The 102,247-nt window shown below is 42.6% G+C and overlaps 2 protein-coding genes across 4 annotated transcripts; one reads left to right on the forward strand and one right to left on the reverse strand.

The window, feature by feature from the left end:
• Window positions 1-792: 792 nt before the first annotated feature.
• On the reverse strand, window positions 793-27,733 carry UBXN8 (UBX domain protein 8; the record flags this gene model as incomplete). 3 transcript variants are annotated; one of them, XM_079726644.1, is made up of 8 exons in its annotated part: window positions 793-1,442; window positions 5,072-5,146; window positions 11,992-12,033; window positions 13,485-13,622; window positions 15,676-15,798; window positions 22,632-22,702; window positions 24,286-24,408; window positions 27,643-27,733. In XM_079726644.1, 8 exons carry the CDS (start codon window positions 27,728-27,730, stop codon window positions 1,275-1,277), a joined length of 828 nt encoding a protein of 275 aa, XP_079582770.1. In that variant the 3' UTR covers window positions 793-1,274. The 3 variants fall into 3 exon arrangements, with proteins under 3 accessions (XP_079582770.1, XP_079582772.1, XP_079582771.1); XM_079726645.1 differs by lacking the exon at window positions 793-1,442 and adding an exon at window positions 3,391-3,523; XM_079726646.1 differs by lacking the exon at window positions 24,286-24,408 and having other exon boundaries at window positions 27,643-27,730.
• Window positions 27,734-37,647: 9,914 nt separating this feature from the next.
• GSR (glutathione-disulfide reductase) lies at window positions 37,648-82,318 on the forward strand (the record flags this gene model as incomplete). The annotated part of the gene is made up of 13 exons (XM_079726742.1): window positions 37,648-37,944; window positions 47,385-47,411; window positions 49,979-50,067; window positions 51,949-52,018; window positions 54,915-55,062; window positions 58,151-58,205; window positions 63,349-63,448; window positions 70,687-70,773; window positions 72,473-72,631; window positions 75,246-75,357; window positions 77,247-77,378; window positions 78,471-78,604; window positions 81,381-82,318. 13 exons carry the CDS (start codon window positions 37,648-37,650, stop codon window positions 81,528-81,530), a joined length of 1,560 nt encoding a protein of 519 aa, XP_079582868.1. The 3' UTR covers window positions 81,531-82,318.
• Window positions 82,319-102,247: the final 19,929 nt, after the last annotated feature.

Consider the following 102,247-nt stretch of genomic DNA (forward strand, 5'->3'; position numbering starts at 1 on the left):
AACTTGGTTTCCCAACGCTTTTATAATTAATTTATAATCAGAATTTTTTTTCATTTTTTTCAATGTGGAATATTCCAGAGACAAAAAAAGGTAAAGGTGGAGACAACTTATTATTTTCAAACATTTTGTATGAAGCATTACTAGACACTAGGTATTTCTGAAGTGGAAAAAAGGATATAATCCTTGCTTTTAAGGAATTATGTATTTGGGAAGACAAAAACACAGCTATAATACACGTAATAAATTCTACAGAAGAGGAATAAAGGAGCATTAAATAAAGGGCAATAGGGCTTCCCCGGTGGCGCAGTGGTTGAGAGTCCGCCTGCCGATGCAGGGGACACGGGTTCATGCCCCAGTCCGGGAAGATCCCACATGCCGCAGAGCAGCTGGGCCCGTGAGCCATGGCCACTGAGCCTGCGCGTCCGGAGCCTGTGCTCCACAACAGGAGAGGCCACAGCAGTGAGAGGCCCGTGTACCACAAAAAAAAAAAAAAAAAAAAGGGCAATACACAGAGGAGCCAACTTAAACTGACTCCTTAAGACAGATGGGAAAGAGAAAGGGCATGGCTACAACAAAGGGCCTTTATACCAGCCTTGGAGTTTGGACTTGGCATTACAGTGCGTGGATGCACCATTACAGGAGTATAAGCAGGGAAAGGAAATGACCAGATATATTTTAAAAACTCCCCTACACTGGTTTCATTGTTTTATCTTTAAAAATACTGATCCACCTGGAATGTTGTAAATGTTACACTTCAGTGCAAGACAAAATGAAATAAATCTCAAACATTAGTTAACATTAGTACATACAATGTTTACTATCAAAAAGAACTTTAAAGCCTTAAAAGAGCTTTGACACATCTTCAAAGTTTAATTTCTAGAATTACAGCAGAAAAAACATTCCTGCTGCTAAGACTTTAAAGAGCTTGGCTGAACTGTGAAATGTTCAATGTGGCAAAACCAACTGAAGAGGCAGAAACTGATAAATGGCATCAGCTAGCAAAAATACAAATGAATGAGCACCTTACTGTGTACATGTCTATCTCGTTCTCATTTGGTACACTGTAAGATGGCACACTCCAAAAATCATTACATGCGGAGAGCAATCCTTTTCCAATCCTTTATGTCCATATACTTCCATGGAGATCAACATTAAAGTGTTTACTGCCTTGAGTGCAATCAAGGTATGGCATGATTTTAATGTGAATCCTTTATTGTCCCGTAAGGTCACGGCATAACTGATTTAATGTAGAACAGGTAGTTCGCGTTTCTTAACTAGCTGCTCTGTTCTTTCTCTTCCACATTGAGTACAGTATCCACAGTTATTCCTATGTCCTGCAGTGACCAGCCTCTCTCCACTCCCAGAGCCCTTCTGGGAAAGGAAGTGCAAAGGCTGTATAGGGATGTGTGGTACCCAATTTTCATCATCCAGTCAAACAAGACCTAAAAGAGAAAAAGCTTAGTTATCAAATACTGTACAAAATTGTGTCCCTCTAGATCACCATAATATTTTACGATTCTTTCATTGTTAAATCATGCCCCTAGGAGTCATGAAACAGAACTTTCATACCTTTCAAAGGAACTTTCAAGAGTTTAAAGGAAAAGAGCACACCATGAATTTTGAGATGTGAATGACCTTTAATACCTGTGGTTTCAGACAAGGCCTAGGGACTACTGGCGCCTACAGACAGAAGCATTTAACAAGTAGGAAAGCCCCAACCAAACGGAATGGAAAGATTATCCAATAAAAAGGTTAAGAACAAAAGGTTAGCATTTGGGAAAAAAGTCATTTAGATTATAATCTAAGCCAACAGTCCACATCGAAATCACCCAGGAACTGTCGCAACAGACATGTCCACGTCCCAGAGACTCTGCCTTTTGATAACCCAGTATTCAATGGGCCATCCCTATAAATGTATCACATTTCCTTTCATGAAGATTCCCTTAGTAATTGTCCAAATTTCCACTTATTATTGCCTAAAAACTAAAGGATGGTTTGTTGGTTTAGGAAGAAAGCTGAATGACAGAATGTTCTCAGGGGATGGTGGTGTATCAATTATAGGTAATCCCTGACTTCTACCACCATCCATGTACCTACTGATATTCCATGTAATGTGTATTATGTCATAGAGTGACATAATTTTCCAATATATGAATATGCCTTCTTTTAACCAATCCTTCCATAAACACTTATACCTTTGACCATTTGTCTTATTTCCAAAGAATAAGTTCTCATAAATGGAATTACTGGGCCAAAAGATGTATTTTAAAATATATACTGATAAATTATCCCACAGGAACAGTGGTCTGACTTACATTCACATGAACAAGTAATAAGAATCCCTGTTTTCTGCACACACTGCCCAAAACTGGGTACTATTCTTTTTAATCTTTGACAACTTGATAGGTAGAAAACGGTATCCATTTTAATCTGCATTTCTCTGATTCTAAGTGAGGCCTAATGTTCTACTGAGGTATTTCTATTTTTTTATTTTTTTGGCTGTGTTTGGTCTTTGTTGCCGCGTGCAGGCTTTCTCTAGTTGTGGTGAGCAGGGGCTACTCTTCGTTGCGATGCACAGGCTTCTCGTTGCAGTAGCTTCTCTTGCTGTGGAGCACGGGCTCTAGTGCACAAGCTTCAGTAGTTGTGGCACGTGGGCTCAGTAGTTGTGGCTCATGGGCTCTAGAGCGCAGGCTCAGTAGTTGTGGCACATGGGCTTAGCTGCTCCGTGGCATGTGGCATCTTCCCAGACCAGGGCTCGAACCCGTGTCCCCTGCATTGGCAGGCGGATTCTTAACCACTGCGCCACCAGGGAAGCCCACTAAGGTATTTCTTTTCCTTGATTTGTATAAGCTCCTTATAGAAAAAAATAATTTTTCCAAATTTTTAACTTGATGAACTTTATAGAATTTAAAAATTTTTATGGGGCTTCCGTGGTGGCGCAGTGGTTGAGCGTCCGCCTGCCGATGCAGGGGACACGGGTTCGTGCCCCGGTCTGGGAAGATCCCACATGCCGCGGAGCGGCTGGGCCCGTGAGGCATGGCCGCTGAGCCTGTGCATCCGGAGCCTGTGCTCGGCAACGGGAGAGGCCACAGCAGTGAGAGGCCTGCGTACCACAAAAAAAAAAAAAAAAAAAAAAAAAAAAAAAAAAAATTTTTATGTAGTCAAATCTGTCAGTATTTTCTATTATGCTTTATAGTATTCTTGACATAGAAGGTTAAATGCAACAGTAAGGATAGAAAATTAGATAATTACAGAAATTTTTTTTTTTAAATAAATTTATTTATTTATTTATTTTTGGCTGCGTTGGGTCTTCGTTTCTGTGCGAGGGCTTTCTCTAGTTGCAGCGAGGGGGGGCCACTCTTCATCGCAGTGCGCGGGGCTCTGTCGTGGCCTCTCACTGTTGTGGCCTCTCTTGTTGCGGAGCACAGGCTCCAGACGTGCAAGCTCAGTAGTTGTGGCTCACGGGCCCAGTTGCTCCGCGGCATGTGGGATCTTCCCAAACCAGGGCTCGAACCCGTGTCCCCTGCATTGGCAGGCAGATTCTCAACCACTGCGCCACCAGGGAAGCCCCAATTACAGAAATTTTTAACACACACATAATATGTTCAAATGCACTTAAACGTAGAAATACACCCAAATATTAGTAATTGGCTTTGGTGCCAGACTGCAGATTAAAATTTCTTTCTACTTTTCTACATTTTTCAAATTATTGCTAGTGAACACAGTATTGTTTTCAAAAGAAAAACATAAGTCTATTAGAACAAAAAGAAACAGGCTTTAAAGAATGATCTGAAAACTACATACAAGCAATGGGGTTTAGGTTAATAATCCATCAAGGATAATAAGAACAAAGTTAATACCACCTGCTTCCAAAAGCTTTGAAAGCATCTTACCCACCAAGCTGTGAAAATGTAATTAAAACAAAAAACAAATTAAAAAAAGAACTAAAAAAAATCTGAATGCAAAAATCACAGTTCAAGAAGGCTCAGCATACCTAATTCTCCAAATTTCTGCCACGTAGAGTACATATAAATCCCATTTACCAGGACTTCCCTGGTGGCGCACTTGTTAAGAATCTGTCTGCCAATGCAGGAGACACAGGTTCGAGCCCTGGTCCAGGAAGATCCCACATGCTGCAGAGCAACTAAGCCCGTGCGCCACAACTACCAAGCCTGCACTCTAGAGCCCACACGCCACAACTACTGAGCCCACGCACCACAACTACTGAAGCCTGTGTGCTCTAGGGCCCATGCTCCACAACAAGAGAAGCCACCACAATGAGAAGCCCGTGCACCGCAACAAAGAATAGCCCCCATGCGCCGCAACTAGAGAAAGCCCACACACAGCAACGAAGACCCAACACAGCCAAAAAAATAAATTTAAAAAGAAAAAAAACTCCATTTATCCTCACCTGATGGGAGTACAGACAACTGATAACACCTCCTCCCTGCATGGGAATAAACTATTGCCAAATTCAACACAAATATTTCTCCAGGGCTTCCTTGGTGGTGCAGTGGTTGAGAATCTGCCTGCTAATGCAGGGGACACGGGTTCGAGCCCTGGTCTGGGAGGATCCCACATGCTGTGGAGCAACTAGGCCCGTGAGCCACAACTACCAAGCCTGCGCGTCTGGAGCCTGTGCTCCGCAACAAGAGAGGCCGCAATAGTCAGAGGCCCACGCACCACGATGAAGAGTGGTCCCCACTTGCCGCAACTAGAGAAAGCCCTCGCACAGAAACGAAGACCCCACACAGCCATAAATAAATAAATAAATTACTAAACTCCTACCCCCAACATCTTCTTTAAAAAAAAAAAAAAAATTTTTTTCGGGCTTCCCTGGTGGCGCAGTGGTTGAGTCCGCCTGCCGATGCAGGGGACGCAGGTTCGTGCCCCGGTCTGGGAAGATCCCACATGCCGCGGAGCAGCTGGGCCCGTGAGCCATGGCCGCTGAGCCTGCACGTCCGGAGCCTGTGCTCCGCAATGGGAGAGGCCATAGCAGTGAGAGGCCCACGTACCGCAAAAAACAAACAAACAAACAAACAAAATTTTCTCGAAATATGATTCTCCTCACCTGTGAACTGCAAGACTTAAAAAACCTTCTCCTCAGGACACGCCCACTTGGACATCGAAGAGCAACAGTCACGACCTGAGGAATAAAAATGTTCAAATGAGAATTCCAACTACTGCTCTTTGCAATTCCAAAACCACTACTCCTACGAAACACCTGTATACAGTTCTAAGAGTTCATGTGGAGTTTTGTAGGAATTTAGCTCTGAGAGCTGTACACAAAAATCAAGGTCCAGATAAAATTCACCCTAAACACAGAAATAATTCTTCTAAACCTGAAAAACATCTTCCCACTGATTGAGGAGACCAGTGACCGAGCCTTCCAGAGAGGACACCGAGACGCAAGGCTTCTGTCTGCCAGACAATATCAAGACTGCAGCTGGGCTCTGAAAGTGACCTACCAAACCAAGAAGATCCAGGGCCACCTCAGAGTCTGCAGACAAGACGAACACTAGACTGGAAGGAAACAAAGAGCTACCCTTTTCACTCCAGCACTGTAGGCTGTGCTCCATGCCTACATCATGCGCGCAAATGAGAGACAAGCCTGGAGCTGGTCCTGGTTTGCTGGGGCTGCAGGAGACCCCCCTCCTGGGAGCAGCTTTGTCCATTTTACATGTTGAGTTTCCCCACCATCCTTCCTCTGATAAAAGAGTTAAACAGCTAAAAAGAGCTTGCAACGTGCTAGTATATTAAAGGACACTCTAAGAAGAAAAGAGTGGGAGGGACCGAGAGATTATCACACTAAGTGGAGTGAGAAAGACAAATACCATATGATATCACTTGTATGTGGAATCTAAATATGATACAAATGAACTTACGAAACAGAAACAGACTCACAGACATAGAAAACAAACTTTATGGTTACCAAAAGGGAAAGCAGGTACGGGGAGGGATAAATTGGAGTTTGGGATTAGCAGATACAAACTACTCTTTTATTATATAAAAGAGATAAACAACAAGGTCCTACTGTATAGCACAGGGAACTCTATTCAATATCCTGTGATAGGGCTTCCCTGGTGGCGCACTGGTTAAGAATCCGCCTGCCAATGCAGGGGACACGGGTTCAATCCCTGGTCCAGGAAGATCCCACATGCCGCAGAGCAGCTGGGCCCGTGTGCCACAGCTGCTAAGCCTGCGCTCTAGAGCCTGCAAGCCACAACTGCTGAAGCTCACACGCCTGGAGCCCATGCTACGCAACAAGAGAAGCCGCTGCAATGAGAAGCCCATGTACCGCAGCAAAGAGTAACCCCCGCTTGCTGCAACTAGAGAAAGCCCATGTCCAGCAACAAAGACTCAACTCAGCCAAAAATAAATAAATAAAGCTCCCCAAAAAAATCCTGTGATAAACCATACGGAAAATATGAAAAAGAATATGTGTATATATGTATAACCGAGTGACCTTCCTGTACACCAGAAACTAACACAACACTGTAAATCAACTATACTTCAACTAAAAACAAGAAAAGATGACGATTTAGTTATTAATTCTCATGTTCATTATTTACCGTTAGGAAACCCTTTACTATGGTCAACATTATCCCAACTGTCCTGGGAGTTCTGTGGCAGCACAGTTTGCAGAAATGGTGGTTTTATAGCAGCACCCACCACCCTTCAGGAAAGCCATGTTAGAAAATATTTCTATTCAAGTAGGTAAGGTGTTTGATTCATACCCAAATCAGTGCAATCTTTAGCTCTGTCAGTACTTCTACTAAAGAAAATTTTATAAAACAAAGAAATCACAAACTAACAATCACTGATTAAAGGCCAATTTTGCTTATTTTTAGAAACAATAAAACTTAACTTTTACAGTGAGGTTTTGTTCAAACTTTAATGATCTGATAGGATACTTAAAGCCAAATGCTTTAAGAAAAACTAAGGTTAAAATCAGTGAGTCAGGACCTCCCTGGTGATGCAGTGGTTAAGAATCCGCCTGCCAATGCAGGGGACACGGGTTCAAGCCCTGGTCCAGGAAGATCCCACATGCTGCGGAGCAACTAAGCCCATGAGCCACAACTACTAAGGCTGCGCTCTAGAGCCTGCGAGCCACAACTACTGAGTCTGCGCACCTAGAGCCCGTGCTCCACAACAAGAGAAGCCACCGCAATGAGAAGCCCGCGCACCGCAACGAAGAGTAGCCCCACTCACCGCAACTAGAGAAAGCCCGTGCGCAGCAACGAATACCCAGCGCAGCCAATAATTAATTAATTAATTAATTTTTAAAAAATACAGTGAGTTAACATTTTCTATTATGATTAAATACTTAAGAGAAATGAACTATCGTTGTTTGAAACCCAGCTACTGTTCTGTTATTACAATTACTGTGAAAGGTGGGTGTACAATTTCTCCTAAGATTACTGACAGTCTAGTGGACTGGGCTATGAATGGGTAAAAGGCCTGGGACACAGTGCAAATTGGAAAGTAAATCACTGTCCCAAACACAGATTATTAAATGAAATCTAAATGAAAAGTAGCAGCAATAATTAAAATGTAGTTCCCCTTAGAATAAAATAAGATAGCATACAATCATGAGAATAGTTGCTATGGTATTACGGTAACAATAATGATGATTTACAAAACTATTTTCAAATTATCTTAAATTCTACACTTATTGTCTTTTCAATTTAAAAGTAGAAGAGTAACATATGGTGACTATTCTATTGTGAATTCTAGACTACCATGAGTTAGTTCTTCCTCTCATTTAAAAAAATCTTACTGTATTATTTTAGAACTCTATGGATAGTTGTAATACGAAACACATAACAGGCACTTAAAAAAATCAGGGTATAATGCTTAAGATTTGCTTTATGTTTCAGATTCCCCACTCCCTTATCAGAAATCCATGTTAGCCATTAGTTCACTCATCTATTAGTCTGCTCCTAAGTCCAAGCAGGCTTCCACTATAACAGGAATTTTCTCATATGGCTCATTATTATAGAGCCACAGCTACTACATATACAGAAACACACACACACACACACACACACACACACAGTGAAAACTTCATTCTGTTCTGATAACCTTTAAAATGAATGTTAGTCCCTTCCCGAGCAACAAAGAATTATAAAGATGTCCCTCACAGCCACTATGGAGAACAGTATGGAGGTTGCTTAAAAAACTAAAAATAGTGCCCGCTTCGGCAGCACATATACTAAAATTGGAACAATACAGAGAAGATAAGCATGGCCCCTGAGCAAGGATGACACGCAAATTCATGAAGTGTTCCATATTTTTTAAAAAACTAAAAATAGAATTACCATATGACCCAGCAATCCCACTACTGGGCATATACCCAGAGAAAACGGTAATTCAAAAAGACACATGCACCCCAATGTTCATTGCAGCACTATTTACAATAGCCAGGTCATGGAAGCAACCTAAATGCCCATGGACAGACAAATGGATAAAGAAGATGTGGTACATATATACAATGGAGTATTACTTAGCCATAAAAAGGAAAGAAATTGGGTCACTTGTGGGAACATGGATGCACCTAGAGACTGTCATACGGAGTGAAGTAAGTCAGAAAGAGAAAAATAAATATCGTATAATATCACATATGTGAAATCTAGAAAAATGGTACAGATGAACTGGTTTGCAAGGCAGAAATAGAGACACAGATGTAGAGAACAAACGTATGGACACCAAGGGGGGAAAGTGGCGGGGGGTTGGGGATAGTGGTGTGATGAATTGGGAGATTGGGATTGACATGTATACAGTGATGTGTATATAATAGGTAACTAATAAGAACCTGCTGTATAAAAAAATAAAATTCATATATTAAAAAAAAAAAGATGTCCCTCAATGGCCTATATGGAAAAAGAATCTAAAAAAAGAGTAGATACATGTATAACTGATTCACTTTGCTGTACACCTGAAACTAAAACAACATTGTAAATCAACTATACTCCAATAGAAATTAAAAAAAAAAAATGTCCCTCTATTCTGTGGGGGACACCACACATTTAATGGGCCTAACTTTAATAAGGAAATAGAGAATTTCCTGAAAATTATAACCTCCAGTATTCCTAAAAGTGAAATTATTCTTTTACATATGGATTCATGAAATAGTTGTGTGGCTTGAGGATTAAAATATATTAGTTATGACAGGGCAAGCTTTATGTATGATGATATTTCATGATTATGATACCAGAGCAAAGCTTCAAAGTTGGCCAAATACAAAATGGTACTTTGCAGAAAGCCAGAAACAATATGACTACATGACTTATAAACATCCTAAAATCTTGGGTAACTGTGGCAAAGCACTCATTGCCTACTCCAAGTGTGCCTTTTTAACTTTGAAAACACTTCTTTAGGGTGATAGGGTGAAGGATGGGTTAGAAAGGCACACTCCCCAAACTAGAATGCTTTCTTTTTCTTGTTTTTAACTTTGATGATGGTAATGACACTCCACACTTAAGGTCTACTTTCACTATTAGGAAACAGTCAACCACAAGGGAGGGGAAAAGCCAGGCAGATGTCCAGAGGGACCAGGCTAACTGCCCAGAAACAGGTCATTAGATCAAGAGCAGGATAACAAGGTCAATGAGAACAGGAGCGTTATTGAAAGAGGGACTGGGACAGTGAGAATCATCCAAGGAGGTAAAACTAGTGGCTGGTGAATGGTTAGCGGGAATTAGGAATTTATGCTTTGAATTCTTAGAAATCTATGAGCAGTAGCAACTGCGCAGGTGGAAAATGCCTTGCCCAATGATGATTCTAATAGAATCAAAATCTTCCAATACTTATTTGCTTTTCTTTTTTGCGGTACGCGGGCCTCTCACTGCTGTGGCCTCTCCCATTGCGGAGCACAGGCTCCGGACGCGCAGGTCCAGCGGCCATGGCTCATGGGCCCAGCCGCTCAGCGGCACGTGGGATCCTCCCGGACCGGGACACAAACCCGCGTCCCCTGCATCGGCAGGCAGACTCCCAACCACAGCGCCACCAGAGAAGCCCCTTATTTGCTTTTCTTGATTAGTGTAGAATACTCTGTAAAAGTATCAACCAGTATCAACCATGTATTAGCAGCACTCTTCATAAAGCTTCATTACATAATATAAAGTTGCTTGTACCTCATTAATACTATATCTATACAGTGCATTTAACTATATATATACTATACATACATATATATATATATATATATATATATATACGGTGCATACATTTAACATGTAATTTTCCAGTAACAATTATTTACCTTAATTTTGTTGACTTTATTCACCAAAAAAAGAGCAAAGAGGACCAAAAATCAGAGCACAGCCGGAGGAAAAGCAAATAGGAGCAGGGAGAAGAAAATAGGGATAGTACTGCTTGTAGCGAAAATAAAGGAGAAGTTCTGGCGTAGCCAGAGGGCCAGGGCTCTCCCAGCAGGGACCTCGGAAACTCCTGCCTGTGGCCTCAGCTTCAAGTGAGGAGACGGGATGAGATCTCATTTAGGTTCATCCCAGCTCTAAAATTTCATTACTCTGACATACACTTTACTAAGTGTAGCACAAAACGTCATCTACCCAGTATGGGAAAAGGGTAGAAAAGAAACAAAGTGGAATAACTATGAATAACTCTTATAAAGAGGAGAGCAACATCCACTGCCTCTGGCTGGAGGTCTCTTGACCTTTTTAGGGGCACAGACCTGAGATTCTGAAGAAGAACACTGTCCTTCTACCTATAATCACAAAAAGGTACAATTTCAAAGGATTCACTGACAACCTGATGTCTATCATCACCTTTGGCGACAGACTGCTGTCCTGTAGGAGTAACATCACGTGCTTTAAAGCCCCATTAACTTCTTAAGAGGTGTTCCCTGTCAACCTGAGCTGTACTTAATCACTCCTGTATTGTAAGTGGTTATTATGGATACCAACCCAGAGCTTAAGGAGAGGTGAGGGTGCAGGAGGCTCAGGACAAACATGTCATGGGTATGGATTTGATGGGTGTAACAGGGAGGAATTAGACGTTTGGTTTTTCCTTAAATTGAGTTTCTCCTGGGGACTGTGATTCTCCTGGGGATTGACTGCACACTTCATTGTCTCTATTTCTGTATGACTTTCAGATTTTCCTCAGACATCCAAAATACTAAACTTAAATGTTGCAAATGTGTTGACAAAAAAGAGAACCTCCTACGGCTTTCATGGCTGCCTCAAAAATGGTTTTCAGGGAGTGTAACAGTTGCTGAGCCTCGGGAAATGGAAAACCATCCAGCTCTCCTTTGCCTAAGCCACTTCGTGGTTTTAACGACACGTGTTCCCGTACATTAGAGACTGTCTGAAACTGAGCTGGGCAACTGCAGGAAGGCAGCATAGATTATGACAAAGTTGGGCAGAGGGCAGCTCAATGCAGAGGGGGGGGCTCAGTCCAACCCCCCCGTTCAAACACCAAACCAGCCTTCAATTCTAACACCTACAAAGTAGCTGCATTCTTCATTTTCTCTTTAAGGGGAAAACTACAATTTGAAGTCATCTGCCTATTTTGATTCTATTTTAATAGGTAACTCATTTGCTGACCTAAAGTTTTGGAAAAGCCCAAGCATCCTATCTCTGCCTGAAGAAGTGGGAGGGCTTTAAAACACAAGCTCAGCAGACAGCAGGCTTCCAAAATAGGACTCGCAATGAGGAGTCTGATATTACCCCATATTCAAAACAAGGTCTAATCGTAGTGCAATCACATGAACACTATGCTGTCTCTCCTTTCTAAACCCAAATTTATCTATTTATTTATTTATTTTTTGGCCACACCTCACGGCCTGTGGGAACTTAGTTCCCCAATCAGGGATCAAACCCAGGCCCCAGCAGTGAAAGTGCCAAGTCCTAACCACTGGACCACCAGGGAATTCCCATCTAAACCCAAATTTAGATAAAATGTACTTACTTGATATTAAAGAAAATAGAAAATATATTTAATTTTCAAAGAGAAAAAAAATAAGCTTACTTCTTCAGCTATTTCAGGAGGTTCTTCAGGTAAATCAAGAACCTAAAGAAAAATAAGTATTTAGTAACAGGAATGTAAACAGTTTGAAGAAGAAAAAAATAATCTCAACATGAAGAGTTCCTTTGATATAGTGTTTGGACATATCTATCCTTAATGAAATATTTACTTTTAATATATATTTATAAAACATTTACAGTGAGAACGAGACTCACTTAATAAACATTTTTGGGTAAGCAACTTTGTGCTAACAGTAGATCATAAAAACAGGATTTGAGATGATAGCTACCAATCTATACACATTTAAAGAACTCCGTGTTTATGATGTTCCAAGACATTATACAAAAATGTACTACTTACAGAAACAGAGGGTAAATATTAATTAAGTTCAATAAGACCCCCAAATTATTTTGGTTCATACATATACACAGTAAGATAAGTGCATATTTATTTTTCTTCACCAGCATCTTCTAGGGGACTGGATAACCACCATTCATTTTGGTTGCTTTCATGATTTACTCATGTTTCCCTATTTCTGTTAATCTATTAAAAAAACAGATGTACAGACCATTTTCTCTCATTAAAACACTTGTTATGAACAATTTCACCTCACCTCCAGGGATGCTTTTTATTTTTTAATACCATAGATTCCATGTTTTGTAACATTTTGTCTAACAAACATTAACTCCATTTATTAAATAAACCATTTGTTTTTCTTTGGTATAAAAAGCATATGTGACAGTCAACCAAAGGTTACCATCAGCATGAGATAATTTGTGCTATTAACAAAAAGGAAAGACTCTTGAAATTTTAATTAGTCCTACGGACTAAATGTTAGACACAGTTCAGTGATCTGATTCTTACTCTCAAGCTCCATGAAGGGACCAGGAAAGCTCAGACTGAAAAGCAATATGTTAGAAACTACTTTTAGGGACTGGATAGCCTACTAGCTTTCCCTAAGACTCAATAAAAACAGACTTATTTCAACCTTAACCAGCTCCAAATCATAGTTAACTTAGGGATTAAAAATTTGAGAGAAAAAAAGGAATAAACCTGGGCATCATTCCAAAGTCAACAGTTGCTAACTCATTCCCTAGAAGGGCCGCGGAGAACAGCGATACACTCATGTTAATAATATTAGCCACTCACTAAATATGACTTCATCGTGTCTTACCTACCCATAGGAATATTTCCCTTAGTAAACATAATATTTTTCATTTCTATATAATTTAATTACTTCCTCAAAAGAACTATTTTCTAAATTTATCACCATTTATCTTCCTAGATTCCTTCTAAAGTTTGGCTCAGAACATTAATATTAATATTAAACTGGAAAAGTGACTCTTAATGAAGCTGAAGCTTAATGAATCCAGATGAAGACACCATCTGGATTAAAAGCCAGTCCTAATCTTCCCTCAGTGTAACACTTTCACCCACAGAACAATACTCTTACTGCACACGGATACAGCTCAGTGAGCAGGCATTAAGTAATGAACCTCCTTCTGCGTGGGCTGCTCAGCGGGTGGTGAAACTTTGGTTACAGGCTTAGGCAAATTCCGTCTCTTTGCTGCTTCTCTGTTTGATGTTTCAGAAGATGTTTGACTCTCCCTTCCAAGCACCAAATCTTCATCACCCTGGTCAAAAACAAGACAAATTCTAAAGAGATGCTCTCTATCGACTTTATTCTATTCACAATGGTTCTTTCTTTTACCCTGATGGCATTTCAGTAAAAAAAATATAATTAAGTCATTATTAGACCCAGAAATTTAAAGCATTATCTCCTTAGACCAAAAAAAACATGGAACTTAACTAACGTCTCATAGAAACCACCCTGATCCAGCTCTGGGGCTCCCTCTGAGAGTACAAGGCTGAGAGGGACCATTCCATTTTAATTGACCCCTAAGTTTTTCAGTAAGAACAAAGAAGAAAACCTGAATGATATCCTTTCCTCCCTGCAGTAAAGGAAGCAAAGCAGTGCAAGAGAGTGTTTCTTAAAAAGGCTGTGAAAATAGAACATGTGTGTAAAAACACAGGTCTCTGCGTGTGACCAGGCAATACTTCCATAGCTGCGTGTGGCCCTAGTACCTTGTTATATATAAATATTTTAGCTCTCAAATTCAAACTTTGATCTTCCATTTGAATTAATCACTTTAGGAGGGATAGGATTTTATTCCAGAAATCTTAAAGATTAATTTTTATTAATATTATCTATTAAAACCTTTTCCTTAGCAAGATAATTCACTTAAATGTCAAAGTCTCAAATATATACTTATTAGTTCAATAATGCCTTTCTTCTATATGTACTGACCTTTGAAAAGTTCTCTTTATCAAACTAAAAATGGGCACCATTTTGGTGGGCTGTTTTCGCCATTCTTTTATCCTAAGAGAATTTGTTGGAAGGAGCATGGGGCATGGGAGTCAAGAAATATTGATACTAGGGCTTCCCTGGTGGCACAGTGGTTGAGAGTCCACCTGCCGATACAGGGGACACGGGTTCGTGCCCCGGTCCGGGAAGATCCCACATGCCACAGAGCGGCTGGGCCCGTGAGCCATGGCCGCTGAGCCTGTGCTCCACAACGGGAGAGGCCACACGGTGAGAGGTCCACGTACCACAAAAAAAAAAAAAAAAAGAGATATTGATCCTGAACAATTAACTGGCCAAACTTAAGCCCCCACTGCAAACTAGGGGCTGGATCAGCAATGGGTACATTTTCCTTCCTAGAGTCTCAGGTCATAACACCAACAGTCTACTCGCTCCCTGACTTTCTTTTGTCTCCACTAATTAGGTTAAAATATATACTAGTAGTACCAAGGAGACATAGCCTAAAAGCAAGGGGCAGAATGACTAATTCACACCGTGACCATTTCAGAAAGAAACGTGGCAGGCTAAGGTCAGGCTGGCAATGACTAACATACAAAACCAACAGAAGACAAACGCAACTCAGAAGAGAAGTCACTACATAGAGTAGTTGCATTTTATGTTGCCGTCTTTCCCATTAATTTTATTACCCACCCTTGATTGTTTTATGACATATTTACCATTATGAAATGAATACAAACACTCTGCTTCATTGTCAGGATCCTGTTTACCTCTACTGGATCATTTTCTTTACAAAATGGTGAAAGGTGCAATATAAACAGAAAGCAAAACAAAACAAAACAAAACAAAAATGTCTTTGGGACAGAAAGGATCTTACACAAAAAGTCTGTGGCCAGTTCTAAAACTGAATTCCTTTATGAATATCCTTTTTTTCTCTGTAAGAAAACTTAACATTGTAAACATCCACTAGCAAATGACAAAATTCATACTTAATGCCAAAGGAAAAAAGAGTCAAAGGTCAATTGGGCTTTAAAAAAATAAAGCCAAACATGATGAATATTATGAGAGCTTATAATACCTTAGAGATCTGAATTCCCTCAAATAAAAGACGTGATTTGGTCAACAGTTTTCTCAAAGACTGCCTTATGTTAGAGCTTTTCGAGGATCTAAGTTATATACTCTTTAGACATCAAAAACCACTTAAACACATGACATACTAATATGCTAAATAAAAACCGATATACAATCATTATAAACAAAGACTCCTAAAAAATAGACTGGACTAATCATTTGCAATTTTTAAAAAATCAATACATGCTAAAGGAAACCTAAGCAATAGCAGAATTCAAAATATAATATTTTCTAACCCCAAGTTTATGACCATTGCTTAACTTCCAGGTTTCACCCGTCATATGATAAAAGCGTTCTTCCAGCTTTTTCAATTTCATTTCCTGTTGTGGTTTTAGAACATTCTCTATGTATCTGCTGGCCTGTTCCAAAAAACATAAATTAGGTGGTGTTACTATACATTAACATTCCTAAGATTTTATTTACATTGTCTATAATGTTGTAAATAAGAACCAAGTAAGAGGGCCTCCCTGGTGGCGCAGTGGTTGAGAGTCCGCCTGCCGATGCAGGGGATGCGGGTTCGTGCCCCGGTCCGGGAGGATCCCATGTGCCGCGGAGCGGCTGGGCCTGTGAGCCGTGGCTGCTGGGCCTGCGCATCTGGAGCCTGTGCTCCGCAGCGGGAGAGGCCACAGCAGTGAGAGGCCCGCGTACCGCAAAAAAAAAAAAAAAAAAAAAAAAAAAAAAAAAAAAAAAAAAAAAAAAAAAAGAACCAAGTAAGAAACGGTGTTTTCACACTCATTCAATTTTGCCAAAAAAGCAACATCCTCCACTTCTGCATCACTCTCTAAAAATTTGCATTCGTGCTTAATGCAAATAAAAACAAATGTTCTACACTTCTGCTTGTATGGCAGTCTACCTATATATCCTTTAATGTGTTTTCAATGCAACAAAAAATTTATGAGGGGCTGGAATACAAAGATGCAGAGGACAAGGCCTTAGACTTCCAAAGCTTAAACCCAAAGCTGTTTGTTCAAGGCATGATGCCTAAGGCATGAACTGGTTTAGAAGAGCATTAATTAAATGTTGCTCGATCATGGTAAAGTAGAAAATATTTTTAGACTCAAAACACACGGAGATTCTGGTTTTAAGATCACAAAGTGAAATTATTTCTGCCTCCCTTACCTCTTGAAAAATCACCCCCAAACAACCAAGGGAACAAGAAACAGAAACCCTAATTCCATCACCAATGAAAAACAGAGAAACACTATAACCCCCAAACCACTATACATAAGGACAGATAGAGGAATGATAACTCATCTGAGTGAGAAAACTGCAACCTAGGTGCTTGCAAAGGATGACAGCAACAGGAAGCCAGGCGTGCACGCCACAGACTGGAACAGCTCAGGAAGAGAGACACCAGGCTCCCTGGCGGGGACACAGGGTGAGGGGCAGCGCTAATATTGGGGGTGTCGGAGGAAACCATGCATCAGCCAAGGGTCACCAACCTGAGTTCTGGGACTCTAATCAACAGAAGTTGGTAAGAAGCCAGATGAGAAATTCAGGCAATGCTTTATTGGGATTCCTGCCGCAGCACCTGGGAGCGGGAACAAGTAGCAGGTTCCCTTGCTCACTCCCTGGGGTGGGGGGGTGGGGGTGGGTGAGCTGGTCCCTTAAATAGGGTGAGAGGAGGCCTGGAGGGGCGCTTCGTGGCCTGCCCACCCCCATGGTGGTGCTGTGTGCAGGGGTCGTGAGCAGTACCCTGCTTCTGCTCCTGGCACCTCAGGAGAGGCAGTTGGATTTTGGCCTTTTTGTATCTTATTGTTCATAATTTGTCCCAACTGCACAGGCATCAGTTATTTTTAGTCCCTTATACTTTCTTTGTATTCTGTTGCTTTGTCCAGGGGCAAGAACTGCAGTAAAGGGTCCCAGGTCCCAGCCTGTCTCACAATGAGTTTGTAATGAACCAAGGATTAGGACTATTCCAATTCCTTGCATCTGAGTTTCTTAGAGAAAAGGGGGGAAATTATAAAAAGAGTTATTGGACCCCCAGACCCACTACCCTACCACACATCCAGGCATGAAGGTTTATTCTCTGGGAATATGAACCAGAAAGGCTGCTGAGTCACAGATCCAGGCCTAGTGGAGGGCAGGAACGCAAACTAAAACAGAAAGAGCAGGTGAAAACGCACCCACTGGAAGGTGACACTCCCCAGCCCTTCCCAGCTTGACTCAGATTGCTGGCAGCCAGGCCTTAATCCCCACCCCCACCCCCCACCCCACCCCACCCCACCCCACCCCCGCACCTGGGAGAATGGAGATGCATTGTCTAGAGGAGGTGAACTGCAAAAGAGAAACACGGAGATACTGACAAAGCTAACTTACTCCTCAGTAACCCTACAGTTAAATCGGTGTCTACCCTACATCAGCAGACAACCCATCAAGCTTTGCTCCCATACACAGAAATTCCAATTAGCTTGATTTTCCTTTTTCTTTGAAGTAAAACAAAAAGCTTGATGAAATTCTACAAATACTTACACCATCCGTTAGCTTTTAGTGTATCATTCCTAAACCCAAAGGACGGAGCCAAGAATTACCAGATGGGGCTTCCCTGGTGGCGCAGTGGTTGAGAGTCCGCCTGCCGATGCAGGGGATACGGGTTCGTGCCCCGGTCCGGGAAGGTCCCACATGCCGCGGAGCGGCTGGGCCCGTGAGCCATGGCCGCTGAGCCTGCGCGTCCGGAGCCTGTGCTCCGCAACAGGGGAGGCCACAACAGTGAGAGGCCCGCGTACCAAAAAAAAAAAAAAAAAAGAATTACCAGATGATTAAGGAAAGCCTCCTACGAAAAATGGAGACTAGAACTAACAAACAGAAAAAGGGAACGTGAAAAACCACACTGGAATTTTGAGGATAATGGTGCAATACTTCAGAATTCTAATGATTTTCAACCTGTAATTCTATACCAAATCAAACTATCAATCGTGTCGGAGGAGAAAAATCACCTTTTTAGAATCCAAAGACTCAAAAATCTTATGCATCACCAGGCACATGTCTGCCCAGGCTGGGCACTTCACCATGCACATAGATACACTGTGAGATACTGATTTATTAGTTTCCCTTTGTCCAAAGAGAGGAGACAGAGGGTTAAAGTTTTTAGACTTTTGCCAAACAGAAGAATCCCAACCTTTTTTTTTTTTTCCGAACCCTCAGGAATTACAGATGCCAATTAGTATATAATTGGCATATAGATGGAATTATAGTTAACTAATCCATCTCGTATGCAAATCTTTTAAAATGAATAGTAACTTCCACAGGAAATAACATTAAATATTAGAAGCTCAAATATTTACAAGAGAACTTCTTACAAAAGATCTGGCAAGGGGCTTCCCTGGTGGCGCAGTGGTTGAGCATCCGCCTGCCGATGCAGGGGACACGGGTTTGTGCCCCGGTCCGGGAAGATCCCACATGCCACGGAGCAGGTAGGCCCATGAGCAATGGCCACTGAGCCTGCGAATCCGGAGCCTTTGCTCCACAATGGGAGAGGCCACAGTAGTGGGAGGCCCACGTACCGCAAAAAAAAAAAAAAAAAAAAAAAAAAGATCTGGCAGGGACACTTTCCTTGCTACTGAATTTAGATCAGGGTAGTTACAAATGTATTGAACAGTAACTACTCCCACCCCCTAACAAATATATAGGCTTTTACTCTTGGGATCTTTTTTCAGCCTTCACTTGTTTACTTAAAAAAGGAATAATTTGCTCACCAGGAAAACAAGTGGTAGATGTCAAAATTTTAATGCCTTTGTACCTAGGCCTTTGTAAAGGGTTTATGTTTTTAGTATTTAGGTAAAAGCCCACAATGAGTCTCCTCTTTTACAAAGGTCAATCATCAATCTGGCAACTGTGCAAATGCTACCTGACATCAAGGTCACGAAAATAACTGTTAGATAATCATCCATGGTAAATGCAATTCCTAGCTAGCAAAACCAAACTTGGATGGGATGTAGCAAAAGCAGTGCTCAGAGGTAAAGTTACAGCTGTAAATATCTAATTAAAGAAGAAGAAAAGATATCAAATCATTAACTTTACACCTTAAAAATCTTGAAAAAGAACAAATTAAACCCAAAGCTAGCACACAGCAGCAAATAATAAGGAAGAGATAAACAGAGAATAGAATAGAAAAACAACAGAACTAATGAAACCAAAAATTGTTTCTTTAAAACGATCAACAAATTTCAGAAAACTTTAACTTGACTAAGAGAAGACAACTAAAATCAGAAATGAATGTGGGGAATTTACTACCAACCTTACAGCAATAAAAAGGATTAGAAAGATGTACAATTGTATGCCATCAAATTAGATATCCAAGATGAAATGGACAAATTCTGAGAAACACACAATTACCTAAACTAACTGACTCAATATGAAATAGGAAATCTCAACAGACCTAACATAAGACTGTGTCAGTAGTTAAAAACCTCCCAACAAAGAAAAGTCCAGGACCAGATGGTTTCACCACTAAATTCTATAAAACCTTTAAAGAAGAATTAGCACCAATCCTTCTCAAACTCTTCCAAAAAACAGACAAGGTGAGAACAGTTCCTAACTCATTCCATGAGGTCAACATTATCCTGATACCAAAGCAAGGCAAAGACACTACAAGAAAATTAAAGACCAATACCCCTTATGAATACAGATGCAAAAATCCTAAACAAAATACTAGCAAACTGATCCAACAGCTTATTGAAAGGAGTATATACCAATGCCAAGTGTAATTTATCTCAAAAATGCAAGATAGTTCAACATAAGAAAATCAATTAATGTAATACATATTAATAAAACAAAGGGGGGAAAAAAACCACATGATCACCTGAATTGATGAAGAAAAAGCATTTGACAAAACTTAACACTCTTTCATGATAAAACTATTTAGAAACAAGGAATAGAAGGGAACTTGCTCAACTTAACAAGCATCTAGGAAAAAATCCATAGCTAACATCATACTCAATAGTGAAAGATTAAAAGTTTTCTAAGATCAGGAATAAGACAAGGATGCCTACTTTCAACACTACTGTTCAACACTGTTTAAAGTTTTAGCCAGAGTGATAAGGCAAGAAAAAGAAATAAATGACATCACTTTTGGAAATGAGGAAGTAAAACTATCCCTATTCTCAAATGATATGATCTTATACATTAAAAATCCCAAAGAATCCACACACAAAAACCACTAGCGCTAATAAAAAATAAGTAAAATTGCTGCACACAGATCAATATACAAAAATCATTTGTGTTTCTATACACTAGTAATGAAAAATCAAAAAAGAAAATTAAGGAAACAATTGAATTTATAATAGCAACCAAAAGAATAAAATACTTAGGAATAAATTTAGCCAAGAAGGTGAAAGCTATGTACACTGAAAACTACAAAACATTGTTGGAAGAAATTAAAGACAGAAATAAATGGAAAGACATTGCATGGTTATGGATTGCAAGAATTAATATTAAGATGCCAATACTCCTCGCAGCAAAGAAGACTTAATATCATTAAAATGTCAGTACTACCCAAAGAAATCTCCAGATTTAAGTGCAATCCTTCTCAAAATCCCAAAGCCCTTTTTTGTAGAAATGGAAAGGCCAATCCTCAAATTCATAAGGAATTGCAAGGAGCCTCAACAGCCAAAACAATACTGAAAAAGAAAAACAAAGTGGGATGACTCACACTTCCTGATTTCAAAACTTACTAAAAAACTACAGTAATTAAAATAGTATGGTACTGGCACAAGGATAGATATATATATATAAAGCAATGGAATAGAAGTGAGGGCCCAGAAATAAACCCATATATCTATGGCCAATTGATTTTCAACAAGGGTGCCAAGACCATTCAATGGGGAAAGAATAGTTTCTTTAACAAATGCTGTTGGGACAACTAGATATCCACATGAAAAAGAATGAAATTGGACTCCCATCTCACACCATACACAAAAGCTAACTCAAAGTAGGTTAATAACCTAAATATAAAAACTAAAACTATACACTCTTGGAAGAAAATATAGGGGTAAATTTTCATGACTTTGGATTTGGCAATGGATTCTTAAATATGACACCAAAAGCATGAGCAACAAAAAAAATAAAAGATAACTAGACTTCATCAAAACTGAAAACACTTTTGTGCATCAAAGGGCAATAACAAAAAAGTGAAAAGCAATCCACAGAATGGGAGATAATACTCACAAATCAGATATCTGATAAGAGTTTAGTATCCAGAATATATAAAGAACTCCTATAATTCAACAACAGAAAGACAAACAACCCAATTTAAAAACAGGCAAAGAACTTAAACAGACATTTCTCCAGAGAAGATATACAAATGTCCAACAAGCACTTGAAAAGGATTTCAACATCATTAGTCAACAGGGAAATGCAAATCAAAACCACAATGTGATACCACTTCGTATGCATTATGATGAGTACTGGGGCGGGGGTGAGGGGTGGAAATAATAAATGTTGGTGAGGATGCAGAGAAACTGGGACACTCAGAAACTGCTGGTGGGCATACAAAATGGTATAGCCAGTGTGGAAAATAGTTCAGCAATTCCTCAAAAAGTTAAAATACAGAATTACCGTATGACCTAGCAATCCCATTTCTATGTATATACCCCAAAGAATTGAAAACAGGTATTCAAATACTTGCACAAAAATATTCACAGCAGCACGATTCACAATAGCCAAAAGGTGAAAACAACCTAAATGCCTATCAGTGAATGGATAAACAAATTCCGATCCGTCCATACAATGGAATATGACTCAGCCATAAAAAGGAAAGAAGTACTGATATATGCTATATGGATGAGCCCCAGAACACACTATGCAAGTGAAAGAAGCCAGACACAAATGGTCACATGTTATATGATTCCACTTGTATGAAATATTCAGAATAGATAAATCCATACAAACAGAAAGCAGATAGTTGACAAAGGATGGAAAAAGTGGGGAATGGGGAAATAACTGTTTAGTGGGTATGGGGTTTTCTTCTGCAGCGAAGAAAATGTTTTGGAACTAGACAGGGGTAGTGGTTGCACAACATTGTGAATATTCTAATTGCCACTGAATTATACACTTTAAGATAGTCATGTCATGAGAATTTGACCTCAATAATAAAAAAATCTGAACACAAACACATAAAGCAACAGACCTAAATTTAAAATGCCCCAGACATTTTTGTATTTCCTTTATATACTCTCCGAAACGTATGCTTTACCTTTTCACCCTGTGCCTCTTGCTGTTTTTTCCTCACAAGTTTTTGCCTTTTCTCATTCTTCTCTTCTTCTTCTAAGACATCAAAACATATAAGTACTTTTTAATTCCCAAGTATCAGTACGTTGAATGTTATTTTCTCTGACAATCTTCTGTAGATCTTCACATTTTGGGAGAGAAAAGCCTTCAAAAAACAGACTGTATTTTTCAAATAATGAAAATAAGATACATGCAGACAGCTGAAACCAGGAAATCTGCAAGAAACTTCTTTCTGTAAGAAAAGGTCTATTCTGAAAACTAAAATTCTCTGACATGTATTGTATGTTACAGTTTTGGTGAGGAGACTTCAAGAATAATGATGGGGCTTCCCTGGTGGCACAGTGGTTAAGAATCCACCTGCCAAGCCAGGGAACACGGGTTCGAGCCCTGGTCCGGGAAGATCCCACATGCCACAGCGCAACTAAGCCCATGCACCAGAACTACTGAGCCTGCGCCTGCGCTCTAGAGCCCACGAGCCACAACTACTGAGCCCATGCCACAACTACCAAAGCCCAAGCGTCTAGAGCCTGGGCTCCACAACAAGAGAAGCCACTGCAATGAGAAGCCCGCACACCGCAACAAAGAGTAGCCCTGCTCACCCCAACTAGAGAAAGCTGCATGCAGCAATGAAGACCCAATGCAGCCATAAATAAATAAATAAATAAAATTTAAATAAATAAATAAACATTAAAACAGAACATAATGCACCGAATTCACTATTGGCAAGCTTCTTTCTAATAGGATATAAGAATGTAGACATTAGTTTCAGGATTTATCTGTTCTGAGGTGAACTACAATATTGTTTTTTGTTTTGTTTTGTTTTTTTAATAAATTTATTTACTTATTTATTTTTGGCTATGTTGGGTCTTCGTTGCTGTGTGCAGGCTTTCTCTAGTTGCAGTGAGAGGAGGCTACTCTTTGTTGCGGTGCACGGGCTCTAGGCACGCAGGCTCAGTAGTTGTGGCTTGCGGGCTCTAGAGCGCAGGCTCAGTAGTTGTGGCTTAGTTGCTCTGTGTCATGTGGGATCTTCCCGGACCAGGGTTCGAACCCGTGTCCCCTGCATTGGCAGGTGGATTCTTAACCACTGCACCACCAGGGAAGTCACTACAATATTGTTTTAAAAGGCTTCTAACACAAACTTTTACTTACCACAAAAACAAAACAAAAATAAGAACAAGCATGGTTTCCTAAAATTAAGAGCACTTAACTATACATACAATATAAGTGCGTATATAAAAACTGCCAGAATGGAATGAAAAATAAATTATCTTTAACTCTTAATCTTAATGATAGATATATTTACCATTTGTAGAACAGTTTACAAGCTGTACGTACCAAACAGCAGTTAAGCTGCACACACACAATTTAAAATTAGTGAACGTGCAGAAATGCTATAGTTTCAAATGTATATACAAGAAAAAAGTATAATTTCTCATAAAAATATTGGGATTTATAGCCTATCCAAAATTGTAACTAAAGTTGTAATGATTACTCTACCTTGAAATTACACAGCACAAATTAATGGTAAAATGATTCTTACTGTGCAAAGTTCTAGAATAAATAAAGGAAAGAAATTTCGGTAGAAAAGTATAAAAGGGCAGCATAAACAATAAACTTACCTTTCAGATAAACTTGGGAAGATTTAAACGAGTTAACCCATGAGGTAGTCACAGAAATAATTAATGTAAGCAGAGTAAGCAGTAAGAAAATCCGGCCACACAGCAAAATTAGATCTTTGATTCCTTATAAAGGTTAAAAAAAATACAATTAAAATTCAAAACATTTTTCTTGATACTAGGTATTAACACATTAGAAGATCATTTGTACTAGAAAAGTACAGTAAAAGTTAAGGTACACAATTGTCTTCAGATTTTTCATATAGTCTCCTTTGGGTGCCAAAATTCATAATGACTGCCATTACCAGAGCAAGTTTTCAGAAAATGATTCTAGAACATCTTATGTCTCAGGAATATAAGTAGAATTCGAGTGATTGGCTACATTATAAATATATGACTATCAATAATGCATAAATTCTGGTTTCCCTTCTTCCCAGAGAAGGGAAGAAAATTATCCACATAATTGGGAATTAAATCGTGATGGTATCATCTTATCAAATTCTAGTTCTATTTAAAAACAGTCACTCTCACTGAAACAGCAAATTCTTATTTCTGACAGTTAAATTATACAACTCTGTACTTCTCTATTTCTCAATATTTATTCTATCATATGTAAATAAAATTACTAGATACATGTTTGCCTAGAAAAAAAGTAAAAAACTTGGTTTTGTATTACCTTAAGAACAAGATGAAAATTAATGAGCAGAAATGTAACAAGTACCTACTTTGTGTAATACAACTTGCCAAATGGTGAGGGAGTGTAGATATAAAGTAGTATAAAAAATGGTTTCTACCCTCCAGGAATTTTTAGTTTTGTTTTATAATTCTCAAAAGTTACCAGGCAGACGTACAGAGGAACCATCTTACCAATGTGATGGGGGCTGGCAGTTAGTCAATTAACTGAAAATTAAAGAAGGAATTATATATACAGACTTAATTTTTAACTGAAAACAGATATATATATATATATATATCATCCTTTTTTTAAAAAAAAATCAGTTTAAAGTTGTTTAGCGAAGTTTTTTTTTTTTTTTTCTTTTGAATTACAGCCCTTCCAACCTTTGCCAGCATTACTACTGATTCAGGTATTGCTCAATATGCCACATGATTAAATCTCGGGTAACTATGGTCATTTCAAAAGTAATTTGACACCTAGAGTATTGGTATTTAGAGAAACCGTTGTGTTATAGGATTTATGTTCCATATATTGCTTTTTGTTCTAGCAAGCAAGCAATTTCAAATGTCATATGGGAATACAAAAGAACTAGATTAATGTGTGCACCTCTCAATTAGAAATTTTTAAAAGTAAGTTGAGGTGTTTTGTTTTGTTTTGTTTATACCTATTCTCAAGAGCCCATATGCAGGGCACTTCAAAGGATAACAAACGTGAGGAGCCAGCATTAAAGTATTTAGCTTAAGTACAAGTAAAAATGTATCAGCAATGAAGGCCTTTACAGAGTAGAAAAAGACAGGTGAACATTTTTCAATACATGTCCGAAAATATAGCCCAGGTGAATGAACACTCCTCCTCCCTTTGGTAATTCAATAGGAGGAAGAGGAGGGGAGGAGGGGGAGGAGGGGGAGGAGGGGTGGAGGGGGAGGAGGGGAGGAGGGGGAGGAGGGGGAGGAGGGGTGGAGGGGGAGGAGGGTGAGGAGGGTGAGGAGGGTGAGGAGGGGAGGAGGGGAGGGAGAGGAGGGGGAGGAGGGGGAGGAGGGGAGGAGGGGGAGGAGGGGGAGGAGGGGAGGAGGGGGAGGAGGGGAGGAGGGGGAGGAGAGGAGGAGGGGGAGGAGGGGAGGAGGGGGAGGAGAGGAGGAGGGGGAGGAGGGGGAGGAGAGGAGGAGGGGGAGGAGGGGTCTCTGCTCTCAGGAAGTATATTCCCCTGTGGTCAGAGCTGATCATGTGAACAGATCTCCTTCTACAACCCTGAGTAAACATCTTCTCATTGACTAGTGACTCAAATATTAGTGCAAAAGTAGAAGATTCTAGATGAGCAGAGTAAGGGTGAATTCCTTAAGGTAAGGGAGCAGGTAAATTCTGGAATAAGTGTGAGTTTAACATTTCTGTATATCATTTGGATAAAGGTCTTGTTAGATTCCAATACTGCTTGAGACTTCTGGAGAATCTCTGTAGATTTTTTAAAAAGCATTTTATTTTAATTTCTTATTTCAAGCAACATTCTGGGTACCTGACTTCTTGGGGGTGGGGACAAAGAGAGGAAATATACAAAGCTCGGTTTCATCACGGTCTCTAATTTTAGGACTGAGTTTAAGGAGGGAAACAGACATGTAAACTGATCAATAATATGTCCAAAAATGAACTGATTCTCCACTGGTCCACCAGTTTCCTTTCAGTTTTTCCTTTATCACTGGCACCACCAACGACTTGCGGTTGTTCAACTCCACATATAGGAGCCATCCCTGAATCTCTCCTTTCCCTCACCCGAATCATTAATCCATCAACAGTTGGCTAATATCCCAAATCTGTGCACATTTCACCTCCTCTGTTATCCTAGTCAGGCCAACCATCAAACAATCATCACGACTTCCCTACTTCAGAAGCCTATGCCTCACTGCTTCCACTGCAGCTTCCTTGCAAAACATTCTGCACACAGAACCCAGTGACCTGTTTTAAAACCTTAGGTAAGTCCCTTAACCTCCCTATATCTCAGTTTCCTCAACTGTAAAAAGGGGATTATAATAGTACCCACCCTCTATGACTGTAAAGCAGATTAGATGAGATAATGAATAAACACTTAGACTTTGGTTTACAGTAAGTGCTCAATGAATGTTTCTATCTTGAGCCAATCTCCCTCTTAGTCAGTCTCCTTGGTCCAGCCTCAATTTTCTTCATCCTTTTCCTCCAAACACTTCACAGTTCCTTTGTCTGGAATGTTTTCCCCCGGCTTTTCAAAGTGGTGGTTCCTACCATCATTTAAATCTCTGCTTAAATTCCTCAGTAGGCCTACATCACATCAACCTGTTTATTTCCTCTTGAGCATTCAACACAATTTGAAAGTCGTGTATATACTTGTTCCTGTGCTTTCTGCCTCAGTCCCCTTTCACGCAAAATCTCACCAGACCTGGAGAGACTTTTTGCGCCAAGGGGAGTCGGCCGCACCAGAGGGAGTAGGCCGCGCCAAAGGGAGTCGACCTCCCCAAGGTGAGTCGGCCTCACCAAGGCGGCGGAAATCTCGCTCCCCCCAAGGACCCGCGCCGGAAAAGGGAAGCAGGCGCGGTGCAACCTGGGAATCGTAGTCAAAGCTGCCTAGAGGGGACGCGGCTGGGAAACGGAAATTCTACGCAACGTTCACGGGACCGTCACCTGGGTATGAGCACCAAGAGGGAAAAGCCAACACTTACCCAGATCTGGGATCCCACGCTGGAGCTGCAAACACAAGAGCGGGAGAGCAGCAAGGAGGAAAACGCCAACAACCCCACGAGAAGCCATAGTGGCGGCCGCCCCGCTTCCGGGCGGAAGGCCCGCCCCTTCCGGTTGCTCCTCCCTTGGAAGATGGAGTGGAGGAGCCCTGCCTAAGGGAGGAATTTGGGGAGGCAGCTAGACCCTAAAGCCAGGTGGTTGGTTGGACTGAGATAAGACCAGGTTTTTGAACTCATAATCTGTAGCCTTAGAACAAATGCAGGTCACCTCCTCACGTCACGTGATGTCCAGGGGAGACGGCCTTGCTGGTGCCCGTCTAACCAAGTTCTATGAAAGCAAAACGTCGTGGGCTCCAGTGAGGCTGGCTGCACCTGCGCCTTTGGCCGCGGGACTCTGGAGACTGAAGAAGAGCTCAAGAGTAAAATGAGGGGCTTCCCTGGGGGCACAGTGGTTGAGAATCCGCCTGCCAAAGCAGGGGACAGGGGTTCGAGCCCTGGTCTGGGAGGATCCCACATGCCACGGAGGAACTAAGCCTGTGCACCACAACTACTGAGCCTGTGCGCTAGAGCCCACGAGCCGCAACTACTGAGCCCATGTGCCACAACTACTGAAGCCCGCGAGCCTAGAGCCCATGCTCTGCAACAAGAGAAGCCACCGCAATGAGAAGCCCATGCACCGCAACGAAGAGTGGCCCCCGCTTGCTGCAACTAGAGAAAGTCCATGTGCAGCAACAAAGACCCAACGCAGCCAAAAAAAGTAAAATGAACCTGAAGAGAAAGGGTACTGGGTGTTGACGCTGTTGGAGGCAGCCTGGCCCCTGGGCCTTGTGTCCATAGTGGGTGATTATGGGCTTTTGGGTCAGACAATTGAGCACCACTCTCTGCTGAAGCACCTTCTTTATCACCGTAACAATCGCTGGCCCCTTTCACAGTGTCTAGTACCTGAGGGAAGATGATTCAGAAGTGGGGCCTGGCACCTAATCCTGGAGACCCACTACCCCTTGCTCCACTCCTCGTTAGTTTTGCCAGCAGGTGTTACTGTTAATGACTTAACTCAGCCTCACAGTTCTATTACCTCATTGCCATCCCATGATACACCTCTGGTGCTTCTGCCAACCTGCAATGCAATTAAGCTACAGAGATGATCACGATTTGCAAGATTTCTTGCTTGAAAGTTCATTTTCTGACCTAGCCATGAATTTTCCCACCCTTCAGTTTACTTCAGCTAACATTTATTGAGCCCCACAATTTGGTACAGAAGGACTCCTGGAGACACAAATATGTGTAAGTTACTGAATTTGTCCTCAAGAAGCTCAGAAAGTCAGTTTTGTGGGAAAGAGCCCTGTAAACAGATATATACAGTGCCTGAGTGTTGTGATTCGCATGCGCACAGGGATCTGTGGAACCCTATCCCCAGCGAGGGCTTGAATGTTTTCCTGAAGGAAACCATGCCCAAATTGTGCTGTAAAGTTTAGGAATTGGGGAAGGGGGCAAAAGGAAGAATGGGATTGCAAATTTAGGAAACTGAATGCAGAGGAACAAGCAGCAGTTTAAAATATTGCAGCTCCACGTTTGAGTGGAGGTGCATTGAGGTAGTTTGGAGCTAGGACCAGAGAGGGCTTGGCTTTGTGCGTAGGCTAAGAACTTTATCCTGGAAGTGAAGTTGCAAGATAAGAGGGCAAAATCTCAAAATCAGTCGAGGTGAAGTAATACAAATTCTAACATGACATACCAATTAAATAATTAACTATATTGACTCATTCAGAGGTTCTCGTCTATGTGAAGACAGGAAAGAAAGGAAGTTCTTCACCTCTTAAACGTCTTCATTTTGGTATGATTTCCTCCTTCAGGTATTTTTCTGCCTCTTTCTATATTCCTAGTATAATCTGTTGACACCAGTGAATCTCTGTCAGGACAATAAAGTGGCGGCTCCCACGTACTCCAGATTTGCATGGGGTCTTACACATTTCCCAAACTTTGTTGATTGTGAAGTCTCTTCAGTGCATTTATCTACTCTTACCCCCCTCCCCAAGACCACCAAAATAACCTATTCATCTAAAACCAAGTTTCTCACTTACTGATTTAAGGGAGAACACTGTTGTGACATAATCTTTGTAGTGACTCAGAGGGGAAGTCAAGGGTGATTTTTATAGGGTTTTTGGAGTCTAGGTTGGAGTAGTTTAAGGTGGCCTTTTCGATGTGGGGATCTTACTGGGATTGGACATAGTACATGGTATAGTCGTTTAGGGCTGCTGGACACAGCAAGATGAGGGACTTGAAGTCAGATGTGGCCCCTTTTTGATAAGAAAGGGCATTTGCCCAGTTAAGTGATCAATTCAACTTCTCAGTGCCTGAGAGGGAAGCTTTTTATCCAGATTAGCAACCTGTTGTTCAGATGAATGGATTTTCAGGAAGCTTCTAAAGCTAACAATGAAATTATGTACTGATTTACAGCCTGTCCTTGTTGGCAAGAATTTCCTGGAACAAACAGTAAAGTTATGTTGATTTAAGGTCATAGTTCTCAGTGATCATAATTAAGCCATGGGTTATAGATGGCTCAGTTCTCACAATAAAATCTTATGAATACCTTGAATACTGTATAAGAGGAAGGGACTTTTAAATCTTGATAGTTGATATTAAATCATTTTCTATTAACATTCAGACACAAATTTCACATTTTTTTAAATTTAAGAAGTGTTGCTACTTGTTTTCTTTATGTATAAAGAAATAGGATTGTCAACACATTTTTAATTTACTTTTGGCTGCACTGGGTCTTCGTTGCTGCACACGGGCTTTCTCTAGTTACGGCAAATGGGGGCTACTCTTTGTTGCGGTGCAGGGGCGCCTCATTGCGGTGGCTTCTCTTGTGGCAGAGCACGGGCTCTACGTGCACGGGCTTCAGTAGTTGTGGCACGCGGGCTCAGTATTTGTGGCTCACGGGCTCTAGAGCACAGGCTCAGTAGTTGTGGCACACGGGCTTAGTTGCTCCGTGGCATGTGGGATCTTCCTGGACCAGGGATCAAACCCATATGCCCTGCATTGGCAGGCGGATTCTTAACCACTGTGCCATGAGGGAAGTCCCACATTTTAATTAATTAATTAATTTATTTATTTATTTATTTATTTGGTTGTGCAGGTCAGTTTCGGCAGGTGGGCTCCTTTAGTTGCGGCTCCAGGGATCCTTAGTTGCGGCACATGGGCTCCTTAGTTGTGGCATGCGAACACAATTGTGGCATGCATATGGAATCTAGTTCCCTGACCAGGAATCGAACCCGAGCCCCCTGCGTTGGGAGCACAGAGTCCTACCCACTGTGCAACCAGGGAAGTTCCGACACATTTTTTAATTACATATAATCATATTTGGTTGGGGGGGGGACAAATGTTAATTAAAATGTAGCCTGAATTGTATGTATTAAGTGTATCCAAACTGCTTTTGTGACCTAACATTTGGAATTTTTGCATTAAAAAAAATCAACTAGTAAAGTTTTCCGATATCTTATTATGAAAATTTTCAGACAAAAAAGTTGAAAAAAATTTACAGTGACTATCCATATACCCACCACATTTTATTATATATATTGTCACGTATCTATCAATCTATCCATTCATCGATCTGTCTTATTTTGATGCATTTCATAGTTGGAGACTTTAGTACACTTCCTCCAAAATACTTCAGCGTGCATCTCATTAACTATATTATGTGCATATGCATACTTCATATGATATGTATATTTCAGCATGTATGTCATTAACTACAGTGAAATGCACACATCTTCACCCTACCATTCCTTGAGTTCCAATATAAGCATTGTTAAAAGATAAACTGAAACATGTTAAAATTTTTAAGAGTTTATTTGAGCAAACATTGATTTGAATCAGGCAGCATCCAATATAGCAGATAGAAAGGAGCTCTGAGGAGCTGGAGCTGTATAATGAAAGACTTTTCTAGCCAGAAGGGAGCAGGGACAAGGAAGTTATTCCAGGCAAAAAAGTGGATTGGTTATTGCAAGTTTACTTTCCTTTAGGGGATTGCAGGGGTCCAACAAGCAGATTACCTAACTCGTGCTGACCAAGTGATTCCATTTCTGGGAGAGCCCAAACTAATTAAGTTAATTCTGCATTTGGTGGTGTGGGGTTTAGCATAAGCAACTCCATTTTAGGCCTCTTGTCTTGTTTCTTAACAGCATATACTAGAGCAAGATAAAAGATTTTGTCTAGAAAGGAACCACTGTTTTGATTTTTTTTTCCACCATAGATTAGTTTTGCCTCTTCTAGGACTTCTATAAATGGAATTATACAAAATGTGCTGTTTGGATTAGGCTTTGTACACACATCATAATTTTTTAAAACTTTTTATTTTGAGATAATAATTATAGGTTCACAGAGAGTTATAAGAAATAATAGAGATCACATGCATTCTTTACTCAGTTTCCCCCATTGGCAAATTCGTGCATAACTATAGTACAATATCATAAACAGGAGATTTATATTGACACAATCTAACAACCTTATTCAGGTTTTACCGGTTTTACATACAGTCATTTGTGGATGTGTATTTAGTTGGATGCAATATTATCACCTGTGTTGATTCATGTGACCACCACCAGTCAAGATACAGAACGGTTCCTTCAGAAGAGTCTCTTGCACTATCCTTTTATAGACACAGTCATTTCATTTTCTATCCTTCACTAAACCCTGGGCAACAACTAATCTGTTCTCCATCTCTTTAAGTTTGTCATTTCAAGAATATTATGGGGCTTCCCTGGTGGCGCAGTGGTTGAGAGTCCGCCTGCCGATGCAGGGGACACGGGTTCGTGCCCCGGTCCGGGAGGATCCCACATGCCGCAGAACGGCTGGGTCCGTGAGCCATGGCCGCTGAGCCTGCGCGTCTGGAGCCTGTGCTCTGCAACAGGAGAGGCCACAACAGTGAGAGGCCCGCGTACCTCAAAAAAAAAAAAAAAAAAAGAATATCATGTAAGTGGAATCATACAGCATTCATTAACTACAATGACATGCACATATCTTAACTGTACCATTCCTTGACTTCCAATATAAGCATTGTTAAAAGACAAACTGAGGCATATTAAAGCTTTTAATATTGGCCTTTGAGATAGCTTTTCCTTTTTTTTTTTTCTGCCACACCGTGTGGCTTGCAGGATCTTAGTTCCCCAACCAGGGATTGAACCCAGGCTCTGGCAGTGAAAGTGCCGAGTCCTAACCACTGGACCACTAGGAAGCTCCCGAGATAGGCTTTTTACTCAGTATAATCCCCTTGAGATCCATACAAGTTGTTATGTGTATTCGTTTTTATTGCTGGGTAGTATTCCTTGATATGAATGTACCATAGTTTGACAAACCACTCACCTTTGGAGGACATCTTGATTGTTTCCAGGTTTGGCTATTATGAATAAAGCTGCTATAACCATTTGTTTACAAGTTCTTATGTAAACTTAAGTTTTCATTTCTCTGGGATAAACGCCCCAGAGTGCAATTGCTTGGTTGTATGGCAATTATTATCATTATTCGTTGCCTCAATATTAAACAATGAAATTGCAATTTAGTAATCTTTATTTAATTCCTTTTCTCGTATTATATTTATCCTTCTTATAAATGACTGAAATTATTTTCATATATGCGTCATGAGAAATACATTTCATTGAGCTACCTAGATGTGCAAGCTTCTTTACGTACTATTTCCTGTATTATTTCCTGTACAGACTTCGCAGATTGTCTATAAACAATCTATAAAAGTACTTCTATAAAAGTACCATTTCCACCTTCCTTCTAACATAATAGGTCTTGACCTATAACCTTAAAAGAACACAGAGTTGTAATATCAATGAGTTACTTATGAGACATGAATACATTTAGGAATTACACTTTAGGAAATTACACTTTAGGAAAAAATGCAGAGGGAGGGACTTCCCTGGTGGCTCAGCGGTTAAGAATCCGCCTGCCAATGCAGGGGACACGGGTTCAAGCCCTGGTCTGGGAAGATCCCACATGGCGTGGAGCAACTAAGCCCGTGTGCCACAACTACTGAGCCTGTGCTCTAGAGCCCACGAGCTGCAACTACTGAAGCCCATGTGCGTAGACCCTGTGCTCCACAACAAGAGAAGCCACTGCAATAAGAAGCCCATGCACCGCAACGAGGAGTAGCCCCCGCTCGCTGCAAATAGAGAAAAGCCGGCGTGCAGCAACCAAGACCCAATGCAGCCAAAAAATTTTAAAATAAGCAAATAAAATATTAAAGGATCTAGAACAGTGTGTGGCATTTGCATCATGTAAATATTTAAAATAAATGCAGAGGGAGAGAGGCTACAATTTTTTAAATGAAATAAGTGATGTTCAACGTTTTCTCCTACAAAAAAATACCACTAAAAAAAATCTTGGATCTTGTATTTTCACCATAGGACAATATCTTTGATGGTTTCTTTCCAGTAATGGTTAAGAGAATAGGCTTCAGAGCCAGGCCTCCAGGATTTGAATCCCAGCTCTGCCATTCACAAGCTGTGTAATCTAATACAAGTTATTAAGTCATTTACTCTCTTTGAGCCTTAGTCTATTTACAAAATGGGGGTAATAATAGTATTTATTTCTTGGGTTGAGGAGGGGGTAACAGAAAGCTCTTAGCATCGTGCCTAATAAAGTTCTTAAGGACGGTGCTTAGTTCAATCTATACTAATCGTTGGCTTATTATTTTGCAAATATTTCAGTGTCTTTGTGGAAATCACCTAAATTTGTATAGTGTTCAAAAGAAAAATTTAATGATGGAATTATTAAAATGTGAAATAATCCCTTGGGGCTCTGCTGTCCCTCACAAGTTATGCTAGTTTATAATGATGTCATAAGACTGCACACTTGAATGATAACTTAGTCGATTTTCATTCTCAGCATTTAATATCCTCAAACTACCTCTTATTAACTACATTGACTAAATTTTTACTTTAGCTGATATTTCTTTGCTTGAAGAAGAGAAAGTTTAGATACAGTCTGAAGTCTTCAAGTGTTGGGGGTATGGCTACCCGTTCCCTTTCCCACCTAAGTCAGAAGTTCAAAGAGGAAAAACATTTACATGAATGTAAAATATTATAGTCCCAAATAATACCTTATGAAACTTTGGTTTCAACATATTGCATGGGATTATATATTTAATGAAAATGTTGATGAAAAGTTCTTTCCTCTGTTAAAACTAGCAGAGACGTAGACCCCCTTTCATCTTCTTTATGTTTGCTTTACGGCATCATTGTCCTTCCGTATCTCCTGGTTCAAGACTTGTCATCTTTGACTCTTACACCCTGTCAATTTCACTTCCTTATGTCTGTCCAATCTGTTTCTTCCTGCCTGTTCTCAATACCACCACCTATTACCTTTGCCTCCTACACTGCCAGTTTCACCATTTCCAATCCATTTCATCTACTTCCAGGGAAAGACACCCCTGAGAAATCTCCAGAGACTCCTTATTGCCTCTGGAGTAATGTCTAAACACCTTACCCTGGTTACTAGCAAGGCTTTCCAGCGCTCCACCCACCTCCCATTATCCCCTTTAAGTTGCCTACAGTTCAGCCGGTCGGCACTGCTCTGCTTACTTCCTCCAGTTAGTGCTAGCTCATTTCCTCCACTGTAAGCTATTCTTGTTTGACAAGCCTGTCTCCTTTTTGTCAGCCTTGCTACTTCACGCGAAGAAACTGACTCTCAGAGGGATTAAGTGACTATGACAGCACCTGTGGGGGGATATGAAACCAAGTTTCTCTGACTCAGACTCTTTACTCCTAGATACTTGTGCATATTTCTTAAGAACAAGGATATTCTCTTATTTAGCCACAGTACAATTCTCAAACCCAGGAAACTTAACATCGATGTAGTATCATATTATACAGGCCATATTCAAATTTCACCAATCATCCTTTATAGGAAAATTTCCCCATCCAGAATCCCATTCAGGATCAAACCTTGCCTTTCATTCTCATAATTCTTCAATCTTCTTTAACCTGGAATAGTTCCTTAGCCTTGTTCTTTTTTTTTAAGTTTTTAAAAATTTATTTACTTATTTATTTATTCTTGGCTGTGTTGGGTCTTTGTTGCTGCGTGCGGGGTTTCTCTAGTTGCCGCGAGCAGGGGCTACTCTTTGTTGTAGTGTGCAGGCTTCTCATTGCGGTGGCTTCTCTTGTTGTGGAGCACGGGCTCTAGGCACCCGGGCTTCAGTAGTTGTGGCTCGCGGGCTCTAGAGCTCAGGCTCAGTAGTTGTGGCGCACGGGCTTAGCTGTTCCGCGGCACATGGGATCTTCCTGGACCAGGGCTTGAACCCGTGTGCCGTGAATTGGCAGGCGGATTCTTAACGACTGTGCCACCAGGGAAGTTGAAGCCTTGTTTTGTTTTCAAGGCATTGACAGCTTTTAAGGAGTACAGGCCAATTATTTGAAAATTTCCCTCAATGTGGCTTTTCCTGAGTGTTACCTCACGAATAGACTCAGGTTATGGATTTTTAGCAGGACTATTGCGCAAGTGAAGTTGTATACTTTTTACTGCATCGCATCACCAGGCACACGATGACAGCTGTCTCATTCCTGGCAATATTCACCTTTGACCACTTGGATAAGGTGGTGTGTGGCCCACTGTAAAGCCACCATTTTCCCCTTTGTGATCAATAAGCAATCTGTGGGGACATAGTCTGACTGTAAACAACCTTTTCCTCACCAAACTTTCACCCAGTGGTTTTAACATTCACTGATGTTTAATGACAGTGATCACTATGATAGCTGTAAAGTGATGATTTTTCTAACTCTTGTTTCGTCTACACTTATTACATGGCAGCCTAGTGGAAGGAGGATCTTTCCCTTCTTTCCCTCTATTACTTTTTTTTTTTGCGGTACGCGGGCCTCTCACTGTTGTGGCCTCTCCCGTTGCGGAGCACAGGCTCCGGACGCGCAGGCTCAGCGGCCATGGCTCACGGGCCCAGCCGCTCCGCGGCATGTGGGATCTTCCCGGACCGGGGCAGGAACCCGTGTCCCCCGCATCGGCAGGAGGACTCCCAACCACTGCGCCACCAGGGAAGCCCCCTCTATTACTTTTTAATCAGGAAAACAAAACAAACAAAAAACTTTAAAAAAGAACTGGATACCACTCTAACTGGCGTGTGGTTGGTCCTCCTTGCCCTTCGGCGAGCTGGGCCCAGCTTCTGAGACCCGGACCTTTACTCCTTTGCCTCCAGTGCTCCCAGCCTTGTGGGTGATGGGCGTCGGCCACACAAACTGACTGACTTACTACTTTGTTGTGCAATTGGTTGCTCCAGATATTTTAAAATGACACCCCAGTCTCTCCAGCTTGGGAGGAAAATGCTTTTGTGTCTCCATCTCTACGCTATCTTTATGCTTCATCTGTGGAACACAAAAACATTTGTTCCAAAGCCTCCCAAATTAAATGTGCCGAAAGCCGGGGTGGGGGGTGTTTAAAATGTAGATTGCTGGGGTCCTGCTCCAGAGGGTCCGATTTAGTAGATCTGGGTTAGGGCCCAGGGATCAGGTGGTCTGCGGATCAAACCTTGAGAAACATCACCCTCAAAATGATGGTGGGCAAGTCTCCCTTCCTGGAGAAGTCGGCGCCACTGGCAACTCCCAAAGAGCCCGCTCAGAAAAGGCTGGGGGAACAAAAGAGGGCGTTCATCCTTCCTCGCCCCATCAGCCTTCAGAAACCTACATTCGGCTGATGCCACTCGGGCGCGGGGACCCAGGTGCTGGGGTGAAGACTGAAGCGGAGAGTTCCTAGAAAAGAGACCCTCCCTTGGAGCAGGGCGGGCTGGCTCGCGCACAGCGGGACGGAGTGGGGCGACTCCCCCTGCCCCGGTCCGGCCGAGCAGGGGAGCCCCATCGCCAGCCCGCCCCGCACCCCGCCGCGCGCCGGCTGAGTGCTTAGTCACCGTGAGGCTGCGCCGGCCCCGCGCGCCCCCCTCCTTCCCCGAGCCCGCCCACGGGCCGCACTTCCGCGTTCATGGCCCTGCCGGCCCGGACACTGAGTGCGAGCGAGCGGCTCGGCTGGCGGCAGGCGGCGCGCACCTTCCCCGGCTACGCGCCACCTTGGGCCCGGGCTGCCTGCGTCCTCTCCCGCGCCATGGCGTTTAGGCAGGAGCCGCAGTCTTCGTGCCCGCCGCCCGCCGCCGGCGTCGCGGCCTGCTACGACTACCTGGTGATCGGGGGCGGCTCGGGCGGGTTGGCCAGCGCGCGCCGGGCGGCCGAGCTGGGCGCCCGGGCCGCCGTGGTGGAGAGCTACAAGCTGGGCGGCACTTGCGTGAGTACCCGCTCGCTCCCGGCGCTTCTCTTCATGCCTGGGTTCCTGCAGCGCCGCGTCCCGCCGCCCCGCTTTGTCTCAGCCTCTCTCTGCAGGAACAGCCTGTGCTCTTGCCTAGTGCGACCTCCCCCGACTCCCCGAGGATGGGCCCCCAGCTCTGTGCTGTCCGCTTTCCCACGCGGGTCGGAGTCAGGATCCCAGCGGGGTTTGATGAGACAAGTGTAAAGGGGCTTTTCCGCGGACCCCGAGGCTGAGCCTGCGTCTGTTCCAGCGCAGGTATCATAATAACGCTGGCCGGAGCTCGTGAAATCTAACATAACTTTCCTGCATCCTCGCTCCTCAAGGTGGAAGGGTATCGTAGTCCATGCTCGATCTCATCACCAGCTCCATGAAACATAAAACTGCATCTAGAATAGTTGCAGCTGGTCTGAGTCTCTGTGGGGAGAGGGGAAGGGAGGATGGAGCCCGTGTCTCTGAATGAGGATCCCGGTCTTCTCCCTTCAGTTTCAAGGGCAGAATTTACAGCAGCGGTTCTCACTTTTGGCTGCACATTTGAATCACCTGAGGAGTTGAAAAAATTCTGCTGCCTGGGTGCAGCCTCGGCTTTGGGTGATTCTTTTTTTTTTTTTTTTGCGGTACGTGGGCCTCTTACTTCTGTGGCCTCTCCCGTTGCGGAGCACAGGCTCCGGACGCACAGGCTCAGCGGCCGTAGACTGGCCCAGCCACTTCCGCGGCATGTGGGATCTTCCCAGACCGGGGCACGAACCCGTGTCCCCTGCATCGGCAGGCAGACTCTCAACCACTGCGCCACCAGGGAAGCCCTGGGTGACTCTTAATTGCAGCCAAGGTTGAGAATCACCAACTACAGTTGACATTGATGTAGGATTTATTGTTAAATGACTTTACAGACCTTTTGTTTTGTTTTGGAGGGATTTTAAAACTACCTCCCCCCAAAAGAGGGTTGTAAATCCTGCGATTGAGAAACTATTACTTTAAAAAATAAGTTTAGTTCCCAAGTTATTGGTGTGGCTCTTCTGTCACAAGACTTGGGCGAGGTACTTGCTGTTAGTACTAAAATGTTGTATCCGAGTGTAACCTGGGCTTGGGCATGGAGTTCTCGAAGTTCCTTTGGAGAGGGATGCTTGAATTACACTACACTGGGAACTCCTTAAGGGCAGAAATGGGTTCATATGTTTGCAAGCTCTTATCACCTTAACAAAGGGCTTGCTCAATGACCGTATGTGAATGAAACTCAAAATTAACAGCTGTGAAAGGGCTGTCTCCAGTGTCCCGTGCTCACTTTTTTTTTTTTTTTTTTTTTTTTGCGGTACGCGGGCCTCTCACTGCCGCGGCCTCTCCCGTTGCGGAGCACAGGCTCCGGACGCGCAGGCCCAGCGGCCATGGCTCACGGGCCCAGCCGCTCCGCGGCACGTGGGACCCTCCCGGACCGGGGCACGAACCTGCGTCCCCTGCATCGGCAGGCGGACCCTCAACCACTGCGCCACCAGGGAAGCCCTCGTGCTCACTTTTTAAGTTCAAAACGGAAGTGGGAACAAAGAAAGGAAAAATCCCTGTTAATTATCAACTTGCACCTTGACACCTTAGTCTAGACAGACTCTTAGGAGAAGTCTGGCTCTGCAGAAAGCAGATGGAGGGGTGTCACTAAGAGGCCCCCCGGACAACTGGTGACATCACTTGATAACTGCTCATCTTTGTCCCTCTCTACTTTTCTGTTTCCCTCCTTCGCCATGTGTGTCATAATCAGCTTGTGGCATCCTTCATCTTTGCCTGGTTCCACTGGTATTAATCAAGAAGGGGCTGACCCCATTTTTAGGTTCCTGTTAGAAACGTGAATGCTTTAAGAGGTCAACTACTTCCCAGAACAAGTAAAGGACAGCTTAGGAGTCAACCATTTACTGCTTCCTTATAGAGTGCCTGGCCTTGCTTATCTCATTATGCTGCAGCAACTTTTATTTTTTTGTAAGCATTGATCTCTTGGGCTAAATCCCCTATTTAATATTTTTATTTCATTCCATTTGGGCTCTTCTCAAACTGCCTTTTGGTTTTGAAATTCAAGGAAGGATATAGTATGCCTTAGAATATCACAGAAGATAAAACCAACTGATAAGACCTGTTTAGATTTGTCTCAGGATTCTAGTTGTCTGGGTTATCCACAGGTGCATTAATAAACTTCTTAGTGCAGTGATTTCCAAACAGGTGTTAGGGAAAATTGAGGCATTCTGAAGCACATTTCATTTGTTCCTGTCTTCACTTCTCCTAAATGCTAAGTATTTGGATTGGGACTGGTTGAGATAAAAGGGTAGATACCAACATTTGTAAGACAAAGGTCCCTTAAGGAATTTGCGATAAGGTGGGGGGAAGCAAAATGTAGACAGTCAACCCCAGAGTGAGGGGGTCTATGTTAATTGCTGTTATGGTAGTTGAGAGAAGAGTGTAATTATCACTTCTGCTTGGGCACATTGGATAGTTTTGGGATGGAGATAGTATCTTTGTGAACTTGAACTGGATGAATATCATTTTTTGACAGGGTAGGTCGGGGCGGAGGCACAAAAGCAAGGTATGTTGTGTAATCAAATTTGACTGGAGCAGAGGGAGTCTCCTATAAAGCTGATGGTCAGATGGTAGTAAAAAGGTAGAGTTTCTGGAAGCACAGTGAACTGTGGAAGGGTTCTGAGCAGGAGAGTGACACGATAAAAGTGGCTTTGTACTCGAGATACTATTGAGAAATGTCCCTTGGGAAAGTCAGATAGAAGTTTCTTTACTGTTGACTCTCCAACCAGGTTTTTTTTTTTTTCCTAAATGTCAATTAATGTATGTTAATTCTAAAACTTGGTAAAATTTTTAAGTTGCTGTGGATACAAGTTTTTGTTTTTAGCCTTCCTCCATGAAAACTTAGACTCATGGACTGATGCAGTTGGAAGTGATTTTGGAGATCTAATACAGTCTGACTATAGTTGTTCTTTGTTTGTTTGTTTTTTTAATAGGAAGCACTTACATAAGCTTGCTGACTTAAACTTTTTTAGAGTAATGACCATTAAAAAATTCTTCTATCACTATCATTTTTATCAAGAACGATTTTTTGATTAAAAGTAGGAAGCTTATAATTTCAAGTAAGGGACAACCCTTTATTTATTTAACTCTTTTTTGCGGGGAGGGGTGGGCTGCCACACGGCTTGCAGGATCTTAGTTCCTCCACCAGGATCAAACCCGTGTCCCCTGCAGTGGAAGCAGAGAGTCCTAACCACTGGACTGCCAGGGAAGTCCCGACTGTCCTTTAAATTGAATACTTTTAGCTTTATAAAAACGGAGCATGGGCCCCATTGCTTTCATTTCATTAAGGATCCAACTTACACAAATCCTTATAGGAATTTAGAAGCATTGTTCCAGCCCAGGACCCTCATTTTTACCAAGGAGCAAATTCAATGTCAATTAAAATGTGGTTGAAAACAAACCAAGTGTAGAATAACCTATGGAATTAGCATAGGTTATTAGCTATGCTACTTAGCAGCCAAACCATGGCTTCTGTGTAATTGTGTGGAGTAATTTATAATTTGATGAACATTTTTAAGCATTCTCCTCAGCTACAGGGGAGGAACCTTCCTACTTCTGCCTCTGAGGAAACAGTCATTATTTACTTTAAAAGCACTTAGCTACTAGGCGGGTCTCCACTTCAGAGCTCCTGATCTAGTAGGTCTGGAGTGAAGCCCCAGCAGGTGTATTTTTAAAGAGCCCCATTCTGATTCTGGTGTACCTGAGCCCAGCTCAGCGCTGGGGGTTTCATGGGGAGCAGGAACTGTGCAAAGACTTTAACCCTATGGAAGCATTAGAATGAATCTGGAGAACCCTGCACAGTTGTGGGGATCAGATGGTAATGAGTTTGGTCCTAGAGTCATTCATTTCCTGGTTTCATAATTTCATGCTTCTGGAGTAAGAGCCTTCCATGGGTGTCTATATGGTGTGACTGTTTGCCTTGATCTCCTGACTCCTCCTCAGTTTTCCTTTTCCTGGATGCTTTTTTTATTTTCTCTTCTGTGATACAATGAAGTAGGCCCCTTCCGAGCAAACGGGTATTTTCAAGATGAGTGACCTGTGTTGGTGTACCTGAGAGTTCACTTTTCTTTGATGGAGTTTATCACTTTAAACTGTTAAGAAACTCAGGTATGAAATGACTTTGCTCTGTATTGTGGTAGGGGAGGAAAAACTTTCTCTCTTCCCATTTATGTTCAGTAGCTGGGGTCTGCAAATTAAACAGAAAATGGACAGATTATGGGAGAAAAGGTTTATTTCATATGCACACATGAGTGTCACAGAAAAGTGGGGAAAAAAGGAACTCTTAGGCCTGGGAGCTTAATGCCAACTTAACAAAGGGGGACAAATTGTGGAAAAGTGACTAGACAAAGGAAAGGGGGTTTGGGCTTCTAGAGGAGGTAAATTGTGGGAAGGTAAATATATGGGGGAAAACTAATGGAAGATAAGGGTTACTTTAATAAGGTTTTTTTGTGCAGATTCATCTCAGTGCTACCTTTCCATCTCCAGTGATAAGGGTTTTTCTGCTGCTGGTACAGGATAAGGGTGGGAAACACCTTCATAAAGGGAAATTTAAGCTTTGCTTTTAGGTAGAAAGGGGGAGAGCAGAGTTCCTCCTGTGTCTGCTGTTTCTTAATTGTCTTCACCTCAAAATAATTTTTATGTCAAAGGAGCATGTTTTGGGGTGGCATATTCTGATCCCCTCAAGTTCAGAGTGAAATAAGCAGTGAGAGCCAGTACTGCTACTAAACTTCTGATGGGTAAACTAGGCCAAGAGGCAGGTGTAGCTCTAATAACATTCCACTCTTTTTTTTTCTTTGGACACACCGCATGCAGCATGTGGGATCTTAGTTCCCCGACAGGGATCAAACCTGTGCTCCATGCAGTGGAAGCATGGAGTCTTAACCACTGGACTGCCAGGGAAGTCCCCGACATGATTCCACTTTTTAAAAAAATTTTTGGCTGTGTTGGGTCTTCGTTGCTGCGCGCGGGCTTTCTCTAGTTGTGGTGAGCGGGGGCTACTCTTCGTTGTGATGCGCAGGCTTCTCATTGCAGTGGCTTCTCTTGTTGTGGAGCACGGGCTCTAGGCGTGCAGGCTTCAGTAGTTGTGGCACGTGGGCTCAGTAGTTGTGGCTCGTGGGCTCTAGAGTGCAGGCTCAGTAGTTGTGGCGCACAGGCGTAGTTGCTCCGCGGCATGTGGGATCTTCCCAGACCAGGGCTCGAACCCATGTCCCCTGCATTGGCAGACAGATTCGTAACCACTGCGCCACCAGGGAAGGCCCAGATTCCACTCTTAAATTACTCTTTATTTTTCTGGATCAGGCAAAAAATTATAATAGTATTAGGTTAGGCATTAAAAAAGGAAAACTGAAAGAAATCATGTTTTTCTAGGATTCAATTAAAAATAATCTTTTATTACCTACTGCGATTAAGTAATTTCTGAGAGCAGAAAAATACATGAGTTAATTTTCAAGTTCAGTTTTTGGGAGTCTCCAAAAAGGTAAATATAGGCATAACTCATAGCACTTTGCAGATTCTGTTTTTTTTTTTTTTTTTTTTTTTACAATCTTCAGGTTTGCGGCAACCCTGCAGTGAGCACATCTGTTGGCACCATTTTTCCAACAGTATTTGCTCATTCATGTCTCTTTGTCACATTTTTGTAATTCTCGCAATATTTCAAACTTTTAATTAATTAATTTATTTATTTATTTTTGGCTGTGTTGGGTCTTCGTTTCTGTGCAAGGGCTTTCTCCAGTTGCGGCAAGCGGGGGCCACTCTTCATTGCGGTGCGCAGGCCTCTCACTATTGCGGCCTCTTGTTGCGGAGCACAGGCTCTAGACGCGCAGGCCCAGCGGCCATGGCTCACGGGCCCAGCCGCTTCGCGGCATGTGGGATCCTCCTGGACCGGGGCACGAACCCGTGTCCCCTGCATCGGCAGGCGGACTCTCAACCACTGCGCCACCAGGGAAGCCCTGCCTGGTCATTTTCTAAGTGCTCCTTCCTCATATCAGCCCTGAACTAGATAGGAACCATTAGGCAACTCTGTGATGGGGAACAGAAAGGGGGAAACCAGAGGAAGGAAGCTTCCTATTACTTAAGCACAGGTGACATTCTTGACAGATGAGGCTGTAAATTAACCAGTGACATGGGCAGTGTGCGGTTTTTACTTATCTGGGCAGAATTGGAGGTAAGAGGGCCAGCCCTAGGGAAGTGGAGAACCTCTGAATTTTGCCACAGGTGTCATCAGACTCCTCACATGTTCTGTCCCTGTTTGGAGAGGCCCCTGTCCTCACTGTGAACCAGTGCTGGCAGGCCGACGGAACGGAAGGATTCTGAGCACTAGATTGGAAGAGGGAGTTCTCAGAGATGGACCATCAGTTTGCAGAGGGAGGCAGAGGTGCAGGAATCTCTCTGGCACTGGGTGTCTCTGTTCCTATGGCTTATTGTTGGTGAGTGCCCACCTAGAGAATGCGGGCTCTGCAGGGGGATTTGCCAGGTGGAAAGCGTGGTATGCTGCACGTCTTAGCTGTGTGCACTCCTGGGAGGTCAGAGCCCTGACAGCCCGTGACCCTAGTGCCCCATTCTGGAAGGCAAGCTTTCTTTGCCATCTGTTGATCTGTTTCTGAAAGAGAGCCGGCCACCGGGGAATTTATCTCCTCTGTTTGCCATATGGCTTTTGTACACATGGGGAGCTGGCAGACTGCAGGAATAATTCAGAGGGGTCAGTGGCATCATCACACCTATCATGAATTAGAAAAGAGGTGCTTTACGTACATTATCTCTGATCTTCTCAAAATCTCTGGAATGTAAGTATTATCATTCCTATTCTATGGAATGGGAAACTGAGCCCAGAGGGGTTTAGAAAGCTACCCACCCACTTCCAGGAAGTGGAGGATTCAAACTCCTGTCTGTCTGACTCTACGCCCGTGCTCTCTTTCTGACAACCTAATGCAACCTCAGCTGGAAAGCGAGAAGGAGGCTTGAACAGGACTGCACAGAGCTCTCCACCCCGGCTTCCCCAGCTTTGTAGGTAACAGAATTGTTCTTTTCTTCCCTTCCAAGTCAAAGAGGCATCTGATAATCAGTTGTGTTGTGCTGAAGTGTTTGAGGTTTCTGAAACCGTTGGAAACCCTGGAGGCTTATCACTAGGAGCTGCCAAAATAGGAGGAGTACTTCAAGGTCAAAGGCTTCCATTCAGCCATAGCCCCCGGACCCAAAGTGTGCTGTGCTGGAATACAGATTCTCCAGCCCCCGAAGCTCACAATTTTCTACCACCTTCTTCCTCTGATTTCTGGCCGAAGACTTGGCAATTTTAGGGAATATGGCTGATTCTGCTGCTGCCTCTTGAGCCAGCATCTTGGATAGGCTGAGCACCTCTCCCAGGTCAGGATGGTGGGCTCCATGAGAGCAGGGACCATATCCACTGGGTGCTCTGTGTTGCATAATGCCTGGCAGCAGTGAGTGAGCACTTCATCAGTACTTCTGAATGAATGAATGGTCACGAGTTAAAAAGTTCAGAAACTTCTAAAAAATAAACTAACGTTAGTCATACACTTGAAACCAGACCTGTGTTCTTTAGACACCGAGAGAGCCTGCCTCTTTCCTTATGGTCATGATCCACAGAGCTTACAGGCACCTGACATAAGTTATGTCTAGAAGGCATTTGTTTCCATATAAAAAAAAATAATTGTATTATAAAAAATATTGAAAATAGACAAGAGAGATCGAAGAGTCGCCCATCTAAATTCCACTACCCAGATAAAATCATTTTGGTTTATTTCTTGGTCTAAATGAATTATACAGTAATGAATGACATTATAAAAAGTATTTAGAGTGAAATATGAAAGTTTTCTCCCTCCCCAGAGATGACTACTGTTAAGAACATGGAATATTTGCTCAAACTGTTTAAAGGTATGTGTACATTTGCAAATGTATATAATGCAGATTGGAACATGCAGAACAAATTGTTCTGCAGCTTTCTTTTTGTCACCTAACATCCTAAGAACCCCTTCTGTAACGGTAAATAGAAATCTACTGTGTCCTTTTAAACGGCTGCAGAGTATTCCATAGGCTCAGTGTACAATAATTTCCCTATAATAATGCTTCCGTACTGAAGGGTAGTTAACTTGTGTCCAGTTATTCACTATGACAGCACTACAGGGAACATCCTTATACATGTATCTTTGGATGCTTGAACATAACATGTGACTCTTTCTGTGTAATAAATTCCTAAATTTAGAATTGCTAAGTTCTAATGGTATGTGCCAAATGGTATGTGCAGTTTTAATCAGTCTTACTCTTTAAAAAATATTTTTTAATTGTATAAGTTTGACATGTAACATTGTGTAAGTTTATGGCATACAGTGTATTACTCTGATTCATTTATAGGTTGTACTATGATTGCCCATTTAGCGATGTTTATCATATTACATAATTATAGTACAATGTCATTGTCTAAATTCTAATTAGTCTTACTCTTAACCACAGTTTTTTTCCAAGTTATTTTAGGATGTGATCAAAAGGAAAAAACAAATGTAAACAAAAATGTGTGTATAAACATATACATCACAGTTTACAAGGACTGTTGCAAGGAATTTTTTTCTAGTCTAAGGGGTATGAATAGTTATTTTCTTAAACAGCTGTCTAGTTTTTACGGGAAATCTTACAACTATTTGTGTTTTTCTTTGTGTATAGGCTGCCAGAAGGCTAAGCGTCAAGTTTGTGTCTATCTCTAACAAGTATATAAGCATGGAGATAGATAAATAGCTAGCTAGCTAGATAATAGCATGGATGAACTTTACTGATTGATTCATCAGTTGTCCTTTGATCTTGAAAAATAATGTAGTTTTCCTCTAGAGATTTTCTCAAAGGGGACATTCTGGGTGTTTTACCCAGCATAGGCCATGGTAAGTTTCCCAGAAATCCTCTAGGACAGTTGCTCAAATGGTTCAGTTGCCTTTATTCAGCTAGTGGGCCCTCTCACCTCCGTGCTGCTGTTTCTCTCTGCTTTGTTCCTTTGGACCTGTGCAAGCTCAGGCTTTGGCCACCTCCTGACCTATTACCGTCCCCGCAGGGCATCCCCCCTCCCCCGGAAATGGAATGGTCCTCCCTCCCTCCCTTCCTCCCTTTCCCTCCTCTCCCCCTCCTCCTCCTCCTCTCTCAACTGCTTTTCTTGAGAAAATGCTCATAAGTAAACTTCTCTGCCTCCTCATACAAGGAAAGTAATGTTCCTATGTTTCCCAACTCTAAAAAAAAAAGGGAAGTAGCTGTAGAGTGTGACTTAGAACTCAAGGAAGTCTCCTGGGTTGATGCTTGGGCTTCATCTCGTGCATGTTTGTTTGATGGTTTGAGTTTAATAATCTTAAAATATGTCCTTTTTATTTTTTCTCTAGGTGAATGTTGGATGTGTACCCAAGAAGGTAGAACTTTTACTTCTCCTTCCTTCCACACTCGTTTGACATATTTGGTAAATCATCATCAGAGTAAGGATGTTTTCAAATGTGCCAGTTAAAATTCTTGCTGCAAAAAATAACTGAGAAAGCTACTAAAAGGGCTTAAACAATAGGATAGTTGTTGTTTTTTTAAATTTATTTGGCTGCGTTGGGTCTTCGTTTCTGTGCGAGGGCTTTCTCTAGTTGCGGCGAGTGGGGGCCACTCTTCATCACGGTGCGCGGGCCTCTCACTATCACGGCCTCTCTTGTTGCGGAGCACAGGCTCCAGACACGCAGGCTCAGTAGTTGTGGCTCACGGGCCCAGTTGCTCCGTGGCATGTGGGATCTTCCCAGACCAGGGCTCAAACCCGTGTCCCCTGCGTTGGCACGCAGATTCTCAACCACTGCGCCACCAGAGAAGCCCAATAGGATAGTTTTTATTTGTGTTTTTAAATATCATTTATTAAGAAGGCTGGAGGAAAAAATAAAGATGCCTGGAGATAGGCAGCTTCTGAGATTGGCTTAGCACTTAAGGATATCTGAAAGAACCCTGGCTTCTCTCCATCTTTCCGCTCTGGTATCCTAGGTGTATGGTCAATGGTAACCCCTGCCCCCTCATGGCCACAGGATAGCTCGTGGAGCTTCAGGCAGGATGTCCTCACCCAGCACTGCCCCTGCAGATTGCTTTAGATTCTCCTGGCCATGATGAGCTACCCCTGCAAGGGAGAATGGGCAAGTGAGTGGCATTTTCAGCCAGGAAGAAAGGAGGGAGGGGCTGCTGGAGAGATAACCACAGAAATACTAGCTCTTGGATACAAATTGCATCATATATACAAAGGAAATTCATCCTGGCCATGAACCTTGTGGCTAAGTTCCCATAGTGACAAAGTTCCTGTGGGAACACAGAGGGGAGATAACCAGGAATGGAACACAGTGTCTGGTCTCCAACTTCTGATGGTCTGGAAGGAGCAAAGACCAACAAAATGTTCATAGTCATGATGTAAAAGAAAAGCACTATCCATCTGCAGGGGATAACTTTTTCTGAATAGGGAGATCCAGCCAGGAAATAAAAAAGTTTATACCCCACTGTAAGCCCAAGTGCTGATATGACCAAGACCAAGTAGATGATGGTGGCAGATGGATGGATGCCCCTCCTACATGTGGCTCTGGTTAACTGGGTGACTTTGCACGGAGTGAGGTGTTTGCCTCAAGCCATCTGGTCTTTCACCTGCTCCAGGGCATCTCTGAATCAATTTTTCCCAGGAAGACAAGAACAGTTTTTCTCCTGGAAAGACGTGTCAAGATTATCATGGGATTTTTTGTTTTATTTTGATGTTAGTAGTTTTTGTTTTTAAACAGAAATCTATTTCCCTATAAATTATCCAAGTTAAAATCATATATCATGTGGCGTTGGGTATCTCCTGGCCACTCTAAAACTGAATTTCTCAAGTTGCTTGAATGATGTTTCTGAGGACAGTATTTGGATACCATTGTGGTAAGCAGTTGATAGAACTGCACCTCAGTTAAAAGAATCGAGCACAGTCATGAATTTATTCTTCTTTAGGCATAAAGGGAGGAAGGTACAAAGAAGGAATCAAAGGCTTGTCAAAAGCCTTGGGGCTTCCCTGGTGGCGCAGTGGTTAAGAATCTGCCTGCCAATGCAGGGAACACAGGTTCGAGCCCCCGTCCAGGAAGATCCCACATGCCACAGAGCAACTAAGCCCGTGTGCCACAACTACTGAGCCTGCGCTCTAGAGCCCCCGAGTCACAGCTACTGAGCCCGTGTGCCACGACTACTGGAGCCCGCACGCCTAGAACCCGTGCTCCGCAACAAGAGAAGCCACCGCAATGAGAAACCTGCGCACAGCAACGAAGACCCAAGACAGCGATAAATAAATAAATTAAAAAAAAAAAAAAAAAAAAGTCATGTCTCTGGCATGTCTAACAAAGAAGATGGTAGTTTGTCATCTGGAGTTCTGGATGCCAATTTCAGTTCAGTTCTCATGATGATCAGTTGGTTTACAGATTATAGGCTACATCCCACAGGAGACGCATCTAACCTTTGAGTTCCAGATGTCTGATTACATATATCCTTACAGGGACATGTTTGTAGTTAATAGGAATCCATTTTCTTAAAGTTTCCAGTGCTCAATTTTATCTAATAGTTTCCGTCTAAATCTTAAAGTTACAGATGCAATTCCATTTCTTAAGTTGAGCACAGAAGGCAAGGCTTAAAGAAATTTGAAACTTAAAATGAACGTAAGCAGTAGTAAATTTGAATGGAAGAACTGTGAGACATATAATATTCTGCTTTTACAGAGTATATAAACTGCGGAATTCAACAGTAGAAGTAATTTCCCCCAACATTTCAGAAGTCTCACTATGAAATCCATCTGGTCATATTTCTGAAGTTTTTCTTTTAAAATGTTTAGTTTTGTTTGTAATTTAAAGGTCAGTATCTTTATCTACTATTATATAGTTACCTTTCTGTAGAAAAAAATTTCTCTTTTTTCTCTGGACTCATGCACTACTGTCCTGGGTACTTTTTCCTATAGGTAATGTGGAACACAGCTGTCCACTCTGAATTCATGCATGACCACGTTGATTATGGCTTTCAAAGCTGTGAGGGTAAATTCAGCTGGCGGTAAGTGTAAACGCTGAGAGGGCTCTGTTGACAAACGTACATTTTTTCTTTCATAGTGAAGTAAGCCATACATTTTTTGAGGGTGTATTATTGTGCCAAAATGTATATAACATAAACTTTTGGAGGTGATGGATATGTTTTTGGCATTGATTGCAGTGATGACATACTCGTGCATATACTTATCTCTAAGCTCATCAAGTTGATACATTACATATGTACAGCTTTTTGTATGTCAGTCATACATCAATAAAGTGGTTTTAAAATACACAACACAACATGAAAGGTTCATTTTAGCCCTTTTAAAGTTGTCGATTCAGTGGCATTAGGTATATTCATAGTGTTGTGCAGCCATCACCAACATCCATTTCCAGATTTCCACCATCCCAAACAGAAACAGTGTACCTGTTAAACAATCTTCCCTTGCTCCAAACCCCTGGTATCTCTATTCTGTTTTCTGTCTCTATGAATGTGACTATTCTAGGTACCTTATACAACATCTGTCCTTTTATGCCTGGCATATTTCACTTAGCATAGCACTTTTAGAATTCGTGCATGCTGTGGTATGTGTCAGAATTTCAATCCTTTTTAAGGCTGAATGCTGTTCCCTAATATTTATATACCACACTTTGTTTCTTTATTCATCCTTCAGTGGACTCCTAGGTTTTTTCCATCTCTTGTCTATTGTGAATAATGATGCTATGAATATTGGTCTACAAGTCCCTGTTTTCAGTTGTTTTGGGACTATACCTAGAAGTGGAATTGCTGGGTCATATGGCAATTTATTATTTTAATTAATTTATTTATTTATTTAAAAGAAGATGTTGGGGTAGGAGTTTAGTAATTTATTTATTTATTTTTGCTGTGTTGGGTCTTCGTTTCTGTGTGAGGGCTTTCTCTAGTCATGGCAAGTGGGGGCCATTCTTCATCGCGGTGTGTGGGCCTCTGACTATCGCTGCCTCTCTTGTTGTGGAGCACAGGCTCCAGACGCGCAGGCTCAGTAGTTGTGGCTCATGGGCCCAGTTGCTCCGCGGCATATGGGATCCTCCCAGACCAGGGCTCAAACCCGTGTCCCCCGCATTAGCAGGCAGATTCTCAACCACTGCGCCACCAGGGAAGCCCGACAATTTATATTTAACTTTTTTTTTTGAAGTTTTATACCTTTTATTTATTTTTTTATTGAGGTATAGTTGATATACAATATTATGTAAGTTTCAGATGTACAACATAGTGATTCACACCTTTTAAAGGTTTTACTTCATTTAGAGTTATTATAAAACATTGGCTATATTTCCTGTGCTGTCCAATATATTTTTGTAGCTTATTTATTTTATATGTAATAGTTTGTACCTCTTAATCCCCCGTGTTTAACTTTTAAAGGAACTGCCATAAACGTTTTTTTTTTTTGGCCACGCCTTGTGGCATGCAGGATCTTAGTTCCCAGCCAAGGATCGAACCTGAGCCCCCTGCAGTGGAAGCATGGAGTCCTAACCACTGGACCACCAGGGGATTCCCTGCCATAAACTTTTCTAGCCATACATTTTTTTTTAATTTTAGCATATTCATTCATTTATTGAGCAAATAATGAGTGGCCACCATATACTAGGCACTGTGCCAAAGCAGCTCTCTCCTTGCCTTCTTTGCAGAAAGAAATTTACGAACCTTGCATGCCAAGTGGACATTCTCCATAGAGTAGAATAAGGCTTGTGCACATATGGAACGCAGACAGACACAGGGGAAGGTGTGCCTGTCTTTAGAGACACTCAATCCCAGGGCTCTTATGGACAGTCTGATTCCCTGCTCCGGGGTGTTCAGGGTCAGAGGCCCTAGTTACGACTGAAAGGAGACTCCAGATCCTCAGTACTGACTCCGGTTTCATTGCAGGGTCATAAAGGAAAAGCGGGATGCCTACGTGAGCCGCCTAAACACCATCTATCAGAATAATCTAATCAAGGTGAGCACGCCAGGTTTTGAACTTTGAGAAGAAGCTATTCTCTGCTGAAGAACCAAATCTGGCCAGACATAGCCTTTACATTTATCTCTTGTTTCTTTTCTTTTCTTTTGTGATTAATGGTTTTGATATTGACCTGTAAGAATGTAAGTCGGACTCGGTAGGCCAGTCTCATTTCTATTTCTACAGAAAGTGGGACGTATGTGCCTAAGTCGGCGAATCAGGTCTCACCTGATGCCTGCCTGCACCTGTCTGACCCTCCACTTAGTTCCAGAAACCAAGCACATAAGAGCCTGGTTATGTAACAATGTGCCAGTTGATGGATTAAAATCAGGACCATTATCTGGCTGGAAACCTGCCATAGTTCGTCTGCTCAGAACACCCTCGTCCTTGGTGGCTAAATCTACTCAGGACACCATGTTGTGGTTCAGAAGGACGTTTTCAGGAAAATTGGGCAAAGGTGTGTTTGCCTTCAGCAAATGTATGTTGTCCTTTGCTGTGCTGAGGCTTTTCCCACCCTCATGCTTTGATGTCATTCCTCTTCCACTGGACTGTACTGAAGCACCATCCAACTCTCCTTTTTCTTTTTTATTTATTTAATTAATTAATTTATTTTTGGCTTCGCCATGCAGCTTATGGGATCTTAGTTCCCCAACCAGGGATTGAACCCACACCCTCGGCAGTGAAAGGGCGGAGTCCTAACCACTGGACCGCCAGGGAAGTCCCAACTCTCCCTTTTCTTGACAGTGTGACTCCCAGCACCCTTAATTGGTCTTTGTAGTCTCACTCTGCAATTTCTGAGACATCAACATAGCTGGGCTTCCCTGGTGGCGCAGTGGTTGAGAGTCCGCCTGCTGATGCAGGGGACGCAGGTTCGTGCCCCGGTCCGGGAAGATCCCACATGCCGCGGAGTGGCTGGGCCCGTGAGCCATGGCCGCTGAGCCTGCGCTTCCGGAGCCTGTGCTCCGCAACGGGAGAGGCCACAACAGTGAGAGGCCCGCGTACCGCATAAAAAAAAAAACAAAAAACAAAAAACATAGCTTAGGTTATGCTAGATTAGTATATTTGGGATGGTATTTGGGCCACTGTAATCTCATTAGCACATGTTTATAAACCACTTTTTAGGGTGAGTTACTTGTACAGATGGCTAACCTCATAATTTTTATATTAATTCTTATCATTCATTGGGTTTATTTTCTTGGAGGGTGATATTTTCTGACCTTAACCCCCAAATTCAAGGGGAAAGTGTTTGGTCTTCAGACCCCTGTGCACTGAGTTCAAGAGATTTTAAGGTGGCTAGACATGAATATGAGATGCCATTTGCTATACTACAACACCCAAGTAAAAAAAATTTTTTTTAATGGAGCTAGCTTAAAGTACTTTTGCAAAAGAGATAGGAAAATTACTCAGGAAATAGCATTTTTTAATACTCAAAAATCTTGGTGTGTAGCAGAATTTACCATGACCTTATGGGAAAGGAATCACAGGCGATCCAGAAATTCAGAATAGGAAACTTTCTGTGAAATATCCTAGGAAATGAAAATAAAAATTTCATCAGTTTCTTCCCCAAGCGATTACCCGTATTATTGCCACTCGACTCAGTCTCCTTTTTGTCTAGCACCCAGTAGGAAATCATTACCTCCTGAAGGAAAGTGTTTCAGGAGCCTCGTGTCTTTTGGTATCAATCTTGATTCACCTTGCTTAAGCAGGGCACCTGCAGAACAGGCCTGGAGGGCTGATTCGAAAGGAGGAAATAGCTCAATTCAGAACCAGGTGTGTTCCAAAATGTTGAAACGCTCCATTCTGTGATCGCGCTTACAGGATTCCATTATCCTTGTGAGTTGCCCACATTTCTTGCCAGTATGTGTATCCTGGCAAGCAGAAGCTTGCTGGCAGTCCAAACTCAGGCCTGGTCACAGAGGCTGCCAGGAAGAGCAAATCAAGTCTGAATTCTCAACACCTCTAGTGTAGAGCTTCACGGTCATGTAATTTTGTGGTATTCTTCCCCCACTTCGTTTGAGAAAACAGAAACATTGCTTTTCCCTCCCTTGGCTAGAGTATTTCCCTTTGGCCTCAGCTCCCTGCACCTTAATCCTTTTGTTTTTCTCAGCCTTCTTTTTCTTTCCTCCAGACATGTCATTCTTCAGTGTGTTTTCATTCTAAGTGAGGAAGGCTTTCTCCTTCAACTCTTGGGGACAAAGATGTAATCTCCTTCCTTGTGGGAATGACTTGCATATATTTTTTTTAGTCTCTGGGTTTTGGCCCAAGATAGTCCCTTTATTTTTTCTTACTGCATACTTCTAGCATCAAATGGCAACCCCCAACCTAAGTACCAATTAACAGTCAGAAGTTCTGCAGAAACTCGAACACTGGAGAGTTGTCTTAGCATCAGCAAACCATAAATCAGAATCCTCAGTAGAGAATGGAAGGATGTAAGAAGATGCAGCAAGTTTTGTTTTGTTTTTTGGTTTTTTTGGTTGTTTTTTGTTTTTTGGGTATTTTTTGACCGTACCACACGGTTTGCAGGATCTTAGTTCCCCGACCAGTCCTAACCACTGGACAGGGAATTCCCTTGTTTTATTTTTTAATCTTTTTCTTCTTTTTTTTAAATTTTTATTTTATCAAAGTATAATTGAATTACAATGTTGTGTTAGTTTCTGCTGTTCAGCAAAGTGACTCAGTTATACATATATATTTTTTTCATGTTCTTTTCCATTGTGTTTTATCATAGGATATTGATCATAGGATATTGAATATAGTTCCCTGTGCTCTACAGTAGGACCTTGTTGCTTATCCATCCTATATATAATAGTTTGCATCTGCTAGTCCCAAACTCCCAGTACTTCCTTTCCCCACCCCTTTGTTTTTTAAGCTAATGTTACCATGCTTCCTTCTCCAGTCCCACATAGAAATCATCCGCGGCCGTGCAGTATTCACGTCTGATGCCCAGCCCACAGTGGAGGTCAATGGGGAAAAGTATACTGCCCCTCACATCCTGATTGCCACAGGTGGTGTGCCCTCGCTTCCTCCGGAGAGCCAGATCCCTGGTGAGTCTTCCAAAGGCATATGCTTGTTAACAATAGTCAGAAAGAATTTACCGTTGTTTTCCACCTTACAAGCCATGCCAGGGGATCTGCCCTGTACCAGTTCTTTGTCTTGGACACGTGAAAGAAGGTCTCTGCAGAACCTAAATGTAATTGGCCTAAGTGGTACCTAGTGACGGGGCAAAGGAAGATATTTCATCCAGCTCCAGGCTCAGACATACTACAGTAACGCAGGGGGAAGAATCAGCAAAAGCCCCATCCTTCCCTTCTCGGCACAGTAGAGATTGTTTCCAGCCTCAGTTTGTCATGAGATATTTACTGTTTTGTTTAAGAGAGAGAAATCTTGTAAAGATGTAACTTCATCAGCTAATGAAGCCTTCTTATATGCATATTTTTCTCTCATATAAAGAATTAGAAAAGTAAAGCAGTAAGGAATCTCCGAGACAGTCTTGTCTACCTTTGTATACACAGGGATGAGTCATAACATACTGCCTTTTTCTCTCATAGGAAACATTGTCCATACCTTTTCCCCCAACTAGATTATAAGGTCTTTGTGGATGGTGATCATAGTTTATACAACTTCTTCTTAAGATCCATGACCATGGATTGCCTTCTTACGACCCATAACCAACCTGAATTTATATGGAAAATTTTGAGTGTTTATGCATTTATGTATTTTTTTCTCTCTGGAGAGAGGATTGACAAAATTTCACCAGCTTTTAAAAGGGTTCATGACTCCCCAAAAGCTAAAGAACAACTACTGTAAAAAATATGAAGATACTGTTGTCAAGTAACTTAAAATTTAGTTGGTAAGATTGGATATACACATCTTTTTTTTTTTTTTTTTTTTTTTTTGCGGTACGCGGGCCTCTCACTGTTGTGGCCTCTCCCATTGCGGAGCACAGGTTCCGGACGCGCAGGCTCCGCGGCCATGGCTCACGGGCCCAGCCGCTCTGCAGCACGTGGGATATTCCCGGACCAGGGCACGAACCCGTGTCCCTTGCATCGGCAGGCGGACTCTCAACCACTGCGCCACCAGGGAAGCCCTGGATATACATATCTTGATAGGGAACAACCTCCAAGACTGATTGTTTAGTGAAAGAAAGCAAGGTGTGGAACAATGTGTATAATATGCTACAGTTTATGTCTTTTTAAAAAGACAGGGAGACTGTACAAATGCACTAGGATATCTGGAAGGACACTCAAAACCCTTCATGCCAACTGCCTCCAAGGAGAGGACCAGAGCTCTGGGTTGGGAAAGAGACCTGCTTTTCACTAGATGCTCTGTGGTGCTTTTTGAATTTTTTAAGATACACATTTATTCATTGAAAACATGTAATAAAAACAAATGCAAAGAAATAAAAGGTAAGTGTTCCAAGGTGATTGCCAGACAGTGAGGGTCGGGGTCCTCAGAGGTGGGACGGATTACCATGAGTTGTCATGGACCAAAAAGACTTCCTGGGAAAAGGGCTTACACATTGAGCACTATGTGCCGAAGAAGAGAAAGACCAGAAGAACCAGTGGGTAATAAATAGGTCTTTAAAGGACATTCAGTCAATTAAACCAGCTTTTCTAGCAGTGAAATCTGGAAGCAAATACATTGAACTGAAACTGGAAGAAGGTTAGGGCCAAGTTGTGGACATTTATGAAGTCAAATTAAGGAATCTCTGTCATTCACAAAAACCAGTTATTAGTAGCTTATAAATGGGGTAGTGACAAGACCTAAGTGATAATTTTAGAAAACTAATCTGACAGCGATTTACAGAGGCAGAAGGCCAGTTAGCAAGTTGTTGCAGTAGAATGTACAGGAGGTGGTAATAGGTTCTGAGCTAGTGTTAGCGTCTGAAATGTGGTGGAAATACTCAGTTCAGCTCTGCAGACAGTTACTAAGCCGCTGCTATGTGCCAGGCTCTAGGAGGAGGAGACAGACATAAGAGACACAGAAGGATGAATCGACTAGTGTATTTCATTGACTCTAAGACACATTAAAAAAAAAATACTCAACACCTCTGAAATCAGGATGGGTCCTTAATCATTGTGCATTGAATTTGGCGAAATGCAGTATTTTAAATAACTGATGAGATGGCCGTTGTTGAGAGAAGGAATTACAGATTGATAACTCAAGACTTTGGATTATTGATGGAAGGTAGTCTTTTCATCTGAAGTGGTAAACAAGAGAGGGATATGGTTTGGGAAATAAAGTTAAGATTCTATTTTGAGGGCTTCCCTGGTGGTGCAGTGGTTGGGAGTCCGCCTGCCGATGCAGGGTACGCGGGTTCGTGCCCCGGTCTGGGAAGATCCCACATGCTGCAGAGCGGCTGGGCCCGTGAGCCATGGCCGCTGAGCCTGCGCGTCCAAAGCCCGTGCACCACATTGGAAGAGGCCACAACAGTGAGAGGCCTGCTTACCGCAAAAAAAAAAAAAAAAAAAAAATTCTATTTTGAAAATACTGACTTTGAAACAAAGTTAAATGGTATAGAAAGACAGTTAGAAATATGGAACTAGAACCTGGGGAGAAGGTCAAAACTGGAACTACACATTTGGAAGTCTCCCACAATGAAGGGAGAGTTGGTTAAAACCTTTGAAGGAAAAAAGCAGAGAAAAGAGAACCAAGGCTGAGCCCATGTGGGGGTGGGAGAATGAAGCCGAGCCAGCAAGGAGTCTGTTCATGAGAGCTGAGGAGATCTTTTTTTTTTTAATTAATTAATTAATTAATTAGTCTGCCATTGGGTCTTAGTTGAGGCATGTGGGATCTTAGTTCCCCAACCAGGGATCGAACCCGAGTCCCATGCATTGGAAGGCGGATTATTAACCACTGGACCACCAGGGAAGTCCCAAGCTGAGGAGATCTTAATTCCTCAAAGAAATTTAATAGTCACTTAGTCATCAGTACTCTTATTTCTACAGAGGAAATAAAAATGTTGACTCAGGGAAGATTTGATGGGCAGCTTCCCAAGTGGAGACTCAACAGAACTTGTCAAAACAGAGAGTGTGATGGCTGAGAAAGTGTTTGGTTCGTACATAAAATGTTGTGATTATTTTACAAGAGAAAACTCCATCTGTGTGACCTATATTGCATTTTCCTGCATAGGTGCCAGCCTAGGAATAACCAGTGATGGTTTTTTTCAGCTGGAAGAGTTGCCTAGGTAAGCTGCTTTTCTTCCTGACCCCCATGTTCATTCTCCCTCAGTTTCTCCCAACACTTCCACCTCCTCTTCCCAACTATTAAATGTAGGAATTTCCAGAATTCTGTTCTACCTCTTCTCTTTTTATGACCTTGGGTATCTCATCCATGAGTAGCCCGCAGTAAACGACTCAAATCTTTCATGCTTTTGGTCAGAGGCCATTGTAAACTTTTTAGGACCAGAATCAAATGCAGGGTGGTTTTGAGAATAAACACTGAAGTCCTAAAACGGTTTTCTTTCTTCAACTTGATAGAGCCTCAGTTGATAATGTGTCTAAAGTGATTCTGGTCTTCAAAGCAGCTAGTACAGAGGCATCTGGATAAATGAAGGCTCTGCCAGTCTCACAAAAATAGGTTTTCTGAAATTGGCCTTTATACTTGTTTGTCCTAATAACCTTAGTAGACTTCTGTCATGGATTTAGATAATACAGAGAGAAAAAACATAATGAGGAGGATTGTTTCTCTAATTTGAAGAAGCTGCCAATTGCAGGCTTCCTTGATTAGAGGGGTCCTCCCTTCACTCATGATATGTGATAGGGCACCTGGGAACTGGAGGAGGGACCCTGTTAGCCCAGAGTTTGGCCTTTATTTCCTTCTGAGTAGCACTCACCCTGGAGTCATTATTGCTCAACTCTGCTGCTTTCTCAGCGGGCGCTGCCAGTGCAGTGGGAGGTCTTAATCCCGCGCTTTTCCATGAAGGCCTTTCTGGAGGGTGACTAATAATCCCTGCTTGTTCCTTTACCTTAATTCACCTGGAACCACAGGTGGTTCATCAGGGACAAGAGGGCGTCTTGGCAGTCCCATAGCTGCTGTGAAAATGTCCTGTTAAGACATTCATACCAGGTCATCTTCTGACTTTGAGAAAAGCAAACAGGCGTTTTAGATTTGCTGTCTGTGGGACAGGGCAGCGTGTTAGAGAGCAGCCTTTCTCTCCTCATGATCTGTTTGGTTTTAGGTGTGAAGGATATGAGACATGTGAGAATATATGCAGAAATGTGGTCATGACTCATCGTGTTTAAATGATACAATTCAATCTGGACTCAAAGAAGCTTCATTCTAGATATCTGTCCATTATCTATTTTTAAACCATTTATTAAACTTGTGCTGGTAGTGCTACAAGTTGAAGAAATGAATGTATGCATGTTATAAACAAGATTCTGGGAACATAGGAAAATGAATTAACAATTGGTATATGATTTTTGTCTTCTTTTTTTAAGACTCCTTTATCATTGTTATGTTGGTAAGTAAGTAAATAATCAAAGAAGGAACAAATTTATAGGTGAGGTAATGTGCTCTGGGCTGTGTGATCCAGCTTTTACCCTCATTGGGCTTATGGTTGAGGGGAGGCTGGAGCATGGAGTCTGTGGAACATTGTGGGACAAGAGGTTCTGACGGCCGTAATGAGGGAAAGAGAAGTGCTCTGGGGCCTCAGCAGAATATAAGATTGTTTCTAGGTGGTGGAGGGCTCCCAGGTGTGGCTGCCAAAGTGTCTATGTCCTCAGGATGAGCCACAGCCTCCCCCGTCCTCTCCTGGAGACTCTCCAAGACCAACAGGCGTTGAGGGTAAGAAGGAGAATGTGGAGATTGTGCTTGGTTCACAGTTTTTACCTAACTTACTGAGTTTTTCATATACTGAAGACTGGTGTTTTAAATCAAGACTCCAGGGGCTTCCCTGGGGGCGCAGTGGTTAAGAATCTGCCTGCCAATGCAGGGGACACGGGTTGGAGTCCTGGTCCGGGAAGATCCCACATGCCGCGGGGAAATTAAGCCCGTGCGCCACAACTACTGAGCCTGTGCTCTAGAGCCCGTGAGCCACAACTACTGAAGCCCATGCGCCTAGAGCCTGTGCTCCGCAACAAGAGAAGCCTCCGTAATGAGAAGCCCATGCACTGAAACGAAGAGTAGCCCCCGCTCGCCACAACTAGAGAAAGCCCGTGCACAGCAACAAAGACTCAACACAGCCAAAAATAAATTAATTAATTAATTAAAAAAAAAATCAAAACTCCAAAAGCCTGGATGTCAGCTCCCCAGCCTGAGCTTCAGCTTGTTAAGACCATGCCACTGTGTCTTCATTCCTCTGGCAGTCTCTGTATCACAATGCAGAGCTTGGGAATGAAGCCAACGTGAAGTGCAAAGCTGAGCATCTTTAAGGGACCAGGTCCTGACGCATCATCGGAACACTTAGATGCAGCCATACCTGAAGTCAGGACTTCTCAGTTACATGAATCAATAAATTCCTTTTTTTTAAAAAACCAAAAAAAAAAAAAAAAAGATTGTTTCCAGTGGTTACTTTAGTGGTACGAGGTGGACTACAGGGGCCTGTGGAGGCTGAGGGGGAAACACTGAGCTCCTTGCAGATTTTTGTCTCCTCTCTGAAGAAGCCAAGACGTTTCACACGTGATTCTCATATATCCATTCTGCTGGGAATACTTCTCCCAACCCTTGCCAAAGCTATTCATCTTTCAGGAATCTGGAGTGCAGGAACTAAGTGTTGCCCTCTGACCTTTAACAGACCCCTGGCCATGTTTCCCCTCAGGAATTCCTCAAGGACAGGGATCAGTACCCATTGTGTCCAGTGCAATGCTTAACAGAAGTAGGACTTACATAAGAAATGTTTGGGGAAGAAAGAGAAGATGGAGAGAGGAAAGAAGAAAGTAAGGAGCGAAGACGCAAAGAAAGGAAAAGGGGTCAACATATAGTAGGAAAGAGGGTGGTAGAGATGGAAGAAGAGCTATTTCCTAGTTTCCAAACTAGACATTTCTCTTTTTGTACACTGGGCTGTAGGATAAGAGCATCCTTACCTCTAATATATAGCCATTCAGGTTCATACCTCATCCTCCATCCAGACCATAGCCCTCTGAAGGCAGGGAGTTACAACATAGGTACCTTGTAGAAGGTACTAAAGAAAGATTTCCTTTCTTCTTCCCTGATTGCTTTCTTCTTACCCAAGCATTGCACCAGTGGTAGGAGCGTGTTTGAAGCTTTAGAGAACTCCAGCCCTGAAAGGGATAGCTCCAGCTGAAGGGCACTTATTCTGTATGCTGCAGCGATTACTCTAGGGCTGGGTTCAGCTTCTCCACCATGGACTCAGACTTTCACCCAAACATTTATCTACTGTTTAAGATGCTTTCTTAGACCAGAATTTATTCAGGGCATCTAGTTTCATTGCAGATCTGTGCTACAAGTTAAAATGGCTTGCTTAAATTGGCCTTTCATCATATTTCAAAGATTGATAGAATTTAGCAATGGTCAAGGGAAAATACTGAGCCAGAGGAGAATAACGGTGGTGAGGATTGTGATGCCAAAGAAAGGAAAAGAAGAGATATTTGAATCAATAATGACTGTCACTTTCCCCAAAATTAATGTCAGACACCGAACCACAGATCCAGGAAGGTCAGAGAACACTAAGTAGGATAAATGTCAAAAAACTATACCTAGGCATATAATTTTCAAACTGTAGAAAATCAAAGAAAAAATTCTAGAAGAAGCCAGAAGGATGAAACACACCTGACCTATAAGGGGAGCAAGGATGAGAATTACTAGAACTCCTCAGAAACTATGCAAACGAGAGTGGAATATTTAAAGTTGAGAGGAAAAAAACCCACCAATATAGAACTCTTTACTCTGCAAAATTATCCACCAAAAGTTGGCAGAGAGGGCTTCCCTGGTGGCACAGTGGTTGAGAGTCCACCTGCCGATGCAGGGGACATGGGTTCGTGCCCCGGTCCGGGAAGATCCCACATGACGCGGAGCGGCTGGGCCCGTGAGCCATGGCCACTGAGCCTGTGCTTCCGGAGCCTGTGCTCCACAACAGGAGAGGCCACAACAGTGAGAGGCCTGCGTACCGCCAAAAAAAAAAAAAAAAGTGGCGGAGAAATAAAGACTTTCTTGGACAAGCAAAAAAAAAAATTGTGGGGCTTCCCTGGTGGCACAGTGGTTGAGAGTCTGCCTGCTGATGCAGGGGACACGGGTTCTTGCCCCAGTCCAGGAAGATCCCACATGCCGTGGCGCGGCTGGGCCCGTGAGCCATGGCCGCTGAGCCTGTGCATCTGGAGGCTGTGCTCCACAACGGGAGAGGCCACAACAGTGAGAGGCCCACATACAGCAAAAAAAAAAAAAAAATTGTGGTGCCAATTTTAGTTTTAGGTGTGAAGATCTCTGCATAAGGAATCGTCTCTGGCTTCAAAGGGTTTTTATTTCCTCTCTGAGGAAATGAAGCTAAGGAATTTTTAAAGCACCTAAAAATATATTTCCATTCTACAGAAGGATATTTTCTACTTAAAATTACTGTGTTATCCTGGATTGGATCTTGGGACAGAAGAAGGAAATGAGTGGAAAGACAGGTGAAATCTGAATAAAGTCTGAAGTTTAGTCAACAGTAATGTACCAGTGTCAGTTCTGACAGCTGTACCATGGTTTATAAGATGTTAACTTTATTTTTTTTAATTGAAGTGTAGTTGATTTACAATGTTGTGTTAATTTCTGCTGTACAGCAAAGTGACTCAGTTATACATACATACACATTATTTTTTGTATCTTTTCTATTATGGTTTATCCCAGGACATTGAATATAGTTCCCTGTGCTATATAGTAGGACCTTGTCCATCCATTCTACATCTACTAACCCCAAACTCCCAGTCTATCCCTTCCCAAACCCCTCCGCCTTGGCAACCACAAGTCTGTTCTCTATGTGAGTCTGTTTCTGCTTCATAGATAAGTTCATTTGTGTCGTATTTTAGATTCCACATGTAAGTGATACCATATGGTATTTGTCTTTCTCTTTCTGACTTACTTCACTTAGTATAATCTCTAGTTGCATCCATGTTGCTACAAATGACATTATTTCGTTCTTTTTTATGACTGAGTAGTATTCCATTGTATATATGTACCATGTCTTCTTTATCCATTCGTCTGTTGATGGACATTTAGGTTGTTTTCATGTCTTGGCTATTGCAAATAGTGCTGCTATGAATGTAAGATGTTAACTTTAGGAAAAACTGGGCAGGGGGTATACTATCTGTACTATCTTTTAAACTTTTCTGTAAATCTAAAATTATTCTAAAATAAGTTTATTTAACCATCTTAACCCTCTACTCTCATGGTAGCCGCAGTGTCATCGTTGGTGCTGGTTACATTGCTGTGGAACTAGCTGGGATCCTTTCCGCCCTGGGTTCTAAGACATCACTAATGATACGGCATGATAAGGTAAATTCTATCCTTTTCCTTGATGTTAATCTTTTAAAATATAGGGAGAATTTTCTCTTATGTTGTCATTAAATACTAGGGTGCAAAGCATGTGGAGCTGGTTGGTCTGTTCCACATGGAGCTGCTTTGAAGGCATCTGAATAAGGGCTTACATCCTTCCCAGCCATCAACTGCTAGTTGATGATACTGATTTAGATTTGATCAGACTGGCTGGTGTTTCCATCATGAAGTGGTAGGTAGCATGCCTTAATAAAACATACATCCTTAAATATAAATATTAGTTAAATTGAGCAAACTGTCAGGTTAATTTCTTATTCTGAAAATCAATTTCATATGATCAGATAGTGTTGGATTATTAACACTCAGTCAAAAAATTTACTAAATTCTTTGCATTAAAAGGAAACGTATCAAAGATATTTGCACACCTATGTTCATCGCAACATTATTCACAATAGCCAGGAGGCGGAAGCAACCTGTGTCCACTGATGAATGGATAAACAGAATGAGGAATATCCATACCGTGGGATGTTATTCAGCACTAAAAAGGAGGGACATTCTGACACATGCTGCAACATGGATGAACCTTGGGGATATTATGCTAAATGAAATAAGCTAATTACAAAAAGACAAAAACTATATGATTCCACATATATGAGGTACTAGAGTAGTCACACTCATAGAAACAAAAAGTAGAAATGGGGTTGCCAGAGACGGGGGGTAAAGGGAATGGGGAGTTATCGTTTAATGGATACAGAGTCTCAGGTTTTTTTGTTTTTTTATTGAAGTATAGTTGATTTACAATACTGTGTTGCAGGTGGACAGCACACCTATTCAGTTATATATGTATATATTATTCTTCAGATTCTTTTCCCTTATAGGTTATCACAAAATATTGAGTGTAGTTCCCTGTGCTGTACAGTAGGTCCTTGCTGTTTCATATATAGTGGTATGTATCTGTTAATCCCAAACTCCTAATTTATCCCTCCCCACCACCCCCAGAGTTTCAGTTTTGCAAGAGGGAAAAGTTCTGGTTGCACAACAATGTAAATACACTTAACACCATGGAACTTCGTACTTAGAAATGGTTAAGTTGGTAAATTTTTTTTTAAATTAATTAATTTTATTTTTGGCTGCATTGGGTCTTCATTGCTACGTGCAGGCTTTCTCTAGTTGCAGCGAGCAGGGGCTACTCTTCGTTGTGATACACGGGCTTCTCATTATGGTGGCTTCTCTTGTTGTAGAGCACAGGCTCTAGGCGCGTGGGCTTCAGTAGCTGTGGCGCTCAGTTGCTCCGTGGCATGTGGGATCTTCCTGGACCAGGGCTCGAACCCCTGTCCCCTGTACTGGCAGGCGGATTCTTAACCACTGCACCACCAGGGAAGCCCTAAGTTGGTAAATTTAATGGTATGTGTTTTTCACCACAATAAAAAATAATAATAATAAAAGAAGCTTATAGATCATCTCATCTACTGGAACCTCATTTTGTAGATGAAGAAATTAAGGCCAAGTGAGGTTTCATGACTGCTAATTAATATCAAAACTGAGAGTCAACGAAATTCTGACAAAGCCCAGGCCAATATTCTTTCTGCTAAAATGCAGCCTCCATGTTTCTCAGTACTTGATTAAGTGTTGCTTTATGTATTTTGTTGATTAATCGTGACTGAGCACCACTAGGTCGTGGCACAGTATTGGAGCCTTCAGAGACACCGTGTGGGGCAATAACAAGAGTGTTGGCCTAAGAATCTGGTCCCTAAGAATCTGGCCTTCCCCAACAAGTGTGTGACTTGGGCAAGTCATTTAATGCCTTTGGAACATTTATCAGATCCCTGACAACTCAAATGCAATGACTCAAATTCCTGAGTACTTGAGCAAATAGGGGGGCAGATGAGGGAAACCGATAATCCTGGTCAGTGTGGACTCCAGAGGATTTTCTCTTTGGCTTTTAGACTTATCCTAAAATTAACCCCCAGGAGATTTTTGTCCTGAAGAATGTTTTTCATAGGTCAGTATTATTTTGCATTGCTGGAATATGTCCAGCAAATTAGATGGCAGGAGAAAGGCAGAGGTATAGGTAGCCTGAATCTAATATATAAATAAGTAAATAAATCACATCAGTTTATCAGTAGAGTGGATAATTCCTGCATTTGGAAAATTGGCTTGTGGCAGAGAGCCACATGTATCTGGGCTTCCTGCCCTCCCCTGACCCCCAGTGCATTCTCCATCTTCTCCCCTTCCTGGTATAACTCCATTCTAGAGCTACTCTATGAACAAATCACGACCTCCCACCTTTACCCCACCTGTGTGCTATCCCGAAGAAATCTCTAGAGAAAGAAGGAGGAAGTCTAAGTAAAGAAAAGTTGCTAGCTAGGGACTTCCCTGGTGGCACAGTTGTTAAGAATCCGCCTGCCAGTGCAGGGGACAGAGGTTTGAACCCTGGTCCGGGAAGATCCCACGTGCCGTGGAGCAACTAAGCCCGTATGCCGCAACTACTGAGCCTGTGTTCTAGAGCCCACGAACCACAACTACTGAGCCTGCGTGCCACAACTACTGAAGCCCATGCGCCTGGAGCCCATGCTCCGCAACAAAGAGGAGCCACCACAATGAGAAGCCCGTGCACTGAAACAAAGAGTAGACCCCACTCGCCGCAACTAGAGAAAGCCCGCGCACAGCAAGGAAGACCCAACGCAGCCAAAAATAAATAAATAAATTTATTTTTTAAAAAAAGAAAAAAGTTGCTAGACAGTAACAGCTTTTTTTTTTTTCTTGCGGTACGCGGACCTCTCACTGTTGTGGCCTCTCCCATTGCGGAGCACAGGCTCCGGACGCGTAGGCTCAGTGGCCATGGCTCATGGGCCCAGCCGCTCCGCGGCATGTGGGATCTTCCCAGACCGGGGCACAAACCCGTGTCCCCTGCATCGGCAGGCGGACTCTCAACCACTGCGCCACCAGGGAAGCCCAACAACTATTATTTTAAAGACTAGTCTCCCGAAGGCAGTAATGGAAGCTATCATAGGAACATTAAAATCCAACTGAAAATAATATGAATGGGAATTTTGAAAAAAGAACCAAACCTGGCAGCAAAAACAAATCTTTAATTTATTTATTTATTTATTTATTGTTGTGGCATGTGGGCTCGGTAGTTGTGGCTTGCAGGCTCTAGACTGCAGGCTCAGTAGTTGTGGCGCACGGGCTTAGTTGCTCCATGGCATGTGGCATCTTCTCAGACCAGGGCTCAAACCTGTGTCTCCTGCATTGGCAGGCGGAGTCTTAACCACTGCGCCACTAGGGGAGCCCAGCAAAAACGTTGTTATGCTGATTCTATTTCTTATTTCAATGATGTTATACTATAGAATTTGTGTGGCTACTAATTAACTCAAGTCTATCTGATTCTCATTCATTGAACTTCATAAGGGCAAGCATTAGAATAGCTCTTTCATCATCTTAAGTGAAATTAACAAATGATAATGACACATCTCTAGGGATATTAAATACTAATAACATTGCTTATTCACGTAAGTGCCGAATGCTTTTTAAGTCTGTGATGCTAAGTTTTACAGGTTCATTAGATATCTTAGGTTATTTCCTTGTTACCGGTTTTACTTGTCTTTAATTGGGTCTTCTGTTTGAAAGAGGCCTAGATTCATTGCCGTCTTTGGTTAGTTTAGCTGACTATTAAATCCACTGCACTGTCAATTCCGTGATCTCCCCTATGCCTAATACCATCTTTGATCCTACGTTCCTTAAGTAGAATTAGGATAAACTTTCATCAATAATGTGGTATAGGAAAAATGTGGGGTTTTCATTCCTTTTCTAACAATCTGCCTTTTTTACCAAGTATCCTCTTCCTCTTCCATCACCCCTATCACCACCTCATCACAGTCATCCTCCCCTTTGTCATTACCACTGCCAGGTCCTCCACAAATACATTTTATGGCATGTTGTTCTACTCTTGTGATTGGTAAGGTTTGAGTATCACTCCAAGTATATACTGAGCCCTCATAAAGTGACCTCATCAGACATGGTTTCTGTCTTCCAGAAGGAGTTTAACCCTCTCTAGCCTTACTCCCCACTTCTTTTCTTCAAATTCCTTCCGTTCAGTAGGAACTGGCCTACTTGCTGTTCCTCTTCCGTGACCTGGTCCCATCTCTGTGTATTTGTGCAGATTCCTCTACTTAAGGTGCTTTCCCTTCACGAGTCATCAAGATCCAGTGCAATGCTACATTTTCCTTGAAATCTTCCCTGTTCTCTTTGACTGTAATTTTCTGTCTCTTCTAAACCTCCTTATCTGCACATTCTTCAAGTTAATTATCAGTCTGCCTTTTAGGATAATATTTTGCATCTTGCACATGGTAGAGCTTAATAAATGTTTGTTGATGGAATGGATGAATAAGTGAATTTATAGTGTTGATCTCAGTTTAGCTTACAAGAGTTACTTGTCTTTCTCCTCCACTGGGAAAGGTACAGAGGTATCAATATGCATGTTTATATTCTCCTAGAACCTTATAGAGTAAATGTCACAAAATAGACACTCACTGCACATCTACTAATTTAAAATAGAGCTAGAGACTAAGTGGACGATTGCTGTGAAAACGGTGAAGTATGAGAATATTGCTACAGCAGGAATGTTAAACATGTAAATGGCTTTTAACCTTAACTGATCAGTTTCCCTGAACTTCCCACCTCAACTCGGCATCCTGAACGCAATGAAGAAAAAATAAAGTGTCCCCATACGAATGGAGGGGAGACTAATGAGCCTCGGTTCTGAGAGTAGGAAGAAGTCATATCTCTTTAGTCCCTGTTTAGTGACAAGTGTAAACTGATCTGAGAGATGTGGGAAGAGAATGGCTTTCTACACCTTGTTCTCTGGTCCTTCCCAGGGTCTGTAGTTGTCTGCCCTGGTAGGCTGTCAGTGGTCAGTTCTTAATGGTCCCAGTGGTGCCTTTCAGTGGTGTCCACGATTATGGGGTGGGAAGAAGTGCATAATGTCATGGAGAGAAACTGATCGGAAGACTCAGACCAAGCTCAATTTGAATCCTGGCTCTAGAACTTTCTAAAAGTCACTCCACTTCTTAGGAGTCTCAGCTTCCTTATCTGAAAAAAAAAATAGGGATAACACCTTCTAACCCATAAGGTCATTGGAAGGATTTGAACATAGATAGGTAGATGGACAGACAGACATTCTCTAGAACAACATCCAGGGACTTGCCTCCCGGTCTAGTGGTTAGCACTCTGAGCTACCACTGCAGGGGGCATGGGTTCAATCCCTGGTCGGGGGACTAAGATGCCACTGTGGCATGGCCAAAAAAGGAAAAAAATATAGAACAACATCTAGCATTCCAGAAGAAAAACCACAGTGTTTTCAACTTTGTTGGGAACCTTAATTGGAATGGATCCCATTTTTACCATATTTAGAACCCTAAAATATATAGTTTGAAACCTTAAACAAACACTAAGACTAGTATTAAAAAATATCTCGGGGCCTCCCTGGTGGCGCAGTGGTTGAGAGTCCGCCTGCCGATGCAGGGGATACGGGTTCGTGCCCCGGTCTGGGAGGATCCCATATGCCGCGGAGCGGCTGGGCCCGTGAGCCATGGCTGCTGAGCCTGCGCATCCGGAGCCTGTGCTCCGCAACGGGAGAGGCCACAACAGTGAGAGGCCCGCGTACCACAAAAAAAAAAAAAAAAAAAAAAAAAAAAAAAAAAAATATCTCTAAGGCCATGTAGTTGACTTTTCTGCCTAGAATAGGAGATTTTGTTCAAGAATCTTCCCTTAAATTGTATCAGCAGGAAAGCTGGCCCTGGAATACTGAAAGGGGAAAGAGAATTTCTGGTCCCTATTCTTATGGAAAAGAGAAGAGCTTGGGAGGAGAGGAACATGGCAAAGACAGTAGAGGCGGGAAGGTTGCCTATGGATTTAACTGTAGAACAGGAGTGGGTGAAGTCAGGTGTAATGCAGATGTTGGTGGTGATGTCGGAAAACAGACTTATTAAAACTCCACTCACCAGAGAAAGACAAATATTATATGATATAACTTATATGTGGACTCTAAAAAAAATGATACAAATGAACTTAGTTACAAATCAGAAATAGACCCACAGACATAGAAAACAAACTTCTGGTTACCAAAGGGGATAGCAGGGTGGGGGGGTATAAGTGAGGAGTTTGGGATTAACATATACACACTACTATATATAAAATACATAAATAAGAAGGACCTACTGTATAGCACAGGGAACTATATTCAAAATCTTATAATAATCTATAATGGAAAAAAATCTGACACAGAGAGTGTGTGTGTGTGGGTGTGTGTGTGTGTGTGTGTGTGTGTGTATAACTGAATCACTTTGCTGTATACCGGAAAGTAACACAACATTGTAAATTAACTATACTTTAATTTTTTTTATAGCAGCTGGTTTTATTTATTTATTTATTTATTCTGGTTAAATCCTTTTTTTTTTTTAACATCTCTGTTGGAGTATAATTGCTTTACAATGGTGTGTTAGTTTCTGCTTTATAACAAAGTGAATCAGCTATACGTATACATACATCCCCATATCTCCTCCCTCTTGCATCTCCCTCCCACCCTCCCTATCCCACCCCTCTAGGTGGTCACAGAGCACCGAGCTGATCTTCCTGTGCTATGCGGCTGCTTCCCACTAGCTATCTATTTTACATTTGGTAGTGTATACATGTCCATGCCAGTCTCTCACTTCATCCCAGCTTACCCTTCCCTCTCCCTGTGTCCTCAAGTCCATTCTCTACGTCTGCGTCTTTATTGCTGTCCTGCCCCTAGGTTCTTCAGAACCATAATTTTTTAAAGATGATTAAAAAAAAAACCAAACTCCACTCATAGTGCAGCCATGAATGAAGAAGGACATAAGAGGGGGGTTGATACTGCAATTTCCCTCCCAGGTTTGTAGCATATGATGAAGTTTAATGAAGTTTTTTTTTTTTTTTTTTTTTTTTTGCGGTATGTGGGCCTCTCACTGTTGTGGCCACTCTCATTGCAGAGCACAGGCTCCGGACGCGCAGGCTCAGCGGCCATGGCTCACGGGCCCAGCCGCTCCGCGGCATGTGGGATCTTCCCAGACCGGGGCACGAACCCGTATCCCCTGCATCGGCAGGCGGACTCTCAACCACTGCGCCACCAGGGAAGCCCTAATGAAGTTTTAATGAAGTTTTTTTAATGAAGTTTTATTCTTTCCCACCACCCATCCCTCTGTTGCCTATGTATACAGGTGCTCAGAAGTTTTGATTCAATAATCAGTTCCAACTGCACTGAGGAGCTGGAGAACGCTGGCATAGAGGTGCTGAAGTACTCGCAGGTATGACCAAGCCCAGGGCGAGCTTACGGCCCTTGGTCGCCTATCTGTTGTGAACCCCACTAGCTTTATAAACACAAACTACCTCTACCCCAGTCAGTTTCTTCTTTTCTAGAGTACTACCAAGTCTTTTCTTTATCCTCAGAAGCTGCATTTCACATGAATGTTTTAATGAAATCCAAGGTATAAAAGATTAGAAACCTGGAAGTTGAATTCAGTTTAGTTAGAACTAAAACTACAGTTTTTGTGCTCAGAGGCCTCATTGAACATCCTTATTTTTCAGGTTTATATTTATTTTTGTTTATTTATTTATTTCAGGAAATATTATTATGGAATCTTTTTTTTAAAGTCTTTATTGAATTTGTTACAATATCACTTCTGTTTTATGTTTTGGCTTTTTGGCTGTGAGGTATGTGGGATCTTCGTTTCCCGACCAGGGATCAAACCCACACTCCCTGCACTGGAAGGTGAAGTCTTAACCACTGGACTTCCAGGGAAGTCCCATGGAATCTATTTTTGAAACCTTTGGGTTTTGTAGATGGAAACAATGACGAAGTTACTTTGTATTTTTTTATTCTCAGGGAATCTCCTACATGTCAGATTTTTCCTGGAGCATTAGCCTTGTAAAGATGACTTTTTTCCCCAAAGCTTTGCCCTTTCAGCATAGGCCATCTCATAAGTAAAACAATAAATGTGAAGTTGCTTTGTAAATGCTGACGTACTGGCCTGGTGGTTAAGTACTAGAATCCCCTTGGGACTTTCACTAAACTATGTGCCCTTCACTCTCCTGACCTGATCTTACCCTCCTCCCCCGAGTCCTGATTAAGAATGTCCAGGGAGGAGCAAGGATGGTGCAATTTTTTTTTTTTTTTTTTTTTACGGTACGGGGGCCTCTCACTAGTGCGGCCCCTCCCACTGCGGAGCACAGGCTCCAGACGCGCAGGGCCAGCGGGCATGGCTCACGGGCCCAGCCGCTCCGCGGCATGTGGGATCTTCTCGGACCGGGGCACAAACCTGTGTCCCCTGCATCGGCAGGCGGACTCCCAACCACTGCACCACCAGGGAAGCCCAAGAATGGTGCAATTTTTAAAACTCTCTTAATGATGCTGCTACAGCCATTTCCTCCCCCGATTCCAGCTGCAAATCACTGTGCTTAGATTTGTGGTTTAAATTTTTATTACAGTTTTGAAGAAGTACGCTTTAAAATACTTTGGGTTTTTTTGTGTTTTTTTTTTTTTTTGTGGTACGCGGGCCTCTCACCGTTGTGGCCTCTCCCGTTGTGGAGCACAGGCTCCGGACGCACAGGCTCAGCGGCCATGGCTCACAGGCCCAGCCACTCAGTGGCATGTGGGATCCTCCCAGACCGGGGCACGAACCCGCGTCCCCTGCATCGGCAGGCAGACTCTCAACCACTGCGCCACCAGGGAAGCCCAAATACTTTGTTTTTAGGCTGAAGCATTAGGGTCTTGATGTGAGTTGACATTTCTGGCTGCTGGCTGATTTGGGGCCACCTAGGATATCATCTTGGTTCCAGAGAGTTCCAGTGTTGGTGGCCTTTGGGCAAAACTAAATGTGTCAGCATGTAAGACTCATATGTAGGATTCAGTGGAGAGTTTTTAAATGTTAAGAATTCTAGTTTCCTCTTTATTTGCTTTCCTTCTTATCCCCACACCCCCAGTTAACAAACTGTATTTCCCAATAGGTCAAGGAAGTTAAAAAAACAACTTCAGGCCTGGAACTCTGCATGGTTACTTCAATTCCTGGTAGGAAACCCACCTTGACCACCATTCCAGATGTTGACTGTCTACTCTGGGCCATTGGACGGGACCCAAACTCCAGGGGCCTGAATTTAAACAAACTGGTAAGCTGACCTAGTCTGCCTACGATGTTCTATTTTTTTCCCCCCAGTTTTATTGAGAAATAATTGACATACATCACTGCATAAGTTTAGGGCATACAGCACCATGGTTTGATTTACATACATTGTGAAATGATCACCACAAGAGGGTCAGCTAACATCCGTCTTCTCATGTAGGTACAATAAAAGTAGAAAAGAAAAAAGGAAAAAATTTTCTCTGTGTGTTGAGAACTCTTAGGGTTTACTCTCTTAACAGCAGTGTTATCTGTAGTCACCATGTTGGACGTTATATCCCTGGTATTGTACTTATTTATATTGTAACTGGAAGTTTGTACCTTTTGACCACTTTCCTTGCCTAAAACCTTCTGGAATCGGTCAGTAGTCCTGTGATTTCCCCTGATCCAACCCCAGACCCCCCAAAACTTGAGTGGGTTCTGTTGGATTCTTTTCTATTTATTCCATGTGTCTAGTTTGTCATTAAATCCCATTGCTTCTGCCTTTGGAATGGAAATAAAGGGTTTTTTTCCCCTTTCTAGTGTCATCACCCTAGATCAGGTCATCGTCTCGCCATTTCCTGAGTAGCCTTCTCCCTACAGATTTCTTTTTTACTATAATACCTGTCTCTTTAAAGCCCTATAATTATTTCTTATTGTCTGCAGCTCTAATCCTAATGGATGGGTATGTGACTCGTCATGGACATTGTGGCACTCGGGGATGGGTACAGATGTGAAGCTCATCTACCAGTGCTATAGTTAGCATTCTTATTTGTTCTTTTAAATTTTGAAGGACAGTCTAGTATAGTAGCCTGGGGTGTGGGTCCCAGTGTTTGACCCAGTTTTCAACCTTAGTTCTGTTACTTACCAGTTTCATGGCCTTAGGCAAGTAGCTTAGTTACTCTTAAGTTTCAACTGCGTCATATAAATATGGGAATAAAAATAGTGCGTGTTGCATTGGGTTATAGAGAAGAGTAAATGAGAGTGCATACAAATAACTTGCTTAGATGCTGGCTTATAGCATGAACTCAATAAATATTAACCAGCTGCTGTTGATGGTGAGGGTGATGATTTTTCTGACATGCTATACTACTCTACTAGTAATAATAGAATACTTTAGATGTTTGAGGTTTATATATTTGATGGAGCCTCTTGAGTAGTGTCTCACAGTTTGATTTATGTTCTGATATTAGTGTCTGTTTTAAGTTGCATCCCTTTTTCATTTCAATAAAAGGTATTTTTCATAATTAAAAAAAATATCCAGGGACATGTTTTACTTGATTTTAATCTTACTATTCAGTAGAATTTAGTAAAATTAGTTATCTGTTTTTATATTAACAAAACTATTCATCCAGCTTTTCACCTTTCAAGAGATATTGTGCCTTTATGCAGATATAGGCAATGGTAGGTCCAGTTTTGAACTATATTTGCTGAATTTTTTTTAAATGAGGCAAAAGTTTTCCATCTCATTCAGTGTTAAGTTATATATTTATACTGCAAATTGAATGATTACTATTGTAAGTCTTGGCAACATGTTCCTGGCCTACCTTAATCTTTTTTAAAAAATTTTTATTGGAGTATAGTTGATTTACAATGTTGTATTAGTGTCTGCTATACAGCAAAGTGAATGAGTTATACATATACATACATCCACTGTTTTTTAGATTCTTTTCCCTTATAGGTCATTACAGAGTACTGAGAAGAGTTCCCTGTGCTATACTAGCCTACTTTAATCTTGCCAACAACTGTTTGAGGGGTAAGGATGAGGAACCCAGGAGCACAGAGATAAGAAATTGTCCACCAGGCTTATAAACTCCGCAAGGAGTGGAGATGTCTGTATTATTTACCACTGTATTTACAGTGACTCGGTTAATGCCTCATTTAGAAGTTCAAGTATTTGTTGATAAATGGGTGGTCTCATAACTAGTAAGTGGCAGAGCTGGGACTTGAACCCAGATCTCCCAGCTCCAAAGGTTGTACTCTTAACCACTACACTACCTACTCCCTATGCCTGCTGGCCTTCTACTTCTCACATGGGAGTATATACACCAGGGATCTGCAAAGCCACAAGATAAGCATGACACATATTCTTGGAGCAAAAATTCGACTCAGTGTATAGGGAGAAATTTTGGTTACAGGAAACATTGATATCTTTTTAGAGTAGAATACAAATTTTGCTTGGATTTTTAAAGATAAAACTGTAAACTTCAAAGAAGTCTACTTTTGATGACTGCTTCAGGCTGTGCCTGTCTAAAGTATGAGTTAGCATGCTTCAGGAGGAGTGCTTCCAAGGAATTGAAAATCACTGTCTTAGGTGGACTCCACGGGGATGCCAAGTACCATGTCTGATAGTTGAGTGATTCCTTTTCAGGCTTGCCTGGCCAGCTGAATTGTACAATGCAAAGTCAAATCCTGTTAAAACTCCTCAAAACTGAGTTAAATATTTACCTTTTAAACTGAGCAAAAGATATGAAACCTGCCAGCTTGCTAAGATGTTTTTCGTCTTGTGGTTTCTTGGAGTTTCAGGCTGAAGAGGTGCCTGAAGTGAGGCGGATCCAGAGATGTGAGTTGCTCTTTTTTGTAGATGGACCAAATACTTACATGATGTCCTTTTACAATTTTAGGGGATTCAAACTGATGACAAAGGTCATATCCTAGTAGATGAATTCCAGAATACGAATGTAAAAGGTGTCTACGCAGTTGGGGATGTGTGTGGAAAAGCTCTTCTTACTCCAGGTAATGTTTCTTCTTTTGGGGGCTAAGGGAGGCTCTGTGTGTTATATAAAACTGTTCAAGGCTTCCCTGGTGGCGCAGTGGTTGAGAGTCCGCCTGCCGATGCAGGGGACACGGGTTCGTGCCCCGGTCTGGGAAGATCCCACATGCCGCAGAGCGGCTGGGCCTGTGAGCCATGGCCGCTGAGCCTGCGCGTCCGGAGCCTGTGCTCCGCAGCGGGAGAGGCCACAACAGTGAGAGGCCCGCGTACCGCAAAAAAAAAAAGGCTGAGTGTCTTTATGTCATCAAAATGATAAAATGTGTTCAGATAGATGTTGGTTGGGAACCTGACACGTTATGAGTAATATTCATTTTTTCCTTTAAAAATGCTTTGAGTAGTATTTATTTTTCTTTAAAAGATTTTTTTTTTTTTTTTGCGGTACGCAGCCCTCTCACTGTTGTGGCCTCTGCCGTTGCGGAGCACAGCCTCCGGACGTGCAGGCTCAGCAGCCATAACTCACGGGACCAGCCGCTCCACGGCATGTGGGGTCCTCCCGGACCGGGGCACGAACCCGTGTCCACTGCATCGGCAGGCCAACTCTCAACCACTGCGCCACCAGGGAAGCCCCCTTCTTTAAAAGATTTTTTAAATGCTTGGTGAAGACTGAAATTTTTATACAGATGATACAGTCATCCTCTGAAGAATGCTGTAAATTAGAATCTGAGTTGTGTTGGTGACAGTGGAAGGAAGTGGTATTCTTATATGACTGTTTAGTCTTGATACAACCAAGGTTGATCCCCATCCTCAGAATCCCATACTTCAGCCTACTTCATGAGTTAACTGGCGTCATTTCAAGCTCTTTGTCCTGCTTCTGCTGGTGGTATCCATCCATCTGCTTTCACCTATACCCCTCCGGGGCCTCACCATCCTTTCCAAAATGGCCCGGGTCTTACTCAGAATGGAAAAACACACCCAAAGCCTTTTAGCTCTTTTAGGAAGCTCTCTCCACAAAAGCAAACTAACAAGCAAAGTTTCAAAACCTTTATAACATAATCTAACATCTGAAAATTTTGTCGAGGTGGAAAAAAAATTTCTTATGTATCCTACTAATACCTTATTTTGGAAAAAAAATTATCAATTTGAAGTCAATGAAATTAATAACTGATGCTTTTACTGAACTCAGGCTTTTTTTTTTTTTTTTTTTTTTTTTTTTGACCATTAGGAATAAAAACAGGCTAAGGAGGATAAACTTTTAAAAAAATCAATAAGAAATAGGGCTTCCCTGGTGGCGCAGTGGTTGAGAGTCCGCCTGCCGATGCAAGGGACACGGGTTCGTGACCTGGTCCGGGAAGATCCCACATGTCGCTGAGCAGCTGGGCCTGTGAGCCATGGCCGCTGAGCCTGCGCGTTTGGAGCCTGTGCTCCGCAACGGGAGAGGCCACAACAGTGAGAGGCCCGCGTACCGCAAAAAAAAAAAAAAAAAAAAAAATCAATAAGAAATAAAAATAATTTTAAAAAGAAACAAAATATTCCTGTGAAATGACTATGGTTATAAAGTAGAACTGAAGATGCTTGAAACTAATGTAGTTTGCTCCATAAATATATCAAAAAGCTAATATCTGCATTAAGAGGTAACTTGCCAGGTGGTTGGGAACTTGTAAATGTGTCTTTTTTTTTTTTTTTTTTTGGTCATAATAGAATGTACAGAATTCACATAAGCCAGTAGTTTTGAATTGTTAGCTAAGGTATTGATAGGTCTTTTATTATATTGAACTAGATATTGTAATGAGCATTGACAGAAGACTTTGTCAGAACTTGTATGTTAAGCCAGATGGATAAACCGTTAGTAGAATAATCCTGCTATGTTAAAATGAACAATAAGCTAAACACTGATTTAAAAATATCTTTGTAGTTGCGATTGCTGCTGGCCGAAAACTTGCCCATAGACTTTTTGAACGCAAAGAAGATTCCAAGTTAGACTATGACAACATCCCTACGGTGGTCTTCAGCCACCCCCCTATTGGGACAGTGGGACTCACAGAAGGTAGGTGTTTAAAAATAAAGGTCATTTATGGTTTCTTCCCCTCCTCTGCTAATGTTAAACTAGGTGTCTGTCAGCTGACTAAATCTATCTTAGCCCCCGAGTTATATTTCTTTTTAGCTACTAACTTCTCATCACAGGTCCAGTTTCCTCCCCAGCTACTAGTACTTTGAGAATATAATTTCTTTCCCCACTCCACCCTATCTGTTTGATTTTTTAAGCTTTTTTGCTTGAACTAATTTCAAATTTAAAGAAGAGTTGCAAAAATACTACAGAAGACTCCTGTCTACTGGTAACACTTTTGCTGTATCATTTTCTCTCTATACACATGCACACACACTTCAGTATTTGTTTCCTAAGAATAAGGCCGTTCCCGTACAGAATCATAGCTTCAAATGAGAATATTTAAGTGGATACAATATTATCTAAACTTTAGATCTTATTCAAAGTTTGCCTGTTATCTCAAATAATTTCATTTTTAACATTTTTCCCTTCAAGTCCAGGGTTCATTCCAGGATAATGTAGTATATTTAGTTTTGATACCTCTTTGGTCTCCTTTAGTGAAGAGAAAGAATTCCTCAGCCTGCCTTTGTCTTTCATGACATTGACATTTATGTTGTAGATTGTCCCTCATTGTGTTTTTTTTTTAAATATATTTATTTTATTAATTCATTTTTGCCTGCGCTGGGTCTTTGTTGCTGCGCACAGGCTTTCTCTAGTTGCGGCGAGCGGGGGCTGCTCTTCGTTGCGGTGCACAGGCTTCTCATTACAGAGCACGGTCTCTAAGTGCACAGGCTCAGTAGTTGTGGCTCGTGGGCTCTAGAGCGCAGGCTCAGTAGTTGTGGTGCACGGGCTTTGTTGCTCTGCGGCATGTGGGATCTTCCTGGACCAGGGCTCGAACCCGTGTCCCCTGCATTGGCAGGCAGATTCTTAACCACTGTGCCACCAGGGAAGCCCCAGCTCATTGTGTTTTTGTTTAATATTTCCTTGTAATTTGATTCAGGTTATGTATTTCCGGCCATCTCTCTGATAACTCAGTGGAATTGTTTAAGTTTCTGATAGATGCTTTTCTTTCCCCCCCACTGTGCATTATAGATGAGGCCATTTATAAATATGGAAAAGAAAACGTGAAGATTTATTCCACCACCTTTACCCCAATGTATCATGCAGTTACCAAAAGGAAAACAAAATGTGTGATGAAAATGGTTTGTGCCAACAAAGAGGAAAAGGTATGGGAAAAATCCAGTAAGCTCAAGACTGTCTTCAAGGTTGGCAGGGATGGGGTATTTTGGTGAGGTGGGAAGGAAAGACCAGGTAAAGCTTTCTCTGATTCATCTGGCACAGTCCCACCTTTATCTGTCTCTCTCTGTATTGCGGTTCTTCATAATATTTCACATAGAAAGAAGGTTCCACTACTTTAAAAACATAAGTTGGTGGGGGGAATTCCCTGACAGTTCAATGGTTAGGACTTGGCACTTTCACTGCTGTGGCCCAGGTTCAATCCCTGATCAAGGAACTAAGATACTGCAAGCCACACGGTGCGGCCAAAAAAAGCACGTAAGATATAAAGGGGAGAGGTTGAGGTTGTCATTGACCAGTGGGCCAGAATAGATAGGCAACTCAGAAATATTGGTAAGTGTAAGAATTTAATGTAAAAAATTTAGAGTTAACATAACCAATCAGTGAGGAAGAAGTTTATTTAGTAAAATGTTCTGAGATAATCAGTTATCTATTTTTGGTTTAACTTTTTGAGGAACTGCCAAACTGTTTTCCAAAGTGGCTGTGTCATTTTATGTTCCCTTCAGCAACGTGCTAGGGTTCCAGTTCTTCCTCATCTTCGTCAACACTTGTTACTGTCTTTTTTTATTGTAGCCATCCTACCGGATGTGAAGTGGTATCTCATTGTGATTTGAGTTTGAATTTGAACAGGTTTTTTTTTTAAATAATTTTTGAAATAGGTGTTGTTTTGATATTAGGTCAGCCTATTGGGCTTTTCTATAAATTGAATTAAATATTAAAGTGGAACTTAGCAATATGCCTTGGGAACATGGCTTTGTGAGGAACAGTAATTTAACTAAAGATTCAGGTATGGTTTCCAACTTTTCTTATTAAAAAGAACATAGTCTGTATCTGAATCAGTGGCCCTTACACCAAAAGCCACAAGATGGTTCCTGGCTTCCGGCTTATAAAAATCAACATCACTGACAGTTGACAGAAGCAGAGAATCAGTGCAAAGAGAAGAAAGTAAGTGATTTGGCAGGAAGATAAAGGTTGCTGTTTCTTGCCCTGAATGTTCCCCAGTAGCCTGAGATTTCCAGTTATTGAATCAGCAAGGTCCTTACTTATCTCTTCGTATCAGTTACTTCTTTATGCCATTTATCATTCATTCATTTGGTAAACATTACCTGACAATCAACTAAAGAGTAAGAACTGGGATACTGTATGGAGAGAAATAACATAAGGCTTCTGCTATCACCAGAAGCTCTTTGTAAATTCAATTTAGATCACAGTATCTAAAAATTTGTCTGGGGCTTCCCTGGTGGCGCAGTGGTTGGGAGTCCGCCTGCCGATGCAGGGGACGCGGGTTCGTGCCCCGGTCCGGGAGGATCCCACATGCCGCGGAGCGGCTGGGCCCGTGAGCCATGGCTGCTGAGCCTGCGCGTCCGGAGCCTGTGCTCCACAACGGGAGAGGCCACAAGAGTGAGAGGCCCGCGTACCGCAAAAAAAAAAAAAAAAAAAAAAAAAAAAAAAAAAAAAAAAAAAAATTTGTCTGAATGTATATACAGTACATGATTTGGGATTTCTTTGTCTTGTTTTGAGATATACTTTTTTTTTTAATTGTAAAGAAACGTATAACATTAAGTTTGCATCAATCATTTTTACGTGTACTGTTCATTAATATTAAGTATATCCTTGATTTGTTTTTAAACAACGTATTTTTGTGGCTAAGTTTTATATTCTCTAACTTTGCTTTTCAATAGTCTACTGACCCTAAAAGTATTTGCTGGAGGTGAATATTAACTAGTCATTTTAAAATATATTTAGAAACCTGACTGAAAAATGTGATTTGAAACAAATGCCTCTTGTTGGTCATTTGTCCAGGCAGCCAGCACGTATGGGCTGAGTGCCTCTAAGGGCTGTCCTTGTGCTCGGCCAGACAGGTAGGGTGAGGAGCAGAAGCGGGCAGGGTCCCCTCCATCTAGAGATTAACATCTCCTGGGAGAGATGGATTGTAATTGTCCAGTCCCCAGATGAATACAACTTTGCAGTTATGATAGAACCATGATGGAGAAATATTGGGACTGAGAGCTCACATGATAGACAATTTAACTTGGTCAGGAAGGCAGGTGTAGCTCTCTGAAGAATGAATGGGCTTTAACACTTAAAAGAGGGGAGGAAAGAGTGTCCAGACAGAGGGAACAGCCTGTGCCAAGGGGAGAGCATGGCGAATACTCAGGACAGGAGGAAAGCTGGTGAGGCCAGAGTGGGGAGTGCTGAGTGAGGTAGGCAGGGGAGGGACGTCAGGGCTGCGTGGGCCATGTAGGCTGTGTTATGCTATATTGGGATTAGAGATGTTAAGTTTTTTAGAGGTTTTTAAATATCAGGTATCTCTCATGACTAATAAAACATTTATTAGTGTACCTGATAAAAAAATTTGTGTGGGGTATCCCTGGTGGCGCAGTGGTTGGGAGTCCGCCTGCCGATGCAGGAGATACAGGTTTGTGCCCCAGTCTGGGACGATCCCACATGCCGCGGAGCGGCTAGGCCCGTGAGCCATGGCCGCTGAGCCTGCGCGTCCGGAGCCTGTGCTCCGCAACGGGAGAGGCCACAACAGTGAGAGGCCCGCGTACCGCAAAAAAAAAAAAAAAAAAAAAAATTTGTGTGTGAGTGTGTGTGTGTGTGTGTGTGTGTGTACCTAGAAGGAGATTTATTACAAGGAACTGGCTCATACAATTACAGAGATAAAAATTTTTACTTGAAGGATTTTTGTCTTTTCTGTCGCAGGTGGTTGGGATCCACATGCAGGGAATTGGATGTGATGAAATGCTGCAGGGTTTTGCGGTCGCAGTAAAAATGGGAGCAACAAAATCTGACTTTGATAACACTGTTGCCATTCATCCTACCTCTTCAGAAGAACTGGTCACACTTCGTTGAGAACCCAGAGACTCGTATGGCTGGCAGCTGGACCAGGAGACCTTCAGAAAGGAATCAAATCATCACGTTTATTTACCATTCCCATTGTATGTATTTCTTTATTGTAATCAGGATCTTCCAGTAGTGGGAATTTTCAGTAAACTTATTTATGTAATTAGAAATCTGTTTTGTTATCCAGGATTGATTTTCATTTGATTCCATCTCTCAATAATTACTATTTGTTTTATTAATAGCTCTGTGCTAGCTGTTTTTTGTTTTGTTTTTGTTTTAGCCTCATCCTAAGTATAAAACCATATGAAGTAAGGTGAAATTAATGTACTTGAATGAATATCACTTGCTAATTTTTATAGAGGAAGAGGACAGCTGCTCTTCACATTTAAATAATGCAAGTACAGAGTCTTTTTTTTTTTTTTTTGAAGCCAGTACTGCGCTCTGCATATTACAAAGCTGCTTCAAGGATGTGAGTTTTCTCTAAAAGCATGTAACTTGAGAGGCCTGCCTCCTATATTTTATTCTTTCTTTTGTTCTAAATGATTAAAAATGGTTTGTGTTACTTTTATGAGATGAAGTTCATCAAATTTGGGAAAGATTTGAGGAGGCTGGTTGCACAAGTGAGAGGGACATTTTAGAAGTGATCCGTGTTTTCAGATGTACTTCAAAAGTCCTTTCCTCTGCTAAGAGTTCATAGTTCGGTGAATGATTTCAGTTTTTGTATGTATTCTTGTCATTTTATTTTTTGAAAACTATTTCCAAAAATCTGAAAATAAAATCACAGTCTTCTTATAAAATTTGTTATGAGTTTATGGGTAACAGTTCATTTTCTAAGAATATTTCACATTGAAGGGTCAGATGCCAATAGTGAGCTACCCTAAGTCAGCTTAAGACCTTAAGGGGGAGAAAAGAGATTTCGCTTTGATAAATAAAGACCAGAGGTATAAAAGAAACATTCAGCAAATTTAATGGTTGAGTTGGAAGCACAGTCTAGAAATCATATAGGTTTTTATTTTTATTTTTATTTATTTATTTATTGTGGTACGCGGGCCTCTCACTGTTGTGGCCTCTCCCATTGCAGAGCACAGGCTCTGGACGCGCAGGCTCAGCGGCCATGGCTCACGGGCCCAGCCGCTCCACGGCATGTGGGATCCTCCTGGACTGGGGCACGATCCCGTGTCCCCTGCATCGGCAGGCGGACTCTCAACCACTGTGCCACCAGGGAAGCCCAAGTTTTTAGCATTTTATTTCCATTAGCCTTTACCAGCTACGTAAGCTGGTTAAATTTTTCCATGGCTTTCAGTAGTGACAATGCTACTGACCTCTGTCATTAAGCTTTTACTGAATGTCTTTCTGGTTAGCCATGGCTAGGCTGCTGCACTGACAAATTAAGTAAGTCCAATCTCAAAGAAAGAAAAATACCACTGGTAACCAGCTAATGTAAATGTTGCAGCAAGCAAACAGGGTCTAAAAACCTGGACGTAGACTGACATGACACTGCCCCCTCTCCTCCACCAGCCTAAAAGGTAGTGGACCATGGTCCTGAGCTCCGCTGACCTGGTGGGTTTCTCACTCTGCATAGGGCCCAAGCTTTGGGTGTGATTCCAGAAGGAAAAAGGAGAGGCCCCAGTGGTCACGTGTACCCTCACACCATGTGGTTTTTTTTTTTTTTAAGTTATTTTATTTTATTTTATTTATTTACTTATTTTTGGGTGCATTGGGTCTTCGTTGCAGCACACGGGCTATCTCTAGTTGCGGTGAGCGGGGGCTGCTCTTCATTGCAGTGCACGGGCTTCTCACTGCGGTGACTTCTCTTGTTGTGGAGCACGGACTCCAGGCACGTGGGCTTCAGTAGTTGTGGCTCGCGGGCTCTAGAGTGCAGGCTCAGTAGTTGTGGCGCATGAGCTTAGTTGCTCCGTGGCATGTGGGATCTGCCCGGGCCAGGGCTCGAACCCGTGTCCCCTGCATTAGCAGGCAGACTCTTAACCACTATGCCGCCAGGGAAGTCCACACCATGTGTTTTTTATCTCAGGAACCCTCTGCACTGCTTTTTTTCTGGTTCTGGAGTAAACCAACCTGGAAGTAACCTTTTCCAAGGGTCGGTCTTCGTTCTCATCAGTTCTCGGCTCAGTCCAGCCTGCGAGCTGATCTGACCCTTTGCCGCCTCCATTCCACAAGGCACTGGGGAAGGTACAGGTACACAAGGCAGCACATTGTAGGTGCTCAGTAGATGTTTATCGAAGGAAAGACATGGTACTTTCTTTCTTTGAATAACCATATAATCTAGAATAGGAGAAAAAATTCTACACAACTAACTGCAGTTCAAAGCAGTGCGTTAAGCACAGGGTGACCGTATGATTTATTGACTAGGATGGGACACTTTGGGGACTGAGGGGGGCACCGTTAATTAATTGGGACAGTAGACACAGATTTGTACTGTTGCAGGAAAATGGGACAGTGCCACCCTAGGGAGGTGTTGAAGAGCTGGAAGTATACAAGTTCAGAGAAGGCAGAAAGTACCATTTTGCTGGAAGAACTGAAGAAGGCTATGAGAAGGAAAGAGGTCAGGTAGGATCTGGAATGTGGGGGTTGTGCAGGAGGTCAGAGCGTGGGGCAGGCACAGTGGGGCAGACATGGGCCATGTATCTGTGGGGAATGATAGAGCTCAACTTGGTTGGAGCACAAGAGTATGTGATAGCCTTGAATGGAATGTTCTTCCCCACTTGTGAACCTCATGGTCTGGTTATATATTGCCACATAACAAACTACCTGGAAACTTAGTGGCTTAAAATAGCAATCATCATATCTCATGGTTTTGTGGATCAGGAATTAGAGCAGGATTGAGCTTGCAAGGATGACTCTTCTGTTGATGTTGATAAAAATCACTTGCTGGTAGCCACCTGGAAGATGAGCTGGTCTAGAGAGTCTAAAACAGTCACCCACGTGTCAGGCACTTGGGCAAGGATGACTGACTGGAAGGCTGGCCTCAGCTGGCACTGTCAACCAGAGTTGCCCGCGTGTGGCCTCTCCAGCATGGTCGTCTCCGAGTTAATGGACTTACATGGAAGTCAGGGCTCCCAGAGATTGTTCCATGCTTCCTAGGCAGCCACTGCAAGCTTTATGACCTAACCTTGGAAGTTCTAGAATGTCACTAATGCTAAGTGTTATCAATTAAGCAAGTCACAAAGGATTTAAGAGGGAGTGAATCAGACTTCAGCTCTCAGTGGGAAGAGTGGTCAATTTGTGGTCATCTTTAATCACACACACCAACAGCAATCTACTCAATTTACAGGGCTTGACTAAAACCACCTTTGTGAAGACTTTTCTTTTGTGGTCTTATGCATGTATTATGTGTTCCCATAACGCCTTGTCACATAGGAGGTCTACACTCTGTGTTCACCTTATGTATGTCACTTTCTACTTAGTGTCAATCATTTCTATATTCTCTATTTCAGTTTCATAATATTCCTGGTATATCATACAGTAACTTTGGCTGCAAGAGGACAAAGGTGTGTTATTGTGTGATTTTTGACACTAGGATTTATAGTAAAAAATAAAGAGCCAACATTTTAATCCTTAACCTTTTTGAAAAATGGGTAGGCAGGATTTTCAGGTCTTCAACAAACTTTGCATGAATCTTTCCGTGAATCTGACCTGGATATAAACGAAGAGCTGTAAGAGGTGGATATAGAAGATTTCCATTGTGCCCTACTCTAAGAAATGCTCTTTTATTGCCATTACCATTGATATAATAATTTAGCATGTTGATTCATCAATAAAGACCACAGCCAACATTTTAAAGGTAAGAATAATTGTATACAGTCATTTCTGGGTTTTATATAGTATATTTTAAGTGCTATTTAATGTGTTAGGAGTGGTTTCAAAAAATAGAAAGTGGTGGATGGTAGAGCTGGGGTTAAATCCAGATTTTACATAAATTTTTTTTTTTTTTTTTCGGTACGCGGGCCTCTCACTGCTGTGGCCTCTCCCGTTGCGGAGCACAGGCTCCGGATGCACAGGCCCAGCAGCCACGGCTCACGGGCCCAGCCGCTCCGCGGCATGTGGGATCCTCCCAGACCGGGGCACGAACCCGCATCCCCTGCATCGGCAGGCGGACTCTCAACCACTGCGCCACCAGGGAGGCCCTGATTTTACATAAAATTTTTATGCAAACAATTCCCCTTTAAAGTTCTTTCTCCGTAAGTTGTGTAAGTGGACGTTTGTCCTTTTTGCCTGTTCAACCTCAAGACTCCATAAGTTTGGGGAATGGCAACCTTGTGAGCCTTGGAGACAAAGCCCAACTCCCCACATAGAACCCAAAAATGCTAGGTGTGTGACTTCTCAGGCTCCCTTGCAGCTCGGGAGGTGGCATATGACATAGGCTTGGCCAATCAGATGCACCCACTCCTGACTATTCAGAAACCAGTGATGCAAAGAAACAGGTATAGGAGAATCCATTCTAGTGGCAAGTGATGGCAGTTGTGGCAGTAATATCAAGGGGCAGCCTGGCAGCAGTCCCAGTGCCTGCCATGTTGGTTTCTAGCTACAGTGATTAGAACACCATGACAGCAATGCTGACCTCACTGGCCCATTTCAGAGTCATGGTTTTGGCCACTGTGGCTCTGGCTGCCTAACGTCTGAACCAGGGTCACCAGCCCTCCCAAAATTCTGTGAGGTACTGTACATAGTATACCATTCCTTCGACTTAAATTAGCCCATGTCAATTTCCAGTGGTTCTCTAAGAACTGTGACTGATACAGTTTTATTTTCTTAAATTACAAGAAAGCTTATCCATCTATTACAGCACTTGTGTATTGCCCTTAAGTATTTGTCCATGTACCTGTCCTTTGCTCCTTTCAAAGCCAGGAAGCATGCCCTACACACCTTTGCACTGTGTGTTCCTCCTGTTCACTGCAGTGCCCAGTACGGTTGAGTTGAATGACTGGGAGTAGTGGAAGATGACACTAGAAAATTAGGTTGTGGTGTTTGGAGAGGACCTTGATAAATGGATGAAAAGATTAGCAATAAGGAATCATTGAAGACTGTGAAAGGAGGAAATGCCATCAAAGTGGGATTGGAAGATGAAGGTGGAAATAGCAAAAAAGTAGAGACGTGGGTGGGGATGAGCCGTGAGGCTGAGACTGTCTTTGTGTGAGTTCATAAAGGGCCTGGACTAGGGTGGCGGCAGTGGGAATGGAAAGGAACACGAGCAAGAAAATTTGCAATAGAAGAATCTGCAGCATTTGTGAACTGATTTGAGTTTGGGGCTTGAGGGAAAGGGAGGAGTCAAAACTAGCCCTGACCTTTCCAGCATGAGAACTGGGAGAAAGATGATACCATTAACAGAAAGACCATTAATAAAATACCAAGACAGACAGAAACTGGTTGAAAGGGAGAAGATGCTAAGCTTTAGGCATGTTGAGTTTGTGGTCTCAGTAAGGATCTGGAAATAAAAAAGCTGGAATTTAGGAGAAAAGTCAGGACTAGGGAGACAGATTTGTGAATTACATGCCTGGAGGTCATAGTTAAAGCCACGAGTATGTCCATGACCCTTAAGACAAGGAGTGTGAAGAGAGAGAAGAGGCCAGAGCATCAGTGATGCCCACATTTAAGGGATGGATAAAGGGCGAAGGCCTCGGAGGAAAGGGACTGAATAGAAGTAAGGTCATGGGGAAGGAGCTCCAGGAAGAGAGAGAAAGGGTCTTAGGCCACTGAGCCTAAAGGCAGAAGAAAGTTCACAGCAGTGTCAGTGTTCTTCAGCCAAGGACCACAGGAATCTCTATCTTTGAACAAGGTGGGTTATCACTTGGTGGTGGTGAGCAGTGACGTAGAGGGTTATGGGGTGTGTTAGTAAGAGTTCTTTCTGACAGAACCTATTATAGGATATGGGCTTTCACTGGGTATCTTTGGGGAGGGTCTCAGGAAGCAGAGGTTGGCTGTAGACTGATAGCAGAAAGCAGGGGGCAATTCTATGGGCATTGCAGTGGAGCGGCAGCTCCCCTAACCCCCATTACTAATAATTGGTAAAGAAGCAGCATTAACTCATTCAGTAAGAGAGGGGATGTTTGGTATTTTGTGCTGCACAGTGACCTTGTCTAAATCTATGAGATTTTTGTCCAACAGGAGAACGATATGTTTCAGCTGTGAGCCTCAGATCCATTCTCAGATATCAGGGCTGTTCTTTTCTTTCCCAGGAGGTTATTGGGGACTTTTGAGATTCCAATTTTAGTAGATTTGTAGGGAGAAAGAGCAAAGTAAAAGTGGCTAAAAGGAGATTCCATGGTTGAGAAAGCAGCAACTTCAAACTACTCACTCATTCAGAAGAATTCATTTTCTGCCTATTAAGGCCCATCTCTGAAGATGAGAAGATTGCTAGGGAGGGCAGGGTGAAACTATTTGAAGATGAAAAAAAAATCTGCGTATTTTTCCTGAGGGGATGGAGGGGAATTGATGCTGACACAAGAGGTGATAATGGAAGGAATAGACTCGTTCACAACAAACACTGAACATTATTTAATGCCTCTTTGTTTTTTTTGGCCGCACCATGCCGGCTTGTGGGATCCTAGTTCCCTGACCAGGGATCAAACCTGGGCCCTCGGCACAGTGGAAGCACGGAGTCCCAACAACTGGACCGCCAGGGAATCCCCTTTTAATGCTTTTTAAGATGGCTTTTTTTTTTTTTTTTTCATTTTGTGTGGGCAAAAAGATCTGTTTGCTTCAAGATTAGGAATTATGATGTGTTTATCCTTTATTAATGCCATGCCAACCTCCAAGATAGATCCATGGTTCCTCAGAGAGACAACCCCAAACTTGAACACTGGCCCCAATCTACGTTTCCAGCCTTATGTCCCATCTCAGACTCCACATTCCAGCCAGACTGGCAGGACAGCTCTTCCATCCTAGCCAACACCTTCTGTCTGGTAAAGATAGTGTCTTCGCCATTTCCAGCACCATCTCCTCTCATGGCCTCTTCTGGGTCTCTGCCTGTGCTATCCTGCACTTCCCTTCCGTAGCGCTCACTCCTCTCCCCCGGCCAAAGCACATTCTCTGACCTCTTTCCAAAGCACTTTTTTTTTTTTTGGCCTGGCTTCGGCTTGTGGGATCTTAGTTCCCCGACCAGGAATTGAACCCGGGCCCCAGTAGTGAAAGCGCTGGTCCTAACCACTGGACCACCAGGGAATTCCACAAAGCATTTTGATTATACCTTCTAGAGGACTTTTCACAGCCTGACTTTGCACTCAAGATCTTTGTTAAACTCTTCGAAGACAGAAAGCATGTTTTCTTTCACTCTAGTATTTGTTTATTCCTCCTCACATTCAAACATCACAGATGATAAACGTTTATTTGTGGAATCAAAGTACACCGGGGACAAGTGAATCAAATTATCCCAAAACATTAAACTTCTCCCTGTAGATAAAGTTAACACTTTTTGACAGGTCTATCTATCATCTAGCTATCTAGAGATTTCTCCAGTATATTGGTATCCAGTATATAGTATATACTATACATAGAAATAGAGATGTATCTATATAGAGCTCTCTCTCTTTCTGTATATATATTCCTATAAATTAATGAGAAGCTGTTCATTTAAAGTAGGCAAAAGAAATGATCAGACCATTCACATAAATGAAAACTGAATGGCTGGTATATGAGAAAATGTTCAACTTCACTAGCAATCAGGCAAAATAAAAATGGGTATAAAGAGATGCCCATTAGTTTTAGAAAATATATGTCTGATGATATATTCTTCTACATACATGGGGGCAGACTGTGGTGATTATCTGCTCAGTAATTACTCCTCTTCTTATTTCTGTTGGCAAAAACCTCAATTTTGTCCTAAATTTCACTTTGCTTATTCATGCACTCAAAAAAGGCTACTCCCTTCCCACCCACAGAAAAATGAATCATGTTTGCCTGAGGTTGTCAGTGGTTTCTTTCCCTTTAATAGTGATTGGTTTAGGCAAAGGCATGAATCAATAACTTCATCCCGGCCAAGAGCTACCCAGGAGGAAGTCTGTTTGTGTGTCGAGGTAGGGGATCAGAGCTCTGGTAGAGGTTTTCTTTATCCATTAAAAGTGATACAGGGGGGCTTCCCTGGTGGCGCAGTGGTTGAGAATCTGCCTGCCAATGCAGGGGACACGGGTTCGAGCCCTGGTCTGGGAGGATCCCACATGCCGCGGAGCAACTGGGCCCGTGAGCCACAGTTACTGAGCCTGCGCGTCTGGAGCCTGTGCTCCGCAACGAGAGGCCGCGATAGTGAGAGGCCCGTGCACCGCGATGAAGAGTGGCCCCCGCTTGCCACAACTAGAGAAAGCCCTCACACAGAAATGAAGACCCAACACAGCCATAAATAAATAAATAAATAAAATTAAAAAAAAAAAAAAGTGATACAGGGGGGCTTCCCTGGTGGCGCAGTGGTTGAGAGTCCGCCTGCCGATGCAGGGGACACGGGTTCGTGCCCCGGTCCGGGAGGATCCCACATGCCGCGGAGCGGCTGGGCCCGTGAGCCATGGCCGCTGAGCCTGCGCGTCCGGAGCCTGTGCTCCGCAACAGGAGAGGCCACAACAGTGAGAGGCCTGCGTACAGCAAAAAAAAAAAAAAAAAAAAAAAGACTTTCTGTTTGAATTTATTCAGATGAACCCAATATCAATATCCCAGGGTTTTGGAGTAATCATGTGAAGAAAAGGAATATCTGGTTTTAGAATTTGCAATAATTAGTATTTTGAAAGCTCAATCTGCTTTGAAGATTCTTGCTGTGCCTGGATATTGTTTAAATAGTCGCTGGGGTTGTTTGTGTTTGTTTTCCCTCTTCTAAAAGTTCCCCCACTTTCCCTCTTCGTTTTAATTGTCTCTTTACTCACTGTCCTCATGGAGGAATATGTCAGGGCAGAGAGTAGAAAGAACTTCGATTTTCAAAAGCTTAACTCCTTGGGGAATTGAAGACACCCTTTACCTCCTTTCTTTTTTTTTTTTTTTTTTGCTGTACGCGGGCCTCTCACTGTTGTGGCCTCTCCCATTGCGGAGCACAGGCTCCGGACGCGCAGGCTCAGCGGCCATGGCTCACGGGCCCAGCCGCTCCGCGGCACGTGGGATCTTCCCGGACCGGGGCACGAACCCGTGTCCCCTGCATCGGCAGGCGGACTCTCAACCACTGTGCCACCAGGGAGGCCCTACCTCCTTTCTTAATAAACATTTTTTTCTGAATAATATCTCTTCCTTTCCTTTGAAAACTCAGATACAAACTCATCAGCATAAAATGTTGCTGATTTTTTTTTCCAATTTGACTAATGAAAATGGCATCTCATTATGATTTTGCTTTGCATTGCTAGGACTCCTCGTGAGAGTGGATATCTTTTCATATCTTTGTTGTGATGGGTTCCTGATCTTCAGATGTCAGACAGGATCAGAATGGAAAGTAAGAACAAGGTGAATATAGAAACATGATATTTGCTAGGCCAGTACTACGCTAGACAAAGGAACTTTCAAGAAATTGTACTCAGCCTGGAGACGGAGGGTAGTAGTCTCCTCTGATTCAAACAGTTGTTGTAAAAGTTGCACAGCCTGAGAAGCAGAATGGAATCTAAGTGCCTAGAGCACTTTCTGGCATACACTGGAGGCTTAATTACTGACTGGGGAAGGGAGAGAAGACTGAGGTTGAAGCTGTATAGTAGGTCGTTAACAGGGTCTGGAGCCTGGGTGCCTGGGTTTGAACCTGTATGATACTGTTTATTTGCTGGGTGACTTTGGGCTAATCTCTTGCTGCCTTCATTTCTTCATATATAAAATAGGGATAGTTCAAGTATTTACTTCACTGGGGTCTTGTGAGGATTAAATGAATTAATGAACAGAAAGGAGTTAGTAGAATAACTAGTGCATAAACTCAGTTACCCATGGCTGTTCTTTTTTATGTGTCAGACCAGTGAAAACTTCCTACATAATGCCTCGTTTGAACATGTCTTTCAAGGGTGAGTGGGGTTATAATAGAGACAAAGGAAAGGGGATGTCTGAGTTAAGGCAACAATAGGACAGATTCAACATTTTACAGATATTGCTGTGCTTCTTCTATGTGCCAGGCCCCAGAGAAGACAGAAGCTTTGGGTCAGGAAAGAAGCAGAGAATTTTGCAGTCAAACCAAAAGCTCGAGTAGAAGGGTGGGAGGAAAGGGGAGGAGGCACAAAGGTGTTTTGAAGCCAACGTGCTCTGTGCCCTTGGCCTTTGGTCTCTGGCTCTGTCTTAGGCCACTTGCTGGCAAGGACGCCCATCAGAGGTGGGGCGAGAGCCCTACTGTGATAGGGAAAGGGAAGAGGACGAGCTTTAAATAGACCCAATCTTTAAATTGCTTTTTAGTTTGTTTAATAAATTTATTTATTTATTTTTGGCTGTGTTGGGTCTTCGTTGCTGTGCGCGGGCTTCCTCTAGTTGCGGCGAGCGGGGGCTACTCTTTGTTGCGGTGCGCGGGCTTCTCATTGCGGTGGCTTCTCTTGTTGCGGAGCCCGGGCTCTAGGCACACGGGCTTCAGTAGTTGTGGTACACAGGCTTAGTTGCTTCGTGGCATGTGGGGTCTTCCTGGACCAGGGCTCGAACCCGTGTCCCCTGCATTGGCAGGAGGATTCTTAGCCACTGAGCCACCAGGAAAGTCCCTCAATTGTTGTTTTAAAAACGTACATCTTCTTTGTTGTCAGGCAAACCTGGGTTTTTCCTAAGTATAGCCCTATCCATTCCCCAAATTGCTAATTATCAGGAGGGAAAGCTGGCGAAGGAACACATATGGTGAGCGTTGTGATAGGGAAACAGCAGGAGGTGTGGAGCAAACCAAGGGCATGCATGACCCAGACCCAGAGGTCCAAGGAGGCATCCAGATAGAAATATTTGAGGACGTTGCTCCCTTCTCTCTCTTCATTATGAATTTCTCTTTCCTTATTGGATCAGAACCGTCAACATACACAGTTTTGTAATCAGCTACCACTGAATCCAAATCCTTCCTTGACCTTGTATCTCTCGCTACTGCTTCATCACTTTGCGTCTATCTCTAGCAAAATCCTTAAAAGAGTTGTCTAGGCATTCTGTCAGTTCTCAGGCATTCATCCCCACCACATTATGGAAACTGCCCTTGTGAATGTCACCAATGACTATATGATACGAAACCTAATGGTTCATTCTCAAGTTTCATCTAGCACGACCTCCCACTAGTATTTGACATTTGGTCAACATTTCCTTCTTGAAATATTTCTTCACTTGTTTTCTGGGACACCCTCTCTTTCTTGGTTCTCTTTCTCTTCACTGCCCCCTTCTCAGCATCCTTGGTGGTCTTCCTTCGTGGGTCCTAGCACTCAATCCTTGGCCTTCTTTTCTTCTCTGTCTTCATTCACTCCCTAGATGAGCTGATCCAGTTCCATGGCTTTAAGTACCGTCTCTAGAGTAACTCCTATAGCCAACTGCCTACCCAACAGCTCCATCTAGGTATCTAATAGGCATTGTCAACTTAATGTGGTCAAATGAACTCACTTCCTCCTCCAAACTTGCTTCTTTCCCGGTGCTCCCCATCTCAGTACGTGGATCACCACTCACTCAGTTACTCAAAATAAAGATTTGTAGTCTTCCTTGACTTCATTCTTTAAGTGAAAGTTTTTTTGATGGCTTATAATGAAGGCGCTGCCAGGCAAGGGGTTATTGGGACAACTCACTTTCATACCATGGGACCCTAGTTGAGAAAAGGATGGTGTTAAAGTAGAGAGAGACTAGCTATAGATGTTGTGCGGGGAGATCAGGTGACTACTTAGGAAGAGTTTTGATGAAGTCAGTAGGACATAGGTTGGTACTTAGCTTTATGGGAGGAAGAGCTAAAAAGTTTCAGTGCATTCACACTCTATCAGGCTAGGGATGAATTCAGTGGCTTTCAACCATAAAGTTTATTTCTCATTCATGCTACATGTCTATTGTGGATGGGCCATAGTTCTGCTCCATGTCATCTTCACTCCAGGATTGGGTTGACAAAGTGCCCCAATCTGGAATATGGCAGGGGAAAAGCAAGACAGTGAATCACAAGCTAGCTCTTCAATTAAAGCTTCTCCTTAGGTGTTACACATGTCACAGTCCATTAGCCCAAGCAAGTCACATGCCACTCCTATGTTTAACAGGGCGGACAGTATAATCTTCCTTCAGGAAGAAGAGGTGAATAATTATGAACAATTATACAACCTACCACAGAGGCCATTGGATTTGGCAATTGGGAAATCATCGGTGACCTTTGGAAAGAATTTAACTGGAGACTTGGGTTCTAATAATAAGAATAACTATAATTTAGTGATTACTTGCTATAGTCCACATACTGTGGTGAGCTCTTTACATTTACTATCTCATTTAATCCTTGTTACGGGCTGCATCTTGGTGTCCCCCTCAAATTCATACATTGAAACCTAACCCCCAGTGGGATGGTATCGGGGGTAGGGTCTTTGGGAGGTAATTAGGTGGGTGGAAGCTTCATGGTGGGGTTAGTGCTTATAAGAAGAGACAGGACAGGGACTTCCCTGGCAGTCCAGTGGTTAAGACTCCGTGCTTCCACTGCAGGGGGCATGCGTTCGATCCCTGGTCAAGGAACTAAGATCCCACATGCCACATGGCATGGCCAAAAAATGAAAAAAAAAAAAAAAAAGAAGAGACAGGAGAGAGCTTGTTTCCCATCAGACACTGGTTCTTTTGGCACCTTGATCTTGGATTTTTTTTTTTTTTTTTCTGGTACGCGGGCCTCTCACTGCTGTGGCCCCTCCCGCTGCGGAGCAAAGGCTCCGGACGCACAGGCTCAGCGGCCATGGCTCACGGGCCCAGCCGCTCTGCGGCATGTGGGATCCTCCTGGACCGGGGCACAAACCCGCATCTCCTGCATCGGCAGGCGGACTCTCAACCACTGCGCCACCAGGGAATCCCTTGATCTTGGATTTTCCGGCCTCCAGAACTGTGAGAAAGAAATGTTTGTTGTTTAAGCCACCCAGTCTATGGTAATTTGTTATAGCAGCCAAATCTGAGATAATCCTTTCCATTACAGGTGAAGAAACGCAGGTTTACAGAGATTAAATATTGGTTTAAGGTCATATGACTACTGGTAAGTGGTAGAGCAGAGATTCAGGCCAGTTCTGGCTCCAAGGCCAGTGTTTTAATCCCTGCAGATTGAAACTTATCAAGCAGAGGCAATAGCAATTTTTTTTTTGAGAAAGCTTGTGAGAGAGAGGATCGTAGGGTCGCAGGATGTGCCAGCACAAAATATGCCACCTGGGCTTAAGGATTGTTCTGAGCTGAAGACAACCGAGGAGAAGCAGATATAAGAAAAGCTCTCTGTCCTCCCCCTATTTGCCTAAAAGTAGGACATAAATTTGTGAAGGTGTGCCCCCTCCTCTCTCTACCAGGAAGGACAAAATTTAATCACTGGAGACAACTTTAGACCCTTCTCACCCCAGAGATGGCACCAGAGGAAGCTATGTAACAAACTTTACTAACTAGCCCTTATCCTCCATTAGTTTCCCCGAATGTTTACCTTTACACAATGTACCACCCTAGAAACTCAATGTCATTTTTGCTCAAAATCTCACCACTTCTCTAAAAAATTATTGTTCTTTTGTTAAGATGCTAAGTAAGAGAATTCCTTAGCAGTCCAGTGGTTAGGACTTTGCGCTTTTACTGCTGAGGGTGTGGGTTCAATCCCTGAATCCCTGGTCGGGGACGTAGAATCCCTCAAACCGCGGAGTGCGGCCAAAAAAAAAAAAAGATGCTAAGTAAGCTCTAGTTCTAACCACCCCTTTGCCGTACTCATCTCTTGGTACTCCCGTGTGTGTGTGTGTGTGTGTGTGTGTGTGTGTGTGTGTGTGTTGCACATGCTTATAAACTTCTGTTTGCTTTTCTCTTGTTAGTCTGCCTTTTGTTAGTCTAATTACAGGGCCCCAGCCTGAGAATTTAAGATGGATTGAGGGGAAAAAGACTGTTTTCTTCCCTTATGGGGATGAATGCTTGAGACAGAAGCAGAGTCCTAGAAAGATATTTTCAGGATTGGGCAGGCTGCATCAGAAAGCCGGGCAAAAGGCTCCAAGGGAGCAGAGACTGTCAATGCTAGAGCAATCTAGGACAGGTGATGAGCAGAGTATTGACTATAGCTCTTGATCTGGGTAGATGTGGGCTAATTTGCTTTGTTGGCTATTTTGAGAATGCAGTTATCTGTTTAATTAGTTGAGATGGATTAACTGGTGAGGGGAGTTGAGAAGCAGTTGTTATTTGATGGCAAAATGAAGTGAATTTATTTGCCTTGCCTCAGTTTTCCTCTACCAAGCAACTGTTTAATGCGAAAAATTAAAATGTAAAATTAAGCCACTGCATTAAAAAAATGAAGTTCTAATACATGCTGCAACATGAGTGAACCTTGTCACCATTACATCAAGTGAAACAAGCCAGCCACAAGAAGACATATACTGTATTATTCCACTTATATAAAATATCTAGAATTAGGGTAAATTCACAGAGATAGAAAGTAGGTTAGAAGTTACCAGGAACTGAGGAGAGGAGGAAATGGGGAGTTATCCCTTAATGGGTACTGAGTTTCTGTCTGGGATGATGAAAAATTCTGGAAATAGTGATGATAGTTGCACAGTACTGTGAATGTAATCAATGCCACCAAACTGTACATTTTAAAATGGTTGAAATGGCAAAATTATATACATATACCACAATTAAATAAAATAGTAAAAAAAATTTATGCACCATGTTGAATTAATCATGTGGTTATATTGAGTTGTTTTGGGGGATGGGGGGTTGGACAGGCCAGGAGGAAAGGATGTTTTTTAAAATATGCAAAGTATATTTCCCTGAAGAAGTCACCACACTTTCTACCAAAGAGTATGCAGTGTATTATAAGCATTCATGAGATGACGTAAATTGTTATTGCATGAATAGCTTGGATCCTTCTTCATATAATTTGACGTTCACCACACCCTTCTGATCTGGAAATACCGAGGCTGCCAATACGTAGATGGTTTTAATTATTATAAAGGTTTATTTTATTTAAGCATCAGTGGTGGAGACTTTGTGTATATTACACAAACAGCCATGTCCTTATAAATAGTCATGGCCCTCACCTCAGAGTGAAATGTTTTTCATATGCCTTCCCTAAGCCCTGGCTAGAGGCTGCTTCAGAAGCAATTCACATGGTGTCTATATTGTGTAACAAGGATGAGAAGGCAGAATAAAAGTCTATATGTTTAACTGCAAATCATGAATTCTGTGAAATCTAGCTAATTTGGGCTGATGTTTGGCCACGTGGTTATCATGCAAATCATCATGTAGTCAACATTACCAGCAGACAAAACAGAACCCTTTTTTAGTTCATGTGTAGTGTGGTGTCCATGTGTAAGTACATTTGACACAAAAATGGCCTAATTACGGGCCATATAGGGAGCACATTTTTCTCTTCACTTGAGGAGTACCTTCAGAATGCAGGAAGTCACACCAAAGTGTTTTGAATGAGTGCAGTCATCGCTTTCAGTGCAATGACCTAGTCACAGGCAACAGGACGTATAAAGAGGAGTGATGCCACTGCTTGATGACATTGATCATTTATATATTTTAATGGTTTTCCGGGGTGTGTAGGGGAGGGTGCCAAGTTGGGCAATGATAATAATAGCTAATATTTGGGTAAAGTCAGGGGCAGTTGACATTTGAGGGTTTGGATTATAAATAACATATTCTAATACTGGCATTAGAAGGCTTAACTGTGTCCTATAGCTGTTCCAACTGGCTGAAATGAGACAGGACATTGAAATAAAGGAATACTTGTGAGCATTTTGTCCAAGTAATTAAACAAGGAGGCCATAGACTAAGGTGGCTCCAAAGCCTTGGTAAGTCTACACGTGAAACCACAACCTAAGTTGGAGTCACTGGAATCCAAGAAAACGAAATCTAAGAACAACTAATCACAAACAGCCAACCAGGATTTCCGACTAAGGCCGCTTAAGAGCTGTAGCCAACCAATACTTTCTTTGATTTGCTTTTTCCTCTTCTCTGTAAAAACCTTTCCCCTAGCTCCTGTCAGTGGAGTGCTCCTAACCATTTTTGGTTTGTTTGCGGCTGATTTGAATTGCTATTTGCTTAAACACTTCAAAATTTTAATGTACCTTAGTTTATCTTTTAACAGTTCATTGTGTGCTCTCTGTGTGGTGGATCTACTTCTGTAAAAGCATGAGTCTCTAATTGTTAAACTCCTAAGTCTCAAGTGACTAGGTAACGAGCATGTGTGGAAGTTTTATTAAACACAGTGGAAATAAATGAAGACCACTCAAATGAGAACAGAGACTGCATCCCTTGCTATGTAGCAAGAGATTCAGCCACCATCTCTTGCATTTGGCAGAGACTCAAAGGCAATCACAGAGAGGGGAAGTGTTATAGTGCAAAAAAAGGTGGGGGGGATGCTTCTGGTATGTTCTGATTAAAGTTTGTTGGCAGGGGAAGCTGGGGGAGGGGTGTCTGAAATAGGGAAGTTGGCAGCCTTTGAGTAAATCCTGACCATTCTGAGCTAATTGCTGCAAAGGTTGTGGCTTGGTTTTTTTTTTTTTTTTTTTTTTTTTTGCGGTACGCGGGCCTCTCACTGCTGTGGCCTCTCCCGCTGCGGAGCACAGGCTCCGGACGCTCAGGCTCAGTGGCCTTGGCTCACGAGCCCAGTCGCTCCGCGGCATGCGGGATCCTCCCGGACCGGGGCACGAACCCATGTCCCCTGCATTGGCAGGCGGACTCCCAACCACTGTGCCACGAGGGAAGCCCCTGTGGCTTGGTTTTTTAAGTGGGCCAGAGTTTTATTATCATATATGGTCTAGCCATTGTCCATTTGTATATAAAGTCTCTCATTCATTAATAAGGAAGCTAACAGAATGGTAGAACTGATTCCACAAGGATATGGTAAATTGGGATTTATAAAATCATTGGGGAAAGGATAAGATAAAAATAAATTGATACAAAACTGGCTCATGTTTCTCAGGACAATGCAATTTTAAGCTTTGGGTTTTTTTTTTTTTGCAGTGGACGCCTGCTTCTCCTCATTACACCTCATCAGTTTTTTTTACCAGTTTATCTCTGATTCTCCTGGGTTATAAAACCTTTGAGTCCTCATAAACCGTTATCCAAATGAAGCTACCTTTCCTGAGGGTGTCAGATGAACATCAAGTGAGTTTATTACAAAATCCTGTAGAAAGAAATCAATTTTAAAAAGACACACAATCAGGGCTTCCCTGGTGGCGCAGTGGTTGAGAGTCCGCCTGCCGATGCAGGGGATGCGGGTTCGTGCCCCGGTTTGGGAAGATCCCACATGCCGCGGAGCGGCTAGGCCCGTGAGCCGTGGCCGCTGAGCCTGCGCGTCCGGAGCCTGTGCTCCTCAATGGGAGAGGCCACAACAGTGAGAGGCCCGCATACTGAAAAAAAAAAAAAAAAAAAGACACACAATCGTCTTTTGGCTTTATTTCCAAATTTTGAATAAATATTTACGTATTATCTCATACAATCTTCACAACAGTTCAATCAAAGTAACGTATTGTGGTAGTACAATTATTATTCCCATTTCCCAGACCTGAAAACCGAAACGCAGGTTAAGTAACTTGAGGAGTAACCAGCACTAAGTAAACGACAGCTGTAGAATAGTTGAGCACTGGCAATGCGCAGCTTCAAGTTGGAGTGAGGAAAGGCCAGCCGCACGAAATTTGACACGCTTCAATACGTTGCAGGTCGTGGGCAAGGCCAATTATCTTTTCCGTCGCCTTATTTCTACCCCTTATGCAGCATCTGAATCCGAAATCCTTTTCCAAGAGAGTTTACAGGGGGGCGGTTGGGAGTTCAGAAACTGAACTTCACGTCAGGATTTGCCTTTGCTAGCTGTGCTGTCCCGAGCAAGTTATTTAGTTTCACTGGGCCTCTTGTTTCCTCAGTTGAAAAAGAGAGAGCTGGAACAATGTTCTTCGAAGTTTAGGTGATGGTGACTGGCATTTGATGTAAAGTCACAGGACATCTAATAGACAGTAACTTGAAAAATCTCGTCGCCATTTGGGTTAAACAGATCTCAGAGCACGCTGCAGGAGGATTTAGTAGCTTTACAGTTCTATTTCAGTGAAGGAACGATTTCTTCCCTCTCAGCTGCGGCTACTTAACTCCCTCTTAAGCCCCGCTCCCAACCACCCTCCCGTTGTCATAGAGACCAGGGACGCCCCAGCTCTGGATTCCCCTCCCCGGGCGGGGTACTTAAGGACGCATGCGCATTCTCGCGGCCGAGGGGCCGCGGTGGCTGCCGGGACTGAGCTCCGAACCCGCGGATCAGGAAGTGGCGGGCGGAGCCCGGGGCCGAGTCGCTGTCTGAACCGCCGCCGCCGCCGCCAGTGCTGAGACCCCGACCTGGCGGGGTAGCGCTGAGCGTGCGTGCGGGCGAGCGGGGGTGCTGACGACGAGCAGGAAGCGGCGGCCGTGCGGGCGTGTACGGCTGTCGAGGAGGAGGCTCTGGGAGGCGGCGGCCGGGCTCGTGGGGCGGCCCTCCTGGCTCAGGTAGGGGCTGCAGCAGCGGGGTGAGGGGCGCGGAGCCCCGGCCTGTTGTTCCTCCGGGCCGCCTCCGCCCGGGGGCGAACGGGCCTCCCACCCCGCGGGAGGCTGGGGCCGCCGTTCCCGGCGCGAAACGCTGAAACCTGCTAACACCTTCTCGGGAGCATCGTCTTTTAGGCCGGAGGTCCATTGAGCAAAGTTTTGGGTTAGAAAAAGGGGAAATTCACATCGGAGAGCTGATTGTGCCTCTTCCTGCCCCCCCCCCCCCCAGCTTGCGTTAGCAGCTGCCGTAGGAACCAGGTGTGTGGAGTTTGGGGAAACGGTGCTCAGCCACCTAAAGGCTGGGTAGGTGCTCCTTCCCAGACTGTTGTTTTCAGCTGCCTTTTGGAGACCTACTTCGGAATGATTCCTAAGCTTGAGTTATAATGGTTGTTTCCTGCAAAGCCTAAAGACATTTCCCGAAACAAATAGCTGCGGTAACCTTTTTTCCGTCCACCTCTACGTTTCTGTCATTTAAGAGGTGAGCCAGTGTCTATTCTCAGCTTGCCGGCTATTCATAGCAGTGTTGGCACCTGCGAGGCGCAGGCGGGAAAGAAGCGAGAGAGGAAAGAGCAGAAAGGTTGAAAGAAGTCAAATGATGAAGGAATGTGGGCTTTGGAGCCAGATTTTCATTTAATTTTTGGCTTCTTATTGGGGGAACACATGGACTCTCTTAGTTGTGGTTTGTTTTTTTGTTTTTTGTTAATGTCAGATGGGCAGGATGATGTGTCCTGTCTACAACACAGGTCAGTACATGTAAAGCTCTACAGATACTGCGTAGTCTTGTGAGGAAAAGTTAGGCGGAGCATGTGATGGTGAAAAACCTTAATAAACCTGTTCTACGTGCCATTGAACTTGATCCGTAACCACACAGGTCGCCTTTGCTTGGGAGGCCTTTACCAGTATTTCAGGTCTGGAGTGAGGGGCACCTGATTTAGGAGTCAGGATATTCGTGTCCTGGCTCAGGTACTTTCAGCTGTGTGACCTTAACGATGCCTCTTCACTTCAGATTTCATGTATTAAAATAGAAATAACACGAAGTACCAGTTACCTCGTAGCGTTGTGAGGATCAAATGCTGTAAACATCAGGTCTTTGTAAACTGTAAGGCTTTTGTTTAAATCTGTGTTAAAATCATGGTTATAGCAGCCGGGGTTAGTTATCTGTCTTTACAAGGTGAAATAAACAGATAACAGATGTTTCCTGTTTTAGGCTTGTTGCCCTCACCTTATCACTGGGGAATTCTCCTTTCTTGTTCTGACACTCCTCCTCCCCAAGACTGCCTCCTGCCTTCCTCACCCCAGTGTTATCATTCGGTTCCTTCTTTTCAGATCCAACTCGAAATACTAGTACTGAAATAACATCTATTTGTATAGCTTTACTATTTAAAAAACCATTTTCACAAACATTTTCTCAGTTTATTCTTACAGTTGGGCTAGATGTACACAGCATTGGTAGTACCCTTATTTTACTTATGATAAAATTGGATTTAGGGAGGTCTAGTGGATTGCCCAGGTCATGCTGCTGTTAGGGATTAGAACTGAGGGAAGAAGGCAGGCCTTAGATTTGAGGTCCCGTGCCGGTGATTCTTCTTTCGTTCCTTAGCTGAAGTTTACTCTGATTATTTCTTATCAATGCTTTTATATATGTATATATTTTAAATTTTATTGAAGCATAGTTGGCTTACGATGTTGTGTTTAATTTCTGCTGTACGGCAGAGTGACTCAGGTATACTTATATATTCTTCATATTCTTTTCCATTATGGTTTATCTCAGGATATTGAATATTGTTCCTTGTACTATACAGTGGGACCTTGTTGTTTATGCATCCTACATATAATAGTTTGCATCTGCTAACCCAAACTCGCAGTCCTTCCCTCCCCCACCCCGCTTGGCAACCACAAGTCTGTTCTCTATATTTGTGAGTCTGTTTTTGTTTCGTAGATATGTTCATTTGTGTCATATTTTAGATGCCACATACAAGTGATAGCATATGGTATTGGTGTTTCCCTTTCTGACTTCGCTTAGTATGATAATCTCTAGGTCCATCCGTGTTGCTGCAAATGGCATTATTTCATTCTTTTTAATGGATGAGTAATTATTCAGTGCTTATATTTTTAACTTTTAGCATGCTAAGTCA

The sequence above is a fragment of the Hyperoodon ampullatus genome, assembly GCF_949752795.1.
Source record: "Hyperoodon ampullatus genome assembly, chromosome: 20".
In the NCBI taxonomy this organism is placed as follows: Eukaryota; Metazoa; Chordata; class Mammalia; order Artiodactyla; family Ziphiidae; genus Hyperoodon; species Hyperoodon ampullatus.